At 40.9% G+C, this 144179-nt stretch overlaps 4 protein-coding genes across 10 annotated transcripts in view; 2 read left to right on the top strand and 2 right to left on the bottom strand.

Annotated features, from left to right (window-relative positions):
* Positions 1-32899, bottom strand: part of NID1 (nidogen 1) — a 46875-nt gene extending 13976 nt beyond the window's left edge. Inside the window, exons 1-14 of the mRNA XM_037392131.1 lie at positions 32666-32899; positions 25797-26096; positions 24381-24610; positions 23329-23750; positions 22034-22183; positions 20515-20766; positions 19231-19431; positions 17150-17395; positions 16063-16206; positions 14857-14985; positions 11628-11771; positions 10765-10887; positions 2370-2594; positions 1570-1742 (exon numbers count right to left, since the gene is read on the bottom strand). Coding sequence (XP_037248028.1) covers positions 1570-1742; positions 2370-2594; positions 10765-10887; positions 11628-11771; positions 14857-14985; positions 16063-16206; positions 17150-17395; positions 19231-19431; positions 20515-20766; positions 22034-22183; positions 23329-23750; positions 24381-24610; positions 25797-26096; positions 32666-32869 — 2943 coding nt within the window. The 5' untranslated portion in view covers positions 32870-32899. The remainder of the gene's footprint in view (positions 1-1569; positions 1743-2369; positions 2595-10764; positions 10888-11627; positions 11772-14856; positions 14986-16062; positions 16207-17149; positions 17396-19230; positions 19432-20514; positions 20767-22033; positions 22184-23328; positions 23751-24380; positions 24611-25796; positions 26097-32665) is intronic.
* Positions 32900-55966: 23067 nt separating this feature from the next.
* GPR137B (G protein-coupled receptor 137B) lies at positions 55967-84940 on the top strand. Its single transcript, XM_037390835.1, has 7 exons — positions 55967-56478; positions 65772-65821; positions 70926-71148; positions 74938-75087; positions 77167-77295; positions 80151-80275; positions 81724-84940. The coding sequence occupies exons 1-7, from the start codon at positions 56110-56112 to the stop codon at positions 81833-81835; spliced, it is 1158 nt and encodes a 385-aa protein (XP_037246732.1). The 5' UTR covers positions 55967-56109; the 3' UTR covers positions 81836-84940.
* ERO1B (endoplasmic reticulum oxidoreductase 1 beta) lies at positions 84403-117022 on the bottom strand. 3 transcript variants are annotated; one of them, XM_037390834.1, is made up of 17 exons: positions 116746-116856; positions 115316-115340; positions 111952-112071; positions 106625-106708; positions 106161-106202; positions 101668-101750; positions 99629-99702; positions 96880-97000; positions 96748-96794; positions 95583-95594; positions 94711-94737; positions 93139-93231; positions 92726-92972; positions 91798-91867; positions 90573-90659; positions 89027-89160; positions 84403-88093 (listed from the first exon to the last, which is right to left on the bottom strand). In XM_037390834.1, the coding sequence occupies exons 2-17, from the start codon at positions 115319-115321 to the stop codon at positions 88033-88035; spliced, it is 1308 nt and encodes a 435-aa protein (XP_037246731.1). In that variant the 5' UTR covers positions 115322-115340; positions 116746-116856; the 3' UTR covers positions 84403-88032. The 3 variants fall into 3 exon arrangements, with proteins under 3 accessions (XP_037246731.1, XP_037246729.1, XP_037246730.1); XM_037390832.1 differs by lacking the exon at positions 115316-115340 and having other exon boundaries at positions 116746-117020; XM_037390833.1 differs by lacking the exons at positions 95583-95594; positions 115316-115340 and having other exon boundaries at positions 116746-117022.
* A 448-nt stretch (positions 117023-117470) lies between these two features.
* On the top strand, positions 117471-143504 carry EDARADD (EDAR associated death domain). Of its 5 annotated transcripts, none has more exons than XM_037391937.1 (7): positions 117471-117742; positions 117865-118029; positions 129693-129754; positions 131446-131485; positions 134931-135019; positions 137832-137877; positions 140377-143504. In XM_037391937.1, the coding sequence occupies exons 3-7, from the start codon at positions 129752-129754 to the stop codon at positions 140751-140753; spliced, it is 555 nt and encodes a 184-aa protein (XP_037247834.1). In that variant the 5' UTR covers positions 117471-117742; positions 117865-118029; positions 129693-129751; the 3' UTR covers positions 140754-143504. The 5 variants fall into 5 exon arrangements, 4 of the variants coding, with proteins under 4 accessions (XP_037247834.1, XP_037247833.1, XP_037247832.1 ...); XR_005104905.1 differs by lacking the exons at positions 117471-117742; positions 117865-118029 and adding an exon at positions 125426-125528 and having other exon boundaries at positions 140377-141339; positions 142515-143504; XM_037391936.1 differs by having other exon boundaries at positions 117471-118029; positions 129696-129754.
* The last annotated feature ends 675 nt before the right edge of the window (positions 143505-144179 follow it).

Below are 144179 nucleotides of genomic sequence, written 5' to 3'. Positions count from 1 at the left end.
TAGCATCATTCGACTCAAAATTAAGTTCAAAAATAAAAAATAGCTTAAAAGACTACTCCATAAATTATTCTTCTGGAAAGAATATGCTTGAGGACAAAGAACATACATATACAATTCTCCAGGCAGAAGATGATAGGACTAGAGTTTGAATTTAGAGTTGAAACTCTTTCCTCCAGGCAAATGAAAAGAGACTTTCAGGGTAAAATAATAATTTCACATGGATTCCCAGGTCTCTCATCTTTGCTGCTTTTATAACTTGCAACTTCTTAGAAAGATGGCCCAAACCCATGCATTAAAACAGACACGCTTATTCATCAGCATACATTAATGCTGTAGGTTACAAAATAATCTGAACATCTCCACGCTGCTGAACACTGTCACTTTGCAAATACACAACACTGAGACAACATGGAGAAAAGACTGTTAGCAGAAACTGAAAGTTTCATTTTAATTCAAAGTTTTAAGTAAGAGTTGCATCTTATCTCTTGGGAGCTCTTTACTGAAGATACCTCTAATTAATTCATTCAAGCTAGATCAAGCAAATCATGAGACTAGCTAACAAGGATTCAGAACCATGGCTCTATATCAGCCTAACTAACCCATTTTGCACACAGTATTTTACTTCAGTTTTACATTATTGCAGCAACACTTTAGACAAGAAAGAAAAGCTTGATTTTGCCCTTACATCACAGCACAGTTTTCAGTACTATTTACTCAACAATCTGTGTAATTTAGTCAGTATTTAGTCTACTAAATATTCATGGTAATGTAAAAAAAAAAAAAAAAAAGAGGCCAGCATGCTACCTGGTATTGCTATCTGTTATAAATACAGTAACACTGGAATGAAAAAACAAATTCCAGGCTCCAGGCAAAACAAATTAATGTGATGAAACTGGAAGGGAGAAGAGCTGATGTGTGTCACAGGTGATGGAAAATCATGTCAGCATCAGGGATTAATTTTCAAGGAAAAATGATTTTCAGGACAGTAGTAAAGTGTGGGAAAAAGATTTACCACCCACTGGGCCTGCACATGGAGAAGGAAGGAAAAAAATAAGAAAAACTATAATCTCTCTATATATTTCTGTAGCCAAGAAGCACAGAGAACTGACTAAAAAAAATAAAAACAAAAACAGGAAGAGACTAAGGATTTAGGAAAAACCTTTGAGGGAATAAGAGTGAAAAAAAGGGCCTCTCCATATACTGCTCTTGTAGACTCCACATACTGCTCTCCTAGACTTTTATTCCAGAGTCAGAAAGCCAATGGAAGCGTGAGTGTGGGAGAGTTTAGACGATGAGCTCTTGGAGGCACATGAGATCACAAATATTAGATTTTTGTCTTATGAACTATTCTTTAAAGGCAAATGATTTTTTTTCTATAGCTCAGTTTTAGGCTTTTTGACTAGTCAGGTCAGGAATTTTCAGTGATAAAGTGATGGGATACTAACATTTTAATCAAGAGTAAAGAAAGTTTGGAACTCGTATTATCAAATTACATAGACAAACACTCTCACTTTCATCTTTGTCACAAGTCTTCTAAACCACATGGACTTAGTATAGTAGGTTACTTACTGGAATATGCAAGAGTGCTTTTGCACCATTTTTCTTCATATTGTTTCCCTCTAGTGGAACATGTTCAATTTTACCACTTTGGGCAAAGAGCAAGTGCGTTCCTGGTGGCAGAGGTACCGTATCTGGTCGGACAGAGGGCCCAATAACAACAGGAGGAGCAGCTGTGCTCAGACCTTGTTAATGAAGACAAAAACAGATGGAGAAAAAAACCTAGCTTGTACAGCATAACAAAGCTCCTTGTTATTTGCAGAGACACAATTACAGTCAGACTTCTTAGAAGGAAACGGTCCTATAATCAGACACTAATAACTAATCAGATGCAGAAAGCTTCTGAATTTTCCCCTTGGCTGACAGAGAAGGAGCAATTGACATAATAGGTTTTTTCATGTTCAGCTCTGTACTTGCTTTTACCTGCATACGTTTAGAAAAAGCTATCTTATTTTGCAGGTGAAGTGGGGAAGATGTAGGAAGGAACATCCTTCATTTTCTGAGGCAATTCGGTTACCACACATTCAGATTTGCCCACCTCCCAGAGGGCAGAAACTACAGGGCCCCTCATGGTTTCAAAGCAGGGAAGGATTTAGAAAACCATCTTCTCATCCAGAGGCTCACCACAGTTCTCCAGATGCCCTGGCTGAAGGAAAAGCGTATGCTGGAGTTACCTAAGGGCTGCAGTACAATGCATATCATCACTGGGACAGCAAAGATCTGCATTGCTCCAAGTCAGTGCTGCACCTCAGGTACATGACCGAGCACCACATTTGGGAAACCCACAAGAAACAAGTGCTTCAGTCACTTACATGGTGGTTGAACTCCTGGGCCGCTTCTGGTGCCATCAATCTCATTTCCATCCCTATCTACGCACCAACAATATTCGCTATTAGAATGGCACTGAGTGGGTAGGTAATTCCCATGCTCATCACACTGGGGAATGAAGTGACCAACTCTTATCTCCCTCAGGAAGAAAGTGCCTCCACCTCCAAGAGCTACTTCTCGTTCACGCTGGCATTTGGTCTTTTCCACTTCTGTGGAAGAAAAAAAAAAAAAATAAAAAATAAAGAGAGAGACCAGTGAATATTTCTGTTTTAACTAATAACTATATTCCATTAACAACAGTGCAAGTATTCTTACCACTGGAAGAACATGACACTGTTACAAACCTTGGAGGCATATGCCTTCAGTTCACCTTCAGGAATAGACACATTTGCCTTAAACTTATGTAACTTTACCTTTCACTGTCTAGTTTAAATCAGAACAAATAGCCCCCCTGCAACTTCCTACACTGAAGGTTCACAAACAGAATCTGGAAAACACTGTCATTCTCCTTGAGGCACATTAGCAAGAACATTCTGTCTGACTTGTGAACCCAATGTCTACTCATTGGGCAATTATCCATGGGCCTTAAAATGTGACTAATTAGCCAGGCCATACAGTGAATAAAGGTTTTTTTTTCTAAAAGCTGACTTTCCATTCAGAGGCACAAGAGAAAACTACAATGCGAGGCGGATGCTACAGGACCTGGGAAGTGAAACAACTCATTGCTTTGATGTACATTAGGTTTTTAGAGTTTTGTTATTGAGTTTGAGAACTTATTTGGTGGTTTTGGACCTAAGAAAGAAATTGCAGGGACAGACTGTCCAGTTCCTGGTAAGGTGCATAAATAATGCAATACAGAAAACAGGAATACTACTTATGTATGCAGACAAACATATGATGCACAATGGCTACACCACATGTATATGTATTACTGTAGAGACTACCAAGAAAAGACTTTCCAAATTAGCAGGAGACTCAGGGATTTGGTTCTTTTGGTTTGCATTTTACAACACAGTCTGGACTAAAATATACATCATCTTATGATATTATTTGTCATGCAATAGGGAATGTCATCTGGATCAATATATCCTTCTAGATGCCAAACAACAAAATTAAATTAAAATAATACAAAAATAATAATCTTTTTCTTTCTCTAGCCAAAGAAATCTGGCTTAGTTTTACCTTACACTTGAGACCCCTGAAGGTTTCTGTGCATTAAGAAAAAGCGGCCTTTAATTATGGGGGAGTATCTTTTTCCTGTCTATCACTTCTACAGTTAGAAACACTTACTACAAACTGCCTGCCGAAGAGGCTTTAACGTTACACTGCTGTTTATTCCTTCCTTGTTTTTACGTTGCCTGGTGGACAGCATTAGCTATGTGTGGCTCAGACTAAACCCAGCCCAGCTCAGCAAAAAGCTAATGAGCGTTGTGGTGTAAATCACACAAATACAAAAAAGAAGGCCTTTTTTTTATTATTATTTAAACTAGTTATGCAAGCAAAAGCTTTGGACAAGTTTCCTGCACCTGGACACAATTAAAGAAATATAAATGTCTGGAGAACAGCTCACACTAAACAACTGAAATATTTGGCATCAGCTTTAATGTGGGTGGTGGAAAGCCTTGAATCAACCTACAAAACCAGACCCTGAAGGAAAGCCTTCAGTATCTATCCTAAATTTTGTTTGCATTTATTCAGTGCAGTATGCAGGAAAAAGAAATATTGATTCCAGTAACTGGATAGTTTTGCCACAGTTGTTTTGGGGTGGAATTTTTGTGTTCTTTGGGTGGTTGGGTTTTTTTAAGCTCTAATATGCACTGCTCACAAGAAAAAGCAGGGGGAATACAGAGTATCAGTAAACTGACCCACCCTGCTTTTTGTTCATTGCAGAACAAAATCTTCACTGCATTCATGTCATCTTTCAGAGGCACTATTAGCTCCTCTTCAGTAGGACATAAAAACAAATGTAGAAGCTGGTCATTTTTCCTCCCCATCTGAAACTCCCAGAATTAGAGAATACCCAACAGCTTACAATTTTTTAAATCAAAAGACTAGATATATGAAAATGCGTTACTGAATATGAATTACATGAAGGAGTGTGTACACACTCCCTGATAGGCCCCAGCTGTCAGACATAAAATATATTAGTATTACTGGTAATTTGAAATACCAATGTCTGTTCTAATTTCCAGACAATGTTCACATTTATATCCGCAGATTTTATACAGAAATACTGATGGAATTTTTCAAGACTACCTGTATTGCAATGATCAAGAGCAATCTCACAAATGGCCTGCCTATGCAATTAGTCAAGAGATTAGTCAGACAAATTAATTTTCAAGATGAGTATGCAGTTTCTAGAAGGCAGAGAATATGATTTGTTCTTTCTAAAACCTCCCATCAACACTAATTTTTTTCAGTTGCATAAAAACATGTCAAGTACCACAGTGATGCTCACTTTAGGAATAACTATGTGTTTTACTGCTTATGTGGTAATGAAAATCTATTTGCGATAACTTTTTTAACAGCATCATGTGCAGTAAGTAACCCATCTTAAAGAAACATTTTGAAAACAGATTAATGTTACCATGTTCATCTGTGCTGGCTGAATCATTTTAACCTGTCTTTCAGTATTAAACACATTTCAACTCACTAACATAAATTTAATCAATATTAAAATTTACAAACCAAAACAAGCCTCTAAACAAGTCATGCCAGTCCAAACCAGGCACTTGGAATCCATACTGTATTTTTTCTCTCCTTATCTCTGAATCAAGAGCAGGATTGCTATTCTTACAGTTTAGAGGCACCTAAAGAAAAGCGAGCTGAACCCCAGGCAAGTGGTGGAGCCTTTGCAGCAATGAAGGCACAATAATCTTAGATACAGATGACAGCTGGTCGCGATAAATAGCCTGCTTATACTGTCTATACAGTCATACGTTTTACTCTGTGTGCTTAAGAGAAGATGGTCTGATTTTGCAAGTTTTAAATTGCATTAATTGTCTGAAATGAGCCAAGTTCTAACAGAGTTTGAAAGATGAGATTGACACAGTAAATAAAGCACACTCCCTTCATAAGCTAACAGCACAAGCTAAACAAAACCTACCACAAGAATTGGCACACATTTAGGAAGTATAAGGGCTACTTTGTAAGCCACTTTCTAGACACAAACCTTATGGCTAGTAACTTTCTTTTCCTTCAGTACAGCAGCCTAAATGAGGTTTCTTAGTGCTCTTCCTTTAATATAAATACAGACTCTTCAAAGACACAGAACAATTAAAATCAGGAGAGTTCTCTCATCTCTTGACTGCCATGAAGAAAACGTACATTAACTACAACAGTTAGAGCTAAGAGCAAATAATGCCTACCTGGTGTTACACACAGTTAACCACACTGTTACATCTACTGCTATACCTGATTGTAGCAAATGGAAATGAAGTCATGCCTGTTTCAAGGATCCATATCCAGGGGCTACCAGTCCTGGTTTTCAGAGGCTCTCACCTTTCTTGAAACCCACATTTGAAAGCCAAGCTAAACAAGCATGCCAATGATGAGAAAAATGTTACACACTAGGGTTAGTTCATACTGCCAAAGATGAAACCAATGGTAAGAGCAAGACCTGGGTAATCTTCAGAGACGCAGGAAAGCAGGGGTAGCAACAGCCATTTATTAACATCAGCACCAAGTTTCAGCATTTTTCAGTATCCGCTTTTCAGCATTACTGATTAGTATTTGTTAGAATATTGAGTAAAAATCTGTTCTTGTGGCTTTTTGACACAGTAGATTCTTGGCTGATGAAGGCAGCACACTGACCTTATAGTTTAGTGTTTCCTTATAGCAGTCTGCTTACGCCCACAGGACAGTATCATTTTCGAAACAAAGCACCATACTGTGGGCTACTGTAATTTGATAAATGATTAAAAACTGAAAAATCGCCCGAGTCAGTGGACAAATGTCATGAAGTAGTGGTATTTCTAGTAAGTTCCCATATTACCTTAGTCTTGGTTTTAGATTTCCTTATTAAGAAATGTAATTCCTTCCTTAAGTTTCCAGAAGAAAATATACAACCATAGGTTGCATCATTTGTGGAAGAGAAAAAGGCCACAAAACATGAGAAGGACAGGACCTCATCACTAGGTAAACCAAGCTCATTGAAACCAACAAGTAGATTCACACAGTCAAATGGAACGTTACCCTTCTTGGAATACACTGCAGACCAACCTCTAAAGATAGACTCTTCTTGGAGATCACAACAGAAAAAAAGCTATCAGCAGACCACAGCTATCAGCAGATAACTGTGAGCAGATAAGCTGCCAGCACGCAGCTCAGCGCTGTAGGGATTGTGAGGGGGTGTAAGTAAGAATTCAGCATATACAAAGGGTATATACCACATAGGTATAGAGATGCCATGTGGGACTGGGGACATGATTCAAGGAATACTGTGTGCAGCTCTGGTAACCACAGTTCAAAAGGACAGTGAAAAGTTGAACCTGTACACAGGAAAGAGCTCCTAGGAGAGAAGCTGTAGAGCAGAACAAGGATCAAAGGCATGATGAAGATTTACATTCCAAGGACCACAGAACACAGGAGTCAGACTAGATTACGTAGGATAGTGCATCCCGAACTCAAGCTAAATGTACACTCTTCCTCAGAAAAATAGATTTGTATTTAATGTTTTAAACATATTCTTTTCTGTTGTTTCATAAACTACCAGTAGCAATCTGGAATTTAAAAGTCACTGAAATATATCATGGAACTTGGAAAAAAATGAAATGGAAATAGGATGGATATGGAAAGTGGGCCAGATGAAAAACATGCATGCACATATTTCTCACATAAGCAACGAAATAAACAGAACGGGGGAGACAACACTAAAGTCATATACAAATATTCAAAGTCTTTTTTGGTCAAAGGAAAGCAGCACTGCAGAAAATAATTTACAGACTTCTCCAAAAAAAGATGGATGCTGAGAAAACATGATGAGAAAGAGATGTATGAGACTTCTTCCCTTGCATTTTGCAGGGTGGATTACATGCTGATACACTAAACCAAATTCAATTTGTTTTGTGACAGCATGCAAAAATTTTTAAAGATCTCCTATAACTACTTAAACAGGTTTTCATTCACAAGCTAAAAGCAGAAGTGATTTAAAACCACGTCTAGAATCAGTGTGTAGTCAAAGAGGACTTTTTAATTTCCTATGTGGATCACTTAATTCCCCACACATCACAAGGAGTTATACTGACATTTCAAATTGCTGTTCTCAGACATCACCAAAAAAAAGAAGAGGAAAACCCAACACATTTCCCTTTGTCTCTTCATTTTCCTTTGTAATCCTTCACTTACAGTGTTGCCCTGAGAAGTGCATTTCTCAAGTGAAACTGATTGTATACAGAGGACCAGCAAATGGCTCTTAACAGTCAGATCCCTAGTTCCAAGAATCTAGATTTGTTTCTGTTTAGTAAACAGTGTCTGGGGTCTGCAGGGGTAGAAACACTCAGACATCTGGTTTTTTGAAATGGAAAAACCAAGCGTGAGGAAATAATGAAGTACAGACTTTCTTAATAGCTGTGAACAGTGGGACATTCCAGCATTAACTCTTTCATTAACCTGCTGGTTCACTCCTACATGCACTCACTTCTGTGTGACTCAAATCTATTTTACTTGTTAGTCTACTTGTTTCAAGAGTTGCTGTTCAGCAGTGGTCAGATTCAACAGTAGGTTTCATATAATAATAAAGGCACCAAACAAGCAAGCAATTGTACACATGATGGAACGGAAAAAGGGTACAACAAAAAAGAACCAAGTATTCAGATGAATGAAACTTTCCATGCTATTAAAAGCCAGGAAAGACTTCAGTGACTTGACTGAGGCTAATTAGATCAAAACTTTAGTCGGTAGAAAGTGGAAGAAAGGGTCTCTAATTAAAACTGAATACAATACAGCCTCATCTGGAATCTCCATTCTGAAGCAACTTTACAAACTGGGTGCTAAAGTAAACTAAGCTGCTTTTTGCTAGGCTTCAGAAAGTATATTTTGATTCTATCTCCTGGTAATGATTAACTGTTGGATATATCCACTTTAAAATACTAAAGCTTTAGCAACATATGACATCTCAAGGGCAGCTATTGTTCTATTAACTCTCTAAGTTCTCTCTAAGTTTGTTGTAAACAATGCCACTGCTGCAGACTAGCTGAGCAATACAGATACTCTGTATTTCAGTCAGGATTCAGCAAAACTGAGACTTCCTGGCTGCACAGATTTTTTCTGAGCAGAGCCAACTGTTAGAAGTGTTTCTAAAGCACATCTACTGTCAGTACAAAACAGTATTAAAAAAATTAAAAACAGAGAGACATATATGAAGACTAACAAACCCACTAAAACAGTAGATAAAACAACTCTTCAAGATATTTTGTTACTACCACTAAAGCTGTGACACGGAAAGATCCCCGTTCAAGATACAATTGCGTTGAGTATGGAAAGTCAAGAAGCCTACAGGATAAGCAGCAAAAAAGAACATTGAAGTACTATGAAATAGTACACTGTGCTTAGCAGTTTAGCAGACACACTGACCACTGCATGTGAAAAGGTGTCCTTAAAAATAATGCAAAAACCCACCACCATCACCACCCTTAAGTATGCTATCACATATACTCAGAAGAAATTAATTGTGTCCTAGTAATGAAGTCAATTGGTTGAATTCAAGTATCAGTCTACCAAACCACGTTTTCCAGCTGCAAACAGGATGTGCCACACATGAAAGCAGTATTTCTGTCTCTACAATTCTGCCTGAAGAATTAGAAGTTTTAAGGTTTGATTTTGCTACAAGTTATTCACATCAAGTTTCTCCTGCAGGAGGAATAATCCTGGTTTTATCAGCTGGTTGATTAGCTAAATATTTTGACACAGGTCAGAAATACTGGGTAGTTCTTCATTCATCTGGCATTAAAATAAACATACACATGGGCATTCATGCATGAAAAATTAGTTAAAAATTATATTGAAAGACTGATGAAGTGGAAAAAGCTAGACTTTCAGAATTAAACACTGCAAAACCTCCTACAGTCTACCCATGATAGAAAAATCTACAAACACTGGGTGACTTGACATAACACATGTTGTCGAGCACATGAAGAGTCATGCAAATATGATCTAAACCCAGAAACAACCTTGTAATTTTTTATACCTTTCCTATAAATGACCCTTTGCCTTTTTGTTTTAATAGTGAGTATCTAATTATGCAAAAAAGTCAGAAATTCAGAACTAGGGAATATAGTGGCAAAAGAAAAACATTAAATTTCAGCAACTCATCAGGTAGTAATTTTGTGCCAAACAGGCAAGCACTTTTAAGCCAGCACATCCACTATTAAGAAAAAACAAACAAACAAACAAAACCCCTCAATTTTGAACAATCAAATACTGTGGACATCATTAAGACCACAGTACAGAAGCTGAATTATAAAGAAAGCCTTCCTCCACAGTCATACTGCTTTTTCCTCTTTCCCTTTCCCTTTGGCCCTATGCCTTTCTTACTCTTGGTTGCACAGTTGAGTTTCAGTCTGTTGAGAGGTGCAGAGCCAACAGCAAGAATCTTGGAAGCGGGAGAACTGGGTTTGGATATACTCTGAAGTTAGGCTTTATTCCCTGGATGAAAGCATTCACCATTGTGCAGAACCTCAGTGCTATCCCATAGATTTGCCATGCTTTTGAATTAAAGTAACCATCCTTATTTTCTCTTTTTATAAGCGTATCTTCAAGATCAGGAGTTTTATACTTCAAGGCCCAAAGTACAATGCAAGAACAGAAGTGTGGGAGGGTAAAGAACTTTCTCCTAAATAGGGAACAAGTTGGGTAAATACTGAAACAGCTAAGTTAGAAACCGGTTAGTCTTTCTGGACTCTTGTGAGTTATACATGGCACGTAGACATCCAGATCCCACTGCAGACAACAGTGCAGGTACTTTGGTCTCATTCTTCACTTTTCTCCCGTAATTGTTGCATTTCATTTAAATTGCCAACAGTTCCAGATGTTTTATGGTTAAGCGACTACTGTATTTGCAAAGCAAATCAATCTGTGGTCAAACCTTTACATAAGGCAATTTCAAAAGATAGTATCAGCTTGGGACTAAGAACTGCTGAGGATAGAACAAACAAAACATAAAAGGGGATACTGAACAGGATATCATGGAAAAGTGATAATAGTCAAGATACGGATTTTAACATAACTTTGGTGAAACTCAAAACTTGAAAGACTTGAGAAAGAATAGAGACCCCAGTAAGACAACACACAATTTGTTCCAGAGAGGAACCAAATTAACATATATCCTCCAATTTGCAAATTATATTTCTGGTCCAACTTTCAAGAACTATAAAATTTTACCTCCTAACACACACCGGAAACCATCCCCACGATAACCTGCCTTACACTGGCAGCTGAAGGACCCAGGAGTGTTGTAGCAGAAAGCATCTGGATGACAGTGGCCCTGCTGGCATTCATCTACATCTGTAAAAGCAAAAATCAATTTCAGATAACCGTTCCTCCTGATGAACAAATCAGTGTGATGAACTAAAGTGCAAATCTGCTGTATTACTTTCAGGCTCCTATTTTAGGATATCTGATTAGACTTACAGACCTTTGGAACAATGTCTATACAGAAATGCAAAGGAGGGGAAAAAAAGCATGCATGTATTTTAGGTTCTGTCTCTCAGCAAATCCCTGCACTCTACTATTCTGATAAGTAACCAGCATTATTAACTCACACAGTATTTTAGAAATATATGCCCATATTTCTCAAGCAAAAATCTTAACACAGCAATAGAGGCAGGATTTGGCCAGCAATGTTTCCAACATGTAGTTAGTTAATGCTGCTTCCCCAGTGCACTCCAATGGAAATGAAACAGAATATAATTTGTTTTACATAGTCTGAGCATCATGTGTCACCACCTTAGTAACATAAACCAATACAGTGCACACAGTTCCAGCAGATGAAGAACTCGTCTGTCAAGTGCAACTACTGCAATTTCTGCATTTACTTCATATTGGACCCTCTGTAGCTCAAATATTGAAGACTGATTTCAAAGGCAAGGGGAGGAAAGGACAAAAGCTTAATGCAATGCCTGCTCGAGGGATTTAAACTATGGAATTTCCTACTTTAAATCACATGTAACTATAGGGCATTGCAACAACCAGACAAATTGTGCAATAAAGAGTACAAAACCCCCACAACAAATGGTGCTACCTACCCTCACAGGCACGTCCATCTCCGGAGAAACCAGGGAGGCATGTGCAGATGTAGGTGGACCCTCCGGTGTACACACACTGAGCACGCTGAGGAATGTCACAATTGTGTGTGCCCATCTGGCAATGGTTTATGACATACTCAACAGCTGCAGGTTAGATATACAAAAGAGAAGATGAAAATTTTAGTTTTCCTCCATAAAGTCTGAAGTTTATAAGAAGAGAAATTTATAGGGAGAGAACAGCAGCTGTGAAAGCATACAGAAGAGAAAGGAAACAAGAAAACTCACTTTTTCTGTTTTGGAGTTTGGGATTTTTTTCCCCAAGATCTCCCCTTTCACTTGTGTTAAACCTTATTAATGTTTTGCAAGGAACTGGTTGACCTCAGCAACTCATAGATGTTTGTTCATATAGAACATGGAAGAAAGGCTACCACAGTGACAGATCCTAAAGTCCATGACAGTTTTTTTTTAATAAAAAGAAGTCCCGAATAAAGAAATGTAAGGCATCTCACAGAGGTACCTCACGTGTTAGCTAAGTGGCCAGTTCACTGCACTGGGAATTATTAGATATTCCACTATACTAACCTAGCACTGACCCAGGGCTGTTGTCACTTTGGCAAGAGATAGGAGCTGTGACTCACTCCAAGAGATAAACACATTTGTCAACTACTACAGAGATTTTTGACCAACAGAGGAAGCTGGGACCAATTCTGCAGCTTTCCACAACTTTCTCATCCTTGACAGCAGTGACTCTAAAGGTATTGTACTGCTTTACACACAAATTATTTCAGGTAGTCACTGGAGCCCTGTGTATGCTTACCTGTTATGTCAGAGAAGAGGAAAGGAAACCATGGTACTTAGAATAGGAAGAGGCACAACACTACAAAAATTTTGGGCCTGGAAATAGGTGAGTTTGCAGTGTGTACAACTAGAAACAGACTTCCAGCTGCTGTAACAGGGAGTCCACTGAGGTTTTCTTTACACAGTTCTGACAAGGACTTTACAGGGGACCAGGACAAGACTCTACAATGCTCCTTTCATCACAGTACACAGATGGAAGCTACCACAGTATCAGCAGGGAAATAACAAAAATCTGCTGTCAGTGCCAGATCTGAAATCAGCCATTTTTTCCATTTCTCTGGAGGAGATGACATCATCGTCAGAATAATTTGTATCTTTCTGTTTGATGAAGTAAATTTTAGATTACAAAATAACATATTCAGACCTGTATTATAAAAGCATAAGATTTGGAGTTGGAGCTCAAAGGGAGTCCCCAAGTCCTCCTATTCCTCAGCCTACAAATAGGAGAACAGGATTTATTTACAACTCTCATCTGAAGTTATCCAGTGAGTTACACAGCTAGCATGAAAAAGCTGCAGTTCCAGAGAAGCTCAGTCAGAGCTGGCATCCCAGAGCAACCTGCAAAAGCACAAAGAGGGTATCTGTTGCCCCTTCTCAGGTTCAAGTTGTTTGTGGGTTATAAAACCCTCCCCTGTGGAAAGGGGAACAAGATTACCATGACATTTATTTTCAGTCTGTTGGAAAACTGGAGTTGATGTTCTCTCTCTTCAGTCTTTTGGATGCAAAGTTTGGGTTTGATTGATGGGAGGGATCACACTGAAGTCCTTCAAGCTGGGCAAGGAATTGTTAGAAGTGTGACACATCAGCTTTGTGGGAAAGTGGTAGGGTGAAGCCAGTGAGTTCATGGCTGGAGGCAAAAATGTTCCCTTTCAGGTCCAAGTGATAGAAGTGCAGCAGTGAACATAATGGAAAAAATATAAACTTCTCTTCCACATCTCACCCTTCTAGCACCCCAGTAGAAGCTGCTTTTTCTGACTGTTCTGCAACAAAGGGGAGGCTCGGTGCACTGTGAGCCCACAGCATGCAAAGCCACACGCTTAACAGAAGTCATGCAACATTCTGCTGTTAAATGAAGGCTCCTCAGTCTTAGCTGAAGAACACAACAAGGAAAGACCTGAATGCATTAGCTGATCAAAGGGAGCTAAGCTTCCACCACAAAGCAGTCATGACAGACGCAAACGTAATCCTCAGGTGTTATCCCTTATGCCTAAAAGAAACAAGAACTGGTCCAACCATACTGGAAGTGTGTGTATAGGTTTTGTCACTACAGTATTACTGTCAGGTTACAAACAGACAAAAATTCTAACTAAAAAAAAAATAAATATGTATATATATACATGTATATATATCCTATATCCTATCCTGACAGTTGCAGTTTTCTATTTAGTTTTTGATATTTGCAATATATATGACACCCAAAAGAATCAGCTTATCTTCTCAAGGGTAAAGCTCATGCATTTTCTTTCTATGTGGAAAAATCACTTTCAATACACATCCCACTCAACCACCTTTCAATTCTACCAGCTACCAAATGGAATTTCTACAGCTTTAGTGAAAAACAACAAACAGGAAAAAATACCACCTCTTTAGGAAAATCTTAGTTCAGCAAGTACAGGTAAACTCAGGCTTCCTCGAGAAAAAAGTTTTTAAATTAAATAAAAATAACTAACTCAGTGACAACTACTGAATTTTAAGTTTTAATGGTCCATTAACAAACCAGCTAGATTTCCTACAAATGTCAGAGATTTTAACAGTGAAATGATCTGTAGTTGTAATTTCTTTTCAGCCTGACTAATTATCACTTCAGAATAAGCCTGCAACAGCCAAGACACACTGGTTCAGACCTGTGCACTGCCTTGTCCAAGGGAAGAATCTGTAACTAAAATCTGATCTATTAAATCTAATTCTGAATTAGATATAAGAAAGAAACAGAACCCAAACCCCCCAAAAGCCAAAGCACAGCACTAGAGAAAATGCAGAAAAAGCCCTGCCTCATCCTGAAAGTGACATGCTGTGAAATACAAATAAATAACTTCTCACTTTAATGCTGCTTCTTTTATAAATTTGTATTTTACTTCCATATGAAATCTACAACTAAATGATGGTAAAGAAAGGACAAAAGCTTTCAATAATCATTCCTCCCCAGTTGCAAGCATTCTGAATGGGGAATTTTTATGAGATAAAAACAAAGTTCTTCAGGCACCTTCTTCAGTTACCTAATGGATTGTAATAATTAACTGCAGCAGGAACTCCTAGATTCAGCTCACGTTAGAAGTCAGCACAGATCCTTGAAGCTCTGTTTTCTGTCTCTGTGAGATGAATCACAGCCTGAAAGCTGGTGGGCAGTGCTTTTAAGAAATGTGAAACTCACCAACACAAGTCCGCCCATCTGCTGCAAACTGGTACCCTTCAACACACTCGCAGCGGTAGGTTCCCGGCTGGTTATTGCAGACTGCGTTGCTGCCACATAGAGCTGGTTGCTCTGAACATTCATCAACATCTAGAATATTATAAGGATTCCAGTTACTACAAAGATGCATTTAATAAAAATACCAGAAAAACAGAAACTGTTCAACTGTTGAGTAATAGCAGGCTTATATATTTAAACCACATCTTGGACAGACGATACCTTTTAAGAGATATTAGTAACCTGAGTTTTCAGGTAACTGTGTCCTCAGCTGATGTGCACCAAAAAAAACCCCAACAAAACCAGAAGGGAAGGAACAGGAAAACAAAGAGCAAGGAGGAGCCACTGAAAAAGAAAATGCTGCCTACAAGGTGACCAGAAGCAGGGATGACTACTGGGGAAGCATGAACTTTAGAAAAGACTTCCTCTTCCATTATCCATACACATCTTTAAGCCACTGGTATTCAACTCACAGTGCCAGAGGACTGGGAGGGACAGTGTGATACTGTTGTTTTCATTTGCAAGTTCATTTAAGGGTCGGAGTGGGGGGAGGGTTGGTGTTTTGATTTTTTTATTTAAAAAACCCAACTCAGTTAACTAATATGGATGATGCATATTTCATTAATACATACTTTCACCTCTTGAAAACAAGTATTTGTGCTGTGATCTGATTATGGAACAAAACCTAAATACATTAAGGATACAGAGATGGGAAATAAAAGTCTCCTTGAACTATCTAAGTCCTTGAAAGGATTTTCAAAGCAGATCTTGAAAAAGACAATTTCAGTGGGTTCCACACATCTGTGCTCTGTACATATGTGCATATGCCATTCCTCATCTCCCTCAAGAACGTTTAACCTAATTTTAATCAGAATTTGCATTACAGTATATTTCTCACAGCTAAGTTCCCCACAGGTTTTATGAAAAGATGAACTGGGGAGGAAAGTCACTTTGCAAACTAGCAAAACATCCAAGTTTGACCCTTCAACACAGCCAAACTTGCTCACTTTGATTACTGAGATACCCCAGCATCCCTCTAACCTATCTTTCCCCAAACCAGCCTCTCAGGACAGTTGATTTTGCTAGAATGGCTAGTCCTGAGGGTCAACGCATCCCACACAAAATAAATTCTACATTAGCTGTCATTTTGTAATGAAAGTTTTCTCATACCATAGCAAACGTTTCCATCTCCACGGAAGCCAACCGAACATTCACAGAAGAAACTATTTCCAGTTCCCGGACGACACATCGCATTGGTGTCACAGTTATGGGTACTGGTGTAGCAAGGATTCCGGTTAATGTCAGCAGAACCATCTGACAAGAGAGATCACATTTAGCCATGACAACTCTATCCAAGTAAGAGTATTCAGCCAAGGCCACTGCTTGTAGTGCACGTGGAACAAGGAAAGAGAATTTTTTTTGCACCAGGAAGAAGGGGACTTGCAACTTATATGTAGGACAAGACATAGCATCAGCACCTGTATTCCTTGTTCCTGTGCAAAGGACTGCTGAGTTAAAAAAGAGAAGCCACAAAAACCGCTCTAAAGAGCCAGACTGACAGAGATAATGCATCTTCCAGTCACTGACACTAGACCCAAAATGCAATTGTTAACAGCTTGGTTTATTTATTTTAATTAGTAGAACTTTATTTTGTAACAAACAAGTGAGCAGAGTATTTTCTTCTACTCATCTGGTGTGGATTTTCAAATTGCTCCTTTGGTTTTTTTTCTGATTTTAGTGCAAAGAGACAAACTTAGACAGCTTAAACAAAAAAAAAAATACTTCATAGGCTGCCTACCTTCCAAAGATAAAATGACATGTTTCAAGATAATTTATAGCAACCAGCTGTTCCAATGGCAAATCTTATTCCCCTCTTTTACCCTTTGCTCTGGCAATATAAAAACCCTCATTAACAGAGGACCTATAAATTAGGTAAAGATAAACGATACACTCCATGTGTCTGAGCAGCAATAGATTCAAGGTGGTACACAGAGTATTTCAAGGAATTAGACACAAACTACACTGAATTTCAATAGGAGGTAGTCACTTAAATACTCTTTCCCAAGTAAAAATACAAACTTTCAACAGCTCCATTTCTCTTCTTAATTGATAGACCTGGGCATCTACTCATAAATAGATCAAATTAATTTAACTTGTTAATACCCAGCTAAGGCAGGCTAGAAAAAAAAAACAACCCAGAAGCCTGCTCTTAATTACTCACAAAAGAGAAAAAGAAAGATTTCCAATTCATACATACCCCTGATCGGGCCGATGGAATTACTCATAGCGTATCGCAGAATCTGCTCATCTCTGTTATACAGGACAAATACACTGTCCACTGAGAGCTGCTGAGTAGCAGAGGCAGCATGGTGAGAGTCATCATGAATGCATTCATCAAATGAGATGGTCTGTCGCCACTGATAGGCACCTGTGTATGTGGAAGCAACGCCATCCCTTTCTGGCTCTGTCACTGTGTACTCCCTTGTGGATGATGAAGTGATCACTGCAACATGGCAACAAACACACTGATCAGAGCAGGGAGCAAAAATACTCTGCCAACCGCTGTCTGTAGACTCGGGGTACAGGCTGAGTAGCACAAATAGAAATTTCAAAGGCAAGAAGCTATGAAAGTGGATGTATTTCCATGCAAAGGAATAAGCCTAGTCAATTGCCTATTCTGTTCTCAGGTATCACAGCCTTGAGGAATGAGTCATTTAATTTATCTTGAAATATTTTTAAAGTTTAACTTTACTTTGTGGGTAAAGCCAGGTAAAGCAAGGAAAATCAACTCAGGAAGCTCAGAGGTTTCTTTAGATGAATTTACATAATGGAGCTACAAGCTAAGGACAAGGACCACCTCACCAGCACTAAACTACACCCACATCTAGTTCATTGTAAGCTACTGGCCTTGAATATTGAGTCCTCAAGAAGATGCATGTCTGAGAGCTCTTGTATGCTTCACAACAGTTTTCTATATTGTGAAAAACTGTGACCAAAACTCTTCAAAGTAGATCTGGGCTTGTGGATCCTCCCACCAACAGAAATCTTCCCAAAACCCCACTATTCTTTGTTTGGAAACCAGAATATGCCTGTATCAATCCACTTGCAACAGTTGGCACAAGCTTTATCTCTGCCAAGTAACGGTCTATCAAATATGCCATAGGACAGCAGAAGAATAGCTGTTTGAGTACTGGTAAATCAAATCCAGTATTTGGATGCCTCCTTCCAGCCTCTGACATTTCCTCCACAGGCAGAGCATTTCTGCTAAGGCAGCAGGTGTTCTACAGAGTGCACACTGCCCAAACAACTCCTCCAAAACTCAGGAGCCGTTCAGCACAAAGCAGAAGATTCCTCCTGCCTCCACCTCACTTTCTGTAACAGGCAAAGCAGCAAAAGGGGTTCAGCACTGGCCACCACAGTCAGACGTTAGCAGACATAAGGCAGTCATGATGTAACTACACCATTGTCAGCTATTTCTAGCAATCAAAGTGCACCCCTGGAGCAAAGTGAGCTCTCTCCAGTGTTCATGTTTCACCTGGGTACACCACAGACTGTTTCCTCTTTATTGCTCTTTGGCAGCCGGGCTGGCTGGCCAGCAGCAACACTCCAGCCTCACTTGGGTTTTGCTGTGTTGAAACACCCATAGTTTTATCCAGAAAGAGGAAAGTAAAAGAAGGGAGATTCCCCTGTAAACAGTGAAATGAAGAATGGCTCTGTTACAAATCTCAGAGTGTGGGATAAAGGAGAGAGAAGAGTACTGAAGAGACAATGGAGCAAACTGGTAAGGGAAGAAGCTCCTAATTTTCTGGTTACTTGTTCAAATTCAGCTCATCTAATACTGACAAATGCTTGTTACTAACACAATGCAATTTACATGGCACATACCAGTAAATATCTGGTCTGCACAGTCTCTTGGGCAAGACCAAAGCCCACTTAATGACATTACCACAAACAGTTATACACCAGTACAGCTCCTAGTGAAAAGCTGTGGACCCTAGAAAAAGCTTTGCAACTAGTATGACTGCCATCAGCATTATGAAAATAAGGCCAACAAAAAGGGAAATAAAGAGTATTTTGCAAGCATTGGTTCAGAGAAACTTAAAGTCTCCCCCCCCCCCCAATAAAAAGATTAGACACATTTACATTGTTCCACTGAAAAACCGCCTTCTTTTGGGACCTGTTCCTAAGAGGCAAAACCCAACTGTCTACAAATTGAAGGGTCTGGAGTACACTCGCTGAGAAAGGAATAAAATAATGTTTTTCAGATTTTCAGATTGTCTTACACTCTGCTCTAAGAAACATGCACTTTATTATAATTTCATTCTTAGGGAACCTTACCAGAACTAGAAGTGTGATAGAGTTCAGTGTATGGTTCTATATGGACTGATGCGCCAGATGGGATCTCAGGTATTCTGCCCTCCATTTCTGTGCTGATGGTAAGATGACCATGCTCATCAATTCCACTGAATTTCTGCTTTATAACCAGTTTCTCATTGTTGCCAAGAAAAGTTACTTCTGTTTGCCGTGTAAACTCACCACCTAAAGAAACGGTATTAGTTAAACCACTTAATAGCAGTTTCTGAATCCTTCTATTCAAAGTATTGTTTCTTGTAGATAAAATATAAATTACTATTTTCTGCAAGCATTAATGCAGCATAATTTATAATGTTTTGGTTTTCTACAGAAGTTAACTTCTGGAGGTGTACTGATAACATCCTTGGATACTACAAGGAAACTATCTTTTCTTAAGCAATGAACATACTAAATCACACGTAAACCTGAAGCAGCTTTTAAATGAAAAAAAAAAAAGTTCCAACAAATCTAGCAACAGTAGGCTTTATCTTTCCAGTTAAAATGGCAAAGGAGTTGTACACTTTAGAGAAGACCTCCATTAGGAATACAGTGAGTTAAAAAAGTTTTAAAAATCTAGTACATCTGTTTCCACATCAAGCCCAAGTGAAACGTATGCTGTAAATTCCAGGACAAACTTCAAACACACCAAATCCAAGAAAATCCCCAAACAAAAAGCTATGTTCAACTAAATTCATAGTACAGTGCTGTAAAGGATAACATTTTAAAAAGAAACACATGTTCTCCTCAAACAGCTTGAATTCATGTGCACCACCAACCAGATCTAGCCTCAAACACTTATGAAAAGCTGTAATTGTGAACTGTGGTTTCCCTCAAATAAGTTAACAGAATCATTTGCATCTCATGCAGCAACTGCTTCTGTTAAGAATTTCAGATCTTCATGAGGTCAGATTTTCATTTCTCTTCTTCTCTATTGGTACAATCAGGCAATTAACATGTTAAACCTCTTGTAGATGTAGGGGCAGATTTTTCAGTAGTTCTGTACATTCTAGTACCAAAAATAAAATCCTTTTACATAATCTCTTTCTTGCACAGGAACTGCCAAGCCATTTTTTCTAACACACTTACGTGCTTGTGCACTATACGTTGTAAACAAGAAAAATGGTGAGAAGTTTGATTACAGAGAATCCATTTGCAGCTCAGACTAAACATGTTTTCATTCCATATTGCTTCTAAATGCACATTCCTTTTCTTTCAAGACAGAGGAAAGCATAGCACAGTTTTTTAACATTATTTTAATTTAGAAATTACCGGTAATACTGAATCCATTTTTAAATCCTTGGTGTTCCACAGCAAACATCCATCCTATGATACCTCCAATAGATGCAAGAGGCAGTAAAGAATACCCCAAAGTCTCTGGGATTGTGCTGATAGCAGTGTAGGCACGCCCTTGGTTCATCACAACATAGGAGTGGAGATCAGTGTTCTCAAATATAACTGGAACAGGATTATTTCCTACAAAGATTCTTCCTTTGACCTTCCCATTGACTCGCTGAGGAGAACCTGGCAAATTAATACAATGCATCAGAACAAAAAGACAGTTCTCACATACTCGGTATTCTCTATGTTCAAATATATTAGTGTTGAAATAAACAGCAAACAAATGCTCACAGAATTCAACGGACAGGAAAGCTACCTACAAACAGTGTGTTAATTTGCTTATGTACGTATATAGGTACATGCATGCGTGTGTGTGTGCACAGTTATTCATTATACAGATGATTAAGTGGCCAAAATTGCCTGAAGAGATGTTCTTTATCCTCCTTATCTTTTTTGTCTGCAAGGAAAGCCCCATAACGCTGTTACAATATCTCTGACAGTTAAAGTGGCACACACAAACTTTTGAACATCACACTTCATATCGATACCTACTGAATGTAAATTTGTTCATTTCATATTAGAAGGCTAACACTATTAGGTGTTAAAATAATTGACCTATTATTCTAACCTATTCTATTTCTTGACTCAAAACTATCGACCGTTTTAAAAACCAACAGAAGTAGCTACTTTGGATTGCTAGTTTTCTTCTGTGTATGATTTCCTACATGCAAATTCAAATTCCATTATCGTCAGGTCCTTCTTTTCTTTCTCTTGAAAATTCATTTTTATGAATTGAAAGTTAATTAGTAGGTTTTGCCTTCCCACCTTATAAAATACAAAGTCTGCATGAGCTATTTCAGTTGTTGAAATGAATCTATACTCTGAGTCAAGTCACCATGAGGATTACAAGTGTATACATAAGAAATTCCTTTATGGATTTTACACAAGAACAAAGTTTAAATGGGTATGTAACAAAAATCTGGCAGATTAGCCATTTAGTGAAGAAGCTTACGGGTCAGACAAAGAGGAGCCATACTCTTTAGTTTAATGATCAAAGTTAATTTGTTCATCCCCTTTGAACTGTCCATTCCCACAGTGAGGACCATATCAGATTATAACACATTGGAACTTCACGAGTAATTCTAGCAAGAAACCACTGCATGTTGTGCTATCCACTAGATTATGTCAGTTACCGAAGTTTATTGGTTCTAGAAAGTCATGTTAAAATGCATAATGATATAATGACCACTTAAAATAACTTGATTCATTCAAAAGACCACGCCAGTTTAGAAAGTATAGCTGATGTTTTACAATACCTTTCAATACATCTCAGTAAAATGTCTTTCAAAAAATATTTAACTACACCTTTTTTAGTATTGAAAACGGGTCACCTTATTCAAGAACGTCACGTGTAATTGCTGCTTACGTACCTAATTTTCAAAAACATTACCTTCTGCTACACATTGTCTGCCGTTTCCTTTGTAACCAGCAATACAACTGCAACAAAATCCATTGGGATAATCTTTGCAAATAGCATGAACAGAGCACTGGTGGCGGTTGTTAGCACAAGTCTGTTGGACATCTGTGTGGTAGCGAAACACTGTAGAAAATAAGACCAGACACTTAGACTTCATGTAATTCCCATAGTATTCACATATCCCTGGTTTAGTTTAAAAATATCTCTAGACTCACTTGATTGGTTTTTGATTTTCTGTTTAAGGAAAACAAACAACTGAAACCAATTTTTGCTAACCTTGCAACATGCAAGTAACAGTCTGCCATTCTGCAGGACTTCAGATGTTAGAAAACTTTAATTCTATTGAATTCAGTGGATCCATATTAACACAGATCTGTTAAACTTTCTTGGTGAAACTAAACACACAATCATTTTAACCTGTCCTTGTTTCCAAACCAAAGCAAAAAGGAGCCTTTCCAACCTCAGAACAAAACCCTTCAGTAAAGTACCCAGGACCATGCACCAACTGATGCACCCTGTAATCCTAATTGGTTTACCCCATCATTTCATGGAGATAGCAATTCTCACATCTGCTTCAAGAAACAATTAACATCTGGGCAGTCAGCCACACTGTTCTGAATTTTCTATAGACAGTTCCTCAGAAGTCAGAATTGCTAATCCCACCCTTGTAAAACTTGAGACCATGAAACCCTAGCCAACAATTTTTGCAAGAGTTACTATTCCCAACCTTTATTAAATCACCTCTGTTCAGTAACACATCTATGAAAGGAAAAAACCTCAGTTTCAGTAGAACTGATCGTAAAATCCTTACCAAGAACAGCCAAATAATGCAGCTATTAAAGTTAAGATCATACTTTTAAGAACAGTCCTGGGCAAAAGAGGTGGGGAAATCAGTCCCCGCTAAGAATGTGTCAGCTTTAGGAATGCAATTATCTCTGTAGGAAGCTTTCCTTCAGAGGGATTCAGTTCCCACAGACACACTGTAAATGTGTCCTCCTGTGAGCTTGGTTGGGGAGCTAGTTTACTAGACTGGCAAGATCTGAATCTGAGGTGACATTCAAGTTAACTATCTTGATGAATAACACAAACATATTAAATATGTCCAGATTCTCGGATACGAAGGTAGTGAGAAAGAAACAGATTATTTCTTCAGTAGTTCAATTTCTTGCACTCCTCTGTTTTGGGGTTGGTTTTTTTTTGGGGGTGGGTTTTTTTTTTTTTTCAGCCTATCCATCTTAGAAGGATCCAAGCTGCACAAAAGACCTTACCTATACCAGTTTCATCAAATTCTTCCACATCTATGACCTGGGGCTGCTGTGGGGGGAACTGCTGGAACTGGCGAGGTGGAGCTTTTGCTGTTGGGAAATCTTGATGACTGTAAAAAGACTCAGTTGAAGGTGTTCCTGTTACATCTTGGTACGAAGTCAGAAAGTCTTCTGCAGCTAGCTGAGGAACACTATATGTAACATGGTGCTGATCCTCTTCTGTGCTGTCCGTACTGCTGGTGACATATTGCTGTCTTATTTCAGTAGAGCCATAGTCTGACATAAACGGTTTCGAAGTCATCTCCTGGTCTTGTTCATTGGACTCTAGGCTCTCCAAAACGTTGCTGATCTTGGCAGGCACAATACTGTCAGATGAGCTGCCAATCTCAAACACCCAGACACCTTGCTTTCCAGCATTGCTGCTTCTATCAAAGAGAAGCATATACCAAATGAAAATGATCAAGTACAAGCTGCATAGCATTTCTAGCCTACGTGTTACCCTTTGCTGAGAAATAACAGGACAAAACTGTCCAATTATCTTATCTGCATACTTATCTACAGGTACAGTTTATTCAGCTATAAAACACCCCTGGCTGTTTGGATAGCATTTTTTTCTCCACAGCCAGAGCTCTCTTCTTGAGAACATCTAGCCTTCTTGTCTCCAAAGTGATGGGAACAAAAGGAGATATTTGGGGCATAAAGATCTTGTTAACACTTACTGAAACTTTCTAACCCATTCCCTTGCCTTTTTGTTCATTTTTTTCTTTCAAAAAATACCCAGGATAAAGAGTTGAAGTCTGAAGTGGTCCTATTTTTAGAAAGGCTAAGTACACAGCAGCTCCTACCAGTGACAATGGAACTATGAACTTTTGACAAATTAGACCAAAGTCCTCATATTCCTTAAGTGGGTGGACATTTATGAGTTGTAAACTTTGTGATTTCTCATGCAATAGCTAATGGGATCTTATTATTTCTCACTGACTCATGCTACAATTAAGAAAACCATGGAACTCCTTGGTGTTTTCTCAAGGAGTTTAAACAAACAAAAAGCATACTTGTGCAGGTTTCTAATGCTGTCTTCATCCTTAGCAATGACATTGTATGATCCTGGCGTTTCCAAAAAGTAGTAGTTTGTAGAGGCTTGACTAAAGCCAACCAGAGCAGGAATCTTTTCATCACCATTCTTGGAGTATGTACTATAGAACTGCAAACTATCTTCTGGATAAAGGAAAATAGCATAGGAACTGGAGTCAGAAGAGGCTAAAACAGCCTGGAATGTGTTTCTCTGTGGAAAAAAATTAACATCCATTTACTATAGAAAAATAGTAAAGATATACAACAGAACAACTTCTTTTAAAACAAAAAGTCAAAATCAGAATTTCCATCATGTATAATGCATCATGTACTTCCTAGGAGATATCATTATTACAGAGGCTTATGTTTTGCTAAGGCAGTTTTAGCTTTAGCATGCATAAACATTAAAAAGAAAGCATTATCAAAGTTAAGGTAAATCTCTTAGGAAATAGTCAGAGAGGCTGCCTAAAACATAACAATTCTAAGTTCTGTGCATAGGATGCTATATCATCTTAAAATAAAAAGAGTGATGTGCCTAACTAAATAGAAAAAAAAATATCTGTAAACAGAGTATTTCAAGAAGAGTTCAAGTTTCATGTTGCTGCAAGTGTCTTCTCCTGTAGGAACCATCAAGACAACACCTCAGACATCGCCTATTCATTGCTATCAGAGTGCAGAATCATTACTGCAAACATAATTGTTGCGTCGTCAGGCACAAGAAATTAATCTTTAACAAAATAAGACTTGCTATGTTGTGGTAATGTCCTCAACTTCATACACTGTGAGCACGCTTATCAGCTGGGATAATGATGGTGCATAAATTTACATATCTTTGCAGAATAGTATCTAACATGGTTTAAAAAGTGAAAATGATTTGTAAATAATAAAACCCAAACCTCTAACTGCTTCTTCCTTGAACACTAGCTACAAAGCATGAATTCAATGTCATCTGTCCAAAAGGGATTCACAGTCTGAAGTTCCTATTACTCCATATACCTGTCAGATTTTTGATAGTTTGATGTCAAAATGACTTAAGTGTCTGTTGAAAAATGCAAGCCAACTGGATTATATTGCACAAAGGGAGGGCAGGATATCCTACCATTTCAGTTATTACCACATCACACATAACATTCAAAGTAAGAGTTGTCAAGGAATACAAAGAAATCAGCTATGTAGATTCAAGCATTTTCTTTTGAATGAATAAAATACTGTAAAATAAAAATCAAGTAAAATTTTGGAAACTCCTATTTTGCTACAGCCTTTTCAACAATAAAATACATACTTAACTGTACACACATTTAAACACAATGGAATTCAAGCCTTCAAAACAACAGTTTACAGTGTTACACTGCAACTGAACACATCCAACACGACTTAAAGCTCTGATTAACATTCACCTTTTCTTCTGAAGTATGATCTTCTCCCGGTGCCTGGTAAGGAGCCACAAGCTTCCACGTAACAACAACAACACTGCTGGGATCAAAAGTACTCTCAGGAAAGCCTCTTTTGATATAGTCTGAGGCAAGTTGCAAGACATCTGAGGATGAATCTTCTCTGTAATACACACTTCCACGTCCACCTGTTGTGTCTAGGTCTGCCATAAAAGGAGCAATAGCCCCAAAACTGACTGGGAATTGACCAAGATATTTTTCTTCACTTGAGGGCTCATTCACTGCAATAATCCCATTAGTGGCAACCTAATAAAAAGGTGGAAATTATAAGACAGATATGGTTCATATGGCTATCACCCACACCTATGTGCTCTAGATCATAATATATATATTGCATTTCCAAAAGAAACTGAGTCAAAAGTCAAGTCTCGTATTTCAAAAGTAACTGAATTTTTTGACATTTCTGTTTTGTATCCCATGTCAGGAATCCTGGGATTTCAGTTGCCCAAAACCAGAGGTCCACTTTATGGATAAACCTACCTTTTTTTTCCCCAGATAAAGATTTTAGCTATTTAAATTTCAGGTACTTATTGCCTCTTCTAATAAAGATATACATAACCACGACATTTCACAAGTTTCCCAGTCTTTCTCCCACCAAGACCCAGTGCAACCCCACTGTGAGTCTGTCAAGAATTATGTATGGACCCTCCCAGATCACCAAAAGCTCTTGGCGCTTTCTTTTCTCCTCACTTCACTGCAACCAGCCTCCTAGGAACTTCTCTGCGACTGTGCAAGGTTGGCTGCAACAAGCTGCTGCTCACTCTTAAGATATGCTGTAAGCTCAGCTCCTATACCAAAGGCTATAAAAGCTAGGAGATGGAATTTCTACAGCAGATACAAGCCACTGTGTAAGTTCCCTTACAGCTGAGTGCCCTGACACAGTCCTAGGGAAAAATAGCTCTATTACTTGGGGGGAGGGATGCACATTAACATATACAAGTGAAGCTCTTCATCTGAAAATGCATACATACTGCCTCAGCAAGATTTAATGGTCAGTGAGATGATGACTCACAGCCAACCACCTCTGACTAAAAATTAAATACATACATACGCACAGGTAGATGCTAGGGCATGTCCAAGTGTGACAGCCAAACTTCCTTGGCAAACCAGAGCTGGCATTCACACACACAGAAAAAGCAAGCAAGACTACAAGTCCTTGAGGCAGTATATAAATTGCTCACACACAGCTTTTCGTCCGGGCCCTTCTTCCAGATATATATGGCACCGTACGTATCAGCCACACACAAATCTATTTCCAAGTGTTTGATTACCCGACAACTGGACACATCTGACTGTCTGCAGGCAGCCAGGCACTCACCTCTCTAGAGCTGCTGCCCCCTCAGAAAGGGACAGAAGTCCCAAAACTGGCACCCCAAGCTATGAAACAAAACCTTACCTCACGCACAGGGATTCTTGCCATTCCAAGAACAACAAACCGCTGCTGAATCTCTTCACACAGTCAAGATGTTCACAATGTTATGCAACCTTCATGAACGCTTGGAAAAGGGTAAGAATGCTCACCGTGACTCAGACCACAAGGCCATCTAGCCCAGTAGCCTGTCCTCAGCCGTACCTGCTAGGTTACAGATTCAGCAGAACAAGCCAAGGGCATGCACATACTCCTCCAACCAGTCTCTGACCACATTCAGCTCAAGGGATTCCCTGTGGTTTGACTGTTTATTCAGCCTCAGTGGATCTCCTTCACATATTTCTTAAGTCTTCCCTTCAACACATATAAACTTTATGCATCCACAAAATCCCTTAAAAAGGAATCCCATAGATCTGTGACTCATACCCTGAGGTCTCTCCTACTTTGGTTTGTTTTCAGTCTGGCTCCCGACTTCATTTGATGGCCCCTAGTTTATGTATTGGGACATGCATTCAAATCCTACCCAGTCTCTCCCCCTGTGTAATTTCTCCTCCAGAATGGAGACCTCCAGCCTATTCACACGCTTCCAATAAAAGCTGTTCCCTGTGTCTGATCAATCTCACTGTCTCCGAATTTTTCCTCCCCTTTTCTACTATATACCTTTGGAAACAAGAAGGTCAGTACTACATATATTCTTCAAGACACAGATAAATTGTGGGCCGTGCAAGCCTGTCAGGGATGTTGGCTACATATTTCCTGGCAACATCCTTTAAAATCTAGACCACAATTTCTACCACTACATGCAGCAAATCAGAACAAGTATAGTATGGAAAGTCATGCTACTACCACCCCTTCATATACAACATACACCTATGCCTTGAACCCTCCTTTGGCTACCCAGGGGGTCAAAGCATGCCCCCTGCCACAGGCTAGTGGTCAATCAGCTTTGAGTATAAATAATTGTTAGCATGAACTATTAGCTCAACTTAGCAAGTAGTTCACAGAGTATACCAGAATTTACTTTGAAAATGTCTTGATCTATGCTCATTGTATGGTCTGCAGACATATAAAGTCATTACTGCTACAGTGAAGAAATAATTTAAAAAGTTAAGATCATGTAAAAAATGGGAAGTTATCTTGGATACACTGTTCATGCATAAAGTTATCTAAGCAGTATATAATCATGCACAAGCATGACGGGAACACAGGCCATGTTAGAAAGGGGGAGAAGCTGCTGTGTATCACGATCATTTTTCCTCTAATCATTTGTGACTTAACAGTGGCCAGAGATCCCAAGGTGAACTATGAATTTTAGGAATACAGAACTAAAACGACAGTATGAGTTACCCCAGTCTAGACCTTGCAATTGCAGGCAGATACATAACAGCGATTTAGTCCAGAAAGGTTTCCCAAACTTCTATAACACCTGTACACTAGAAAATGCCTCATACCCCCGTAAAGCAAAGCTAAAACTTACCCTAAAAATTAAAATTCACCAATTATCCTATACCACTGGAAGACAGTTGGTAAGATGGTGGGCATTACAGTATGCTGGCTAAGAACTTCTAGCAAGGAGATGCAGTCCACCTTTAAAGTAATACATTTAGAGTAAATTGAAAGTTTTTCCACTCCTTGCTTATACTTTCTGTACACAAGCACCCCCACTCCCACTCTAAATCCTCTTGTGAGAGATGACTGGTGTTTCAAATATTTTAAACAAATTCCATGCTCTTCATCAGATTTGGTGTGTGCAGACTTTGTGGCTGCATGGTCCCTCATTTATGACAGATTAAAATAACATTAAGAGAAAATACAGTCAGGACTAGTTAAGACCACAAAATTAAGTAGAGACCAGAAAAAATGACCTAACATTTTGCCCTCTTCTTTTCACCTATTAGGGGCATGCTCCTGACTAGTCACTTTGTATCTTGTTAAAAAACTTAAATGCAACAAGTAATTTTATTAGGGAGATGCAAAAATGCCAACTCCATTTTCATGTTTGTAGTTTATAAATGAGACAGTTCCGTTTCAATTGTTAAGGGAATGTTTGGCTGCAAGTACTCTATCACCCAGAGAAAACATTTGCAAGCCATTAAATGAAAATAAATACACAAACTGCTCACTTTGTAAAGAGAACTTTAGTGTAGAGAATGAATGCTCACCATTACTGAAAAAATGGTTTTAGTTTTCAGATTTAACAATACATTTATACTGAAAAAGATGGTCAATAGTACAATTTAACTTTACCCTGTTCATGTTTAAGGTCACACAGACAGTTAAAGTGTGGAACCCCAAAGTAAAGCGAAGTAATTTGGGGTAAGTACTGGGTTTCATTAAAGTTTCGTTCCGGTCAAATGGGAAAGGGGGGGGGGAAGAAAGGCCTCAGGTGGGCGTTGTCTAAAGACCAGCTGTACGGTACATCTTTCCTTTTAGAGTAAAATACTATTTAACTTGACAGGAACTAAACACAGATGTATTTTTAGCATGTTAAACTTCTGGATGACACACATAGTTAACATACATTTGTGGTTTGTAGCAGAACAAATCACATACACCCTATTATACATCCACAATGAAAAAACAAGTGAGAAGAAGGAAGTACGAAGTAACAAAGTACTTCTATGGAGAGAAAAAAGGTGTACCCATGTGCATATAACAAAAATCAAAGTTTCAAACAAATGAGGTATTTTTGCTTGTACAGTGACTAGGCATTTCGAGGACTTAAGTGTTTCTGAGTAAGGGAGTTTGGAAAAATTGAATGTATTTGTATAACGAATTGCCAGTTGACTTAAAGCAGCAAAACTTTCTAATACAAACATGACCAACTATAAATTTAGGATGTTAATAAAAGTAACGATTAGAAAACTAATCCAAACTTGCCTTAAAGGACTCTGATTCTTCCCTAAAAGGAAGGAATCCCTAATCCTTTAACTTTTCCACAGCAGTGAGCCCTAGTGTAAACTGGAAAGGCCTTAATAAAAGTATGTTATTAAAACAAATAGACCAGTATCACTTAGTGATAGAATTCAATGTCATAGGTCTTGCACAGGAAAACATTACAGTATGTGAAAGTCTGTTTCCACTTATATAAAAGTTCTCTCTTCTGTCTCTGAAAAGAAAAAGAGTTTTATTGCCAGGGATTTTATGACAAATTGATACTAAACAATCGTTCCTCAAAACTCCTTGCCTTTTTATTCACGTGTAGAGCTAACTCAAACAACTCAGCTTCTCAACTGTTGGAAAAAATAAGAGAGAACCCACATAAATTTTCAGCTGATTGAAGGCAAAACTTGCAAAAATCAAGCACTCAAAAATTAAGATAAACTAATCACATTATACTGACAGAAAGATCTATTTCATCACAACTCAAAATCTGATCCAGGAATTCCTTGATGTACTGTAATGTATTGCTACCAATACCACATGTTAATTGTATAAGCTTGATAACATTTACTATCAACTAGCAACACTTTGGTGAATTCTGCTCACTAAATAACATCATAGAGCTTAATAAGTACTTATTGCCAATATACAATAAAACTGTGTATAGTGAAGGTGCATTTAAGACTGCTCAATACATTTTCCTAACAGGTATACTTCTCCTTTTGCAACCCCCATACAGTTTGTACTGCGCTTCTGTTTTGCAATACTTGTGACAGATTAAACGCAAGATAAAAAACTCTGCATATTATCTAGACTGACACTGAAATACCATTCATTATCAGACTTTGCCTATATTAAAATTGCCCATCCTTAGTACTGAGTAATCGATCTGAGAGTACCCTAAAAGTGATTCTGGAATAGGCTCTACACGGATACTCTTCCAGACAAAAGCTAACTAGAACTGCTCCTGTTTTATGGCATGGGCAAGTAACAAGATTATTAAAGTAACCTAGCGTGGTTAACCAATTTACTACTCTTTGAAAACTCTGTCCCCTTTCTGTCACTTATCTGACATGTTGTTATCTTTGCTTCTCAGTGATTGCATACACAGCCCACTATCTTTCAAGAATATGTCTGTGCTTCAAAAAGTGTATTTTTTACTGGGGTTGGCTAATAAGTGACCAGACTTAGGGTATGGAAGACAAGACAATGAACTAAGGGTCAAACTGAAGTTTGACTCCACTTACTACTTGTGAATTACTTGCCTTTACTGCCAGCTGCCGTTAACAGTGCCCATTTTCCACACAGGCATAACTTGAATCCCTCGAAATTTTGGATTTCAGATGTAATTTCAGGATTTATCTAGGTAGGGGCAGTGCGGACAATGAAAAAGAGCCTAACTTCAGTGGCAGCACTAATATAATTCAGTGTAATGCAAGCATGTTAAATCTTCAGTGAATACCTGTAAAACAGACTCAAGTACATAGGAATCAAATTTTGAACGACTGCAGCCACATGGAGGTCCAGTTTCCCAAGTGTCTCCGTGTAGATTAGTCCCCAGCATTGTATCCTAGACCCATGGTGCTAAAGCATGTTGGTTTATCTGGACAGGGAGGTGGATTTTAACTTGATCAGATTAATGCACTAAACACACCGGGCCTTCCCTATTAAGACCTTTCTAAATATGCTAGTTGGCATCTCCAACTGCCAGCCTAGATGAGGCTTCAGAAGAAAAGAGGCAATGATAAAATAGACAATACTCTTAGAGTGTTCTGAAGACATGCTGTCGCATTAAACATTTTTTTCTGGCTACTTTGGAGCAGCTCTGCTCCAGACAATCTGTTTTCAATCCCACCTTCATATACTAAACGTCCTCCATTAGCTATAAACATGCACACACAACCCTGGGATGCAGATTCTGCTACGAGGCACACACATGGCTGGCGTCTGTCTGCAGCCCAAAGCCTGCAATTGCTCTGGATGTGAATTTCGCCTGCCCAAGAGAGTCATGAGCAACGAACATCTGAGGGTGTCCAAGACATTAAGGGGCAGAAAGCACTCTCAGCGCTAAGAGGTGCAAATCTTGGGCATGTCAAGCTGCTGGTTGGAGGCTCGTAGTTTCGGTTTTATGACTTTGGCATGCTGAAATATGCAAAACGCAGACCAAGACGAGGCTTTTTCTTAGCTGGACATGCACGCTGTGCGGGAGCACACAAAACACCTGGGGACGATGTTCACTCTGGATAACCCATTACATTCTCTTTCCCCTCCTGCTGTCGGTTGCATCGCCTCCCAGCACAGACCGCGTGCACCTCAGAGAATCAGCAGCACCCACTGTGTGAGAAGGGAACTAACACAGCTCTGACACCCGACTGAACACAGCCGGCACAGTTAAGCCTTCGGACCGACCTCTGACCACGGCGCTCGCGCAACCGACGCGAACTCCAACGAGCACCACCACGCAGCAGCCCCAACCCCAACCCCGGCAGCACCCCCCCGGGGAGCCCCCAAGACCCTGCGGCGGCCGGAACGAGGCCGCGCACCCTCCCGGCCCCACACTCACGTAGAGGGAGCGGACGGCGGCGCCGTAGAAGCGCAGCGCCGTGCTCAGCTCCAGCGCCGCCGAGCGCGCATCGTCCCCGGGCTCCAGCGCGGCATCGCCGCGCTCCTCCCCGTGCGGCAGCAGCGGCAGCCGCTGGGCGGGCAGCGCCAGGGGCAGCGCCAGGGGCAGCAGCACCCAGCGCAGGCAACTCGACGCAACGCGCATCCCGACACCTCCCGGCACGGCGCCGCCGTCCCGCCGCTATAAGCGCTGGCAGCGGGGGCGGCCGGGCCGGGCCGGGCCGGCGGGCGGGGGACGGCGCCGCGGCCAATGGCTGCGCGGGGGGCGAGGGGGCGGGCGGGACCCCCCGCCCCGCCGGGACGCCCCCGCCCGCCGCCGGGACCCCTGGGGCCCGCTCTCACAGCCCGGGGCGCGGCTGGGGGCGGGGGGGGCTTCGCCCGCCGCCTCCGAGCCGGCGGGAGCAAAGCGGCGGCAGCCGCGGCGCTGGGGGCGGTGTGTAGGGGCGCCGGGCTGCGGGGGCTCCGCCGCTGCCGGGATCTGGGCGCGTCGCCTGCGGGGTGAGGAACTGCGGAAGCCAAATCCCGCAGCTGCTTCCAAAGCCGCGACTGTTCCGCGGGCTCGGCGCTAGGGAACGCGGGCTCCGCTCGCTCCGGCAGCGGCAGCACCTTCCCGCAGCCGGGCGGCGGCCAGCGCACTGCAAGCTAGTGCCGGGATCAACGTGAAACGAAAATCCGAATCCCGGTGCCATCTTCTGACATCATTTTGAGACCAGGTGCTAATTATCGGGGGGAACCGAAGAACTACACGGGAATGTGTCCCACAAATCAGCACCATCAAGGCCAGACCCGCATTTGGTTTTAAAATGACATTTAAAAAATAATAATAATCTGTAAATGAAAAACTCACTGATTATATGAGATACATAGAAAAGAAATATGGGATATCTACACACATCCTTTCTGACTATGTCTTCTGCGTTTATAGCCTAGTCCTGTTCCCAAGAAACACTCAGAAGCAACTGAAGAATGGGTACATTTCATATATTTTTTCCTAAAGCTTCCAAGTGAAGACAGCAGTACTTAAGGATAAAATTTTGTCCGGTAAAGTACATGCCATGATATTTCCACAGAATGTTTACAGCAGAAAACCACCTGAGGGAAGGCAGCTGAAATGCTACCCGCATGCTGTTTACATGGCTTTTTACTTTTCTTTTGATACCTGCTCTTTTCTTTGGTAAGGAAACACAGTTTTTCATTTGGCGAATGGCAAGAGCACACGACATTCCAGGGTAGAGTATAGCCATGGTATAACCATGCCTACCTAAGAGACAAACATATCTGTGTATCTAATCACCATTATTATCACTAGCAACTATCTACAATTGACTTTGCTATTTCAGTGAAAACAGCCACAGTAGCACAGTGGTCTGGGAGGAAGACAAGTCCTCTCTCCACACAATTTACTTTTTGCTGTACCTTCACCTGCAATGTCCCTCTGTATTTTCAGGGCCCGTAAGACAGTGACGGGTGAATTCAGGGGTATCTGGCTAACCACTGCTACAAAAGCAGTCTCCTGGCTGGATCACCACCATACCTTAGCACAGTCATATCCATAAAGAAGCCTCAAGATATCCAGCTGAGTTATCTTTCTCCTCATTTAACAAATGGATAGCTAAGCAAACTGTACCTTCTTACCCACACTAGATGTGTGCACTGGAATACTACCAGCTGCTTTCACCACAAAATCATCTTCCCATTACAACCTCCCCTCTCCAGTTTAAGCCTATTTACAAACCTGCAGAACCTATAGGAAAGACGTGCTTGTACAATGCAAAGAGAAAGCCAAAATTAAACCCCATAACACCTCCAGAACTCCACATATACATTCACAACATCAAAAAATGTAATTTCTGTTAGGCTTGAAGTCTTCCATAGCCACATTTTCCCTCAACATGAAAGTCAACCTCCACAAGAAGAAGATATAAGCACAACAAGAAGAAAACTCTGACATGGTAATAACTTTCTGTCAGAGGCACGTTGCTGACCATTATGTCCAGGATCTGGAGGATGAGGACCACTGGGAAGCTAGAAACTTACTGTAGTAAATTTGAAACCGATTCAAAGGCTGAAGAGTTAAATATCTACATCTGCATGTTTAGAACAGAGTAATAGCTGCGTTACGGTAAATCCTTCCTCCATTAGTCAGTATACTGTGATTGTTTAGTCTATTTTTACCTTAAGGAGATTGCAGTGTTTCCGTTGTAGTTGAGTAAGCTTACCTTGTATGCAGCTCCCGCTGTGAGGAGTAATGAGAGTTGCTAGTTCTGAGACTGAAAAAATATTTTTATTGTCCTTTCTAGTATCTTCAGTAGCGACCTAAAAAAGGGATGGAAAAGCATGCTTACATACAGTGCAATTAATTGGGAGACACTAACTGCTAACACCAACCAGAATGGGGAACACAAAACACTTTATCGAGACTTAAGAAGGGAAGAAATGTATTCACATGCAAACTGGAATACCATCAGCTAACACACCATCAACAGAAATCTTCCAGAACACAGCCAGTAAATGCCAGGAAGAACATCACCTTTCCAATGGATCATAAATCAGGTATGTCAGTAGTTTACAAAACAACAGCATCCCGAGAGCAGCCAGAGACCCTGTACAACAAATGAGCAGGTTTTATTGTGTCACAAGGAAGTAAGTGACATGTTCTAAAGGGATATAATGACACTGCTTTCCCAGAGCCTGCTTGTGATATCAGAGATCTCACTGAAAATTCACCAATGGAGAGAATTCGGAGTGAAACAGTAAAAAAGATCAGAGGACCAGAGGGAATGATGTACAAGGAATTGTTAAAGAACTGAACATGTGTACTTGGCTAATAATGGGGAGGAGATTTGATTAACATCTTCTGTCATCTGAAGATATGGAGTGTCTTCAATTCAGATATCTGAAGTGTGCTACCAAATGGAGGAGTTTGAGGAGTACACGTAACAAGGAGATGGAAAATAACTAAAAGAAGCCATGAAACCAAACAACAGAAAAAGTTTCCTTACCATGGGGTCTATTTTCAGCAAAATCATAATTAGGCATAGTGGGAGCAGAATGACAGAAAGCTTTGAGTAGTCCAACACTAGGTTGGTCAGATTACTAAATAACAGAACTTAAGGAATAATTCTGTATTTGATCACGGGACAAGATAGCCCAAGAGATTTTGACCTGAGTTTCTGTGTTCTTACATAGTAAAATAGCTCACAGGTATACACGCACATATATTTGAAAACTTCCACTGCCTACATGTGAGGAGATTTGGAAAAGGGGATTGCAGATACTGTGACTCTCTTGACCTTCTCAAGCTCCTACCCAGGTTCTATTAACAGAGGGAAAAGAAGTTAGTGACCCCTTTGCTGGTATGATTGGAGGAAGGGAAGTAATGCCCTGGGCCCCTCATGATGATCCACTGCTGTCCAATGTTGACAAAGCATTCTAGTGGACGGATCATCAAAGGACAGAGTAACCATGTGGTAATAAACTGAAGAGAAGTGAGCATTTGAGATAATGACAGGAAAGAATAGGACTGAGGTCTGCTGAGAAGGAACATTTTTTTAAGAGAGACAAGGTCATGGGAATTAGAGGGTCACAAGCGAAGGCAAAGCTTGCAGGAAAATCATGGAGTGAGCATCATAAATTTAAATCACTCTGACTTGGAACTTAATGTTAATTGTTCATTAGAGTGGAACATTATGAGATTCCTTCTGTAACACTACATGAGCCTGTATCACTACGAAGGTCACAAGACTCAGGAACAACATCAAAAAAAGTGGATTTTGCAGCAGAACTCTCTACAGAAAGAGACTAATTTTGAAGCCCTGTAAGATGCTCGCTCTTGAAGAGAGATGCACGTGAAGGGTAATACTGTATCTCACCCTCTGCATTAGTGCAGGGTACAGAAGACTGTAGAATCCCTTATTTTTCTCTCATGCAGAGATCTTACAGGGCAACAAAAGGACAAGCTCCTGGAGAGTTCATATCCTGTTCTGGAGAACAGCTGGGCAAAAATGGGGATGTGGTAAACACTTGGCCAATGACCTGGTCAGTACAGAAGAGATACACTGCTGCAATATAATGGTACATAGCAATAACAGATTAGTGACTGCCTGGAGCAGGGCAAGAAGCATAGGAGAAACAGTATCTCTCAGGCCCTTCCTTGAGGAGAGACTGTTTACATTTTTAGGGTTACCTTCATCTATTTCTATGTCTTATTATTAGAACTGATAACTATATTAATAAGGGATAGAAAAAAAATATCACAGAGGAAGTTATGCAGTGAAGTTATGCTTGTACAGAAGCACCAGTTTTCTTCATCCCAGTTTATAACTTCAGAAAAATGAAATGGAAAATGGAACAGAAAACTATCAGCATCATGGAAACTGGCTAGATAAACAAAGCCTTACAGTTCTCCCATCTGTCAGGTGGTCACATGAAAAATACGATGCTTTTTATCTTTTTCTATATTTCATCAAGCTATCCTTCTCAAATCCTAATGCTTATCGTCTTTCAAGAATGGAGTCTCTAATCCAGTAAGAATACTAGGACTTCTAGTAAGAGAGAGTTGTAATAGGGCAAGAAAGTATATAATTAGCCTTCTATTTAAACATTCAGCACAAAACTACTACACCTACTCCAAGTCAACTACTACATCTCCTCCAAGTCCAACTGTTTTGTTATTATCGAAAAGTTTTAGCTTTGTGCAACAAAAGACTCCAAACAGACAATATTAACTGACTTCAGAGTTTTAAAAAACACACAGGAGACAGGAAAACAAAATGTGTGACCAGTTTCTCATATATGCAAAAGCCAGCTACAATATGAAGGAACATTGTTTTTTAAACAATGGGAATGGGGAGTGGAAAAACAATTTGAACAGGACAGGAAGACAGATATGGAAAAGGTATCCTTTACCTCCTATCTACTCTAAGGCTAAAGAAAATAACTACTCTGACCCACTGTCTTACTGTGTCAGACTTCAGAATAGCGGTAATACATGCAGGGAAAATACACCTCCTTGTAGTCTGGCGTTGAGATGGTATTTAATGCATCTCAAGTTAGACCATCACTTCAGATTGAATGTGCATCCAAACCAAAAGCATTGTTAAGTTTTATATTTCATTTTACTTGGGATCCAGACTTTGACTGCGATGTACAATTGTACACGGAACACACAAGAAAGATGTTGCACTGAGCCCCAGCAGCAAAGCTTCTAGATGACAGTCAGTCAGCAAGGAGAGGCCACGCACTGGTCTGATGTTAGTGGTAGCTAGAAATTCAGTAACAAATAATGACGAGGCAAGTTCAGCCTAAACTTTTCTACAAACATTCAAAAGGGCTGAAATGTTAGCACGGCCTCTCCTGTGGCAGTCAAGCTACTACCTCACATCTGCTCCTTGTGCCTACAGAGCATCCCAGCTCACGGAGCCTCACACTCCCTAGATTCTCTGCCTGCTACAACAATACAACATGCAACAACTGCCATTTAGAGAAAAAGTATCAGATGAGCCTAAATAATGATGACAATTTAGAGGAGACAGCTTATCTTCCCCCATCATGACTGGATGATCTCTTTTACAAGGAAAAAGACTTATTTCTGAAACTGATTTTCTGAAGGGGAATTCATTGCCAAAGCTAGTAAAATTCACCCAGGAGAATATTTCATTACCTTGAGCAACTGTGAGTAAACAGAGAAACTGATTTTCATTCAGGGTAGATGACGCTGTGGTACAGCAAAGGCCAAAACTTTTAACTACTATTTTTTACAACAGGACTGGATAAGGGAAGAAATATTTAATAAAGATAACACTTACTAACTGTATGGTCTCAAAATTAGATTGTGGTTCATCTTTACATGGAGAGATAGTGTGAAAGCCCTGCCCAGAGGGTGAACAAAGTTCCCTATGTAAGTCTATGCTTGGCCAGATTGAACACTGAGGTTGCTTGTAAACATTTTCTTTTTTGGACAAGGTCTACTAAGAAAGAAAATTCCTCTATCCAAAAAAAGATGTGTTTCCTGACCTCTCCTGGTCAACTGTTCAAAGTTAGCTACACTGAAGGCTTTCTGCCTTCAGGAATCCACTCAGCACACACCAAAGTTTCCTACAAATTAAAGGAATTTTTTTGTGAGCTTAAGTTAATTTGCTGAGTGGGGTGGATGTAAGTGTGTGCTCAAAGGCTACAATGTTTCTTATCAAAAGCTTGCCTAAGGATGGCTGAATCATAGTCTTAGACCCCAAGAACACTGCCAACAGGCAAAATTTTGGAGCAACAATTCTGCCAACCATTCCATACAAAATGCTAGTAAGAACTGGTGGGTAACAATTCAGTGTTTTCACTATTCTTTTAATTTCATTTTCCTCGTAAGATTTCTAGTACCTTGAGTTGAAATTGTAACTATGAGGTGGTATAAATATAATCACTTATTCTTAAATTAGACATGCATAAGTTCAAGAACCTACTGTACTTTTTTAATCTGAAGGCTGTATTTGTGTGCTTGGAGATAAATTATGATAAAAGACGATTTTTCTTTCCTCTTTTTTAAGAACTGTGTAAAGACTGTGAACTTTCCCCTGGCCTGAAACAGTCCAGATCCAAAAAACCAGGAGTAATTCCATGAATTACAGCTATTTATTCTTCCTGACCCAAGGACTTCTATTGCTGTTCACTTCACTTGGAATCTGCATACTAATATAAACAGTGGCCCACTCATTTCTTCCCAAGCACAGTTTAGTGTTTCAGCCTAGGATGTAACACTGTAGTTTTGTCATAGAGCAACAATAAAACATGAGGATCTGCACTAAAGCAGCTCTGCACAGAAACAATCACATTGCCCCTGGGAAAAAGAGGCATTACTTCAAACACTAGGATTGATGCAATAACTTATTCATTGGAGAAGTGACAGGGTAGGAGCATGAAAAGCAGGAACTCCCTTTATTTTTTCCTACCAGAGGCTGCCGAGAACAAACTCTGTGTGGAGTCTGCACTCCTAATTAAGAGAAGGACAGGGTGTGATCCCTGAGGCCAAGTAGCAAGGACTGGATTGTGTCCAAACTGCTAACCCCTAGAATCTCACTGGCTGCATCTGTACTACATAGTGTTTAGCCCACGATCTCTGCTGGGTTGCTGTAGCCCTAGGACACAAATTTTTTATTCTACCCACCCGCCCTGAGTTCACAGTGTCTGAAATAAAGTGAACTGTTACGCAGTCCAGCAGTGGTTTAGTTAAGCACAAAACTAAGCGTACATGTCGCATACCACAGCCTATGACACAAGGGTATGTGCAGGTATTGGAAGACACAAAAACCTCTGGGCTGGCTTTGGAAGATTAGACAGGGCCAAGAATTAAGTTTGGTCCTGGCCTGTGACTGCCTTTTGAGTGTGGTCCTTGGAGCAAACTGTCCCCAGAGCAAACTGTCCTCAGACTGCTCCCGTGCTTTATCTTGGAGAGAGCTGTCTGGAGCAGGCAGGAAATCAGCTAACACTTAAGCAGCTTGGATATTCAGGATCCAGTGCATGAGAGAGATCCCGGGCCCTCTCTCATATGGATGTACCTCTATATCTGCAGTCAGAGGCATATTTATTAAGTTTTTCAAGGGGGAGAGACAGCAAGACTGTTACAATTGAAAAAGTTACACTTGCAAATGAAAGTTTATAAAAAATCTTCTCAAGTAATTATTTTCCTTGCTCTGCAGTCTTTCTTGGACTTCCACCTAAACAATTTTTCTTGTCACTTCTCCTCTCCCTTAAGCTTTCTGAACGCACCGTTAACATCCTCCTCTTTTGCCTTTTCCCTGCAAGGGCCTTTAACTCTGTACGGGTTATGTTCATCCTAGCTTCCTTCCTTGCCTTTTGCCAGGCAAGGCTTTTTATTAACCTTTTGGGATCTCAGGGCTGACCCACTTTATGGCTCATTGACTACTTTTCATTCCTTGAGTTCTTTCTCAGAGAAACTGACCTCTGTTTTCCTTTAATTGCAAATCTTTTATGATTCTCTCAAACTTCCTGCATGAAAAATATTTGAATGTTTTCCAGCAGCACAGATCTTTCAGAGCACAATTCTGCCAGCATGGGTTCTCATTTACAAGTAAGGCCACTAAAATTAAGGAAATTACTTCAGAAAGAAAAAGCATTATTCAAAATAAGACCATCTTAATAGGGTCCTTAATTCCCTATTTTTTTCATGAAATATAATAATTCTTATTTATGCCTGGTATTTATTTAATGCATTTATCCCTTAAAACAATGATTAGATCCAACAAACCCACTCATCTTTAAAGCCATTAAATACAATATGAAATTGCCATTTAGAGACCCCTATTCACCACGTGTACACATTTTATATAGTCTGAAATATCGGGAGATGCAATTATTGAAAACAAACAACCAGGAAAAATGTGTATGACATTGGACCTAAGTTTTAAGAAACCGAATTTTTTTTTGTGGATGCACTGATATTTACATTTTTATAATCTGGGGAGGGACTCTGAAGAATGAGTCACAGCATTTGAACAAACAAGAGCGTTGTGTTCTTCCTGAGGGAAGAACTGTCCTCTGCTTCTTCCATATTAGTAAATACAATTCAGTTATTTAAGTACTCAGAACGACTTTGCCTCATCCAAAATGTCATTATTTGCCACAGCGTATTCCCTGCAGCAGTGCTAAAGCGTAAAGCAGATTTTCATGGTATAACAGGAATCATGGTATAACATTTTCAGCAGCGCTTTCCATTAATACTCTGTCAAATCTCAAAACCTTTCCTGGTGATATAAGAAACATCTGTTGTTATCCCACTTCACAAACAGAAAAATTAAGGCACCAAAGAAATACAGCTTGCCCACCTGACAAATCAGAAGACACACAGGAAACTCAGTGGAGATTTCCTGACAACCAGAAGTAGCTTTCTGAAGTGGAGCAGATCCTGTTTCTTCCCAAGACATATGCCAGTTTCAACTAATAACTGCCTCTGACTCCAGAATGTGAAGCTGTGCAGTTATTCCTAATGCTCACAAGCCTCAGGAAAGCTCACCAACTTGAGATATTCAGAGGCCTACCACACAGCAGAAATGAATTAAAAAAATCACAAAGAAGAACTAAAGAGTCATTTTTTAAGGTGAATATGTAACAAAGAATTCTGTGCTAGATGCCAAACAGCCTTATTGTGAGGCACATGACTGACAAATTACAATTCAGTAAGCAGAGAAAGGTACAAAACTTCTGCAACAATTTCCATTCTGTGTGGTGGAGGAATTAAAAGGTTGGTCTTGAATATCTGCAAGCTGTTCCTGATCTCCACAAATTGTGCCATCACTTTGAAAACAGGATGTAGGCTTCAGAGTAAAGTAAAACAAACAGACTGATTTAACACAACAGCAGCAGAAAATCACCCCTGACAGTGCAGTATTTTTCAAATAACCCTCTACCCAAAGACAACAAAGTACAAAGATAGGAGATTAGAGAGGAACTTCTCTTTAGAATGCTTCTCACCTGACTAACACCTTACCTTTAAAGTTTCCACAGCATCATGTCCATTTTACGTGGCAAACTACAAACAAGACTAACCCAGTTTTCTTGTCTACCAATGCTCATTTCCACATATTCATCAGCATGCCCTGCATGTTTTATGCATTTAAGTGTTCTCCAAAATTTGGGAATATTTTTGCCTGAGCATCTGCAACCTTGGGGCTTATATTTAGTATCGTATATATTATACGTACAGAAGAAGTTATAAGTACATTACCCTCACTATTTCACTGCCACTAACTCTGATAATTTTGCTAGTTTCTGTGATTTCTGAACATTCCCTACCACCTACTATAGTTTTCTCAAGCTTTTCAGATTGACTTAAACGGAAATCCCTCCAAATTGCTCAGCCTTGCCTAAAGACAAGACTTTTGTCATGTCCAAAGAGCCTATCTTCACCAAACATGCTTTATCCCTCTTGGTACCAGATATAAACATTTGTTGCGTGTGTTGCTTCAGGACAGTAACAACTCTGTTACTGTCCGAGCATCTGAACCAGCTGCTTTCAGCTGCTCCTGGCTGTGGCGGAGCCAGACCTAGAACTCAGAAAAGGAAACCTGCTGGATTTCCCCTGGCCTCAGTAACCTCACTCCTTACTTTGAGGATGTCTTTTTGCAATTGAGAAGGAATAATCAGGGACAGGAAGAACTGAATTTCAAAACGAAGTCAGAGAGAGAAGGATGGTGGGAAAGAGAAAGGGAACCTGAGTCTTTTAAGCCAGAGTACACAAATATAAGCCCTGACATTACCAGCATTTGTGCATACGAATTGTCCCATTCACCTTAAGGGGGCTGATCACATAGTAACAGCAACTAGAAGAGAACAACTTGGTCTATCCGAACCTGCAGACAAAGAAGCAAGAGATGGACTTCTGCCTAACCACATGTACACTCCCGGCCCTACCAAACGAAACTCAAGGTCTGCTAATTCTGCTGGTCTAGCACCCTGCATGAAAAAATAGATCTCTTCTTTGACAGAAGATCTCCATTATTTTCAGTAATGCTCAGCTGAGTGAATTCCCTAAATAAGCGCCTGCTGTATTTGAACAAAGGAGAAATGCCGCCACTCAGTAATAAGGAAGGATGCACAGAGAAGAGAAAGGAATAAGCACACCTGACTCCCTAGGCATAAGAAAAGCACTGGTACTGGTCCAAAAAGAAAAAAACTGAGTGAAGTTAGTGCCAACCAAAAAGACAGAGCAGCACACAGGAGTCACTAAGAGGCTTTAACTGTGTATTTACAAGTTATTTCTTGTTGTGATTGACTCCTGCTTCCTATGTCTAGTAGTTTATTTCTGTCTTCAGGCTCTATTCAGTGACTATTAAAGACTTTTTGGCATTGCAGGCTTTCTCTGTAGGATATCTGGCAAGCCGCAGATGTAACGGAGCAGAAGCTGAGGGCTTCAGCAGGCTTTTCCCATCAGAGGTTCCATACCTGTGAAGTCAACCAACATATGCCATTCAACATGCATGGGCCACAATACATGATACTTTTAACACTGCATAGTGCAACCTTTAAAAGGTGACTTTTCAAAGTTGGGATCAGGATTGCTTGAAAACAGCCAGACAGCTACAATACCACAATGGAAGCAAAAGCTCACCACAAAGGATGCACCTATGCAGCCAAAGCTTATGCTAAAGGAGGTAAACTTCTGCTGTGCAGCTCCACCAAGATATTTCAAAATAGAAACAGAGCTCAGACAAAAGCACCTAGCATGACAGACCAAGTCCAGTGACTGCTGAGAACCTCTTGCCAGCTGATGTGTCAAGCCTCACACGCTGAAAGCGAGACAAACAACTGACCCCTACCCCACAGCTTTTTGCAGCGCTCTGCTGCAGACTCCTTCCTAAAGGAAGCTGTTCCCTTCCTGCTCCCCCACCTCTCCCTGTCACACTGGAGATGGCGCTCACTGTCAACCATTACTAAGCACTTCGTCGATTTTCGAGTTTGCACAGGCCGTGCCGGGAGGGGAACCGCAGGACCCCTCGCTGGCACTCTGTACCTCTCCCAGCCAGCACAAGGTTACTCCGGACTTTTTTTTCCACCGGTACAGAAAAGTAACAACAGCACCCTCCGCTGGCCGCTGCCAGGAAGACACCGGCCGTAAAAGGGCTGATTGAAGCTGCTACTGGAGCTATTATGTTATGTTAAATCTAGAGAAATGCACTTTTTTTACTATACACACTAACTGTCGTGCTCCCTGTAAGTGGTCTTCAGCTGCCTCCAGTCACTACACACATGCATATCTTAAAAGCAGGGGCAGTGACTATAAAGCTTATGCACAGAAAGACTCCTTAATTTTAGTGCTAATAACAAGATTCATAAACTGTGTTACCATATATGAAAAGATGTATTTCCCAAACAGATTAATCTTCATTAGCACTTTAGTTATAGCACCAACCTTATTTGGGAGCTCGTAATAAAAAATTAAATTGAGTATTATTATCATCGTTGTATTTTTTCCTCCAAGATTTCTGGCCATTGGGTATGTGCAAAACTCAGAGGAAAAAAAAACCCAATAGACAATCTAAGCCACTGCACATAACAGAACACAGGGTACCCGTGTGCAGGAAAGCTTGCAAAAAATGTCTTTCGTTTGATCCAGAAGAAATAAACAGTGACCCTCTGATTAAGCACATTCGACATATTTTGGTTTTTTTCTTTGAAGATCACATGTAAATTGATCTTAAAAACTTTTATTTTGTGTAATAGCCATGTTGAGGTATCCAATAATAAAACCGCAAAGGTCCATACTGAAAATAATGGTCTGCCTAAACCATGATCTGATTACATATTTATTTTGGGGGAGACATTTTCTTTCTTTTCAGCATACAAGCATTCATGCAGGTTAACAGTTTATTTTTATTTTAGTGGCTGCTCCTGCAGAGTGGCCAGGATTCCAATAGCCAGCTGATACATATATTTGATTCTGATTACTCTTACCACCTAGATAACAAAAAATACCTAGACTGGAACTGGCAAAGGTAATTTATAGCCATTATATTTGCTTACTCTAACTCTATGGAAATTGGATACTTACGTGGAGTTTAGATGGGTGGACTGCATTTGAAATACGCTCTTCAAGATCATGTGACTGGATAGACACAGAATACATATACAGTGACCAGAGCAAATTCCTGGACAGCCTGATCACACGTAACAATTCACACTGGATTAGATCTTCAGCCATTATATTACACCAGCTTGAGTGAAATCAATATATACAGTGACTTCAACTAAGAAAGCAATCATAGTTTCCAAGACAGAAACACGTCCCTGAGCTGTGGTATAAAATCAACATTATCTGTCTCTGGCCAAAAAGACAAGTGGTAGCATTGTTTGTAAATTTAGCTATTCGAATTATGGTGATGCTCAAGATTCTTTCTAATAATCTGGCAGTGTATAGGTTCTTACGGAATTTAGAAATGCTCAGATGTTGCACCATCAAAGCAAATAAAAAAAATTCCTCATAAAATTGCTTAAATGTAAAAACTTACGAAGAATGTGCTGAAGCTAATAAAAGCAAAAAAATATATAATGAAAGCTAACCCACTCGGTCAGATTTTAAGTCTTTATCAGTGGAACACCCTGTAAGGATGAAATCTGTTACTGCTGAGATTTCAGGATTTTTAACGGCTTTACATACACAGGTATCTCCCACAAAACGTGGCAGAGACATTTGTATCTTCTCCTCATGAATCTCTGTATTTTACAGCGATTTAAATAAAGGCTGAGAATTTTCCATGGTGTCTGTCAGCCACTGTGTTTACACAGAAGGAGAGGCAGTTGTTTAACTTTTTAATGAAAAGATTTTTTTTTCCCAAAAATATACCTCATTACTTCTAACATTACATTCACTTTTGATATACCACTATTATTCATTTTTGGTGTAATACTGTAAGGCTTTTATAAAGAGGATACACTGTGCAAGTAACTAGCTTCATGTTTTCACATTTTTTTAAATAAATTTGCTTTGTTTTTACGAAGTTCTGCAAATTGAATAAATTAAAATAATTTACATTTAGCATCTCATGAAAGCATTTGGCAGACTGAATTTTTCTTGTGCAACTCATTTTTATAGAGCACTGTGGGGGGACTGACTGCCCCCTCCTATAGACTCCTGACTACCAGATAACACTGTCTTCTAACTGCAAACTTCCTCTGACACGACTATGTTTCAATTAATTAAAAATTATCGATAGACACAGACACAATAAAATACATATGCCATTAGAATAGGTTTGATAAGATCCTAAATAAATCATAACAAACCTGTCTGAAGATACAGAGCCTTGCATAGCCTACCTTTAAAGATACAGTCCTGGAAATTCTTTCTCCTTCATATCTTTATATATTTTTACACTCTTTTGCCACATCTTTGAACACAGGACACACTTTTAGCAAGCTGCAATAAACAGGCTAGTGCTGTAGGCCTCGTAAGACTCCAGTTTTACACTTGTGGTTCTCAAAAAACCACAATACTTCCCGTTACATATGTAACAAGACACCTGATGTCACCAACCTGAGAAACAATTGGGACAATATGTCCCAACATACAACAACCCCAACAAGCATTGTCCATTAGATAAAAAAAAATTTGACTTTAGCTTTGTTGCTGATGCCACTGACTGAGGTCTCATTAGTACATCTCTCACATTTAAACCAACAAATCAGGTTACACATACCTGAAAATGTTTCACACTGATTAATCAAGACTCAAATTCAGCTGCTCAGTTTGTTTCATTCAGGTAGTTTGGAATTCTGTATTTTTTTCTATTCATTAATCATGTGGCTGTACTACCTTTGCCTAGCTGAGATTTAGACATTAATTACTTTTTAAAAAAATCTGGAGCAATAAAATATGAAAAATAAAACAAAAGACAGCACTTTCTGATGAAACATTCTCTGCAACGGCATAGTTAAGATGAAGCAAAAATACAGCTGCACACAGGAATGTACCTCTTAAAAAGTTCTAATAGCAAAAATGATTGAAGTAATTTTACTCAAATATTGTCTGCTCTATAAAAGGACTGGAAATCTGCCACTGTATTATACTGGGGTTTGCTCCAAAATAAACTCCAGCCAGCACAGCTGGAGGTGATAGAAGTATGTCCAGGATAAATACCTACTTCCCTGCCCTCCATCCCAGCTGTTAAATTATTCTGTCCCTCTTCCGTTCACAGCAGCACGTTGCAATGGGCAGTTCCTACTGCCTCCTCTCTGCAAAGCTGCTCGGGTCTCCTCATCCTGTAACAGGTTACAAAGACCTGATATGCCCTTAGGCAAACCCTTCTTTTACCAACCCCCAATTTGCATATATCTTACACCCTTCAAACAACCATATCACTTCTTAACAACCCTGGCTCCTCGTAGGACACCTGTTGCACTACCACTCTGTCCTCTGAATGAAGCAAAGGACCCTGGGGAAAACAATCACTAAAAGTAACACCAGAAAGCACCTGCAAAGGGGTTCAAACAAAACTTGTACTGACAACCTTAGTTCCACCATTTCCTAATCTTTAAATAGTTAATAACCTATTACTTAATAATTATACATAATAATTATCTAGTTATAGTTTAAATTATTTTTATATTTAATATCATATTAATGTATATTAATATACCTACACAAAGTATTTATATATACTTTTATAAATATGATTTATTACAAATGTATTGACAAATGATGATTATGGAATTTTAATTGTAGCTAAGTGCTTATTTAATAAACTTACATAGACACAGGTTTATGAAAAGAAGTGAAAAAGACAACATTTGTGCTATCCGCATAATGCTAACATACAACTTGCATGTGAGAATTTTACAAAAATCCCTCAAAGGTTAAGAGATCTGTATAAGGCTTACTTTCTCCGAGCCGAGTTTCTCTTTAGTGTAGCTCCTGTAATAACAACTGCAGCTCTGTTTCTTCAGACCTTCTCTTCCTCTCTTTTTTTTCACTGTCTTCTTTTTTCACACTTTTACAATTCTCCGCTCTGCTCCACCCACTAGGGCAATTTATTCAGCTAGGCCATTTGAAGTCTAACGCATTCAATGTCCTATTACAGTATAAACAAACATTAACAGTTGGCATGATTATTAAATTCGTGAAATGATCCTCTTTTTATTTTATTACGTTATAAGCAAAAGCAGTCTCATTTACAAACATACAATACATTCTTGGCACTACCCCCCCCCCCCCAAGTAAAACCAGTATTTTGTTAAGCCAGATGCTATTATTTTGCACATAAATGTATTTTCACGATGTTGAGGAGGAGATAAAGCTCAAATGATTTCTGGCCGTGAGCCGCAGTTGGTGAACAAATAAAACCCCGCAGAAGCTATGGGAGCAAAGGGTGGGAGATCCGCAGCGGGGCTGTACGGCTGCAGGCGGGACAGGGAACCCCCTGGCTAAAACGCAGCTGGGCTGAAGGACATGAACCTGTCTAACAACTGCTGTTTCTCTTCCATGGGGCGTTTTATGAAGAAAACAGGCACATTCTCACTGGCAGGCATTACAGAAAAGCAGATTCCCTCAGGCCAGGCAGAGCTGGAGGGGGAAGGCGGCAGCTGCCATTTCTCCTCACCGTGTCCTTCTCGGGTGATGAGCAGAAAGGAGCGACTTGCCCGCCAGGCCGCTGCCCCCTCATAACTCTGAACGCTGCACGGACACGTGTGGCAGCCTTCGCCAGAAATAACATACACGACCTCCAGCACTGCGCTCCCTCGCAGCCTGCGGGGCCGGGGGCGCGGCACACGCTGAGGGAACGGCGCGGCGCCGGCGGAGCCGTGGGCCCGACAGGGCCCTAAAAATAATAATCATTAAAAAAAAACACCTCAACAACTAAACCAGGAGTTTCAACCCGTCAACAAGCTGCTGGTAAAACCTTTCCCTTATTTTCTTACAGAGCTGTGCCCAGCCTTCAGCAGGCGAAGCGGCTGCGTTTGCAAAGCAGCACGCCGGCTGCCAAGCCCCCTACGCCGGCGGGCCCGCGCTGCCCCAGCCGGTGCTGCGGCCATGGCGCCGCGCCACCAGGGGGCGCGGTGGTGCCGGGGAGGCGGTGTCGTGAGGGGAGCGGGCCCGGTCCCCTGGCCGCGCTGTCTGAGGGAAGGCGGCGCAGCGCCCGCCGCAGCCCGCCCTCTCAGCGCCTCCCCTTCTCCTCAGCCCGGGGCGGCCTCCGTGCCCCGCTTACCACCGTGGCGAGGCGGGTGTGGGGTTGTGGCCGCTGCCGGAGCTGGGCGAGGCTGCAGGCCAGGCCAGCCCAGCCTGGGCCTTGCCCGTGGCAGGCCGCGGCGGAGGGCCGGTGACTCGAGGCAGGGCCCAGGCTGCCTTTGCCCGCGCTGTGGGCGGAGGGCACCTCGGGGCCGGTGGGGACGCAGCTCAGGCCCGGGGGGCTGTAATGACACCCTTCTGCCCGGCCATGGAAGGTGCCAGCTCTCGCCCGTTCCTCTGCATGAACATGGAGGAGCTACCAGAGTCCTTAGCCATCAAGTGTAGGCTGAGGGCTTGTACAAGTTACATGGCAGCAGGGATTTAATTGCAAACATACACATATACAAGCATAAGGTACAGTACACAACTGATACACACGTATAGGGCAAGGAAGGGTGTTTGTGTGTTAAACGTTGAAAGCAAATTTCTTGTAAAGATTTGTTTACTATTTCATTTTCGCTCAGGAGCTACATTTGTGACTCAGGTGTTCACAGACATCTTAAGTACAGATTCACTAATGAGCAAAGAAACCTCCTCAACCTGTAGGAATTAATCCCTGAGCTGTAGATTTGAGATGTAGCTCAGGAATTCTCTGTTCCTCTGCATAGCTACATCACCTTGCAGTCCCAGACATGATCCTTTGCTTCCAGCCACAGTGGCTACCCCTTTCCACCCTGTTTTTGTCTCCTAGGAAGGACAGACTGGAATCCCTCACCCACAAAAATGTCCTCAGTGCTGCTCCAAGGACAGCCCTACAGCTGAAAAATTTCTTCAGTGGTCATTCAGTGGGCAGCCTTCCAAGTACGCTTCCAGAAAGTGAGAAAACATTAAGTTGCTCAGGCTGTGAGCCCGCTTCCTAATACTGCACAGTCCTCTGAGCTAGTATGGATGTCAGCACCAACTGGAATAGGTAGAGGGTACTGGAGTTAAAAACCTTCTCCAGACATTAACTTGAGAAGCAAGTTGCAGGACTTTTTGCTTCCACAACTGAGTTCTCAGCTGCTTGAGCAAGCAGATGATTTCTAATATGTGGGGGTTTATTACCTGTGAGCCAGATGCTTTGTATTGTCTAAGTATCAGAAGCCATGGGAAGAACATTAACTCCCTTACTGGACGTGGCTAAAATCATCCCTATTTAAATGAGCTTTTATTCTTTACCCATCACATGTTCCCTGCCTGGATGTGTCATGGATGGTATGAAAACCCAGACACTGGGCCAAGTGATCTTTAGCACTCAAGTCCACCTCCCTCTGTTGTCAGTCCACATCCAGTCCACCTCTCCTTTCCAGTCAGCTCATACCCAGCTGACTGATGTATTTACGGGAATCCCCGCTGAAGGGAAATACCTAACTGCTTTAGTTCCTCTTTTATGGTTTTTTTCCAGTGCGGGGTGGGGAGGGGTACAAAGAAGTGGATAAACCCTGTCAAAGAAAGTAGAGAAGGCTAGCAAAGGAGAGAATTTATTCTACTTGAGCTAACATGGATTTAAAGTATCCTTCTGGGTTATGGAGGCATCCGGGAAACTGAAAGCTGCAAAGAACAATTTAAACAATGAAAAACAAGAAATCCATTTCAGTGTTTTTTAATCTTAGATCTACAGATTGCCGAGTCCTGTTTTGAACCCCAAGGAACGTGCAGCATGGACAGAAATTCCAGGTGTTTGAGACTTTCTTACCAGCCTGGAATGCAGGCTGCATCTTTAAGCTTGAGTATGCTCCTATAGTGTGTTGTGCAATGGGGTGGTCTGCAGGAGAGCCTGAAATCTATGTATAACCACCCTAATAGAGACAAAACTCCAAAAATGAAGCAAAGGTGTTGATTCTGTTTCACGGAATCTGGCTCTTTCCATCGTCTCGTCACTGAGTAACATATTTAATTCTTCTAGAAAATTTTCTTCTGGTCAAGTATTGGCTGAAATTACGAAACCACAGTTTTCTTGCTTTAAAGCTACTTGTGTTACTCTGATTAGTTTGTGCAGTGAGTTCCTGTACTTGATGCATAGGCATTACTTTATTTGAAGCCAATGGAAGCTTTGGCTGCCTTAAGGATTGTGGGTTAAGGCCCTACATTAGTACTGTTGTATGCCACTGTATGACCTAAATGAGATTAGAATAATAAATCCTGATTTATTATGAGAGCTTTATTTAGACATGTTTTGAGTATGAAGTCTGTGTCAGGATTAATAGTGAAATCTAACATGCTCAGGCACAGAGAAACCCCAGCAATGAAAGGACATTTTTTCCCTTGAGAAAATTGGTTCCCAGCCCTCTGTTTGGCTTTTGCCAGAGTTGCTAAATGTTGAATGGCACAGAGACGCTGAATCCCAAAGATGGTGACGTAGTCTATGACTTGGAGATGAGCCCACACAGAGTGATGGATGGAAGTATCCCATCAGCAGTATTTTCCAAGGCTAAGTACTCATGCTCTGCAATGCAGTAGCATTCATAAAGCTTCAAATATAGTATTTCCAGAATCCAAATGAGAGATTACAGTTTCAGGATTTACTGGCTCATTCATTCATCACGTTGAGTAGGCACTAGTTTAGGTGCCTGCCCCATAGTTAAATCAGGTTCCTGAATCTGTTCCAAGGGAATGTCCATTCTTTTTAGCATCCCAGCCACCATCTGTCATCAGTAAACATGACATCTTGTCATGTAATGCACCAAATTGCAGTGGCCTAAGTATTAGATGCAGAAGGTGTGTACTTATACCCTGTAGTTAAATTTTTCTATTCTAACAGCTACATTACTAAAGGCTTCAGAGGAATTTGCATTTCCAAAAAAAATATTTAACTTGAAATGAGTGGACTGCAAGGATGTGAGCCAGTATTTCTCTGGGACATAAAATGAAGAAAGAGGAGGTCTAAATGTTGTGACAAATTTGGGTGAATTAAATCATTCTGCAGTATCTCTACCTTTTGTCTAATGCAAAGATTCTTACTACTCCCAATCTCCACTAGCTGGTTGACAGATCTTGTTCAACAGCAGATTTCTGTCCCACTTTGGTTTTGGGTAGAAATAGCAAGAATTATTTCCTTCAAAATATTGTTGATTTTTATAATTGGAGACTTAATGAAGAGCAGAGCAAATGAAAATGTTGAACCAGAATACCATTTTCTTTTTCTTTGGTTTGGCAAGAGGCCTGCCTATCTGGAACCTCTCCTGGTACGTCTCAGCTGGGGCAGAACTGGTTGGAACCCTACAATTTTTCAGATAACTTTAGGGAAAAGCAACTTTTGAGGAAGGAGAGATTTTAAGGTCCATCTATGATAATTTACTCAGGGCTTGAGGTTTAAACCATGAAAGCCAGATATTTGTAAGAAACACCAGAAATCACGAAACCTCAAAAGAATGAAAAACCTGCTAGTGTAACTGAGGACAAACTCTGGACTAGCACAGTATAAAATCAAAGAAGATGGTTCAGTATCTAACAAAAATCTGAAATTATTTTCTGCACTTCCTAAAAGTGCTCTTTCCTGCAAAACCCTTTCTAACAGATTTTTTGAACTACACACTAATGACAGTCATTAGGTGCAGAGTGCTTTAGCACACTGTGATTTGCTGTCAGTCCTGCTGGCAAATTCATTAACTGCAAGTGACATCAAAGATGAGAACTCTAGACCTTTCTGCTCAGGAGCAGGGCAGCAGTTCAACTTGCAGAATCCAGATACTCTGTGTTATCTACTTTAGTTCGTTTGAAGTCAAATAGCAGTGGGACAGCCTAGCTAAGCAGCTTTTTGAACCCTCAGGCTCCACTCAAGTTTATTCCTTTGGACAGTGACCCTTAGAAAGAAAACAGCAACACAAACAGATCACCTGGAATTGCCCAACATCCCTAGACAGCAGCAGGAGTGTGCTAAAGACCAAGCAGTGGCTGAACTTCTTAAGCACTGGAGAGCTGCACAGAAAGTTTGATCTATTGAGAATTTTCTTACGCTGCTGCAATGCAGAGTTTCCCAACCAACCTGTGCTTGCCTGCTGGCAAGGACACACATCTGTGACACAGTCGGGGCTACCACTGTGCTTTGCTGTCCCTTGGCAGCACCTGACCAGGGGAGAAGCAGCTTTCTTTGGCTGTTGACAACATGCTGCCGGTGAAGCGCGAGTTGGCAACCACATCCACAGGGCCACTAAGGGAAACCAGCAGTTCGTTGAGTGGAAATGGATTCCTGCTTCTCTGTACATTTTATAGTATACTTCAGGCACGTGGCAATGTTAAACTCCTGGTGGTTTTGCTGATGGCATGCCATGGAAGCCTTTACCCTCATTTAGCAGGCTAAAGTCTTACAGCACAAGCTGAGAAGTGTTGTTATAGGTCACTGATAAACAGCAATAGATTGCTTATGGCCACCAGGGGTTAATGTTAGCCACAAGCACAATCAGAAAGTTTGTGGTGAGAGCAGAGAGGTGGTGTGTAACCCACTGAATTTATTATCACTGTACTCTGGCCTCTAGATAGTGCGTGTGTGCACTGGGGTTGGGGAAACTGAGGGATGTATAAGGCAGGCACCTATTAGTGGAACTGGGAAAGGCTAGAAAGAGGCTTTCCTTGTCTGCTAGAAGGAAGTATGTATCAGTCTAGGAGAGATATTTTCCTGATCTGGGAGATGGAGCCCTCTGTAGTATGTATTGAAATATATTTTATTGTATCTATTCTATTTGTTATACATGCTGTCTAAACTCCTGCCCTTTATCTTCCCCATCTTTGCATAAGGAATATGATGGTCTAGGTACAGACAACTTCTCTGAAAAAGTTGCTTCAGTAACTGCTCAGCTTTCCATGTTCTACCCTTCTATTGAGTAAATTTTTCCAGGAAATACGCAGGGCCTAGGAGCAGGTGCCAATTAAAACTAAATCCAAGTTTATTTATGCTGAAGCCATAAAACTCTCTTTCTCTGCAACCTATAACATGCATGTACAGAGGTACATGTACATGATTATTAGTGCTTTGATATTTCTTACTGTCTTTCCTCTTTCCCATCATTTACTGTGTGTTCTATTTCTATATGTAGTCAAATTGGCACAGTCACTTGGTGCTGTTATTACCCTGCTTCTGTAAGCTGTTTATCCAGGATTTCCAAATTGCTGCTGGTAAAGGTCTTAAAATCATATCTAGACACCTTAAGTGACCTGATTTACAGGTGTGCTGAGAACCCACAGATCCCTTTCCAGTCAAAGTTTGCTTAGCACCTTTAAAATCAAACTGCTTATGTTTCAGTACCTAAACATGGATATTGGAACACAGCTTTAAGTGTTCAGTGTGGGTATTTTTAGGGCAGGATGGGCTCCACTTGGAGATCTTTTTAAAGCTATAAGTTAAAAAACTTAGTAATATAAATACAGCATATATAATTACAATAATTACATTTTTCAACAAAACCGTTGTTCTGACCTCCTCTTGGGGTGAGGCATTAATAATGTTTATTGTAGTTAACACTGAGTGTCAGTATCTGCATACCCTGAACACTGTGTTAGTTCACTACATGGACCCTTTCACTAAAGGAATCTTTTTTCACTGCTCACCAGACATGTGGGCTCCTCCTTGGGGATTATTCCAGTTAACAAGCACTTCTCATAATCAGCTTACTCTAAAAACATGGCAGTGCTCCAGCCATAACCAAGGTATCTTTTAAAAACCTTGTTATTTGATGGTATATGACGCTATACATGACCTAGAGATACATGAAGCATTTCCACCACACTACAAATGTCTAAACCACTCAGTTTCAGTTCTCACTTCCCACCCCCCTGAGTCAAACCCAGCAGCCTGCCATAGCACCTATTAATTTATAGATTTAATCCCAAGGGCACATCTGCACACTTGTGAGAAGGCGTGTCTGGTCAGCTGTTGCCACAGCGATGGCACAAATAGACAATGAAGAAGAAAAGAACCTGTAGCTGCATGTATGCTTTGATGAATTTGGGTATTTAGGGGGTTTTCTTTGTTCCAGTATATGCTGTTTGGAAGTCTTCATGTGCCTTTTCTCCCATTCTAATGAAATGTCTTATGTTAGAAGAAAAAGAAGATACTGGATGTGTTAGATTGGCTGTGCAAATTGTGTATTTCCTTAAAAACACAAAGGTTTCTGCAATGCAGAGTTGAACTGTTACAGCTTATTACAGTGGCTTGAATTTCATGAGTACTTTAAGGTGCTTAAAATTAGTCCTAATGAAATGCTGCTAAATAAAGTACTTGCTAAACGGGAAATAAGACAAAAAATCCTACAAAGATATGATGTGGCTACACTGGGAAAATGTCAGGTACTTGCTTCTTGTAGAAAATAGAACATTATTTAACTAATTTAAAATCCAGATAATTTTCCTTAGGAAAAAAAAAAAAAAAAAAACCCAGCAGTAAACTGTTCAGGGGCTGGTAGATTTCTTTGTTTCTAGAGGATGGTAAAGATTCGTGCACAAACATCAGCAAAGGGCAGCTTTCTGAGCTGTTCCCTGCCAATTGCTGACAAAGGCAGTCCTAATGAATCATTCTGAATTGTGATCATGTGCTACCAGCCCACAGTGAGCTGCCAAAGAGGAAGTGCAGCTTGTTTTCTTTCATTTTCTTGATTCCTATGCTGTAGGAAGATGAAAGGAGAAGGAGGAGGAGGCAACAGCGGCAGCCAAACTTAATAAATAATTCTGACGATTCCTGATATCAAATGGAGGCCCCTGAGTGGGACCCACTGAAAAATGACACCCTTCCGCCGACCCTGACGCCAGCTGTCCCTCCGTATGTGAAGTTGGGGCTGACCATTGTATATACTGTTTTTTATTCACTGCTTTTTGTGTTCATCTATGTCCAGCTCTGGCTGGTCCTTCACTACAGGCACAAGAGGTTCAGTTACCAAACTGTCTTTCTGTTTCTGTGCTTGTTTTGGGCCTCTCTTAGGACTGTGCTCTTTTCATTTTACTTCAAAGACTTTGTCACAGCAAATTCTCTCAGCCCCTTCATCTTCTGGCTTCTCTATTGCTTCCCAGTTTGCCTCCAGTTTTTCACCCTGACCCTGATGAATCTTTACTTCACACAGGTAAGCAACAGATATTTGGTCGATTAAATCTGACAGAATGATAAAGCACGATTTTGTAAGAATGATAAGAAAAATGTAATTTACAAAGGTACCTTGGCAATGCAAAAAGCAAATTTCAGTTATTTAGTTGGGAATTTTAACTTTTGATTTATATGCAAGTGATCAGTGTTACAATGAAACTGGAGCTTGAAGTGATCATTTCAGGAATGGCAAATAATCTACTGTCTGTTAAATGGATATAATTTAGTTTAAGGTTGTGGGGAAAATGTATAGGAGAGCTTGAAGCCTGGACACCCAAAATGTGGTTCTATTATTATTCTTTATTGTTGTTGTTATCAGACTTAATACACCTCCTGGCTTGTGTGCAGTCAGAATTGTAATTTCTGATTTTACTGGCAACCCCCCACTCCAGTTTTCCCTAAGTTGAGTAACATGTTCCTGAGCGAGATTTCTATTCTGTGTATCACAGTCAAAACTGTGGGTTGAGTCCTACTGCAGACCCAAATGGTCTGTATTACAAATATGTCCTCTATTTCAAGGATGCTGTGATGTAAAGGTAAATTAGCTATATAGCAGGGTAAAGGAAATAGCATCTGCATTTCAGAAAGAGGTCTTGGGAGTGTATCTGTGCTGTGGACAGCTGAGCAGCCAGGTGAGTTAAGCTGCACAGCACTCCGAGTTGCTGCAGTTAGACTTGCTTAGATGTACTTATGGGGAGCTTGGGTATCTTGGCACTGGGCTGCAGGACGGGATATTGGCATGCTGAGGCAAAGAAAGGCTGTCAGGCTTGCCTAAGATCCCACAGGAAGCTTGCGGGAGGGCAGGGACTGGATTCTGCATCTCCTCAATCCCACTATGATGACTGGAGCAGGAAGCCAAGCCTGCACTCAGGTGACCCTTGTTGAAGTCTGCTTTCCCAGTGCAGGGGTAGTTGGCCAGGAGAGCACCAGCCTGCCCTGGAGCACCCCTGGCTGTGCTCAGGATGCTTTGGGCATTGCTGTGTTTCCCACTTGGAACTAGCTCAGTGCCTGGATCTGGGTGCTTCTGTAGCACCCACAGTGTTTAACAGTGCTCTGTGGAGATTAGGGGCCTCTCAATTCTGAACATCCTGGCTGGAGAGGTCAGGCTGTGTTAGAAAGCTGCCATCCCAGAGCTGAAAAAGCAGCAACAGTAAGCATGACAGCTCTAAGAGGATCACTTGAGTTGTAGAGGGTATTAAATACTTGGAACCACGTACACAGTTTTGTGCTTGGGTTTACTTTTCTGGATTCAGTGTCTGAAACACCTGCTAACTCAACCCACTCCACTCCCTGGGACTTGAGATATATTAAAGGATTACAGGAACCTTTCATCTAGATGGTACTCAAATCCAGCTCAGGCATGTGGTGACCTAAGTTTTATCCCATAGCTATTGTGAGAGTCATTTGATAACGGTGTGGTTCCCCAGGGGCAAATGTCCATCATCGCACAGTCCATCCCCATCACAGTGGCTGGGACTAAGTCATAGCCCTAGGTCCGATTCTTCCCTCAGCCACACATGCAGGGCTGCTGTGGAAGTCTGGAGGCAGAATGCAGCATCTCTTTGCCAAGAGAAGCCGAGGCTGGCAAAGTTGGTGTGAGTATGGGGGGGGGGGGGGTGCACAGCAGTCTGCACTCTGTGCATCAGAGTGCCAGCACTTGGGGCTTACTGTTGTGGGTAACTGCTTTCTTTCATCTAAGGAAGATCTAAAAAGGGACCATACAGAGTGCACACATATGTCCTTTTAACTTATTTTTGGCATTGCTGTCTGATACTGTTCAGGAAGTAAAGTCCGTGGTTGGAAACAGAAAAAATGCTAAGGCTATCAGTTCTGCCTTTGAGACAATTTCTGCTTTGTCATCGTGAATCCTCACATTCTTCTGCTGAGCCCCTCTGTAAAAGAGTGCAATGGTTACATGTCTTGCAGAGCTGTTCTGAGGCTTTTGCAACAATATTTGCAAGGGACTTTCAGAGTCTGTGATGTGCGTCATAATCTTTAAAGACCGTGGGTCACTGTAGACAGGCATATTATTAGTAGTGTTGCTTGCTTTAGAGCTGGTTGCTCCCAGTGAAATCTCATCTCAAATATCTCCCCAGCCAAAACAAAGTCTTAAGAAATACAAGCAGTCATTGTATGAATATAATGTAAGGCACAGAATAAGTGCACAAATTTTAAATCGCTGTTATTAATTCTTTACTTCTAACCATTGAGAGGTGGTTTGGCTTGAAATTCAGCATCTTCTTGAGACTGTATATTAAATATGCATCTAGCTTTCCGCAGTAGGCAAGCAAGAACTAGTGTGAAAGGGGTGGGGAGAGAGAATTTTGTTTTCAGTAATGGCTTATAACTTAACAGACTTGTTCAGAAACAACTTTTATCCTTTTTTCTCTAGAAGGCAGGCAAGAAGGGTCCGCAGCTGTGTCTCATTGCATGAAAACCGTACTATTGACCTGGTGCTTACTTAGCCAGAGGGAAAGAAGCGGTCTATCTATAGTATAGGGACAGAGGACTGAAAGAAACCTTATGGGTCTCTGAAATTTGCAGGTGTTTGTTGTCTGCTGTACAGCACCCACCATTTCTAAATATGGCACTGCCAGGAAAAGTTTTAGACACAGATGTGAGAAGAAAAAGTGATTCAAAAAATATTGCAAATCCTCCTGGCCAAACAAAAAAACTCATCTGGCAAGTGCCCGAGGGCACTTTTCAGAATAATAAGTACCTTTGAACTTGACAGAATGTTAGCCACAACTATTCTCTTTTTAATAGGTATCCTAAAGCAATTGGGACACAAATTTCAGCTTTATTTTATGTGTAGCAAGACACATAAGCCACAATGACGTTGGTGCAGCAGGGGTTGTTCCCAGACTTGAGCATCACCATCAGCAGATAGAGCCAAAGGAGCTGTAATACGTTAGGGTAGGTTGCCGAAGCAGGGGACATGTGAACAAAAGGGAAGCTACCATCAAAAGAGTTTTGACTCAGAATAAAGATTCTCTGGATTAAGAGCCAAGTTCAGGGTCCTTTGCGAAGGTCTTGATGCTCTATTTAGGGCAGAATAGAAAGGGTGCTGCAGATAAGGCTTGCATAATATTAGCTCCTCTCAGAAATCCCATGCTGGAGAAAATACATGTGGTTTCTAATGAGAGCACTAGATTTATTAATTGTGTCTATTCATTCTCTTCTGAAGAAAAAAAATAAAATAATGTGACCTACCCTCTTAGGATAAGTCTGTCTACTTAGAAATCATTAAAATAAATCTTGAGTGAAATGAGATCCAGCAGCGCTTTTGTAAAACAGTAGCGCAACACCAGCTAATAACTGCATTGTACCAGGCCGGAGCAGCTCCCTGATACTGATCCATCAGATAGAGAGCTGAAGTGTGCCTTTCCACCTAGGGCTAAAAAGCCCATAGATATGTTTGCCTTACACCTGCAGCTCCCATGGGTTTATTTTGCTGCTTGATAAAACGAAGACTGCAAACTGGCAAATAATATATTTTCCACTTTACGTGACTCCAGACAGGGAGAATCCCAGGACTCAGGCACTCTTTTATTTATGTCCTGCCTAGCCAAATCTTCCCTGCCCCTGACAAGGGCAGACTGAGGTGAGTCCTCAGGCTTTACGGTCAGTGTTGTGGGCAAAACGGTAAAGAAGGTCTGGGAAATAAAGTAATAAGTTGCCTTTTTTAGCGTGAGTGAGGGGTGGGCAGGGAAGGGCTGGCTTCGCCTTGTCCTGTTTGCTCAGACTTGGCATTTCCCTGGGGAAAGGATACAAATGAAGCAGAAGGGAGGCTAGGATGGAGGGTTACGGACTCAAAAAACAAGGTGTGGGCCAATGTCAGTAAGCTGTAGGGGATGCTGGAAATCCCAGGCCTTCCCTGTGGCCGGGCACAGCAAACCATTTGGTAGGCTGTAAGTTTAATCATCAGGTTGGGAACTTCTCAAGGGCCTAGGGCACGTGGTGCTGAGCTAGGGAACTGTGAGGCTGTATGGATGGAGAAGGGCTGGTAGGCAGATTTACCTCTTCTTCCTCCTCCTTAACCATCTTCCCCTTTCTGTGGCATGCAGACTGAGAAGCTCACCCTGCCTCCCAGGCAGGGCTGATGAAGTCAGGGACTTTCAGAAGAAGAGAAGTGGTACAGAGTAAGACACTTGAGAGGGGAGCTGGCCATGCTGGAAGTGCCTGGCAGGGTGGGGTAAAACCAGCACAAGGCTTTTGGAGAGGTTAGATGCATCTCAGTGGAACTGGGACACATATTAGCTCTGGGAGCAAAATCAAGAGAACTTTTCATCCTCTAGTTACCGGGGTTAACATTTCAAAAGTAATACCACCAGTGACAGAACAGAGAGAGCTTTTTATGTAGGAGAAAGATTTATTTTTAGTGGAAATTAATACACCATATATTATAAAACATTATTAATTTAAAGCATGCTTTAGATGTACATAGAAATACACAGGGGTCTAACTACAGATGGTAAAGCACTAGCAAATACGGTTGGCGTAAAATGTTGCCCTCAGTGTTGGATCTATAGGAGACAAATTGCAACTGCAGCAGACTGGCAGGCTGTCAGCACCCGACATGAGGAATGAGGTCGGGTGTCTTAGAAAATAACTGGATATATGGAACGTACACGTGCAAGTTTACTGTGGCTGCCAGCCCCACAATGGTCCCTGTCCTTTCAGGATTATTTTTACCAATTTACACAAGACTGAATGCAGTAGTGAGTTATGTTGCCCATGTCTGTAGGCCTTATAAACCACGTAGAGTCTAGAGAGTAGAGGGGAAAGTTGCGTATTTTGGGGAATCTGATCCAAATGAAAGAATGCACACGGGAGAAAGAGAGAAAGGGCTTGGGACTGGAAGATACACAGCAGAAGAAATGTATATGTGCTGATGGTGAGGGCCTCTGGGCCTGCATGAGGTTGTGGTGTATTTTCAGGGTGCAAAGAGTTTACATGCAGTGTGACAGAGGAAGAGAGGGGCAGTGGTGAAAGAAACTTGGAAGGAAAAGTACGTGCTATGTTCCTTACAGAGATTTTGAAATAAGAACTGGTAAATACAGCTGAACTTCATTCCTGTGCGGAGGGCCAGCTTGAGACGTGCACAAGCACTTAACACATACCTGAGGCTTTTTGGTAAGCTGAGCTGTAGCTCCTGTAAGAGTGAATTGATCAGCTAGCACTAGAGGTCCAGTGGAGGTTTGTGCCAGCTGTCACATCAGCACAGCTATATCAGAGCATGGACTGAAAATTGCTCCAGTGAGGTTTTCTGCTTCTTTTGCTCTGGGAATATGTGCCTTGGCTCTGACACCTGTTTCATTGATACTTACAGGGCTGGAGTGGCTCCTGATTTAAACCCCTTAAACTACAGCAGCCTGGCTCTGTCTGCGTACTCTGCTGCCCAGCAGCTCTGCAGAGCTCTCTGCAACCGAGCTGCTGCTGGGCTCCTGTGCCACCCCCCTGCTCCTCTGCTGGGGCCTGGTAAAATGTCTTTGAGGTCTGCTGTTTACATCAGTTCCTGCAACAGAAATTTTCCCTGGCTGTATGAAGGACTTTTTGGAGTCCTTTTGTACTGCTGCGTTTTTATATGCCAGACATATACCTCAGGGGGGTGGAGGAGGGAGTGTGAGAATCTCATTTGAGGTTTCTAGTCCTCTGGCAAAAACAAGGAGTCAAAACAGGATATTTCTCCTTTAAAGAACAAGCAAAAGGGGAAATACTTCTAAGAAAAGAAAGTAACCCTTCAGACATCAGAAAATTAGTAGGGACTTTCACTGAGTTTTCTGTGTTGCTGTTCATCTTGGGGTTCTCTGAAAGGTCTTTTTAAAGAAGTCTGCCTTCTGCTTGCTGTTTAATCTATTCTTAGGAACAGCCTGGTTTGCTCTGGTTTGCTGGAAGACTTGCTTAGATGACTCAGATATTGACTGGAAGCTTTCTCCACGCTGTTGCGGGGAGGGGCCATTGAGCAACCAGTCTCGAGCTAAATGACTGTTAAAAGCAAAAAGCTGCACCCACGCATGTAAGGTATATTGACATCAGCTTCTGACATCCTTATTCCCACTGAATAGGCTTTTATTCTGTGACAATCACATTGCTTTCATGAACTAAGGCCCCATCAGTGTTTAAGCAAAGGTGGCAGAATGTGGCCAGCTGTGTTTCTGTCTGGCAGTGAATTGGTGAAAGTGTCCACATTGTATGCTGTGGCTTTCATTCTATGTAGCATCCATTTTCTAAACTGTTAATTTTCTTTCTCAATGGCCATTTTTCTCTGATAAAATTCAGAAGCTTTTATTACAGAATCATAGAATTTTCAGGGTTGGAAAGGTTGGAAGAGACCTCTGGAGATCATCTAGTCAACCCCCTGCTAAAGCAGGTTCTCCCAGAGCAGGTTGCACAGAATCACGTCCAGGTGGGTTTTGAATGTCTGCAGAGAAGGAGACTGCACAGCCTCTGGGCAGCCTGTGCCAGTGTTCTGGCACCCTCAGAGTAAAGAAGTTTTTCCTCATATTCAGGTGGAACTGCCTGTGTTGCAGTTTGTGCCCGTTGCCCCTTGTCCTGTTGCTGGACACTACTGGAAAGAGTCTGGCCCCATCCTTTTGACACTTACCCTTAAGATATTTGTAAACAGTGATAAGATCCCCCCTCAGCCTTCTCTTCTCCAGGCTAAACAGGCCAAATGCTCTCAGCCTTTCCTTCTAAGGCAGATGCTCCAGTCCCCTCATCACCTCCGTAGCCCTCCGCCGGACCCTGCCCAGCAGTTCCCAGTCTCCCTTGACCTGGGGAGCCCAGCCCTGGACACGGCGCCCCAGGTGCGGCCTCCCCAGGGCAGAGCCGAGGGGCAGGATCACCTCCCTGCCCCTGCTGGCCACGCTCCCCCTCACGCACCCCGGGGTCCCGCTGGCCCCTTGGCCACCAGGGCTCACTGCTGGGACAGGTCCAGCAAATGTAGAATCACAGTAACAGCTGTTCTGGTGATCTCGCATCTGGAGATCCTGCTGGGTCTGCTGCAGGAACATCATGTTTGACTTTAGATAAGTTATCCACGGAGCTTTTGCTTGGTAGGGCAGCCTTGGACTGGTTTATATGATGGGACTGCTTTGTGACATTAGATGGATGAGTGGATCATTTGGGAGAACCACAGGAGATGGTATTCAGGAACTTATGAATTTTCTAGGTTGTGTGGACCCAGCACGACTCATTGCCTGCTGCAAATTGCTTGTCTTGTGCAGTTCTTTGCACCGGCTCTGAATACTTCTGTTCAGTCCAGCTCCTGAAAACTGTCAAAATTAACGGTACAACATGTGTGAGTAGGTGCTACTTAGAACAGGTGAGGATTGTGGAATGGCCCTAGAGACAAGTTTTACTTGTTTAATTTCACTGAGGTCAGGAATCTCTTCCCTCCCACTTGCCCACAGTCTCTTCTAGAATAAGCAGAACAGGCGGTAAGTCTTGTACAAAACGCATGCATGAAGTATTTTGAACCCCACCTCTTCTCTAAAAACTGACAGCCCCTCTCTATGCACCATGGAAATGCAGAACATTCACAAGCCTCTTGTACCTCTCCTTCCAGTAGCACATAAGTAAAACAACATAAAATTTCTTCCTGAACTCCTGTGAGAATTCATGATCCAGGAATTTGGAGAATGAATCACAAAAATCTTTTGCGAGGGACACTGCCCGATGTGTTAACTATTTGAAAACAGTATCAATGGCTGCAGAATATTTTTAGATATTTCCCCCACCACCACCAACTTTTCAATTTTATTCTCAGCTATTTTTTCTAGGGCCTGCTGAAAAGCTCAGTGTTCTTTGCTGGTTCAGCTAGTGCTAAGCAGGCTGATGCGTCACAAAAATAATTTCCATGTCAAGGCAGCTGTTTGTGGTGAATAGGAGTTAAATGACAAGTTGTTCCAGGAGCACTGGAACAAGTGAAGCCTGATTTTCTCCAGATCTATGTCTCATGCTTGACTTTCAGCTGCTTCCATAACTGGGGCATTTCTTATACTTTGCTGTGCAGACTCTCATATTGGGTGATGCGTAGGATCACTATGTAGGGTTCTCCTGACAGAGGTCATGTATATCAGGTGCATTTATAGAGTTCCTTACTTCTGTTGCTTCCTCAATTTTCAGGAGGGTGATAAAAGGATCATGTCTTTGATGCTTCAAGTATTTTTCCGTCAGTTCTCTGAATGGAGTATTTTAAGATTAGCGGGGGGACAGATAACAGGTTGACAGGCAGACACATGCCTACACATACATAGTGATCATGTAAGTCCTGTTTCCTTGGGAAAGCATGATAATCATAGCAAATATTATGCAAGCTATACTAAAGGGCATGCAAAACCAAGTTAAATGGGTAAGGCAGGATAACTCAAGGAGAAAATGATTAGGAAACAACCCAGAATAAGTCATACGCATGTGTTTTTTTGTAATACTAGCAATCAGTGTGCTTCAGTGTTGGTTAAAAGGACATTTGTAAACAGAGTGTGTTTGGAAACCATGTTAGCTTAGAAAAAATCAGTGATGCTTTCCTGTAATTTTTTTAACAAATAAGATATAAAATATGCTAATGTATTTTTGTATAATTTCTGATGGTGGTTAAAAAACTGTGGTTGATACACCTAGCTACATTACAGAAAACATGTCAGTATTTTGCCTTTTCTGTTACAGCAAGGTAACTACTGGGCCTGAGCCACCTCTCTATAAAAATACATATTGTTGCATAGTGAACAGACAGTCAACAGAAGCCAAATAATACCTCACAGTAAAATAATGAGTTTGATTCTCAACAGCATCCTTTGGGCAATATAACATGGATACAAACTTATATATCCGATTTCCCGCCAGGGTACTGTGATGGGCTCTTCAGGCGAGCAGCGCATCTGACCCAACATGCCAGTTTAAGGTGGACTATGTGAGAGATGTACTGTTCGGTCATGTAAGAGCCTGAACAGTATTACTTGCCTCTATGATTACACTGGCATTGGTCCTCTTGTGAATACTGGTGTAAAGGACCTTATTCCCAAGCCAGAGTTAGTGAAAATAAAGGTGTAGACATTTTGTATACAAGAACATTGTGATCACCCACTGAGTGGTTTTGATACTTTGCTTAGAGCTTGTCTGCCATGGATAAGCAATAAATGCAAATCTGTTATGAAATGAAACCTATCATTACATGCCTTGTGACCTGTGAGACAGGATTCCTGTGGATCACAGTGTCTTTCTTTACTTACATGTATCCTATGTTTGATGCAATATTTTTCTGTTTTGCAGGTGATTTTCAAAGCTAAGTCAAAATATTCCCCAGAACTACTGAAATACAGGTAAGAACTGTGGAAATATCTAATGTGGTAAAGAAGAGTAGCCATGCTTTTTGCGAAGGACTACATCTTTTATAACTTGTGGCTTATCTCAGCTATTCATATTTATATACCAATGTTTTATGATGATGGTTCTGAGGCCAGCTTCTTCCTATGACATTTAGAAGTCTGTCATTTCACAACACAATTTATAGACATTCACATATTTCAAAGGCAAATATTTTTTCAAATGCAAGCAGAAAACACTCACCCTCGTGATTTGTTTACAGGTTCTTAACATTTGTATGGCTAGGTGAATTCAGATCCAGTGCTTTGGTAAAGGTAGCAGATGTATTTATTTTGGCAGGAACGAGTGGGACTGGGTATGTATTAATCCATGAGGTCAGTGGTAATAAAAGACTCAAAAGTTTGAGAGAAGAGTTGTGAAGGGGAAGAGCTAGAGTGAATAGATTCAGCTTGATGATGTGTTTGGGAGCTCACAGGTAACCTCCCCTGACTCCGTAGAGTTAAGGTTATGGTAGCTTTACATTTAGGTGGAGAGATTTGTTTGGGATCTTGTGGAGCAGCAGAATTTGTCAGGAACTACTTGAAAGCTCCCCAAAGGGCAGTAATGTCCAGAAAGCTGAGGAAGCTCAGTAAATTAATGTTTATTGTGGCAGTACCTAAAAACCTCAGCCAGGCAAAGTCGTTTATATGGTGGTGGGGCTGGAGGGAGTTGTCTCCATTCTAAAGAAAGACTGTATAATCTGAATTCAGGGTAGGAAAACACTAATTCGAAACTGAAATCTGACCTCTTACTTGCTGACTGTTAGGAGAACATACTCCTGTATCAACAGATCAAATATTAACATTGTCCTTGCCCTGGAAGGTTTGGTATCCAATAGGGTTTTGATACAGCTGGAGAGGCGATCGTCTGGAACAAGTGCTTCAGCAACCATGTTTGGTAGAATGGCAGTACAGTGAGAGCAGGCTTGGGGTGGGCCGGGCTCGGGCTGGTGAGGGTACGGGGCGTGCAGAGTGTGAAGGCTGGCTGAGGGATGTGGACTCCACGCTGAACCGCAGCTGATGCAGAAATTGTCAGGGTGGGAACAGAGAGTCTTGCATCTATTTTGGTGGCCTCAGGAATGCTTTCAAGTTAGTCGGTCTGTGTATATACCTTGGCCGCATCCCAAACCACAAGGGGCGAGATCTGGATGTTCCCTGATAAACGCTGTGGCATACAAATACTTTCACCCCTCTTTGCGCTCTGGTTTCTGTGGGAAGGAAATCCAGGAGCATGGGCAGGCAGACAAGCACAGCACACGCCAGCCAGCTCCCCAGCCAGCTCCCAGTGCAGGTGTGCCTGCCCCTGATGCTACGCATAGGCAAGAGGAACAGAGGATGGCTTTGCACAAAGCCTGGGCTGCAGGTTAGGGTGGTATGGGGCAGGTCCGTGAACATGTTCCTGGCTGGCTTTAGAGATGAGAGGTAGAAGCTTTGAACCTCATCTGTTACTGATGTCTGTGGCAAGGCTTTATTCCTGAAAACGGCTTGAAAATGTCTTTCTTCAAGCAAAGGGATCTTGTGATACTTAGTCAATGCTTGTGGTGATATTTAGTCAATGCCTGTGAAGTAACTACATTAGCACCCTGCATGTAGTTCTTGGAATGTTTCCGTTCCTAAACACTTTTGTATTGTGACTGGAATTATTCATGCACAGACTACCCTCCCCAGAACAGCTCCATGTCCACCCAGACTCTTGCCTCCTGCATTTCTAACACAGATCAGTCTTGGATCTGGTCTAGCCTTTTCTGTCTTATGCAGGTCTGTTGATGAAAGACTTCAGTAGTATTTTGTTTTAATATCTAGATCTCTTAGCATGGATGTGGTTACTCTGTGTAAAAGAGCCATGTAAATAAAGCTGACCTCGTTTCTATCTTACACAGGGCAAGTGGGGTGCTGTAGCACGTGCATGCTCACAGCTGAGGTCCTGGATCTTAATTGTAACAGGCTCATGAAAGATCATAGAATCACAGCGTAGTTTGGATTGGAATGGACCTTTAAAAATCATCTAGTCCCACCCCTGTCCCATGGGCAGGGACATCTTTCATTAGAGCTGGTTGCTCAAATCCTGATGGAGAGATGGATGATGATTGATAGAAAGATGGATGGCTGGCCTGCAGACAGGGGCTGGAGTCTGCACTTACTGAGTTTGATCTTTCTTCATTGCTGGATGTTCACTTTTTGGTGTTTTCCTCCCCATTTTCATTAATGAAGTGTCAGACCTTATTGTCTGGTATTGGCAGTTCTGCAGTCAATAATGGCAACATAAACGGGGCAAGAGGATCTCAGAAATCAGAATCATTTCAGATACAGAAAAGGCTGATAAAATCCTATCGGAGATCCAGAATATTAAGTCAGCTTTACTGAGCACAGCTTTCATGATGTTGTCACTGGCAAAAGAGCTCAAGGTGAAGCCTGTGCCAGACCAACTTCATATTTAAACAGTCCTTCTGCACGTCTCCCTGGGCTTGGGGTTTTCTTACAGTCACTGGGTTTGGATGAGGCTTGCAGTGCTGTGTGTGCACACCTTGTTAGCACACAAGCCTCAGACGCTGTATGGTTTTTCAGGAAACCACGTACAGAATGCAGTAGTTTCAAACAGATTTTCATGTTTCCACGTTGAAAAAGGCAAAACTCACGGCATTCATCTGAAGTTTGATTTTAAGCTCAAAGGAAAACTTCAGGGTGCATCCAGCCTGACACAGAGAGAACAGAACACCCTGGCATGTGCCTTCCCCAGTCAAACCAGATTACATATGGCTCCTTTTAAGGGACTAGCTCCAAAGTGGGGATTAGGCACAACAGGCTTTTGAACAGTCACTGGTGCAATCTGGAAGCACCTCTCCTACCCTACTTTTCTGTTTTCTAAAAAGCCCCACATGCTTATTCGTGCCTTGTAGATGCCCTTGTAGTTGAGATGTAAGGATACGTTCTGCCTTTAAATGAGCTAGGGATGCTTTCTGCAGCTGCAGAAACCCTAAAACTGCCCTGAGAGACGCAGCCTGCGTCTCCATCAGTGCTTATTCAGAAGTCCAGCAACAAGGCTTCTATTGTCAAAACAGGCAGCCGTTTCCCCAGCCACATCATGTCAATAAGGGGGATGGAAGATCATTATGTGAAGAGCTGCACAACCGACTGGCCATGACGGCTCACCCTGGCACGTACGGGAGCGTGTGGGCATGAGAGCATGACAGTGCTTTTTTTTTTTTTTTTTTTTCCCCCCCTAAACTCCATCAAGGAGAAGCCCGACCTGGAAGCCTCTAAGCCTTGCTGGTTGCAAGCCAGCACCAAGGGCATGCAGACTGCGCTGAAGCAGAAGGTCCCCTTGACTAAGATGAGCAAAAAGAGAGCATGTACCTACTGTCCTGCGAGTGGGCAGCATGCCAGAGCATACCTTTCCTCATAAGCTCAAACCCCGCAAGAATATTTTACCTGCACTACAATAGAGGACCAAAGATGAGACTATTAAATCTTTAGACTTTGGGAGGGGAACGAAAAGAAGGCACATGACTGCCACTTAAAGACTTTTGAGATCTTGGTATGTAAATGTACCACCACCGTAACTAGGAACTGCATTCTCCAGAGGAAGCCATGTGGGAGAGGAGCTTCGGGACTGCAGGGCTTTCAGCATTAGACTGTGAGGTTTAAAGAAACTGCCTCTAGCTGCTTATCCTAAGAACAGAGCCCTGCCCTGGAAGGTTAAGAATAAGCAGAATCTTCTCCCTGAGAGGGAATTTCCGTGACTGGCAAGGAAAAGGCAGCATCCTCGATCACTGCCAGATATAACTGGAAAGAAGGGCGCTGATTCACAGGCAGGGACTTTCAGGCTTTCAGTTCTCCCTGTTAACACATTTAAAAGGTCTCAAAGATATACCCCTTCTTTCCTTGCCCTCTGAAAAGAAGCCAGCTATGCTTCAGGTTTGTAGCTGTATTAATGCTATCAAAAAGGATATGAATGTGTGAAAGGAGAAGGTAACCATTGGGTAAAGTATTTTTAAACAATCAGAACTGGATTCCTCAGGGACAGTCTAGATGTTTGTTGTTGGCCAAATTCAAAGTTTCCAGCAGGCGTGAAAAGCTGTGGCCGAAACCTCTTGTTCAGTGACTGCAGATTATGACCCTTATCAGTAACTGTCTTGGTCAGCAATGATATTGAGGTAAGCAAACACCTGAAATGGAAACATGCCTTCTTTAAAAAAAAAAAAAAAAAAAAAATTAGTGAAAAGCTCCACAGCTGTGTGTAGGTGTAAAGAGGAATTAGAATCAGCTTTCCTTGAGTATGTGGTATACTTACACTGCAGGCTCAGTGCTGGGTAGGTGGGGAAAAAACAGATGGAGAAAACCAGTTCAACTTCTGAGCTTCTGTCTGTCAGTCTTCTCTTCCAGCTCTGCTCCTGTGGTTGTGGAAATGAACCTTTTGCCCAGCATAGATGGCAAAATGCCAACCCAGAATCAATATGCTTATTTAAGTTTCTTGGTGTTTCTTCCAAGAGGTTGCCCATGCCCCAGTTATTTAGGCAAAGGGACAAAGAAAGATGCTGGGGAACCAGTAATTCAGAGATTTTAACTACTATTAGATGCTTCCCTAATTTAATACGAAATCTGATGGCAAACATCAGCAGTCAGTGATGCTTCTCATGGCAGTGGTGGGGTGGTAAAACCAGAGTCAAAACCAGTCCATTCCAGGAAACTCAACCTTTTGTGAGATTTCTCCTGTCAGTGAGCAGTGAGAGGGTTTGCGCTGTTTATGAAGTGCACGCTCTAAGAAAGTACGTATGTATTTAAGTACTGTGCTGTTGTATTTCTGCTGCAAACAGTCTTCCAAGTTTTGCTGCTTGGGATTAGTTTCTTTACTTACAGCTTGTTGTGTAACTGTAAAAACAGGTTTGAAACGAGCCAAGTTAATCTCTCCAGCAATTTGGAGCGCTTTGATTTGGGCTCAGATGGCTGGTCGCTGTGGCAGTCCGCCACGTGCAGCTTTCATTGCTCAGAGTGGACCTTCCATCTCATGACTGACACTTTGCTGAACAATGTTGCTAAAACTGTTTTCTCCTCACTCTCCCAGGTTGCCCCTCTACCTGGCTTCTCTTTTCATAAGTCTCCTCTTCCTCTTGGTGAATTTAACATGTGCAGTATTGGTGAGGACACAGAATTCAGAGAGAAAAGTCATTGTCTCTGTCCGGGTGGCAATTAATGACACGTTGTTTGTGCTGTGCGCTGTTTCACTCTCCATCTGCCTGTATAAGATTTCCAAGATGTCTTTAGCCAACATTTACTTGGAGTCCAAGGTAAGGTACATTTTCAGTTCTTTTCAAGTACCTTCTGAGAGACAAGGGCAGTGCAAAGCAAAGCCACGCAGTTCTTCAGATCCCCTGAAGCTGGAGGCCTTAAACCTTCACAGCTCACGTTTGGCTGGCCATCCTGTTCATTACATGAATTCAATATTAAGTGGCAGCAAGGGTGCCTTTGGCTAACATCAGTGACCCCAAAATATGTATTTTTGAGGCAGAGCTTATAGAATTTATTGACTGGAGTTTCTCACAGCTGTTTTTCAAGCGGATACTGCTTTCTCCAGGTCCCTGGCTGGAGACCACTTCATTTCAGTACTGCTACATAGAAGTGGTCTGTACTTCGGGATCCTTCAGCTTGTGAAATCATTGACTGCTTAAGTTAACTGTTTAAGGTAGCAGCATGCTGAAGATAAGCCAGACAGGGGAGTATGAATCTCCCTTTATACATTTGCAACCCGTCCTATAGATAATGAGAATGAATTTTAGAAGAAAATGCATTATAATTTAGCCAAATGGGGAGAAGGGGAAGTAAGTCTCTCCAATTACTCTACAAAATGCTCTTTAAAGAAATATTGTTAGGTTTACAGCTTTGGACACGTTCAGTGGTCAAGGCACTGGGGAACATCACATAAGCACGCAGCGTTTATTATAAAATCAGTGAAGATGTTTTGTGTCTATCAATAATGAAACAGAGCTTTCAAAGGTCCGTGCATTTGCGGTAGATAGTTAAATTTTAAATTACTAGTTTAACAAATAGCACATTACCACAACAAACCTCTAAAAAAAAAAGTAAGTTTCAGCTGCTATTTAGAAAATCTGATAATAAAATTCCTCTCTCCATTTAGTTAATCAGATGAAAGGAGTACTTTTCCTGTTTAATCAAATCTGGCCATACTGCACAACAACCGAGCTGAATACAAGATTTAAAAACACAGCTTAGTTTGTTTTGTTTCCTTCAAGCCTGTCATTTGCTGACCAAAGGGCATGGGCAATGGATTATTTTTACTAGTAAGAAAAGTTTTTCTACTGCTGCAAATCACAGAAGCATAAATCTCTGTAACAAAGCAGTGTTAACCTAAGGGAGGTTTTGGTAGATCACTTTGTTCCGTTTCCTCCTCCTGCAGGAAACCTGATCTTCTTTACTTCAAGCTATTTCACAAAACCCAAACAAACTCTAATACTATTGCAGACAGGAAAGGACAGAACACGGAGACGATGGAAGTTTGAATGTGGAAATGAGAATTAAAGAGCGCTTTGCTCCTTTCTGCTGACCTGAAATGGGAGTTCCTCTGGGGACTTCCAGTAGGATTTGACTGCACATACTTTAGGGATACAGATGGCTGGAGCTGGTAGTGGAAAAACATCCTGGTTTAATCTGCTACTGTTGTGCTGAAAAAAGTAGCTAAAGGGAAAAAATCCGTTCTCTGCAGTGATATGACAGAAGTAGTGCTGGCGATAACGCACCCTCTGTGGTGCATGTAGACAGGCATCGGTACTGGCAGCCTTTTATTTGCATCTCCCAAACACATTCACCTCCGTGACCTGGTGTGGGGGGGTGGCTGGGGTCCCTGTGCCAAGGCTACGACAGCACCAGGGAGGTGCCTGGCCCTGCCCTTAAGGTACCAGCTTGGGCCAGTTCTGTGCGGGCCAGAAGCATCACGCGGTGGGCCATGCTACCAGCTCAGGGCTCCCCCTCTTTTCGGCAGGGGCCTGTGACTGAAAAAGGACTCCTCTGGCGTTACTTTCACTGCTGCGCTCTCCCTGCCCCAAGCCACTAAGTTGATTTGACTGGCGGCAAAACCACGACACTTTTACCCCCTTTTTTTGTATTTGGTGGGATTGAAGTTTGTTAAATCTCTAGCATATCTAACTATTAACTAATCAAGAATGACAGCGATGTAAGGAAACCTGTATAGGGAAATACTGACCCTGTTCTGCTCTTCACTTGTGCTCTCCCCAGTCTGTAACACCGCTGATCTGGGACATGGGATGTGCCCGTCAGCAGCTTCTCCCTGCTCTCTCGCCCTCGGTTTCCATGACAGCATCACTGACTTGCCAGTACCAAAAGGGAACAGAGGAGTCCCTGGCAAACATTTCCTCTTTGTGGCATTTCCTGCTTGCTGGTCTTGCCACAGCTTTCACCACTGCCTACCATGCGTCTGCCTTCAACTACCACACAGCACCAGGCTCCCGACTCACTCCTGACAGGGCTGCAGGTTATGTCCCGGTGCATGGTGGTAGTTCCAGCGTGTTGTAAGCAGCAATTTAGTCAGAGAGGTTGACTGTACTGGGGGTTTTGTAATACTCCTGAGCCTGACTGTTCCCTGAATCAGTATTATTTTGCTGGGAAAACAGGCAAGCTAGTTTTCTGCAAGCTTTTCTGACTACTCCCTGAGCTCCTCTTCACTGACGCTCACCAGGGAGCGCAGACTGAGGAGCTGGATTGACAGAGCCGCAGGGACAACAGCCGCCAGCGCGAGTGAGCAGCAGAGGGGCCCAGGTAGGCTCCTAAAGGCCAGGGATTCAGGACATGGTGACTTGGTGACTTCCCCGGTACATCACTAGCCATGCAGTTATGCCTGTGCTCTACCTGCCACAGCGCTTTGGACATCTGCTCCTTGGCTGCCAGCCTGGAAGCGGAGTGTGTGAGTGGAGGGAACAGGGTGCAGACCTTCCAGCCTCCTGCACTGGTATAAAAGGTCCTGTGAGGGGAGAAGCAGCTTCCCTCTTGGCCTCTCTTTCTCACACAGATGAGAGGAGCCCGTCCCGGTGGTGTGGGTCTCTGCCAGGAGAAGGAGAGGGCAGGGCCAGTGAAGCAAATGACTGCAAGGTATCTTGCTCCTCTAAAAGCACGCAGAGCTGTAACCCATCTTTCCCCCTCTGGCTATGCAAAGCGCTATTTCAGAGCCAACTGCACAGAATTTACTTTGAGCTTCTTTCAAAGCCGGTCCTATTTTTGTACATCTGCCTGCCTCTGTGATCAGACTCACACTGATCTCTGTATCCATGGCTCCCGGATTCCTTCCTTTCTTGCTGCTACAACTCCTGTGCTGGTGTCTTAGCCTCCCCCAGTGACCTTCCCCACCTGACGCAGTGGTCAGGTGTTTCACTTATTCCTCTCACTGGATTAGGCTCTTTCCCCTGCTCTGCCCGGTCTTCTCTCTAGGGCTTAGGAACTGTTGTGATTTCACGCTTTGTAGTCTCATTCCTTCCCTTGTGCCCACGCTCCCACACACAGACTGCCCTGCCACGGTCCCTCTGCCTATAGGCTGAGCTTCCACTTTATCTTCTCTGTGTTGACACTAGGTAAGGCAGGATGTTCTGTTCCTCTGTGCTGCATTTAACTGCTGTTATGGTCTGCTCTGTACTTAGGAAATAGGTGCACAGCAAGCAGTTGTAAAAGAACGCAAGATTGCATCATGCCAGCATCTGATACAGGGTGCTCTATAGCTAATGCACAGCTGAAGGCTGAGTTCTCTTGCTCCATCTGATACCAAGTGTAGTTCTTACTCTGAATGTAGCGTTTGTACAATAAATAAGTTGTAGGAAATAGTCACAGCCCATCTTGGTAAGGGCTGGAACTGCTACCATTGCTGTAAACTACTGGAATAATAAAACACAGGAACATATATAGTATAGGATATGCTGATTAAAGAAAGAAAGAAAGAGAAAAAGTCAGTTGCGTTAGACAGAGTAGCATGAGAACCCCCAAAGTCCACACAAAGCAATGTTCTTCTCAATATTATTCCCGTATGAATAATAACTTGTGCTTAAAATCTCTTCCAGGGCTCATCAGTCTGTCAGGTGACAAGCATAGGAGTGACTGTTATACTACTTTATACCTCACGAGCCTGTTACAACTTGTTCATCTTATCGTTTTCCCAGACCAAGAAAGTCAATTCTTTTGATTATGATTGGTACAACGTATCAGATCAGGCAAGTATGAAAATATTTGCTAATGAGAAAAACTCATTCTTTATGTGATGGCTGATTTCCTAAATACTATGACAAGATGAATTAATGTATTTAAATCCTTTTCTTCTTTTCTATTATTCCATGCACTGAGATCGTTTTGCTCCAGGAATATAGATTTCTGGTAATTTCAGCGTAAGGAGCAAAAAAACCCTCAGTGCTAGCCAAATAATTAAAAAAATAATCAATCTTTTATTTACCTTAGTTTTATTGTTAAAAAAAGGCCTGTTATTAAAAAAGACAGGTGTTTTGTCCATTAGAAAGAATGTACTGTACTTGGAGAAGCAGAGAAACAGCACTTGATTCCACTGAAGTGCTCAGTCCTGGAGTCATCATCAAATCTCCTGTTGCCACCCAGGCTACAGAGTTACTTACTTTGATTCTGTCATTAGCAGAATAACTTTGTAGTTTGAGGATAAGACTAAGATTCTTACCACCCTTTAATTGCAAGTGACGATTCAGATTGAAAACTAACAGTGATAATAACACTAAAGGAAATAGCAGGGGATTCTTCATTGAATTTTATGAAATTTGGGCATCCGGCTCCGTTCTCTGCTGTGAAGCATGGAGTTAGGTCCCAGTAGTTTTCCAGCTCTGCCAAGGCTAGGAAAAATGGCCGGGCTGGGTCTGGACCGTGAGCATATTTTTTTTTGGCCTCAAAATCCCAGACACCTGACATCTCCCCACGCTCTCATCAAGCACCTGCAGACCAAAAGCAGTGTTGCCAGCCACGCAAGGGCCTTGTGTTGCCAAAGCGGTCAAGCAAACCCGGAGCCATTAACAATTTTCTGTTGAGCAGTAGACAAAACTGTGAATGAGAAGTAGGTAAACAGTAGGGTAGGATTGCCCAGAGGAACTCATTATGAGTTAGTTGAGTAAGGTCTGTCAAGGGACCACTAATCAGCCCTGCTGCGGTGTAAAGAGGAGCGCAGCTCGGTGTTGCCACTCCGCGTAAATAGAACACACAGGTTTAGGCAGAAGGGCGCTAGGCTGTGACTTAGCTCGTGAATCAAACATTTTCTGTCTTGTTGGGGCCTGGAGCGTTGCTGCTGCTCCTGCTGACCCCTTGCAGGGGGCACTTCTTGTGCTGACTCCTACAGCCTGGAGTAGCAGGGGCTGGAACTTTAGGCCAGAATATTTGGTCCCATTTCCCCCATGGAGGCAGAGGTTGCTCACAGGGAGCTCACTGGAACGCTTCAGGCCTTAGGTCACTACTATGGGGTTTTGAACATCTGATCTGACTTGCGACACGAGGGTTGCCTGGATTTTGGGGTAAATGGTTTGAGCTGTACGTAAAGAGCCTGGAACAAAGAGGCAGGTACTCAATTTGGTACCAGAATCAAAAGTCACTTTTAAAAGAACAGCTTGACGTTCGTACTGTGGTGCTGCCTCAGGTCACCTGTCAGACACATTACCCTTTTCTCTTCTGTACAAAACACATGAAAGGACCGGATTTGCCCTCTGCAGCTGTGGTGAGTGGTGGAGGGGAAATCTAGAGAGAAATTCAAAGTTAATGCTACAGCAACATCATGGTTATTCAAGCTAACAACGTACGCCAATTTGAAGGGATCCGAGCCTTAATTTTTAAAAGCCAGATTGCCAGCAGTGCCCTTGATGACCTGGGTATTGATTGTTCCTTTAGGTATTATTCCCAGCTGGAAAAGGACTGGAAAACTAGTTTCTTATTACCTGGATTTGATCACTTAATCATTAATAGTTGCTTGCCAGGCTCTTAGGCTGGGAAGACCCCTGCATGAAACTTTGATTTTGCTGAAGGAAAGACAGCGGGAGGAGGAAGAAAGAGGAGGGAAGGTAGAAGGAAAGGGAAGTCACGTACCAAACAAGATAGCATAATGATTTTTTTTAGTATGCCTTTAATCATTAGCCAGGTTAATCTGGCTTTACTGAATGGAATTTCTGGCTGTGTTGTCAAGCGTTTCAGTCACTTAAATATAAATCTTCATAAAAAGACATGTTGCCTCCTGCACCTTTAAAGGAGCTGCCATCTTTATTTTTAAACACTCCTCTTTGGCTTTTCAACAGGCAGATCTGAAATGTCAGCTGGGAGACGCAGGTTACATAGTGTTTGGAGTGATCCTTTTCATCTGGGAGCTCTTGCCTACTTCCTTGGTTGTGTATTTCTTCCGTGTCCGAAACCCTACAAAAGATCTAGTAAGTGGAATTTATTACTATATTTGTTACTATAATGTCCAGGCAGGTCTGGAGGGCTCAACTTCTGAAGGAGCTTTTGCTTCTTTACATTTTGACTTCTCTTTTTCAATGTGTCCTTGGCAGAATAAAAGCAACCCAAGCTTCCTACTTCGTTGTACTAACTCCTCATGAAAGAAATTCGTTGTATTTACCCAGAAGGAAGACAGGGTGTTTCTCAGGCAGCTCACCTTAAGTCAGGAAACTTCTTAAATTTAGGGACATCCTCCCTTCGAGTTAATACAGTACTTTACTGGAATCAAGTGGAAATGGAGTTTGTTATCCAAACTTGGGATCTTTCATCACATAGCAGTGAAAATGGCTGTATGCTAACTGTTCAACTGTATGAAGGAAATAACAGATTGAATTCTTTCAGCCCTGTACCCATTGAATTGTCTTCATGTCAAAGACCAGTAGCCACAACAAGCACTGGCTGACATTTTTGTTTGCTATTTCAGCAGAGCAGAGATGAAGGAGTGAGTTGTAAGAATAATTCCCTGTAAGTATCCTTAATATCTAGGTAGTTAATTGCGGGCAACGTCTCCGGGTTAGCATAGGATATGCTGGCTGACAGGCACGTGGGGAATGTAAGCCCTGCACTAGGATTACCGAGGTGATGTCTCTTTCTGTAGGCCAAACAAACCAAAGCTAATATTCCCCAAGAAGGATGTGAATGGTAAATTCACAAGTAAGAAAAGCAATTAATAGAATAACATTTTAGAGAAGGTGATGGTTTTTGTTCTCACCTGTGGGTTTCAGAGACAATGATACAGCCAAGCTTAACAAGGAAGTAATACCTGACATCACACTAAGGAACCCCAGGGACCCCAGCGTCCATCACCAAAAAAATTTCAGCCCCGCTCCTGCTTAGGAGTTAGCCAGGAGAACTGCAAATGGATTAAATGTTTTTAAGTACAGTCCAGTGGTGCTGCTTTTCTAAAAAAGTGACCACCGAGAGATCTCATTTTATTTAAAGGGCTTTTATTTAGTAAATTAGTAAGGCTAGACCTGGTGGTCAGGTTTGGGTAGTGTCTGCGAGATTCACAAGAGAATGAAAATAGGGGATGTGGCCTAGTCTCTCCTTCCAAAATGCTGATCACGTATAGGCTTGGAGTCCTACTCAAACGGAGTGGAACAGGCAGTGTTCTCTCACAAAGAGCACTGCAGTAACACATACGACATTTTATTTTTGCACTGTGATTTGGAGAAAGCCCTAAATCTCCAACTTCATAAAGATACAGCAGGAGATCCATTCAGTAACACCCCTTCTTCCATGGATACCTGTTTTAGAGTAGACATTCTCTGTCATAGTGGATAGGCCATACATGGAATTTTTTCTACACAAGACAAATGTTTGTGCTAAACGGTATCACGGGAAGAGGAAAACCAGAAACAACAATGGTGGAAAGAAACAAGGAAGAGGCTGTAGCAGGGCAAAACCGCCCTTCAGTGTAAGCGTGCCACAAGAGGGAGACCAAGGGCCACGGGACTTCAGTCTGTGCGTTCAGCAGGCCCGCTGTCACAGCGGCTCAGTATCAGATGGTCCGGTGGTTGAGAATTTTGGCCAGAAAGCACGGGGTTAGAACGAAAACAAACCCTCTTTTAATTAAAGAAAAATCTTAACACCTCTGATTCGGTAAAGATCCAAAATGTTCTTTATTTTTAATAAGGAACAATCCCAAGAAATAGTTGTTGTTTGGTTTTACGTTTCATTCAGGAATTCAGAAACCAAAATTTTGAGCAGAGACAGCCTGAGTTCAGCACTGTTGAAATGTAAAGCTCCACTCCGTGGATGCTTATAGCCTGGAACGAGCTGTCAGCCTGCTTTGGTGCTGACATAGGGTAACTGCAGTGCGTGGGCCTTTGCCTTGCCATACCTCAGCCAGACGAATGCTGGAAAGGGGAAGATGACAGACAGACCTATTTTTACTTCTATTTTGTTATTTCTACTTTGTTATTTCACATCTAACACGCAGGGGAGATTAAGCTGCTCTCCTGCTTAAGGCCAAGAAGATGTCATCCCAGCTTATCCACACACAGGTGCAGGAAACCCTGTTCCCTGGGGGTGGAAGCAGAGGATCAGTGGAAGAGGCCCAGCCTGGTCACTGATGTCCCTCTGCACTGTTTCCAGAATCAAACTGACCTTTTGAATCTTGCATGTTTCCTGTTTTGATTCGTAGGGAAATAAAAGCAAAACGTTTTGTAAATGAAGGAGTTACATGTACACCCCTTGCCCTGTTTTATCAAAGGGCTTTTCCTTGGGATTTCACACTCACGGCACCGTAGGGCGGGTAGATACCGAAATTGCTCAGAGGGGTCCTCAAGGGCTTTTCAGCCGTGGTTCCATTAAGCAGGACGCCAGGGTTCAGCACGATCGGTTCCTGAGGCAGGGGAGGCAGCGCAGTGTGTGTGTGGGCGGGTTACAAATGCGGGAGGTAAACCCAAACCTGTTTAGGTGTTGTGTATCCTTCAGCTCCTCAGCTGCTTCCCCACTGCTCGCCTCAGGTCAGCTGGCTGCAAGCGCCAAGTGCCCAGGGTGGACAGCAGCTCAGCACAGACAGGTTACGTGCAGACGGGAGGGTGGTTTCAGAAATGGGTCATATCTGTCAGCTAGAAGGAAGGAAAAGCCGTTAAGATCAGCAGACCGTCACTGTGCTGGTAGAGAAAAACAGAAAATGCAAAAATATTTCTGTTGTTCACAGCAAATTGTCTATTTGATTTTGGAAACCAGGAGGTGAGTCTGCAGTGGCTTCTTTCAGAAGTCAGGCACCAAGCGGTTTATCTGTTGCAAGTACTGACTGAGGTTTCCCTTCCCTCAGGCCAACGCAGGAATGGTCCCAAGCCATGGCTTCAGTCCCAGGTCTTATTTCTTTGACAACCCGCGCAGATACGACAGCGATGACGATCTAGCATGGAATATTGCACCACAGGGGGCACAGGGCAGGTGAGATGCAAGAGGGAACCGCTGGCTTCCCGTAACGGGAACTTGCTTCAGAGGAGGAGGAACTCTCCCACAGGGCCAGAAGACTAATGTAAATCATCTAGCTCCAAGCGCTGTTGCGTAAATTCCGGGGGGCGAGGGGAAGCAAAGGGGGAGGGGGAGGTGGAAAGGCAGCACTGAGTGACAGACGGTAGGGATCCGAGGGCCCCACAGAGGCTGCAAAGACACAAGAATGAAAAGGCTTACGTAATTTAAGGGTCGTAAAAGCGTGCTGCTCTTTGAGAAAACGTGGGTTGCACGTTTCACCCTCTGCTGCTTCCAAGAGCGGCCTAAGACCTAAGACGTGCTATTTAGTTTCAGCTGCGAGCAAGGCAGCCTAAACACCCGGCTCCCTCCCTCCTCAGGGCGAGCAGCGAAGAGCTCGACAGCGCAGGCAGCAGCTTGCGAGGGTGGTAGCGAGCAGCCTCTCAACTTCGGGTGCCCTGCAACACGGCTGGATGTGTTGGGGGTTGCCTGAAACGAAGGGGGCGTTTGCTTTCCCACTTGCCTAACCGTTGCAATCCCACACAACCCAGACCCGGCACGAAAAGCCCCTTTTCTCCGTGTAACCGTGGGCTGTAGGTAAGGATTCCCTTCCGGGAGGGAGCAGCTCGCAGCAAGAACAAGAGCGATAGCACCCGGTCCGGAGAAGGAAGGGCACTGCCAGGACACTATCCTGCCCTGAAAGGAGGCTCAGTCACGTGTCATGCATTCGCTGTTCCTGTATCTATGCTATGCTAGTAGTAATTAGTATAATCAATTATCTGCTAATGAAGGCTAACTTGCTCACCATAGCTAACATACCCACATCTCCTCCTCATCACTCACCCGGATGGCGCAGTCGCTGTCTCTAAGCCCAAACCAGGATCTGATAGAGCAGGATATTCAGCGCTCACGACTATCCATCGTCCCACCCCCGCGTTAGTTTTTCACGCCGTAACTACCCCCCGGTGCCAGGCTGGTAGCCAGCCCCGAGCCAGAGGCCCCCTCCCTTCCGCAGGGAGCCACGAGGGAACCAGCCGCGCCGGGAACAGCGGAAGCCAAACCGGCCACGCGTGGAAAGCCGGGGCGCCAGAGCGGCTCCCAGGCACCTGCCCCCGTACGTGGGCACGGGAGGTGAGCTCTGCCACTGACAGGCCCTCGCAGTGACGCGACTTGGCAGGGATCAGCAGCGCTGCTGCTGGGATTTTCAAATGCTTTCTGGAATAGCGGCTCACAGAGAATGAGTTGAGAAGCGCCCGAGTCAAAATGACGAACAGATCAGAAAAACAAAACCTGGTTGAGGGTTTTATTTTACTTTTGCATTTCAGCATGAGAACTACCTCTAGGCAATTACGTTCTGCCCACTTTCACTAACCACGTATCCACAGAACCAGCCTGCCAGTCACTCACACTGCTCTTTTCCTTTTAAGTTTCTCTCCAGACTACTACGACTGGGGCCACCAGCACAGCAGCTTCATGGCTTACATAGGATCCCTCCAACAAGATCCAGCACTGGACACAGACCGGCCAAGCCCGTTATAACTTCAATCAACTGCAGCACTCTAGGACATTCCAATATTAAACCAGATATTCTGAAAAACAAAGCTTAGCAATTTTTCTTCACCTTTTGGTTTTTAGAAGTGCTCCTATGCACAGATAAATGAAGAACTTGTCTTTGCCACGAGCTTTTCATAGTTCAAGAAGTATAAGCTAATGATTTAAACTTTGAAGACTGTCCCAATTAATACCTTGTTCTAAGCCACGGCATTTTTGGCTTTGAATGGAGTTGTTAGAGGGTGTAATTTAATCACTTTATGCTCATTTTAAAAGAGCAAATTTCATGAAGTGAAATGGCATAATTATTTTCTAAGTATTTTATTTTTACACTGTCTTAGGTTAGAAATACATGATTACGTTGAATATACTGTAAACGCATGAATGGGTTGTTCAGCCGCATGACAGTAGCAATTCTTACATGCACATAAAAGCCTGTAAGGGAAATATATCAACCCGATTAAATAATGTCTTTTTCAAGTTACTGCTACATTCTCAGAGCACAATTTACTCTTTGGATCACCACTGCTTACTCAGTATGGCAAGATGGTTGGAGGCTAAAAGTCATCCATACTCTAGTTATGATCTCAAAACACACCGTTTTCTTACTTTCTCAGAAGAACGCAGTATCGGCAGCGATAGGGGCAGTCTCAGAATGGTAGAGATTGGCATCTGCACTGGCTGGAGCATTGTGAACTGCTGAACAGGCTGAAAATTTGTAAGTTTGAAAAATTGAAGTGATGTTATAATTTCTGTCGATCACTTCTAGGTGTATTTTCTAAAAGAGCAAAGTCAAATACCTAGCCAGGGAATGGATAAATCTAACAGGATGTACATACGTATTTATTTATTAAAAACCTTGGAAGCGTAGTCTGGGAACATGAGCCAGGAATACATAAAGCACAAAAACCTCAAGCGGACCTAGAGGATAAATTCTACCTAACTAGCAGAAGGTCAGCAGAGCCCTGTTTCAGCCTTGTATGTTCAGGGATAAGTTTGATAGTTTGTGGTGTGAGCCACGGATAAATACCATTCCAGGATGCGACATTTGCACCTAACAAGCCTAAAATTAATTAATACTAATCTAAGGCAAGCAGGAACTCCAACTCTATTTCAGGTCTTCCTACTGTGCCAAATACTGACCGGTATGCTGTGCTGTGAAGCATCACACCCACAGCAGCTCTCTCTCCTTCCCATAAATACCAAGATATAATCCACATCTCCCTGGGAGAAGAATACGTTTCTTACGGTAAGGTAATCTTTACTTCTATGAAACTAGTTCATTTTGAGGCGCGCTAGAACATTCCCAGACAATGGAGAGGCTTGATGTTTTCCTCATATTCAACTTCAGGAAGTACAAGTAGAGAATTCTTGGTATACGTTTCACAGGATACAGAGGAAAAAAAGAAGGGCTTGGCTGTAAACCTGATCCATACTTTTGGCTTCCAAGCAGACCTGAAGTGCCACACTCACGTGCCAAGCCTTCCCCAGGGCCTTCGGGTCTGGGGCATCTGCAGTAAAACCAAAGCACGAGCCCTGCCTCTGGCAGAAGCACAACACACCCTGGAACCTGTTCACCATTCAAAGCCCCCACTCATTTCTTCGCTTCTTCCCAAATGTTTATTGGGGAAAAAAAAAAAAAAGCCAATTAAACTATGAGCCAGAGATTAAAAAGGTGCCACAGGGTTGGGAGCGGAACAGAGATTTTATTAAACCCTTTGGAGTTCAACAATCACGTTTGTACTAAACTGCCTGAAGACCTAGTGCAAGAAAAGTCTGCAGGAATTAAATTTTCTTCACAGCAGCTATAGCTGCACAGCAGAAATTATGAGAATTTCGTGCTTACAACAAGCTTGATCCCTATGCCACAGCATGCACGCAAAAACGTGGTGTGACAAGTGACTATAACCAATCGTAGGAACAGAACTGAACACTCTCAAACACAGGAGATTTGAACAACAATGTGAAAGGTAAGACCTTAAATTTGAATTAAATGACTAATTATCATCACCTGTGTAACAGGTACTTACCCACCTAAACTGGGGATGAAAGACATGTAGCAATTTTTCAGTAAGGTAATTTGTTAAAAATTCATACATGGAATGAAAGAGAAAGCTGTGGAAACCCTTTAAGGGCAATAATTTCACATTAGGAGCCCACTGCATAAACAGACCAGAAAAAAGTACTTACAAAACTGATTTTATAAGCTATTCTGAGAATAGGACAGAACAGACCAGACTTCACTTCAAAATAAGCCTTTTTGACTCTTAAACCCAACTGGACTCAGTCAGGGGCTACGTTTGGCCACGTTCATGCAGAAGCATATTCCATTTCAGATGCGCTGACACACTGAAGCACACGGCGAGACACAGGTCACCATCTTTTGAACAGAATTAAAGTGAAAGTGCAGGCCTGCTCATCATCTTCAGCTGAAATGACCAACATGTAAATTACTTCGGTTATATCATTTCTACCAAGTGTAGTTGAAAAGTAAATGAAGAGTAAAAAAAAAAAATTAAAACAAAACCCCCAAAAATTACATTCACAAAAAGAAGTTGTAGCAGAAAATACTTTAATTCGCGTTTTATAGATTCAAACATAGCAAAGATTCAGAAGTGTTTAGATCTCAGTAAGCAGTTCCAACATTGTTTTGATTTTAATAAATATTACATTTTAATAGGCCAGCTGTATGGAGGAATTGTAAAGTGATGAATTGCCGATTGCTACTTTATAAACATAAGCATTTAGATTATTTACAACATATTACAGGTCATTTCCCAGAAAAAGCAAAAAGCAAGGTCAGATAAAGGCAACCCAACCATCAAAACACAACTGGAGAAAGTGTGGCACAGTGTATTTCATGCACATACAATGACATACAGCACAAATCATCAGCTGAAGCAGGAAAACACTTTTGTTTGTTCCAGCTTACACACGTCTCTCTGTTTTACCATTTCAGATCTATATTCTCACCTTCCTCCACAGGCACTGAAGAACAACTTCTTCAGCAACGGTGCCCTGTGTTTTACCTGCGCACTTTACACCAAGTCTTTTTTTTTTTATTACCATTTCATGTAGGTCTTCACAACTTGGGAAAAATGAAACTGTTTTGTCTTTGTCTTCTCGCTACCTCTGGGATTACAATCATTGTGTCATTTGTACAAGGAAATGTACTTTTTACTCTGAAATGAATGACAGACAATGTTGACAAGCTGATCTCCAACAGGGAGCTGGAATTTAAAATAGTCTACAGGTCGTGGACAGTGTAACTAACCTTATTCTTCAGTATAAAAACAGATCTGTAAATTTCTAAAATTTAACATATAAAGAACGAAGTCATCCGATTCCCATGGCAAAACTTCATAGGCAGCATAGTCACAGAATGTACATCAAATACAGTAAAAAAGATGGTGACAGGAAAATTGTTTCAACTAGATTTGTAACAGGAAAAAGCTTATGTCCTATTTCTACAGCGACAGTGAAGTGGAACGCCTTCCGTATTTGATCACCAAGCGAGATGTACCTTCAAATGCAAGAGAACTTCCCACACATCGGATCTGCTCAAGTTCTGTTGCATTCCTGTGTTCATGACACAAAGGAAAAGAGAAGCTTCCCATCCCCGCATGTCCTTCCCCAGCGGCATTAACCTTGCCTGCACCGCGCCAACGAGGGCTGCAAGGAGCCGGTGCCCAGGATCCGTGTGCCTGAGTTGCTCGCATGATGCCAGGATGTGATGCTGCTTCAGTGTCTGTAGACTTTAACCAGGCACGGGTTGCATCCCCAGAAGGTGTCTAGAAGCAATTCACTTTCCCCACAAAGCAAGGGGAAAAAGGGAAGAAACAAGTCTGAGACTAAGGTCCTTCCTGGGGCAGCGCAGACGACACCATTTTTTTTTTTTTTAACTAGAAAATCCTGCCTAAACCTTTAGGCACTATAGTATGTAACAATACAGGTAAATCCCACCTATATAGCATTCTTCACACAAGTGAGCCTACAGGTTCTAGCCCTTGCAGGTCAATCCAAAAGGCAAGGAATTAATGGCCAACTGAAAACTACACTCTTTCAATAGATACAATTACTCAGAACAGTTAGATACTCAGGGTGTAACTCATTTATTTACCAAACACAGCTGTTCACATCCAAGCTAGTTACCTAGATTCCCACTTCAATTTCATGGAGAAAAATAAACTCTGGGGTGCGAATACAGAGCTTGGAACAGGCCAGATGAATCCACCTAAAAATCACCCGCTCTTCTCCATTAATTAGAAAAAGGAAGCCTGTGGCCACTTTGCTCAGACAGTGCCCACAGGCAAGAGAGACTTGCTAGGTAAGAACGTAACATCCCCCAGAGTGACATCAGCTTTCTCTAACACCATGTTAAATCACCTGCTGGCTTCACAGGAACTTCTGACTGGATACCAGTTCACTGCCAATTTGTGCAACTATCACCAAAACTTTGCAGGAGCTGGTCTGGTTTTTTGGTGTGGTTTTTTGTTTGGTTTTTTTTTTTTCTTTTTTCTTTCATTTAGCTTATCCCAGTTTGACTCAAGAGGGTTTACTTTCTTCAGAAACAATATCTTTTTGTAATAGCAAGTGTCAGCAGGATAGTCTCATTTCTAGTCAGGTAGAAATTCGAGGCTAGTCTGGAAACGAAGGACATAGAGCATATTCCAGCTTTCAGAAAAACTCAGCTGTAAAGGAACATATTATGGAAGCCAATACAGTTACAATCAATTATATAAACAGGTCACTAAATATCTGGTAGGGTGAAAAATGTTTAAGAGCACTTTATTTTGCAGAGACTTATTTTTAAAAACAAGAGATGTATCTACACTGTACCAGCACTTCCCGCATTCATCACTCCTAATTTCACTTTGAAGCATGCTGGTTTAAAAAAAAATAATTACCACTTAATTTTAAATTTAAACCATTATTTGGTTGCTACTAATTAGTAACGCTGTTTCTGAATTCTGTTTTGGACAATGGTAAATTATCATTGACATTTGCAGACAATGATACATGAGAATTTCTTATTTTATGAAAGTTACGTTATTAACATACCCGTTTTTTTACTCTGAATATCCTATTAAAGAAGATACAGCTCGGGATTGCATAGATAAGAGTATGCGGTATTAAATGTCAGTGTGATTATGAATTTTAAAAAGCATCTTCTTTTAAAAGTGACTACAAAAACAAGTTCTTACTTCTTGCAATGACCTTTTCACATAGCACTAAAACATAACCCATAAAGAGCAAATCTGTTTCCATGGCTCAAAGATTGAAGTGTGCTATTTTAACATTTTAGGCATTAAAAAGACAATTTCTGGAAATCGAACTCGTCATTACCATCTAGAAAATCAAATGGGGTAGATGTGAATTTGATTGAGGCTTTTCAGCTAGCAGCATTCCCCTAACCACCTCCCCCTGCCCTGCCCCCCACCCCCAAGCAAATGCAGGTAGCCAAGGGGCAGTAGAAAAGTCACTTCCAACTGTGCTGCATCAGAGACAAGGTAGTTATTTGAAAGAAAAAAGGAAATTCTGAAAAGCAGCACACAGGGGAAAAAAAATGTTGATATCAGCATGATGCAAAGGAGCTCCGTATGAAATAAATTTTTCTGCTCAGTAAGTGTCCTATTTTTAAGAAAGTTTCATTACTACAGTAAGAAGGCAGAACTCAACAAGAGCCTTATTTCCTTTTCTGGTTTTGTTTGGCTTTTTGAGGGTTTTCCCTTTTGTTTTCTTTTTTTTTCCCCCCCCCCTCTTCTTTTAGACAGCCAGAATCAGCATACCCAATCCTCAGAATACACTGAAGCTCGCTGGGAGAGGTGAAGCACCTCTCTCAGGACAGGCCAAGTCAGGGCAGAGGTACACATGTTTTCATAGGAAACAACTGTCTTCAGAAAGACAAGGAAATAAAGAAAATTTATGACAAAGTCTCAGTACAACAGAATTGTGAGCAGAGAACTTAAAAAATAAACAAATCAGCATAATTTACACATTTAAAAACTATTTCATTCATAAATATCTTTTCTAATTAATAACCATTCCTAGTTTAAACATAAATATTCAAGTTGGTATCTGATTTTACTTTTTATCAGTTCATGTGAGTCCTGTAAGGATCGGTTCCTTCTGCTCAATGCAGTCAGGTAAGTGGTCTTCACTAACAGGTTGTGCAAAGGCCTTCATTACCTAGTTTGTTGTAACAAAACTTTAAAATTCTGCAACTCTTTTATACTTGTGGAAAGCCTGAAAAACAAGAACCCCTTAAGTGTTAGTAAGTCAACTGCAAAAGAGAAGTGCAAATCATCATCTTCCTTTTTTTGTTTTTGTTTTTTTTTTTAATTTGGTTTTTTTTTTCCCAAAACACAATTCCGTTCCAAAGATGAACATGCTTAACGTACTACTTTCCCTCAAAAGATTACTACTATTTGACTCTCCATTATACTTACATAATATATTTCAGGAATTAAAATTTATATATATATATATTTCATTTAATATATATTACTTCATTAAACATCCAAAAATCTCTAACCAGAGGTAATAATGTTTATTACATTTTTTAAAACAGGAACAGATTGTTACATTCAAGATCTGAATAACTGGCATGACAAACAACGCAAGTTCTACACATCTTTTCAAGCTTTTAAAATGTTTCATTTCATCACTTGATTGGGGTAACTTTTAAGAAATTATTCAAAACTAAAGTTTTCACAAAAATAATCACATACAAAAATCCAAAAGCCTAAGGGCTAAGCGACAGGTGTTAAACACACCTCCATGTATATTTCTTCTTTTTCACTACCTTTTTTTAGATACGCTCATTTAAAACAGAAATACAAAATGCAGAACAGCTGCAGTCAGTGTTCAAAAGGTGGAGACATGCTCAGAGCCTAATGCTCATGACTGCTTCAGAGACTTAAATTCAGCTTTTGCAAGATGGAATTTATGAGATTTGAGATAGAAAGACGAATTAGGTCCAAACACTGAGTGATAACCAAGGCTAATAATCAACACTCCACAGACTCAGTTTGACAGCATAAAGTTTATCAGTATCATTAATAGTAATTCAGCTTTTGAAAAGCTACAGCTACACGTACAACACAGTCTTTCCACAGGCCTTAAGCGTCAACACTGAAGGTTTACCACTTTTCTACTATACAAATGACAAAAACTTACCTTCCAAAGGCATTTACAAGAGCAACTATTTCTTGACGTGTGAGTTGAAAACCTTTTGATGGGCTGTGCTCAGGAAGGCTCTGTATTTCCTTCTCAGAAAATAAGATCTTCAGGGCAGTTCCTAAGCCCTGAGTCTACAAGAAAAGTCCAATGTTTTAACAATAAGATCACTCCTTCAAACTCTCAGAAAACTGTAAAAAAGTTTAAAAATTACTGATTCAGGCAAACTGTAGTGCCACTTCTTACATATTGACACTCCCTCAACGCAAATAACTGCACGCAATCCAGAACCATGCCATCAATTGTGTACCAGCTTCAGTCACTTATTTAAGAACATTTGTTTCCTCAGGTATACTTGCTCTCCATCTTATTTTTAATCTCTTCCTTGACCATCTCTTTTCTTCTCAGCCACAACAGACACATATGAAAACACACCCACTAGCTTCCAGCTTCCTCCCACGCCTGACCTTACAAGATGCCCCATTGCTGCAGGAGCTGTTGGGTCAGATCTCTCTTCCTCTCCCCTCCCCCTTCAAAGTCAGACTAGGTATCACAGCACCTCTGCTTTTTCCACCTCCAGTGCTAGTGGCAGACATCGCAGTTTCAATCCCTATTTTCTATACAGAAATATCACAGAAGCAGCTGTTCTTAATTCCCCTTTTAATCGGGCTACAGAAACAACCACTGGATTTTGACAAAAAATGGTTGAATCTGGCTGTAGGAGAATTTTATAGGTCAGGAAATCTGGCCCTATTTTTGTTTTGTGCAAGACGAAAAACCCAATAATAGATCAGAAACATTACTTAGGAGAGAGTAGACCGAAATTCAGCAGAGACCAACAAATTTTTGATGTTATAAATTTCTTTGAAAATTGAACTCCAATAAGCTTAATGCCATACAGAAGTATAGCACAGTAGGCACCCCAAAGTAATAACTTTTCTGAGTCTGGACTTAACATTAGTCTTGAGGTTTAAAATCTTGTTCTCAATAAAATAAAAATAGTACGTGTCCAGAAACTGAAATTGTTTTTCAATTTTCAACTTGACTGCACACCTTTGCATACATTTTCTGCCTTCTGCACCAGTTGTGAAAATCTGAATCACTACTTCTTATGCCTCAATTTGTGGAGTCAAATCTCATGCTGGATTTTCTAACAATTAAGCAAGTGCTGTATGTCCAGGAAGGCTGCCAACAGGTGATTCTACAAGGCTCATCTGATCATTGAATACAGATAAGAGATTGACTGCCAGTAAGATTTTGCTGTGAGGCATCTGCTTCAAATATTTTTTTTTCAGGGAATACAAACTATACCTTTTAGTGAACTAAACAGCTGTTGACTAAAAAATAATTCCAATTTAAACATTTTTTCCAATTGTTTAACAGTGAACTAAATATATGTCTATTTTTAATATATAGGTAAGGATATCAAAGACCAACCATGCGTATAGAAAGTCTGAATGCTAAGGTCAGAGGCATCCTGCCAGACCGAAATAGATGCTTATCTTCTAACCTCTCCTCTGCCACACACACACAAAATAAACTTTACCTGCAGTTTGCCCCACAGCCTACATTTGTCACATCCAACACAATCCATTATGCGGGATATGTTCTTGAAATGCAATCTGAATTCTTCCTACAAGTTGAAAACAAAACAAAAGAAGTTAACTTAAAGTACCTCTTAGCTTTACAAGAACAGAAGATTGACTTATACAGTACCACCGGAATATCAATTTTCTATTACTAAAACTGAACAAACCCACTACCTTATGTGGTCAGGCCATAACAAAGGTCCACGTAAACCCAGAATCTTGTTTCCAAGCCACTGCTAACAGTTAATTCCCAACACCACACACCCCCCCAAACCATAGAGGACATGCAGGGTAATGCTTGGATTCTGTACACCGAGTTTCTACCAACTTCCTAAAAATTGTCTAAGCTATAAGCACTGTATCTGTGTCCCTGCCCAATTTTTCTTCCATTATTCAAATCCCTTTTGAACCAACCTACCTTTCTGACAAACAAGTTCACAAAAGCAATTTCCTGCCCAAACCTATGGATAAGATTGTTGCTTTGCAGTCAGAGCAGAAGAAGCACACACAGCACAGCAATAATTAAGATGATCTCAATTATGTATTTGTCAGAAGACAACTAGCTGGGCCTTTCCAGTAGGATTCCTTCTAATGCCAATGCATTTCATACTACTACTGAAATAAGTATTAAAAGCGTTAGTAAGTATCAAATCAGACCTGTATTACTGAGCCATGCTCCCTTTGTGGAATTGTAGTGCATAGCAATCTGAACAGCAGCATGGTAACACTGGAAGTTCTAGGTAGTAACAGCATTCACATTAGGTTCCATGTCCAAGAGCTATGTTCTTCTAATGTTAAGTATAATATTATATTACATTCTATTATACTATATAAGGCACCTGTTTTTTAAGCAAGTATCACAGGGTTTTTTTCCAGATACTTATGTGAAAAAGGTACTCTATTTAAAAAACACCACTGTATCTACTGCTACTATCAATTCAACCTGCTTGCCTCACCACAGTCCTGATGGCAGACCCAAGGCATTAAACCAGCCTGCTTGGCTCAGACACTTTGTATTCCTTTACTGTCAAGTAGATTAAGGGCCCTCACATAAAATTCTCTAAGTTTTTATCCCTGCCTTTTCTATTCTCAGCAGTATGCTTCTAGTAGTTAGAGAGGTTTTCTAAAATGACGTAATTCTGAAATGGGTATTTTGGATGTCATTCAGAAAATTTGCTTTACCTTTAATGACTTGGCTCCTTTTTTATCTCCAGCAAACATGGATTTTTCATCAAAGTGCATACGGAAGGACCTAATAATAAAGACAAAATGCAAAAAAACCCAAACGCTGGCATGAATTAGTGTTCCATCAATCCTGGTGAGCAGCGCTAGTGCCACCAGTGTAAAATACTTTTCACAGTTCCTAGTCTTTGCAGACTAGTTCTTAAAAAAATACAAATCACTGAATTGTATCAGTTTTACTACTCAATCATTGTAACCTGAAATTTGTTATTTACAGTTTTGTTGATAATCTTCTTTGCTCCATTTCCACTGATGAAGATTTCATTCTAATATACTTGGAAATTGTCTTCATGTTTGCCTTTCAGTTGGTCACTGACCACATCTCAAATGTCTAGCAAGATTGCTACTAGGGGCAGCAACGAAGCCACAACAGCATGTTACCAATCACAAAAATGAGTGAGAAAGTGAGCAAAGGAACTGGACTAAAGAACCTTAGAGAATAAACTGAAGGAAGAAGGGATGACTAAAATCCCAGAGGTTAAGTCTATGATATAAGCTGGATTGCTCACTGGATTGTTAAAATACTACTACATATACTATTTTCCTTTTCAAAATAAATTCGCGTGCACCTTATACCAAAGAATCAGAAAAAGCAACAAATAGGGAGCAGCTCGGGATGTTGTGTGGGGTGGGTGGGGTTTTTTATTTGTTTGCAGAGGTTTTGTTGTTTTTGAAAGGCTGGTATAATCAAACCTCAAAAACATGCATCTCTTTTCATCTCGTGTACAAATTCCTCGTTGTCTCCCATTACTCCATTTTATTTCCCCATTCCACTCTCCTCTTGTCCTATCAAGAAGTCATCCATGCTCATTTTTGACTATAACTGAGAATTTCAAACTATTGATAAAAAAATAATCCTATGCCTTACTTTGTATCCTTGAAGATATCCAGTAAGAGAGCTTTAGATTCAGCATCCTCATGGCCATTTCCAGTGTAAAGGTCAACAACTGAACGTTCAAAGTACGGAGCAACCTTTGACAAAGCACGCAGCTCTATCAAATATAAGAAATATAAATTTTTGAGCCTCCTTGGTCCTTCCCCTTTTGTTTCAATAGGGTCAAAGCGGCGAGTGAATTCTTTCACATTCGGTCCCCAGCGAGGCTTGCCCCAGGTTTCTACACAGTGAAAAAAAAAAAAAAAAAAAAGGGTAGAGGGACTAAAACATAGATATTTAGGAAAAGAAAGCAATTGAATATGTATCAAAGATTTTCAGAAAAAAACAAATACACAGTACAGATACTGTAGAATTCCATTCAACAATTTTAACTAGACTTAAATTACCTTCAAGAAGATAATTTGCACACAGATGCAAGTTGATGCTAGCATGAAGTCCAGATATGAGTTTATAAAACACTCTTTTCTCAAGGCAAAGACCTGTCCAGGAAAAAAGACAAACAGACCCCAGCCTAAATACTGGAAATAATGTATTAAAATGAATATGCCTTGACATTTCAGTGATGCGAGTCTGCATCATTTAACTTTCAAAAATTACAACTACAGTACTTCAGAATTGTTAATAAGCCCTTATATGCATCACAGGAAAAAGTTCACTTATTTTTTTATATAAAAGAAGTACAAGAATGAAGTTTGACATTTCTTAGTATTTTAGTGCTCCAATAAATACAGCCGAATAAGTATCTGGTCAATTACTACAGATAAATTGCCACACAAAAATACAATGCTTACATTGTTTGAGCAATAAATTTGAAATAATCTTAAATGTTGACAGTCCGGAAACCGGAACTACACTGTGACCCATCCTGATTAGAATTAAAGCTACCACCAAATTAAGAGCAGTGACCTTACAGAAAGACACCAAAAAACCCAGACAACCTTATGGCTTTGGAAAACAGCAAAAAATATTTCTTCCCAGCTCTACCACAAATTCTACTGTAGGATTTAAATGTACAGAGCAAAACCTTGAAAAAATATATGACTTTGACAGGTACAGACTCCTACAGTGTAAACAGAAACACAATGGCATTGGGTGGCCAAAATATAATTTAAATGGAGAAGTTACTTAGAATACCGCTTGGACCCAGAGATGGGCTACAACTGGAATTTGGGAGTTGGTTCCTTTCTCAAAGGATATGTTTGAGTGACTTCCCTGCCACTCCAGTCTCCACAAGCAGAAACAGGATGAGCTGATGGTGAAGCCTACCTGTGAGGCTGAGATACGGCCTCATTTATAAATAGCACATTTTAAGCAGCACGTAAATTTGTACGCTTTCCTACAATAGCACTACTTTGAGATTTCCAACTAAACAAGTAAAGGCTTACGAAAGGCAGAATGAACTAAGTTTAAAATTAAGTACATTTAATTCATTACTTCTCTGCACAGCTCCAAAATGCTATTTTGATTGCTACCACTGTAATAATGGATTTCAATTTAAATATGAATAAAAAGCAAATTTCTTTGTCTTCTGAATACACATTATATTTACATTATCTTATATACTGTGAACAGAACCATTGAAAACTTTAATGTTTTTTAGAGCTGTTTTCAAATAAAAACACTTAGCAGTGTTACTAATAATAATGTCCCTGCTTAAATGCCTAAGATGAGCAGAAAATTCAAAGTAACCGGTATTGAAGTGAACTCCCCCTTTATAAAAGATGAAACACTGAAGGGTTTAAGGAGTATACCATCTAAGTGAATGAGAAGATTTCCAAACACCCTCAAGGTAAAAAAAATAAAATAAAATGAAAATTTCTTTGAATGACACTTAGAACTTCTGCACTATTAAAAAGCCTACGCTATGAAAAATAGTTGGGGAGATAAAAAAAAAAAATAAAAATGTATGTTTCCTCTAGTGAATTTAAGATTATATTAACCCATCCAAGAACCTTTACCTTCTAGCCATGTGTAGAAAGATTCTCCTGTAAATACAAAGCATGCAGTTAAATGAAGAGTATTCATTTTCAACATCACAGTATCTTTATACTACTATGCATAGTAACATTAGCTGCCATCTGGATGAAAAGCTGAATAATTAAGCTATTAAAGTGAAAATTGACACTGAAGCAGCTCAGCTTTGAGGTTAACTTAAATCTACTGCAGTCAGAATGGGAGAAAAGCAAGAATGAACATGACTAAGCTACTGGTGAGGGCATTCGGAAGCGCATGGAAGCAGAAGCCTGGTTATATGCACCCGTGGTAGAAGATGTGAGAGGAGGGTGTGATTATATCTGATAGCCTTTACCTCAACTGCTACTTTCCTGCAGGCTTAAATCTTTTGCCTGAGAGCATTCAGCTGACTGAAAAAAATCTTAACGTCTGTCTCACTGTAGACAGACAAGAATGCTTTTTCTCCCCACTTTCCTCACCTTCCCAAAATCAAGGACATCCAAGGAAACACAAAAATAACATCCCTTGTCTTTCAAGGGATTTGACATCAGTATCAATGGGGCTCTGGAAGAGACCCAAGAATCTTTTAATTTATACATCTCCACTTATCTCGCTAATGACATTACCGCAACACGTATTCCGTTGCAAAGATAAGAAGCAACAACAGAATTGTATTTTGCTCTTACCCACTCCTTTCCCCTACTCCAAATGAAAGAATTATCCCAATAAAACCATTTTCTGATCAGTCAGTCATCCATAAAAACGTAAATTTCCTATCCTCTAATGCAATAGCAATAAAGTGAATAAACCAGATGTTCAAAACTCTTTTTTAACACTTATTTCATTTCCGCAAGTCAAGCAAAATAGGATGACTTACCATCATCTCCTCCTTGGGCGGGTGGGGGGAAAAAAAAAAAGTAAAAATCCATACACATTAAAGAGGTAATTTTCGCAGCAAAATGGTAATAAACACAGGCTTTACTACAAACACTGAAGAAGTTCAAGTGCAATTATTTAATCTACAAAAGAAAAGCTAATTTCCATCCTCTTCCTCCTCCTCAAGACCACCTGAGACTAAATCCATTATAATAACATCTTAGTAGCAGCTGATTTACATATTCTTGAAAGCTGTGTTTAATTTCAGAAAGAGTTAAGTAGTCTTCAGTTCACATTATTCAACAATCTGACTACTGTTCCTTCCTGAAATCCTGACCCCCAAGTTAAACTGCTCTTATAATTTTTGTATACCAGCAATATATTATCTCAATATAATTACTAAAATCTGTAATTACTAAAAATAGTAATTATAAATTGTATATACATTATCTACGTTATAGACAGATTTTCTAATGTGTGATGATGATTTCTAACTCAATCTATTGGCTAACAGTTAATTTTTAAGGGAAATTAGACAGACTGACAGGGGAAAGCTGATTCATTTGGAATCTGAGGTTATAGTTTTCAATTTAAATCTGAAAATTTAAAACTCAAGTCATTGGCATACTTTTTAATTTTTTTTTTTTTAAATATTGCAGATAATTGAGCCTTCCTAAGTATCCACTCTTTCTTCAAATAATGCAATCATTTGTACATTTGTAATACACTAAACGTTATGGATAGAAAAAGTACAGCTACACTACACTAGAGTAACTATGAGCTGAAGTGATTAAATTAAATCCTCCAGGAAAAAACACAAGGGAAGAATATAGGAGTGCTGAAGTTTTTGTTGAACTTTAACTCCTTCCCATCCACACTGAAAAGTTATAGTGACACTTCAACTCAACAGCTGAGACTTACTTTAGTTTTCATATTAGCTCCCCTGACATTAATAAGACTACTCATATGCATAAGGCTAAGCATGTATGTAATCAAGTATCACAAACCTTACTCTAAATATTGAAAATGGACAGATACTTCTACAGAGGCAATTAAAAAAGCAGAAAGTGCACCTACAGACTGAAGATCACTATTCATCTCGCTTGTACTCCAATTGTCACTACATTAAAGGAACTGCATCAGAAAATAAAACAGGCAAGACCCACCCCTACTAGGTGCCAGTGGATTTAAAGGACGATAGACAGATCGGGGCCTAGAAAATAAATTAGAAAAGACAAAAATCAGTTTTGAGCTGAAGCACAAGTATAAGAAATAGGCTTCCTCTCCCTCCCAATTACTTGAAGCAGTTTTCTTCGTAGATGCTGTTCCACACTCTCCAAGCAGAAGGCCCCTTGTATCCAGTGTAACGTTCTGGATTCAGCAGCAAATCCACATACTGTGCATCTGGAGATCTCTCATCTAAATAGGAAACCTTTTGTTACATATTCTAACTGATCAGTTAAAGATTTAAGTTTAAAAAAAGTCACACAAATATAAGTAAGAGGTGTCATATAGTACTAGTCTGTCTTCCGGTTTGATTATAAACACCTTGTGCATAAAAATACAGTAATACAGACAGTAAACAGAAAGCTCAGAAGTATGTAATTTATTCCAAAGTCTCTTATGTGACCAAAATTTCTACATCATCTTAACACCTTTCATGTGGCTTCCTCAAATCCACCACAAACACTTGTCATACAATGTGTCCTCTCACCCTATTCTAAGATATAGGCAGTGTTCTGTTTTAAATGGGCTTCAAATTCAGGGTTTGTCTGGCAGTATTTGGTTGGGATGATTGTTGTTTTGAAATGGGTATACTGTTACAGGAGCTTCTTAACAAAGACAAGTGCAAGAAGTGCACATTGTAGCTGGTACATGCTTTTATACGTATTTGTTAGTTAAATCCCTTTTTTCCCCAGATACCCTTCATACTAGGTAAGTCTGGATCATGTTGCTTAACTGCACAAACTTCCAGCATAACGCAGAATGTTCTGTTGGTTATGACATGAAGCATGTTATTTAAGCAACATTTCACCAAGCTATACTCTCATCTTTAAAGTTCACTACAAATTCAGGCAACATATCCAAAGAAAACTGTGAACAGTACTCTCTCTGCTTGAAAACTCCATACAAATAGAAACTTACGTTTTGAGCTACAACCACTAAAAAGCAGCAAGAATTCCCTCCCCTTTGAAATTCTAGGTCAAGAGCAACTCATGCTTAAAAAAGGCCACATACAATACAAGCCAGTAGTCCAGAAACTTATTCATAGGAATAGGCCAAGCAGTGCCACTGAGCATTTCCTCAGATGTTGAAAAACGCCACAGAAATAGAGTGAAAACTGCTCTAAAAAGAAGAGATGATTCTGCATGAGCAGTTAAGCATCGCTTCAGCAGTAGTAGCAAAAACAAAGAAAAGAGACACGACACAGGACGCACAGCAACACAGTGAGTGCCAGATGAGACAGAGTTAAATAACAGCTTGCTTTATTTCTTTGACAGCATGGTGAACCTAAGCAGTTCCTACACTTCCTGGTCACTTCAGGTCTCCACTTTTTCTTCAACTGAGAGTGCGGGGCAGTGTAACAAAAAGATGGAAAGCTGACCTGGGTTATGAAGTTTTTTTCAGCTAGATCAATTCCCTTATCTAGTTTGTCATTAAGCCCAACAAAAAGCTAGTAAAAAGTAAAACTGATATATGGGTTTGTGCTACAGTTGAGTGCATTAAGAGCGCTCTCGCTACCAGGAAGAGAGGAGAGGAAGAGAACAAGAGTTTCTACCTCCTCCCATCGCTCCCAGTAGTTATTCTCTCACCTCTCCCTAGCTCTAACTCACAAACTCACCTGATAAGCCAGTTCATCACAACAACCTGGGAGATGGGAGGGAGACATCAACTCACTTTCCCGCTAGTCAAGTAAGCTGAATCAGTCTACCATGCAGACAGATGCACGCCAGTGCAAAAAAAGCACTGGAAGAACACAGCTGGGGGCAGTACATCCTCCTTCAGCAGGGCATGATGTAAGGAGAGATGGAGTTAGAATCAGGAACTACTTAAGTTAGTATTACTTCTAAAAGAAACACTCCTGAACTATACCTTTCCCAACCGAGTCCTCTTAAAAATACAAGTAGGCACCTTGAAGATGGTAGAGACAACAGCAGTTTATTGCATATAACAGTTCAGATCTACAGTAACGCTCACCAACTACTTATCACAGAAACAGCTTGTATAGAAAATTTTAAGGAAGCAGATGCAGCAGAAGTGCTGCAAGAGAACTGCAGCTGGAAAGTCCACTACAGCTGCTGCTTTCTCAGATGACACCAAAAATTGACCTAAAGGTAGATTAAAACATCTTGCATCATGCCTTATGTCTTCCTAGCATAGAGAGCTTTCTAAGATATCTATTAAAAAGGCCTTTAGCAGTCATTCCTGAACTTGGCAATTCTCATGTTTATCTGAAAAACATTCCTTTGAGCTTTGAACATTACAAGCAAATAAAGAGACTGACATACGCGGAGCAAAAGGAAGATACAATCCAATATCCTAATGTTTTAACAGTAAGAAAGTCCTTATAAATAAGGGTGAATTGAGTGCAGAGATCATTTGGTAACACAGCAAGGCTGGAAGAGGAACAAACTCAGTCCAAGCATAGACAGTAGAAGAGCAACAAAATTAATATAGTAGTAAGAAACTGAATCAGCTGCAAGTAATTTCTCTTACATTTGTGCTTGATAAAACTTTGTGAGAAGCAGCTCTTTAAAAAATATACAATAGCTGCCTCCAATTTACCTTTTTTTTTTTATTTCCATAAGTCTCCTGTTCACTATATTAACAGGAGGCAACAGTGAATGTGCATTGTGTAGACTACCATATGCTTCTTGTAAAAAACTGCATTCTTTGCATGTAAGATGATATAAACTGTCACATCTCTCATTTAGCACAAAATTATCACTTTCCAAATACGGTTATTTGCAGAGAAACTGTAATCTTTCCTGGTTTTTAAGAGACAGCAAATAAAACAAACACTCTGAAAAAGCTTAAACATTTTACCATCAAGTTCACAAAAATGATCCTGTGAATCATCGTATCTTGCCCAGTCAATGAAAGCCTCCTTACTTTGGTTACTGAGGGGACAAAAAATACATTTGATTTTAAACTTTTAAATAAACAACATCAATAAGAGCTACCGAAAGAAACACAATCCAAACATAGTAATTAACTTGGAACTGATTTCCGAATTACTAGATCTGAAAACCGAGACTATATGGAGGTATTGCTTGTTAGCTGCACAGAGATTCAAGCAGGCATCAAGTGCAATACTTAACATCAAGATCACTTTTTTAAAGACAGCAAGAAAGATATCATCATTATTTGAACAAACTGTGCAGAAGCAGCAACTTCTCTTCCTTCAGTAAGAGCTTGGTAAAATGCTTTCATAGCATGTATTTTTAACACTTTTCAAACTACCACTTTAGCAGCTGTCACTTTGGGGGGGTGGGCAGGGGGAAGGAACAATCATATTTTCATAACCTGTACTTTCAATGAGAGCTACAATAGTTAGCCTTGCTTTTTAGTGGGAGACCAGATGTCTAAATGCCCCTTTCAAGCTAAATTACTCTATGAATATGGTTTGTCTTAAGCCTTTTAAATAATAATGGTATTCCGTTCACCCTAGCATTTTCAAAGGTGTATTGTACCAGAGAGACAAGTCATTTTAAGTTCCCACACTATGAAACACAGTGTCAAAAGCTGAATGCTTTCTTCTACACATATGTGCAGCACAGAACTACGGATGCCATGCTACTGACAGCGAAACGTAAGCAGAGTTAAGACTGGGAACTCTGCTCCAGGGTGCAGCACCTTGAACTAATGAAAACAACCTATTCCATTTGAGTACATTAATACTAGCTCAATTCTACAAACAGAGGCAATTCCATGACAGGACACATTTCCCACCTTCTACCAAATCACGACAGGAGACTACACTTAGCATTAGAGAAGGAACCTCTCCAGTAATTACTAGCAGGCAAAATTTTATAATGACAAAAAATACAGTTGATAAAGGAAAATGACCCAAACCCATGAGGACGAAGCACCAGTAGGTAGAGAACACTGAAGTTTATCTACCAAGCACAAATTTTTCCTGCACTTGCAGGATCCACTACCTGCCTTCTCCCAACTTCAATTGTCTATCCTACTCTTACAAAAGGCATTCTCTTCAGCTCTCCGTATGTGTATTCAGTCTCATATTCTTTTGCCCAACAGGAGCAGAAGAGAGTTAATAGTTTCTTATTTCCCCTAAAAAAAAACAAAACAGGACAAGGGCTCTATCCAGTTTGGTTTAGAACAACGCATGCCAGGCAGAAGCAGTCACTTTTTCATGGCAGTCCCATTTTGTCAGATGACAGGAAAAAGTTTCACAATCTCTATCAGGTAGAACTGCTGAAATCTGTGGTCAAAGACACTATGCCTGTCCATCAACAGTGAATAATTGTTTTTTTCTATTTCTGCTTTTTAAAGGTGAGTAACCTGGTAGAATGCATGTTTTTCTAAGTGCTGTTCCAAACACTTCCCTGCTCAGGGGCAACACCATCCTGCAGAATTCCTCCTACCCAACCTTGTCAGTGCCATGCAATAAGGAAGATCAGGGAATTGATCCAAGCTAAAAATAACTTTGCCAATAACAGAAGTAACTCACAAGCTCCCTGATCTGGTTCACTGAACAATGATGAACAGGCACATCCGTGTAACAGAGGGACAGAGCAGGACAGAATCCCTTAATCCAGCAGAGCCATCAAGAACAAAGACTGATACCAGTAAAAAGTAGAAAAAAAGGCAGGTTTATTTGCAAGTTTCCTCTGACTCTTGATACTGTACAAGATACCTCTTTCAAATGATATCAGTGTACTTTAAAAAAAAGTCTGTTTATCACTTAACACCTTTATCTTCACATATTCCTGCACCATTTCACATTTACTTTCTAATAGGCTATGAAAGAACAACAAAACCCAGCACACTGCAAAAACAAGACAGACAAAATGAAATGCTCCTTTGTTACTATTTTTGTACTATTGTAAATCACAGCATACCTTAAGGTACTGTTAACTGCTCCGAGTTTGTTAGCTTGCTCACAGTCTTCCAATTCTTTGGAATTATTTGCCGCTTTTGAATACTGTAAGAAAGTTCATTTTTAATATACAAATGAATGACATAAAATTAGCTGAGAACAGGTGCTGCGAAAGGTGTTCCTAGGTTTAGCAGTGAATTGGCCAGTATCAGGGAAAATCCTCTGATTCTAGATGCAGTAGATAAACATTTTTCTTCACTTAATTTCATCAGGCAGATTTCCCTCTGTGGGTGTAACCACCACAGAAAATTCAGCTAAATATATCCAGGTGGCGGGGTTTTTTGCCCCCTCCCCCCCCTTTTTTAAAAATTAAATGGAGTTCTGAAGTGTTTCAGATACTGGTTTACATTCCATTACAAGGACCTTGGAAGACAAACAGTGTCATGCCTATAAACATACCTTGTATTTTGCAAACATAATCATACCCCCAAGTTTCATTGGTCATTTCAGCAGGAAAATGTATCACTTGTGGCCATTTCCCCCTCATGCTTCATTTATTCTTACTCATTGGCATGCTTTATGCATGCACAGGTCTGGAAGAGAGGCTTTTCAAGCTGAACTCAAATTTTCATTATTTTAAAGCCAGAATTGAAGTATATAAAAGCTGAACTCTGATTCTACAGTATTTTTTTTAAATATAATCCACTCAAGTAGACCTACTATTAGAATACTTCTGAAGAAAACATTTGAAGAATGAAAGATTAAATTCCACTATTCTACAGTAACGTGGTTATGTAAGCAGGGAATTTGTAAAGTCTGTCAGCTTAAAGGTCAAAAATTTCTTCTGACAGTTTTGGAACATAATAGATAGCATCAGTGCTCTCTTATAAAGATAAACAACCCATTTCCTCTTTTTTTGAGTTTTTTTGGTGGGGGGTGGTATGTGCATGTGCATGCACTGAGCCTCAGGTTTACACAGCCTTATCACAGCCCCATTAAGAAACGCAGAAAAACATAAAGTAATTGAAAGCTTATGTAAAGCTAAACTGCTGGCTTCCCTTTACTTTAGGGGACATGCATATCGACACAAAGGATTACTATCCAAAACCAGCTCAAAATAAAAATGTAAGCTAAAGGCTTTGGTCAACCCTTTAGAAATAGCAAACAACAATAATAATTTGATACATTTTAAAAGAAAGAACAGTTAATTTCTGGGTACAGACTTTTGGTCAAGATGCCAGAGGCGAAGTACCACCACAATACATATCACAATACTTCTCAAAAAAGAAAGGATTTAATTAAAACTGTTCAGATGAGTAAGGAAGATGACTTGCTTTAAAAATGCATTTGCCAGAACCAATACAAGGAAAAACAGCAACAGCTACTGAAGACTAAAGACAAAGAAGTGAAGATTAAAGAACCCAAATAATTTAAAACTTGTTAGGGGCCTTGCCCATAACAAACGTTTATTCTAGAGGAACTTCTCACTCAATTTTCTTGGATTTGCCAGGTGTGGGGGCTCATTCTTAAGCATCACATGGATGTTAAATGGAAAAATCTGAACAAGGAAGGGATCTAACCTAGAATGAAACAAAGACTGCTGATGAAATAACATACTAAGATGCTGAAGTAAACATTCTGCATGTCTAGAGTTGCAAACCAATCCCTACCCTGAAGTGAAAAAAATTACGGCCAAGAATATAATCCTAAATTTAAGGTTTCAAACAGAATGAACATTCAAGTCTCAAAATGTGTTTCCGGGTTTCACTGTTCTCCTAACAGCAAAAGCTATTCGATCAGTACTCTGTGACCAGACTAGATCAGGACAAATTATCTGTTCCTGCCAAAGCAGGATCTCCTAAAAGCAGTTCCTAGAAGAGAACAGCAAAGAAGTGGGTAGGAAGGAAAATATTTAAGTGAAATGTTGTAACCTTGAGTTACTGCATCCTGCCCCTTGCTTTAAAGATTAATACAGCAGCTGTCATGACAGTCCTTTAATGTCTAGCCCCCCAAAAAGTGTTCAACACTCAAATGAAACAGGACCATAGAAAGGGAAACTACTCTGTGCCTCTCCAGCACCATTTCAAAAAGCTTATGTTGCTGTCAAGAATTGAAGAGATCCTCTATTGCTAACTGCACTTCTGTGTGGAAGCTGTGCAAATGTAACGCTGGTCTTTTGTGGCTAGATAAGCTTTCAAAAGAAGAACTGTTCTCTCCACGGTTCAGCAAACAAACAAAAATATCCCCCACGAAAGCCTAAATAAAGCTAGAAGTTTACAAGCTCATCTACATTAAGAACGAAGGGCAATAAGAAACTGCATGGAAGCCAAGCACTTAGACCACAGGAAACTTCTCCACAGGATTCTACACTGAGTAGATCTACTCAACAGATTATAGCTCTTACTATTGATTATATAAGATATAGTCTTACTATAAAAACATGCCTTTGGTTGTTTTCACCTTTCCAAAGCAGACACTATCAGGATGAACTGGACATGTATGCCCCCAGAGGAAAAACATTTTTTTTTTTTCCTTTTTTTAAAAACACTACTTTAAGGATAATCCACAAGACTGAGGACTTCCCCAAATGGACTAAGCACAGGCTAATAGCACAGTCCTTGAAACAAAACATTCATCTTAAGACAAATTTGATGTTTTCTTAAAAGGGGTATTAAATGAGATTGCCAACTTTTAACTGGCTCCAAGAAAGATCTTTAACTGAATCAGAAGAAGAAAACAGCATAGGTAATTTTTATGTCAGTTCTGATGACAATTTTCCTGCAAAAATATTTCAGTTTCTGACAGTAAAGCAGCAGATATTAGTAACTTTGTTCTATGACAGATTAAAGGTGCAGGACTGCCCAAATTTTAGTACTGTAGCTGGGCTGCACCAACCTACAAGGCAATTCAAAGCAAACAACCGTAGCAAATACACCATTAAATGACAGCTTCCCAAAGAAGCTATCCCAGTTTCTTTATTGTGGTGAAAGCACAAAGCAGCTGATTTCTCAGTTCTGAAGTCCAATTCAATATGTTCATGTGAACTATCTTTAAGAACTGCATACTCTTTGGCTACTAATTAACATCTTTCTTATGGCTCTCAAGATTAAGCAATTAGGAAGCTGAAATGCTCACTAGAAAAATCCTTTCTAGAAGCCTTTAAAGTTTTAAAATGCCTCTTTAGGAGGCATTATGGCATTCCAGGAGTCCGTTTCTCTACAATCAAGCTTGGAAGAGAACAGTCAATGAAAAATAGAACTGGCAACAGATCATCCAGCTAAAACTCAAGATCTTCTGCCCAGAGACAGTACCAAGGTTTTCCCCGACCAACTACTGCTGCTTGTGCTGTAAGTGTGAATGACTGACATTTAAGTCATGTCAGTGAGAAAGATGTTTCTTTTCTGATCACCAGGAACCTTTAAATGAAGGGGCAGACTTTACTTCAGAGTGAGCTTAATAATATACGTATAAACAGGAGACAAGCCTTCCTTTTGAGCTAAAGCTGGGACAGACTTGCCTGCACTGTTCATGACAGCAGGACAAAGAAGCGATCAATTCACAATGAAGCATTCCTCTGCTACCTTTGGTTATCCTTCTCAGCATGAAGTCTAAACCTAACGCCAGCAGTCATTTATGAAACAGTGAACTATGCTCAGGTGAGGAAAGCAGCAAGTACGGCTGCCCCGTGAGGTGGGAAGTACTAGGGAAGATGGAGATATGCTAGGTAAGCAAGAATAGTTATGAGTCTGCAACGCAGCCAAGGCACTCAACAGGAAGCTCTCTCCTTTGGGCACCATTATCCCATCAACTGCTAAAATCCTTATTCTTGGGCATGGTGTTTGAGATTTGGGGGTGGGGGAGGACTGTTTTGTTTTTCTGCTCTGATCTCTTTTCTAGGCACATATATCCTCTTTACTTTTTTGGCTTTGCTAAGATCACTTGGTGATCTAGGAAGGATGGCTAGGAGAGAAGCAAGGGAACACCAACAGCACAAACTATTTAAGCTTGCACTGAGCACTTCAACTTAAATTGTCTTTAGACTAATGACCTCCTCAAGATTAAACATGACAAAAGTACATGTAATTGTTCGAGTTCTTTTAATATCAGAGGTTGTGGTTATGTACGATTCTTACAAAAGACTGCACTGCTACTGCATCTGCGCATCTTAGCCTCTGGCTTTATAGAAGGTGGCCTTATCTCAGAAATTAACAAAGAATTTTGCATCAGACATTCTGTGGCCATGTACTGCTGTCCCCACCACTCACTGTTTCAGTCTGCACCAGCTCTCAAGCTATGACAGACTCAGAATGACACGACAGTCCAGCTATGTCAGAAACACTATTATACTTGAAAGTAAAAATGAAAAGCCACATACAGGAGCTGATCAGTTATGTTAACAATCTCATCACTATGCCAAGACCAAAGGCTTGTAATAAAAAGTCATGCAGCTACTGTAATATTAAGATTTAAAAATAAAAAAATCAGGAAGAACTTAGAAAATAAACGACTACTTACTTTATTAGAGCTCCCAGCCTTAATTCCAACAGGTATTTTGCTCTAAAAACAAAAAAATACATTGCATTTTTTACATTGCTCATAGAAATGATTATGCTTTATTAAGATCTACAAATTAAATGTTATTCCTACAGAGGTCAAAGCAAATTGTTTTTGAACAATTAACTTGCTCCTTTACCTTCTCAACAAAGTGGTATCCAAAAGAGTGCTAGAGCTTAGAAGAGACTCAAAATTATTTGTTTTATTGGTTAAAATGACTAAGACCTTAAAATAATTTTTTTTTAATTTTAAAATATTTTTTTTTTTTTTGTAATTTCACTGTCACTCTTTCATTTAAATTTAAGTTCTCATCAGTAAATAGTTGGGGTTTTTTTACACTAGTCAGTACACTACAATAGTCACTGTAAATTACCAAACTTTTTAACCAAATAGCCTTTTTCTATTTTATGTTATTTGATCCATACCTCAGGACAAGGCTCTACATGACAATCTTTGATAGAACAATGGCCATCATCAGCCCAAAATGGGCACGGTCTCTTCAAGTTGACCTAAACATACAAAAGCAAAAGTTTAAAAAGAGCACTCAAAAGGCAACTTTAAAAGAAAGAGCTCTCAGTATCAGGAAATCCTTACAAATTAAAGGAAAGGATACTAGGAAAAAGGGTTAAATTTAGTACTTAAAGTTTGGAGGGTTTTGTGGGGTTTGTTTAGTTTCGTTTTAACTACCCTCTCTCTAAAACTTTCTGCAGTGGAATAATTAGTGATAATGGTCTGCAGTGGACAGAAACACATAGTATATCACAGCACAAATTAAATCTCACCACTAATGTAACTTCAAAACTGTAAATAAACTACTAAAGAGAAGGCAAATCAGATATATGCAGCTTTAAAATGGTTGTACTTAACCATCATTTATACTTGTACTGTACTGATCAAGAAAATATATTTGACGGAGGACAGACTAGTGCACAAGTTTACTAATTCAAGTAAGTGCTTGGATAATTTCAGATTTCAAGCAATAAAAACAGGCAATCATTACTATTCATCATAGCTAGTCAATGAAGAATGAGTATTATAATGGCATCAAATTAGAGAGCTGATCTAGTACAAATATAAATAATGAAGAGAAACCACTTCAGAAACATTACCAGCAAATCCTGTGACGATTAGCGCTCCTATTTGTCATCAAATGGCACAATAAAGGCAGGAAGTACCAAGCATATTAGTATATACTACATGGCAAAAAATTCAAACACTTTACTACACTTTCCTTGGATTGTCAGTATGAAAGTCAGTGAAGGAAAAACAAAACAAAAAGAAGAATCCCAGCCTTATACATATAAATAAACACGAGTGAGAAAAACCACTTTGACCTTATCATTCCTCAACTGAAGACTACAGACGAAAAGTTTTCCTGCACGATCAATCAGAAATACTGCAGAAATACACCATCTTTGAAATCTAACATGATAAATAAAATACAGTAGCAACCACTATTTTCCAGATAAAAAGTCAGTTTTAAAACTTTCAAAGTAAAAACTAAAATCCACAGAAAACAAAAATAACTTCTATTCTTTTACTGTTTTCCTTTTGCACAGCTTGTACTGGTTTTCTTCAGTTGATACATACTATTCATGAATATATTCCAGTGAAGTCACTACTTAGATCCAACAAACTACATCTTCAATGATTTGATGTATCACTTCTCCTTTGAAACTGTTGCAAATACTGAATTTGATCCTGTAGTCAAACACAGCATAAAACCTATGTTTTCATGTTTATAAACCAAAGTCTACACTTCAGAATTATAAATGTGCCTATAAAAGTTATTTAAATTTACAAATCTTACATCATAAGACTAATCCTTACGCTAGTTTATGAAAAAAATACATACAAGCTGTAAGGTAAATTAATAGTCACACACTATAAAGAACAGTATACTTGCTATACCTAATAGGTTAAAAGATTGAGACTAAATACACCATCAATTTAGTCTTCAGAAAAACATGTTTTCCCCTTATATGTAGGAATGTTTTTCTAATTAATGTAATTTATAGCCTGTATTTTTGCTTTACATAAGGACAAACCTAGGCAGGAAACAAAGCTTCCACATCTTAGTACATTAGTGCCAGAGCAGCCTCTTAAGCGAAGAATTGGAAACTGAACTTAAATCTCATGCTCTTGATGAACTTGGGAGTCCACTGCACATAGTATCTGAAGGGTTCCTGCTATGATAAAAGAAACATATTCCTCAATCTTTTAATTTGTAGAAAAAATGAATTCACTGAGCTGTCCTTAACAATTATTCCTTTTAAAAAAATTCATGCTTTGAACACATTTAACTGGCAGAGTACACTTATACTGGATCACTGATTTGCTTAAGGGGATTGTTTTTTGGGAGAATACAGTAATAGAAGCCCGATGGCTACGTACACTGAATTGTTAAACCAGAGCCTCACATTAAATAAAAAAAAAAAAAAAATCATTTCCCCTCCCCCCCAGCATTATACATAATATACTAAACATAAGGAAAATTAGATCAATAATGCCTCCGACACAAAACAGGCACAATATGAAAAATCAGAGATGAATTATAGCCAGATTTTGCTCTCCCTCCAGTCTATTATCTTAATTTTGACAGGTAAGGAAAATCAAAACTATGTACCAGAAATGAAGAAACAACCTTCAGTGCTTGAAGGATAACTTGTCCTGTGGCACTACATACCCAATTTAAAGCAAAACAAAATGAATTCCCTCTTCAAATGTTCTGTCAATATCACAAAAGAACCTCAAAGAGCAAAAATTAATGTTTGACTCGCTCAACTGCCTTTTATTCTACTAAATTCCGCTACCAAAAATTTCAGCAAGTAAGTTTTCTCTGTCTTTTCAAAACATGCATACAAAGTTAACTGCTACACATCATCTGAAGGAAAGACTGTTTTCCAGGTTTCCAGTTTGATTTACTATTCAGCATGTCTGGTAATTATAAATTCAGCTTTAAAGTGCTAAAGAGATTCCTCAGTCAAAAAGACCACCTAACAAGACATTAAGCAGATGGTATGACTTCTTAGGAGTGATGACAACTATCTTCTAGTTACAGTTCAAGCCACGCTAGCACAGATACATTAAAAACTGAGATTTTTCGATTGCTTTCCCCTGCCCCCCATTTCCTCTATTCAATTCACAAACACCATCTTTAGAAAAAAAAAATTTAGAAATTTTTTTACTTGTTCACTCATCTTCTGTTTTTAAATGTTTTCAAAAAAGTTTTTACATCATCTTCACAATAAGCCCTATTATATAAAATACGCCCCTCCCACTAATTTCTACCAAAAAAAAAGACCAGTAGCTGTTCTTACACAGGGGAAGACTGTAAATAAATGAATACTGCTGTCTAAACTGCAGATTACTTCAGAAAGAACACCTGCAAATCAAGATATGTTAGTCCCAGAATGATTCAAAAACACTGAAGACCAGTGTGCACAGACACACACTTCTGAGAGAAACCGAGGTTGTAGAGCACCCGTGCTTTAATCAACACCAATCATGCACTGATGACGTAGAACATCCTTCTACTTTCTTCAGGGTCTGAAGTATTAGATTTCATTATTAGCATTTATAATATTATTATACACTTGCCACAGAATAGAAGATTCCATATTATGAGGCATGTTTTGATGTATAAAACTATACAGAGACAAAAAAATTTCTTTCTTTCATTGAGAAGTGTTCCACTAACTAGCTAGAAACCACCTAGAAGCACAATTTCAGCAAGACTTTAAAAAGAAAGTCCCCCTGCACCGCCCAGAGGGAGGAGATAATCAGGAGTGAGGTTGAGCCCAGGAAGAAGGGAGGGGTGGAGGGAAGGTGGTTTTGAGTTTTGATTTTATTTCCCATTATCCTACTCTGATTTGAATGGTAATAAATTAATTTCCCCAAGTCGAGTCTGTTTTGCCCGTGGCGGTATCTGAGTGATCTCCCTGTCCTTATCTTGATCCATGAGCCTTTCATTACATTTTCTCTACACTATTTGGTTGAGAAGGGGTGTGGTAAAACAGCTTTGGTGGGCATCTGGCATCCAGCCAGGGTCAAACAACCACTGTCCTTCATAAACAAAAACTAGCTAGTCCATTCGATATTACACATTAAAGTTTGAGTTCTTTTATGGCTATTGAACTAGTAGCACAATGGGAATACCGTGACTGTAGTTATGAAAGTTATGATCCAAATTGCTATTACAAATCAAATTACTTCAGAGTAGGAGTGTTTTCATTCCCAGAACAAGTATATTCCTCCTACGCTTATTCATACTTAGCTACACCGTAGTTGACCTAGACAATCACTGCCTCCCCTCAAAGTTTCCACATCCATCTACATACTTAACAGCACTTCCATGATTCTGTGCAGGGACATCAAAAATCTCTGTTGCTTATTGAGAATGGAAAGAGTGAAAAACGTTCTTACTTAGTAAGTTTTCTTGTGCAGCACAAATTCCTCCCCGTCACAACCGGAAATAGTGAATAATGTGTGGTGATGGGTGGATGGCACAGTGGCCCTTGTAAGCTGCCCATCTATTAGGAAGATCAGTATGAAAGACAAGGTAAGACTGCAGCACACCATTAAAGTATGATCTGCAGAACTGCTGTCGAAATGAAGATTAGCTCTAAATCTGCAGGATGAAATTACTGTTGTATGAAACCTTGTTGCTCATCTTCAAATACTCTGTTTTGTATCTTCCTGTTGCCTTTGGAGAATCTGATTACCACTACTATGTGATATATTATCATTGAAGTTGCCCATATCTTGTTTCTCCTAAAAAGTGAAGTTAGAACTGTATAATTTAGCAGGAAGTGATTCAGTGTGAAGTTACACATTACTGTTTGCTCAGACCAGAAAGGGAAGATTCCAGTGCTTTTTTCTCCTTCCTCACATTCATAACCCCATCTTGCATGAGCTGAATACTTGCTGGATCCCAGATCAACTAGATAACTTGCTACATCCTGAGGAAAAGAACAAAAACCCAAACAACACAACCAAAACCAAACTAAAAATCTACCAGGTTAAAGAGGTGCATTGGCCTAATGCAGTCAGACAAACCCATGAGCTAAAACTAGGGAAGGGACAGGATGGTCTGCCCTAAAGGAGCATAACCCCCTTTTTCCAGGCAACCATCCAATTTAACTCAGTCAAAATGCAACCTAATTTTCAAGTTAAACATAGCTGAAAACAGAAGTAACAAGCTTCAGTCTTATTTTGCTCATCAGATTATAATAAAGAAAAAACACAAGTTTAAAGTCATAAAAAGTAATATTACACACTACTTGAAAATTAAGTATTTTTACCTATTTTTCAAAGGAATAACGGCTCTCTAGACAGCAAACACTAAAATCAGAACTAAGAGAGCGACATACAAGAAAGGGAAACCATTGTAATATTTCCATTACAAATTACACACATTTCTCAGAAGATAAGTAGAGCACGCTGTCAGAAAGTTGCTGATATACAACCCTTTTCTAGATGCAGCAGTACAAAGACACTACCTTCAAAATTATCACTTAGCAGCTGAATGAACGCAGTCATGGTTTACTGTCACTGACTCCAGGATTAACACAGCAAACATAACTTATTACTAGCATAACTGCCAGGGACTGAAAATCTGCTACAACCAAATTTAAAGAGCTGTGGGCTTCCAAAAGACAACTTAGTATAGCCAAGTTGACTTGACATGTAATCCTCCCTATATTTGCCAGGTTTTATTTAAATTATTCAGGAAAACACCATTCCAATTTACCTTGTAATATCTGAAATAATCACGTTCTTGAAGTTTCTGTATTTTGGGGAAGATCTTGAAAGTATTGAAGTCATCGATGCTTTCTATGTCACACAAACAATCATCTAGGACACCTGTAAGCTATTAAAAAAAAATAGTTGTTTTTAATCAAGAAATGCAATATTAACTACAGAAAAATCCTCTAAAGAAAGATAGCAATGAAAGAAATACTAGTGAAATGCAGTTCCACAGCATATTATTCCTCATCATTAAAAATCACTCTACCATGTAACTTACATGCTCAGAATTAGAAAATAACAGACCTTAGCACTTTTTTTGAGCTTTAGCCTACCTACAAATGCAATGCTGAATCAATTCACCAGATTAACGCTTTCAGCCCTGAAATTTGTTGACAGATTCAGCAAAAAGCTTTCTGCAGAACAAGCAGCAAGATTTTTCCAAACTACAAACACATGGCATATTAGCACGTCAGAGCTGCATACCAAGTATTCTCCTACCAAATGCTCATTCGTTGTATTGCTTAAAAAAACCCCTAATCGTGCATTGCCATTAAATAACACTCCAGCTACTTTCTTTAGAGGCATGGGAGAAAGGGGAATAGGTACTTTTGTGCCCAAGAAGTTAGTAACTTCACAGTTAAATTCTAGAAATAAATACTGGGAAAGTCAGGTACAGGCACCTGCACTGTAAGGCTGTGAATCTACTGCAAAACTAAGTCTGCACTTTCCAGGTCCCATCCCTCCTCTTGCACCAGGACAGCAAGCTGGTTCAAGGCACTGCACCAGCTTAAGACCACCTCTACAAAAAGGAGTGCACACAAGGGCAGCAGCCCCACTGCCAGCACAGGAGAGAAAAGGAGAACCATGCAAGTAGCAGAGGACAGACTCAACTAAGTAGACTAAGCTACAGCAACACTTCTGCTGAGACCCTGACAGTGTCTTAGTGAGAGGCAGAAACACTGCCAGTGTGATTCTGTGAACACTTACATGATATGTTCCATTAAATCTAAACTAACTACTCCTAAGCATAGCTTCTTCAACAACTACAAATATGTTTGAAAGGCCTTTCAAAGGTAAGTTTGAAGGCGTGAGACCCTATATAAGGGAATGGAACTAAACACTGCTGTTTACTACTGTTAGTCTTCAGCCAGACAGGAAATTCATCTAGGACATACATGATGGCCTAGAAAGCATGTAAAATAGGAAAGCCCACACATCTTACATCTTGCATGGGCTTAGAAGAATGTCTAACTCTTAAGAGGGTATGGGCAAAATGAGACAAAATATTAATTTGTGGCTTTTTTCCCCCCCCCTCTCTCCACAGATTTCACATAGATTAGATGATTTCATAATCTCATCTGTTTCACGCATGATAAATCACTCCACTACTTTACGGAACAGATACCCTTATATAACCAAGCTTGATGTAAGAGAGCCACTAGAAACCAAATTGTAGACTTCTGCTATTTTATGGAGCATAAAGGAGGCCTGGAAAATGGATTTCCCCCAACCTCCTGTGAGAATTAAGAGGTGAGGGTATGGCAATAAAGCATTTAAGCAGAAAATTCACCTTACGTAGATCCTACTTTTCCTGAGGCATTAAATAAGCTGTCAATTTTGCAGAGTAGATATGGCAATGAAGCAAAATTCATTTAAGGGAAGGTACTTTACCCAAAGTCTTTCATGCCATTACGGTTGCCTTGTTAATGCTATCTAACTTCAAACCTGGGCAAACAGCTATGAAAGAGCCTATGTGCAATTACAGGTTTTTCATAAAGCCAAGAAAGCTCACAGCCCACATGACTGCCAACTTCAAAGTCAGAAGACGAGACTTATTATTGCTGATACTTATAGAAATAAAAACACCATGCATTTTAGTCTATCATGATTTCATTAAAATTTTCAAATTTTCTTGTCAGTCATACATCGTCAGAAATTAACTTTGCAGTCTTTTCAGGTAACATCATTCCACAAAACAAGCAGCAGTACATTTCACTGAAATTTAAAAAGGCAAAAAGGAAACTCTAAACATTTTGCTCCAATGTTATTAAACTGTATAAACAGGATAAACCTTATGTGAAAAGCAGTCACTTATTAAGCTGAAAGCAGCAGGAGAGATCCAAGAAATTTTCTTTGGACTCAGAAGGTAACAAGCAGGAAAGTATTTTTATGACCACCTCATGAAGCTATCCACTGCTTACAAAAATATTTTTACCATCTATGCAGAACTGAAAATGCTTTTTCAGGGGAAAATGTTCCAAATAAGCATGCAATAGTTACACTCAGTGACAAATCCCCATGGAAAAATAAAAAGCTGCAGTCTTTTTATGCAGCTAAGATGGCAAATTAATGGTGGTCACATCTTCGCCAGAGGCCTCTGATAAAAATCTTGATTCTAAGAACACCTTTCAAAACACAATGCAGTTTACTTTGAATGTTATGAAGTTTCAAAAATAAACCCTCCCCAAAAACTTAGAACTGGTCTAAGAAATTATTAAGAGAAAAATTAATTTAGAGCAAGAAAAGCAAGCTAACAAAATTCTCTATTTCTTTCTACAACTTTTTCAGAACTGGAACAGTCAGCTCCTTGTATATATAAAATAGCAAAATCAATGTCTCCTTGGAAGGCATGCTCTAAAATTAAACTATGCTATATCTGTACCAAACCACAATTTATAAAATGGTTTGACAGCACATATGAAACATCAATACTGCACATCAGTGAAGTCAGTTCATAGCACACTAATACAACAGCAAACCAGACTTCAGGTACCCCAGTTAATAGGTTTTTTATTAGTCCAGGTATAGGCTTCAGTGCTCTCACTTGCATAACGATGGAACACTAAGAACATGCAGAAAACTCATTTTTGTCGACACCTGGATCTTCCAATGAATTATTTTTCAAACTGGAGCCATCAAAATAAGAACACTGTATTACACATTTAAAATTACATATTGCAAGACCTACTTTGTTATTCACAGAATTGGTATTTTGCCTTTTTTTTTAATTCAACTCTACTGATTAACTTGGTACACAAATACAGAGCCAAACTGTACTGTAAGTTACCACAACTTCTGTTACAATGGCCAAGTATCAAGCTTTCTTTTCATCTGTCAATTACTTTGAACTCGAAGATAAACTCCAAAACCATTAGCCTACTACAATTTCTGTTCAAGAAGCCAACTGACATTGAACAGCTGCTATTTCTTCCCTATTTCTAATATGCTTATCAAGTATTTCCATGTATTGTCAAACCTAGTTTAGTTCTTGTACAGATATCGCAGCTGCACTGGAGATGTTAAAAGTTCTAACTTATCTTCTCCAAGATAAATCAACCTTTCAGAAGAAAAGGTCATCGGCCAACCTGCATCAATTTCGCCTTATGAAATCTGGAAAGAGAAATGTATTCAGCACTTCAACATTAAGAAAAACCTGAATAAATGCATATAATAACAAGCAGCCTATTCATACAAACAACCTTATTAGTGTTATCATGTTGTACTTTAATTGCTTCAACAATTAGAAGACCACCTGGGACACCTTGTTTGTTCCTTAGTATTTCACTTTGCCATAGCTGCAGGATGAGAGAAAAGCTACAGGTAACATGACTCTTAAGAACTAATGGCTAGCTTATTTTTCCTCTGCGTAACTCAAACTCCACAGATGTTTACTCTGAACACAATATGCCAACAATTTTATGAAATAACAACAACTGATCTGTGTCAAGTGTCGCAAGAAAACCATGCCAGTTTGTTAATGGGCTGTTTAAGAACCTCAACTCCATTAGCATTGAGTTATGCTAAAATAGCTACTAAAACAATGTTTTTTTCAACCTGCGAGAACCTCAACTTACAACAAGAGAAACTGCAATAAAAACTATCTATGCCAGACTACTTGAGTCACTGTCTTCAATGGTCACTTACAAATATAGCATGTTATACAAAGCAGAAATTTGGAAAATATAGGAAACAGGCAGACACAAAAGACAAACTTTGCTCCACATGGGCATTTCACATAAACTCACTCGATTGTCTTTGGCCCAGCTGAAATCCTTCCCTACCTGACACCAGCCGTTATTTCAGCCACAGGCATACTGCTGATGAACACCAAACTCCCTACACAGACACCTGTCCTTCTGAAGCTGTGAAGGCAGTTTACAGGAAGCAGCAGCGTTCGCATCCTTCTCTGTAACGTGGGCAAGCAGGCACGACCTAACCACAAGCCAAGCCTGGGCACCGGTACTACCACTTGAACATATGGCGTCTTGTCGACTCCGTGAGGACGCCGAAGTTTCTGCCTAAAGCCAAGGGCACGATCCAAGCCCGAGCTCCTCAGCACAGCACCCCACAGGCAGCGGGCTGCGTTACCTGGATTAAACAAGCCCTCTGTGCAGCTAGACCGTTATATAAGGGTACGACCACCGCTGGCTCCCAGGTCAACCGGCTTCTCCCCCCTCACCGCCGCGGCGGGGCCCCGCAGACCGGAGGCACGCGCCACCCGGCCCCGGGCTGGATCCCAGCAAGCAGCACCCACACGGTGTGGAACTGGAAGCGGGGGGGGGGGGGAGGCTACCAGCTTGAGCGAGACCCCCAGGACCCCCAGCCTTCTCCGCCGGGGAGGCTGCCCCCTCCCCACCTCCTCCAGCCCGCGACACGGAGGACCTCAGCCCTCCTGCCCCTCAGGCAGCGGCCCGCAGCCATGCCCGCAGGCGTGGGCATCCCTGCCCGGCCACGCTCCCCCCACCCCGCCATGAGGGGACCCTGCTGCGTCCTCCCATCCGCTGCCGGTTCCTACCTGGGCCTCCGCTGTCAGGACGCAGCCGAGCACCGCCAGCAGCCGCACTGCCGGCCGTGCCCTCGCCGCTGTGCTCCGGCCGGCACCGCCGCCGCTCATGCTGCTGCCGCCGCTCCGCCCGCCGCGGCGGCTGTCAGGGGAGGGCAGCCCTCACCCTGCCGCACAAGCAGCCGCCGCCGCCCCAGGAAGGAGACGGAGGACCGGGGGGGTCGGCGGCGGTGGCGGCGGCCGCCCCTGCCTGCCTGCGGCGGGAGCCGTCGGGGGAGGGGGGGGGCGCCGCGCTCCCCTCAGTCTGCCCGCGCGCCGCCGCCACAGCACCGCCGCGCGCTGCGCCGCACGGCCCCTCCCGCGCAGCCCCCGCCGCCCGTCCCCCCCGCAACGGCTCCCGCAGCCGCGCGGCATCCTGGGAACCGTAGTGCGGGCGCGCGCGCAGCCCCCGGCGGGGCGGGGCGGGGGCGGGGCGGGGCGCGGCGGCCAACCGGGGAAGACCACGCGCGCTTCCAAAACAAGCGGCGAGCGAGGCGGCGCGCGCGCGCGCGGCGGGCCGAGGGGCGGGGCGGCGCGGCGCGTTGGGGCACGAGCGGCGGCACGAGCGGCGGGCGCTGTCCCGCGAGGGGGTGTCACCCCGGTGGCCGCCGCCGGTAGCGTGCCGAGGCCGCGCTGGCCTTGCGCTACGTGCGTGCGGTAGGGCAGCGCCGAGGGGCCCGGGCCGCCCCGCCCCGCCGCTGGGCAGGGGGGGCCGCCGCCGCCGCTAAGTTGACTTGTCCGGTGCTGGCCGGCGCCCCCTGCAGCTCCCGGCCCGGCCTGGCGGGGAGGGCCTGGCGGCTGCCTGCCGGAGGGGAACTGTACCGAGCGCTCTAAGGCGGCTTTTGTATGTCTATGGAGACGGGCACGCCTGACGCTGGGTGTTTTATATGGGGTGTTATACAGGAATATAGGAAACACGGCTTTGCCCTAGCTGATGCCCTTACTGTTCCCTTCGAGAGCAAGGTGGAAAGTTAGTAGCTATAGTCTCTCCGGCAACTGGCTTTTTTTTTTTTTTATTATTATTATCACTCATATTTTTAGTTGTACACACACCGGTTTTGTTTGTTTTTGGGTTTTTTTTCCTTATTTCAGTGGAGGTGCAGACCACCGTAGCATAATGGGAAGGAGGCACTTTCAGATGCGGTTACACGTTACGCTAAAATCCTGAAATCCTGAGTTTTGTGGCAAGAGGCACTCCTCCCTCGTCTCCCTCCTCCAGGCTCCCCACCCCATGTGCCTGAGCTCGCAGTCCTGAAGGTGCGTGTTAAATCCATTCAGCTGCTTGAGTGATTGTTTGGGGTTTTTCTCCCCTAGGGATAAGTTTCTGCCAGAGCAGCCCCCTGAACTGACTCGCTGTACCTTCATCACTCGGCCTGATCCAGGGGAAGAGGCGAGGGGGTGTACCTTGGGAGGAAGAAGAAAGGGCAGGACTATCCCTTCCAGTGGCTGTTTGCTGTTAGATCAGCTTAGCTACACCTTCATTTTATTACTTACTTATTTTTTATTGACCCCTTAGGGAGACTGTTTGGCATTTGACAGGTTGAAAGTTACAGCGTGACTATTATCAATAGAGTTTGTCTAGCTGTGCTTTGCCAGTAGCTATTGGAACTAGTCTAAGGCTCTTATTGCTGCTTCTTTTCAGTTCCTTTCAAAATCTTAACAAAACCAAAACCCCAAACAAAACCAACAAAACAAAACAAAAAAACCCCAGACAGCTCAGAAACAGTCTTTTGCTCCCCACAGTTGAATGTATATCTGTAATTCTCTTCCCGAATTGCAAAAAACCATATTCCTGTGGGAAAACATGAACGGTGCACTGATTTTATGTGCAGGGTTGCTGGAATTAGGATTTTCTTCTCAATCCGCCTGCTAACCCAGGTTCTCCTTACACCCTTTCACTTACAGGAGAATACTTCTGTACTGGGTTATGGAGATGAGATTTAAGGTTTGGGTAACTGTTTCAGAGAGCTTAAAAGTTTTTTGTTGGCCATTGTTATTTGCTTACACATTCGTTCAAATTAGTTTTCCATTATATTTGTCCTTACATGCCAGTACGTCACAGATTTTGCATTGCTGAAAATGGCTTGAAAAGATGAAGGACTGATGGCTGTGAATTACAGAGACTGAAATGGAGTAAGCAGTAGTTTTACAGTTTGGTTCCAGAGTGACGATGTAATTCCTCCTTCCTTTCCCCTCTTGAATACAGGCAGTACACCTATAATTTGGGAATGGCTAAATGAGAATCTACTCCTAATTTCAGCATCAGTTAGATATTTGAGAATGTCAGAACAGCAAATGTTCACATTGCCATGCTTTGCTCTTGCTATCAGTACTCCATACTTTATCACAAGTGGTTTGTACTTCTCACAAAGGAACTGTTTCTGTTCAGCAGATTAAGGTGAATTCATTGTATTTGTTTGCATTTTATAGCTTTGATTCTGAAGCAAACTTTATGAGTATTTTAAAAAAGCCCCCAAACCTTGGAAGAATCAGGCACTGCTCTGTCACACCCTTGCACTACATAAAGGACTACGCAGATCTGATGTAAACTAAACAAATCAAATTCTAAGTTATAGTGTTCACTCAGTTGTCAGTTCAGAACATTTTATCTTAGTTACAGGAAGTACTTTATTTTTTCCCCTCTGACAGAGTCTTACCCTGCTTGCATCAAAAGTCAGTAGCAGTTTAGTTTTTGACTGCCATGTTAGAAGCGTAAGGAATTGTCTGTAGAAATGTATAATAATTAATTTTAAGAGGAAAAAAAAAATCCCTTGTATACATAAGTGTTGTCTGCTATACCAGAGCCGAATTTAGCTTAATACAGTTTTCTAAACTTTAGAGTATTTTCAGTCTTATGTTTTAATGTTGATTTCAACCTAGAAACGCTACTCTGGTAGTGGTTTAAAAATGTAAAAATCCCAATAGAGGGTTTCTTTGTGAAATCGATTTCAGTAAATGGCTGCAGAAGAAACAGTCTTACAATTGCAAACAAAAACCTGCCAGCATGTTACAAAGCCGGGAGCATCTACAAAGGCTGTTTCTTTTAAAGAAATTTGCCATGATGTTATAATATTTTAGCAGGGGCTGAGGACAGGCATTCACTGGGAAGAGCGATAGTCATAGTTTACAGTTTGCTGGGCTCATGAAAAGAATCTGGCCATATATATTTACTATTTCAGTGTACATGTACATTGTACCATGTGCATGCTTGGCATAAGAACAAATAACTTGTGATTTCATAATATGTATTGCTGTTAAAAACACTGACAATTGTATTTGCAAACTCTTAACGTTCTCTTTCTATGTGCAGGCAAAGAAAGCCTTGAACACGGGAACTAAAAACATTATTATGTGTTAGTAAATAAGTGTTAAATAATGGACATCAGAATGACCTCTCCCCCACCTCAGCATTGTTCTCTCTAGTGGACAGAGATCTGGGTGCACCAGTGACAGATGGTCTCTTAGTGGCTATAACAAATCTGCATTTACCAAACTTGCCTCTGGCCTGTTGGGAACTGAAACTGAAAAAGTCCTGCTGCTTTTCTTGTATTAGCTTCATTGGAGCTTTTTAGTCAGCTGTTTGCCAGAATTGAGCTTATGTACTCTGCTTATACACAGACAGAATGATCTGTGGTCATCAAGCATGTAAAAATGTGTCCTAGAAATTATTATGGGCAAATTTAAGTGATCAAACAGGCAAAACAGAGTGGCTTCACGTTTCATGTTAGGGGAAACTTGATAAATCCCAGCTGCTTTGCCACGTTCATGAACTAGATTTCAGTAATCCGAAATGTGGATTTTTGGAAATTGTTTGTCCTTGAAACTTTTGCCTTTATTTATTTTTCCACAGTAACATTTGCATGGGTCCTTTTTAAACTTAGGAGAGTAAACCAGAGGAATCAATACGTCACAAACTTCTGTTTAAGTCTGGCAAACAGCAGCGGTGGGAGTGCAGTGCCTGTTGAGCAATGGAACGTCTTGTGATAGCCTAGTTATGAAGATTCAACAATACACAAAGCAAAGCTGTGGGCAAGAATTTTTAGTAAACCATGCGATGTAAGTACAAAAAGCAGACAAGTAGTGGGGCATGTCAGTTCTGTGGTCTCTCAGGCCTGCTACAACTGAAGAACTTGTATGATCAAACCCCTGTTTTATCCAGCTGTCATTAGGCCTGATGGAAATTACATTTCCTTGTAAATTATGCTTAACTGGCAGCCTGTTCTCACCTACTGCTGTCTGCCTTAAACCCACCATATATGCTCGAGTTTGAGGCAACTGTTGCAAGGATCTTCTGAGAAGTACCCATGGATCTCTAGACAAACAAGAGAAATGACAGGAGTGTGGCCTGTAAATAGCAAAATAGGTCAAATTCAGTATAGTGAAGAAAAAAAAAAAGGAAAAATTTTAATATGAAAATTGCATGGAGCAATACCTTCACAATGGCTATGAGGAAAAGGAGGAGAAAGATAGACTGCAGTAAAAAAATAAAGAATAGCAAACTACAAGGGGGGAGTAAATTTTTTTACAGTTTTTGTGGGTGGTGAAAAATGAGCTACAAATTTTAGCTGTATACCTGTATTCTCATTCCTGCGTTTTATGCGTGTAATAGCTGAATGTTAACAAACTGCATCATGTAGTGTATGACAGCATGGTCTGAATCAAGAGTGCAGAAGTAATCTCTGAAGTCTTGCTGTCATTCCAGTAGTACCTATAATTTCTGAAGAAAGAATGCAAATAAAGGAATGAGTCTATGAACTCTGTCAAACTTCTGAGTACAGCAGGTGCAGATGAACATATGTAGTCATGTTAAAAAAACCTCCAGGACTGATGCACTTGCACTTTCTGTGCGTGTGCTTATCTGTCAACAAATCCAACCGTGAGGTTGAGTTCTCAACTAAATTCTTACACATTTATGGAAACAAGCAGCCCGGCAGGGGTCCCAGCTAGTGCCCATGCAGACAGATAAGCTGCAGCCTGAAACCAATCGTATTAGGCGTAGTTTCATTAAGTCAATCTAGCGACGGCAAGGTTTCCCTGTTTGTGTGGCGTGTGTTTGACTTGGACACAGCACAGCTCCCAGAGTGGTGAGCACACTCCCATATCACGCATGTCCTATAAGGCAAACAAATTACCCACAGGTTTATGTAAGATGGTCGAGGCGTGCGTTATTTGTTGTATTTTCTCCATATAATGTTGTTTCTGTCGTATGTCAAAATTGTGACATTCCTGAACAACTGTAAAAGAACAGACCAATATAATAATTGGCAAAGAAAGCAGTTTTAACTTTTTAGCTGCTGGTTAATTATTCCTACTCCAAAACAGTCTCAGAATTTTCAAGAACTGATCCGGCAATGCACTGAAGCGGCCGACAGTGGAAAGCAATCTGTAAGAAACTTAGGAAAGGAAATGCAGGGAGGTATTCCTGCCTCTACTGAAATACATTAGAGACAAAGAGGTTGTGTTGGAACAGAGCTATTTTGCTCAATACGTACTTTCTTAAATAAAGATGCTTGAAATGCATAAAGCCAAGGAATGAGGAAGAATAAACAAGGTTGCCATGCGATACTGGCAGGCTCACAGTTACCATGACTATTAGCAGCCCCTGTCAGGGAGGGGAAGATTACTGTTCCACCGTGTCAGTGGCATTTGGGATCCGGAACAGAAGCTCTTTATTTCCGTGAGGAAAAGCCACAGAGGATTAGTTAGAAAGAAGTTTTATATCTTTTTTTTTTTTTATTGGGAGATAGCAATACTATTTTGCTGGACAAGAATATATTGGCTGTGGGATAAAAAAGGTTTCATCTTCAGTCTGGTGCTCAGAAGGCAGGAGACTGCTAGAGATTGTGGGTTAATTGCTGTTTCAAACTATAAACTAACTAGCTATGTATTACCAGACAGTTTGTAGATCTTTGGGAAGAGTCTCTGTCCTCATCAAAGATGGCTGGGTTTTTGAGGGGTGGCAAGGAAGGGGTGAAAAGAAGCATGTGTAGACTTGATTTGTAAAAACTATTCGAAAACAGTCTGTATTAGAGAGGAAATTTACAAAATCCTGAACTCTTCACGTTGTCATTAGTTACACTGAATTTAGCAGCTTGCAGGGTTACAGCAAGATAAGATATAGATTGTGCTTAAGTATAGACATTTGCCAAGAAAGTTAATCCATTTTTAGAGAATGCTGTTGCTTAAAGTTATCTTATTCTGGATTTAGGTTTTATGATACAGTTATATGTAGTTTTGCTGAAATAATTGTTGGCTTTCTGGACTGGTCAGTTAGTTAAGTAACAAACAAATACTTCTATGTCACTAAAGAATGATACAAGAACAGGCATGCAACAGCCAAATTAATCTGTACTGTTGACAGGGCTCTAGTGATATTTATTAGTGATTGCGGGCTCCTCCTTCAGTACTAGGAAAAAATTGTTAAATTATGATAAGTAACTTAAGTTTTGAGGCAGTAATGTTATTTAGACTTTTCACTTCTATTATTAAATTCCATTATTTCAGAATTCTTTGTGAATAATGTTTTAAAAAAAATGTTTCAAATTGAAAAGTCAATGTAATTTACAGATCCACTTTTGAAAATATATGAATTTTAACAACATTAACTAGTTTCTCCTCCTACTGGCATAAGCATTTTTCTGCTAAAATTATTTTGTTATTGTTTGTTAAAACAATTTTTTAGTCCTACTGTAGGAAGATTTTGGGTTGTAAGGTATCGGAAGAGTAAACGCCAGATTAATGTTAAAACCTGGCTTAGCCCCCAACATCAATGCTTTGTATGTTTCTGTAGTTTACAGCCACCCACTGTGTAACAATAGTACACTAAGGATATTTTTAAGGATGTTAGCGGACACATTATTATATAGACTGTACATACATTTATCCAAAGTTTTTGTAGTCACCAATTATATCTACTTCTGGGGCTAAAACCGGTAGTCTTCAAACAGCACACAGAGGCAATACGTACATGCAAATCCTCACAGTCAGATTAACAGCATACATTTTATTGAGGCATACATTTGGCAGGTTTAAAATCCAGACAATTCTTAGCTCTACTGTGGCTTTGTCATTTCTTGCGGTTATAGGTGAGGCAGCAACTATTACTCTAGCATTTGTGCAGATCTGTGGTGGTGAGAATATGCTTTCTCCGCCCTCTAAGTCTCAACCTGATTATACACCACCAAAAACATCGTGCCTTTAAGGCAATCTAGGGAAACATACAGAGTCAGCAATTTTATTTCTAATTAAACTTGGTGTTACCCTTTTAAACCTAGAAGTGCCTCTGTTCTTTCAGAATGGGTTTCAGTGCTAATGTGGAAGCAGAGTCAGTCCATACCTTGGAACTGCCAGACTCCAATGATACACCTAAAAAATTACTACTTTGGTTTTCATACATCATGAATTACAGGAATATTAGTGATCTGTTCACTTTACCTTGGAGATTAAGATATATAGAGATATGTGTACGTGTTTGTGTGTATGTGTATAATCCAATGGCAAATCCTCCCATTTATCTCAAGCGAAGTAAGGGTGATGCTCTGAATCTTCTAATACCCTGTCAGTCCTCTCACAGGTGGGATGATTTAGAGGTACACCATAAGAGCTTTCCTCACAAAGACTTGCTCTGTTGTAAGGATTCACATATTCAATAGCAGAATCATTGAAAACCATCAATATTATTGATACTAATGAAAAGCCACAAGCAGGATGAGCCCCTGTATTGTCTAAATTCTGAAAATAAGAGCAATTTAATCTGTCCCTTTTTTTTTTTTTTTTTTTTGTTTTATGTATTTTAAACCTGCGTGGTAGATGAAAAATGATCTGTGGAAAAGCACTCAATTTTTAATGCTTTATGGACCAAAGGCTACTTTTAGTTCCTCCCGTATAAGTCAGTTGACTGAACTGGAGCTCTCCCAGTGCCAGACTAGGATTTGTTAATAAACGAGTAAGGTGGTTAACACACAAATGTGGTCTTTATAATGGCGCATTCAGTTTTGCTGGTTTCTGTTGTTTGTACTGTACAATAAGTAGCAATATTTGATATCGCTTATTTAGAAGGTACCGCTTATTTAAGAACTCTGTATTAAGTATATTGAAACCTTAAGTGAGAGAATTTGCCAGAGATGGCAATGGGGACCCAAAGCAATACAAAGATTTGTATCTTTGTATTTGTACATGTATGCATACATGTACATTTGTACCCTGCAGCACAAGAGGGTGAATTTAAAATATTTGGGAAAAACCAGTGCAGTTAACGATCGTTGCTCTGCAACACTTGGCGCTGGCAGCTCCGGCCGTGCAGGGTGAGCCGCCTGCAGGTACCTCCGGCCCTCACGGAGGTCCCTCCTCGGTGAGGGGGGCCGATCCCCCTGTCTGAACCCTGAGGGCGGTTATTTAAGCGCCTAAATACATGTAAGGGCAGGAGAGCGAGCGCTTCGCCGTGTATTGCTGAAGGAGGTGGACTGGCGGAGCCGGCCGGCCGGCCACCCGCCCTGCGCGGCCCGTGGAGCGCGGCGCTCCCGGCCGCCTGGTCTACCCCGGGAGCGGCGCTTGCCGCGGGGGGCGGGCGAGGAGGGGCAGGTAGGGCCGGGCGGGGGCGAGGCGCGGCCGCGGCCCGGCCCTACCTGCGGCGGCAGGAAGGGGACGGCGCGGCGGGGCGGCGGTTCCGGGCACGTCGCGGCGGGCGCAGCTCGTTCCTCACCGCTGGGACCCCGCCGCCCGCCCCATGGCCGCTCCGCAGGACCCGCTGCCCCCAGGTGAGGCCGCCGCCGCCGCGGGGAGCCGAGGGGTGGGGGGTCCCGGAGGGGGGGTGGGGGTGGCTTCCAGGCCCCCCGCTGCCCCCAGCGGGTGCGGGGCAGGCGGGCGCGGTCCCCCCCGCTTTTCCCTCCCCGGACGGGGGTGACCCGTAGCGGCGGCTTAGGGGAGCCGGGTGAGGAGCTTTGCCCCCGGCTTAGATTAGAAAGTGTTCGTTAGTTGCTCCCTTCCCCCTCCGTACACGCTAATTAACCACGGTAATAATTTATCATGTGCTCTGCTGATGTGATTTAGTGCAACTTGTCTTGTCAAGCCTGCTCTAGCGTTTAGCGTGCAGGTTAGCTTGCGCTTGCTAACAGCACATGCAAAAGCCATTTTCTGAAATCCCCAGGCTCCCGGTGGGCTCTTTTCCCGCACTCTTTCCCCTTGCACGGCTAATGGTGCACAGGACTTCTGGCACGGTTGCTCCCCACCTACCTGCTCGGAAAGTGGCAAAGTTTTTTGAGTAGTTAACAGTAAACCAAAAAACACCCAAGTGCTGGTGGACTTGGATTTTTCAGAGAACTGAATATTCTAATTTAACCGGTCCTGTTTCCTCCTCGTACTCAAATCGGAAATTCATGTGCCTCTAGTCGAAGAAGCACCGTTGTTGATCTGGGTTTAATCAAAGGGTTCATCTTAATGAACGACGTTAGCGTTGGGGTGTTCATTTTGTTTGAGTTGTGCTGAATTGTACTGTTAATGTGTATGCCCAGCCTTGGTGTGACAGAGGTCTTGCTGCATGTACGTTGAACTACGTGACTATGGTAGACCTTAACGTTCCACTTGCTACTGGTGATGCCAAGGCTGTGTTGCAGGCAAAAAGTGAATACCACCTCTGCTACATGGTGCTTTGTGAACTCCCCTCCTGCTTAAAGGTCAACATGCTGAGCTCTCCAAAAGTCACCTTCAGACCTCCTTCCAGTAGTGCTGCTCCTCTTGCAGCCTGGTTATACCAGCCAGGCTCAGGCAGAAGAGCCATGGCACCACTGAGAGGCGTGCAGGTGCTGGGTGGCAGAAAGGAACCTTGAGAGCAACCGTCAAACCTGGCTTGCGTCTGTCTGGGTCAGTTTGCACGTGCTGATTTATGGCCATCCGTGTCAACTCATGCGGTTCCTGGCGGAAGTGTGGGGAAGTAAATGCAGGCCAGCAGCTTGTATGCTGTCAGTGGGGAGTGTGGTGGTAGTGATTTTTTTTGAGGGATCCCGGATAATGTTGTTATCAAGCTGTCTGTCAAAGTGATTGTGAAATCAGATGATCTGCGCTGAATAGTCAGGTGGTACCTGTGTTTCCTCTTGACCTTTCAACATGCAAAACTGTGGATGTTTTACAGTGGAGAGAAACAGAGAACTTTCCTCTCTGCTGTTTTGTGCACCTGCATCCACCTGTTTGACATGAGCTGCAGAATGCTGTGGGAGATGTGTGTGGGAGAGGGGGGACGTGGCGTTTGGGTGGGCTTATTCACAATTAAATATTAAGACTGTGATTTCCAAAATATCCATCTACAATTGGTGTTCAACAAAACCATGTTGAGTCATCCACAGCCCGGCATGTGGAGCCTTTATTCTTGGGTACGAATATTCATACACATACATGCCACTTAGAGCAAATGTAGGGACTTGGGACTTGGCTCTATAACCTAAAAAACATGGAAAATGCTGTTCTTCATAAAGAACTAGGAAAACAAAAGGGGAAAAACTGAGGTACAGGAAAAGAAATTAACTTTTAGAATATTTTTCAGGATGGATGGTAAGCAAGAAAGATGCAAAATCACAGATTCACAGTGACTGTGTTTCTATGAGACATAGAAAGCAGGAGACAGTTAGAGGTACCACTCCCATCATGTCTTGTAGAGTCACCCTGGGATCTGTCAAGTCCTTATTTCAAATGCCTGTGTTCTTGGAGTTTCTGCCATTTTTTCAGTGCTTCCCTCTGGACTGTGGAAAATAAATCACCAGTGTCACAATGTACCTTGGCCGTTATCTTGGACCTGTAACAGAAGATAGGGGATGAAGCCCTTACCATAGCTGCACTAGCCACCAAGGTTCACCAGGGCATGGACATTTTGTGGGCTCTGCTTTCAGCTACCTCAAAGTTCCCCTTATATTACAATGGCAACAAAAAGATACTTATTTTTTTTAAAATGCATCTAAGAATCTGTAAGGAGGAGCTGTAAGGCCTCCAGAATAAACTGACGATAAGTCACATGCTTTGCCACGGGGTTTCTTGGGTCTTTGCTGACAGTGGAGAAACAGTGAAACTGGGGATTCCTGGGCTGGCCACCTTCCCTGGAGCCTTTCTTTGGCTCCCAGTGCCGCCTCCTTTTTCAGCTGTCCTTTACAGGGCGGGCTTCTCTCTTTGCCCCAGCTCCCTTTCCAGTTCCTTCACAGCTCTCCGCTACGGTTCCCACCTGGATCCTCCGATTTTGGCCCTACTCTTATGCAGTGTCTTATGCCAGCTTATTGTATTTGCTCATCTGCCAGTCCGACTCTCAACTTCTCCACATTTGAGTTGGAGAATTTATGGCGGTTCGTGCTGGCACTTGCTATCAGGGCAGGCTTTATCCAGAACATTCTGTTGATGCCATGATTCTGGAGCAGGCATTTCATGTTCACCAAAAACGGTGCGTGTGACAAGAATACGGGGTTTTGGTTTGGGGGTTTTTCTTCTTCTGCATGTCTTCCTAAGCTTTGTACTGCAGCGTGAACATGCTCATCTGAAATTTCATAGGCCTCTGCCTTTTTAGAGCATTCTGTGTGCAGAGGCTGTGCTCAAGCCTTGTAGATCCGACCCCTCTGATGGTTGGTGTGCCACCTGCCCGGGCAATGCATGTGGTTTTGCTGCGGGCAGCAGCGCTGAGCAGGGCTCAGCCTGGCATTGCAGAGGGGCTGGGCACTGCCCCTGGGCACCCCGCAGCTGCTGCTGCCCTGGGGCTGCCTCGCGGCGCCCGAGGGACAACAGAGCCCCGGAGGTGCTTCTGGCCCACTGCTGCCACTTTCGTTGGTACGTACTGTCTTGTGTTGCCTTATGCTTTAAGCTTGTTGTGCTGTTGTATTGAGTAGATTTGTTGGAGGAGGTTCCAAAGTGAACAATTATGCTACATTTAGGTTGGTTAGCGTAGTATGTGTGCAATTTCTGGGCTGTTTTGGGGCTCAGTGTTTGTACTGTGCATTTTGTGATTAATTTCTGGGCCTGTGTTCTAAATGCACTTGTTTCCGTGTTTGGGAGAAGGTAATCACCAAATGTTGATTCGGTCACCTCTTACTGGTTGCAGCTGAAAACATTTAATGTATACTTGTAGTAAGTTTAGGGACTTCTAGAATGAGAGTGGCAGGGAGGGGGTAAAAATCCTACTACATAATTTAAAATGCTTTTCAGGTTTTGAAAGTGTGATAGTTGCCAACAGAAGAGATTACTCAAGAAAAGGGCAGGGTGATGTCTAATTACGGGAGTGGTTTTGTGAATCCTGACTTCTGTGTGAGATTTGTTTCAGATTCTCTGTGTACTTTTTGTAAGTACCCCGCTGTTATTTGTTAATTTAGCCATTGATGCAGAGCAGTTGACATTTAATGATTCACCTGCAAGTGCTTTGACAATTTATTTTTGTATCCTTTTCCTGTTAATATAATTGAAGTTTATGATTCTATTGTATGCAAATAATTAGTTTACCTCAATGTTTTTTTATTAGGTTTTGTACTACAATCTGCTGGTTATTATAGTATTAATTTTTGTTGTAGCGGGTATGTTTACTGTTTGAATTATTGCTTTGAAGAAAAAACGGAGTGTTGTCACTAGGAGAACAAAATTGGCTTTTAGCATATTTACTGGATTGCTGTATTGTTTTGTGATTATTTTTTTCCCCAGAAAATAATTGTGAATTTTCATTTAAGTCTATCTTTTGTTTGCTTAGCATTGGGTTTCCTTGTTGCATGTAGCTTCTCATCTATGTGCTAGTAGCTCTGACATTTTCTAGTTTGTCATGTATTCTTGTGGAAATGTAATTTGACACAATGCATGTAGTGGCTGCATAGTTGTGCTTTATCTTGGTCAGACAAAGAAGCAAAATATAAATCGCCAGACAGAAATATTTTGAGGATTACGCAGTGACAAAGCTTTCTTATTTCCAGCAGATCATGCAGCAAAAGAGCCGGTGGAGGATACAGATCCAAGCACTCTTTCCTTGACGATGGTACGTGTGTTTCTGGTCTGATACAGTTCAAGTCGTTGTATCTCTCGACAGTAGTGTAGTGCAGGAGTGAGGTGAAACACTGAGGGATGTTAACTCAGACTGTGAGTTTTGCTTGTCTGTAAGATTGTGTAAACAGATTTTAATTTACTGACCTTGTGCCATTGAAGTGTAAGTGAAAATACCAATAGGTATATAAGCTGAAGTGGATGGCATCAGCTGAGCTGTCCATGGGATAGCCTCTAGAGGCTAAGACGGTACCGTTTTTTTAATGTAAAAAAGCCCCGACAACCAAGACTGGTGCTGACATTCTTCTGTCTGTATGGGTTGGAAGAATAAGAAAACCCACCTAGGACTTAAAATTTCAGTTGTACTAAGTTTTTCCTTCCTGTACCTATTTTGTCTGATGAGTCAGAGTCATGGCAAGGTAAGACCAAAGAGCAGTGCCTTCCAGCAGGCATGGGTGAACCTCAGGAGAGACCAGCTGGTGTGCTCTAGTGCTTGCTGGCAGAGATAACACCCTTTATGACAAGGTTTTTGTCTTGGGATATCTTAGAATATTAGACATGCCAGTCTTACGCTGAGACAGGAGTATATCAGCTAAAAATAACGTGAAATTCCGTGAAGTGTGAAGAGTTTTTCTTTTTAATGTTGCTGTGGATTGTTTATGTTGGGGAAAAGTTACAGTGCCGTAAATTAGAGAAGATCTAATGTAGTTACAAATTTATTTTACTTTGTGTTTTATTTAATGGATGGCAAGTAGAGCAAGCTATTGCTTTGCCTTGGTGTTTTTTTCTCATTTTGAAGCTTTGCAACAGGTAGTCAGCAGCAAACTCTGAAAATGTCACTGGTACTTTAAATGCTGATCCTTCACTGGGATCGGTTATTGCAGTCTGTGTACATGCATTTGTGTTAGCAGGTTTTAGTAAAAGATACAGACTTTGTTTTTGTGGACTGCCTAAATTAGATGCTCTGTTTTGCTAAGGGCAGTTTTTTTAAAAGATGAGGGAAAGTTGCTATGTCTGAGACAAATTAAAAGTTTGTTTATCCCCCCCCCCCCCCTCCATTAAATGAAGATGCCTTTTAATCTGTTTGCTTGGTTACAGCATCTATAAAAGGCACACCTACTTTTAGTTAGGGGTAGTGGTCATAGGGAAAGCAATAGGTTTCAGGTATAATAGTAAGTTATAACATGCGTGGAAATGAGCAGCTATTCCATTAAACTCAGTAATAATAGTTTTCTGTTGTGTCTCAATCAGCTTTTTAATTTTGGAGCAGAAGGGAAAAATATTTTTTTCGCTCAGTACAGTAACATTTTAGTAAAAGCTTGTATCTGCTAAAAGTGCTTTTGAAGTCACCTCTTCCTCCTCGTATGCATTACCTTTTTCATATTATTTTGAATTTAAGTGGCAAAACTTCTTTCCTGATCTCTGCTCTTCCACTAAAAAGTAATACCTTTAGAAAAAACACAGCAAAGCAGCAATCTTTTATTACTCTTGGATGTGCTAATCAGTAGTGTTAGTAGCATCTCAGTTCCCACATAAGAGTCTTACTATATATGTGGTTGTAGACAGATGAACTAGTAGCAATTCAAGAGATTCAGCTGTGATTGTGCAGTTCTGTACACTCTTTCTCCAGCATGATTACACTAAAAATATATAAAAAAATCTGTGTCTCTTGCCTTTTTATGACAGACTGAAAAATATCCTGTCCAAGACACGGGAGTACCTAAAGGTGAGTGTTGTGAATTCTGTCTGTTCAGGTGTCGTAGATCTGTGGTGTTGTGTGCAGTAAAACCACTGTAAAACAATCTGTTATTGAACAGATTGAAATACTTTTACTTTTTGCTAGATGTTAATGTTTTTAATGTAGTGTCTTCTGCATTTTAAAGGTCAGTTTGCTGTGTTATCTATCGCTTCTGAAATTTCTTTCCAAAGTTTAGTTAACTAAAAGTCAGTCTAAAACTCATGAGAAGATCTTGGCTCTCAATCTGAAAGGAAAATACTGTGTGGCCATTGAAAAACAGTGTTCAGAGAACAGATGGTAGAGACATGATAATGTTAGAGGGTGGTTTTGAAAAGATTACCAGTGCCTTCAGGCTATCAGAAATATAATCTGGAAATATCTCCAAGGTCTCTTGCCACTGATTGCACTCCCAGCCCTATAACCAAATAACTCGTCATGCCATCTTTTACTTTCAGCAGGTATTAATTGTTAAAGGAGAAATTCACACAGATGTGGGCACCACTGGGGTTGCTTTAATCACAACTCAGAGTTGGGCCACCACCTCAGTGACTGGCAGAGAACAGAGATACAGCAGAGCTTACATACACTATACCAAATCATTAGTCCATGTCTAAAGTTTTCAGGAGTTTCCTGTGGTCTTGTCAGTTCTCCGAATCCATCACCTGACCCCATCCCAGTTGATTCATCTGTTCGGTTCCAGTCTGCCTCGGTTCCAAGCCCCTCCTCAGATCACGATCTTTTTTCCACCTGCTTTAACTCACAATCCTTCAAGTGCACTTAGTCTTTGAACAAGCAATTCCTGTTTATCTATGTTATTTTTTTTAATGTTATTTTTTTAAAGACATCTGCGTTTCAGAAAGCACCTGTGTAGACAAATTGATCATCTATTGTTTTTCTGTTCTCCTACTGATCAACTTGACTGGGTTCTAAACCAGCCTTGGATTAGGGCTATGGAAGGGCCGAGGCCTGGTTATGCCAGTTAGCAGCTTCAGCGATTTAAATTTCTTAATTCAAACTACATTTTCTTTAACATTAATACCATCTACTTGGGAACTTAATACAGGTCCACCGCACAAATTCCTGCCTCTTCTCACTGAACATGGGGTGAGGGAGTACAGATTCTGTATTGCAGCAAAGTAAAATACTTGGATTACAGAGCGTGAATGTCCCCTTTATGGTTTCCTTTACATATGGGGTGTTGGGTTTTTGTTTTTTTTTTTGTCATCCCAGGCTTCACTGTTGGCTTTTGCCCAGGGGATGCACTGGCAGGGCCTCAGCTGTGGAGCACTCTGCAGGTTGCACGCTCTGCATCGTGTGTCGCGCAGCAGGTCTGCGGTGGGGACAGACGCAGGAAACTCTGCAGAAGCTGGTTGCAATGGAAACTTCTGCTGAGGAGTGTGCGCCATATACCGCTGGGGTTAAAGGAAGGTTAGAGACTATTTTGGGGGCTTGAGGGAGCCAGCCAGAGGAAATGAACGCTTCTCAGAAGTGCTGTTTAGTAGGGGAGGAGAATGTTGGATGGATGCAACTGGAGATCGTAAACTGCTTTCTGTTTATTTGCAGGCAGGTAGTTTATTCCTTCAAAATTGTTTATTAACACTCTGTTACATTCTTTTCCATGTCCTCGTTTTTAGTGCATCCATGATGTTAGATCCTCCTCAAAATTATTCAGATAAATTCCTAAATGTCAGATTTGTCAAAGTTGTTTGAAACCTGAGTTTGCCTGTTTTAAAAGCATTTAATTTAAAATGGAAAGCTGAGAGGAAGTAGAAATTCCAGCACTTTCTGTAGAAAGGAAGTGAACTCGAGTTTTTTAATTTTAGTTTCTGCTTCCTTTTGCTAAAAATATGTAAGTACTAATATAGCTTGACATTTCCCCTTTGGAGTTGAAAGTGGTGTGAATACCTCTTAATACTCTGTTCATTTCTGTGATTTAATTTTTTTCTGAGAATGACTTTTCATAACTATTTCTACAAATACATGGACTAGAAATATGAATCTTTGAGCTAAAAAGTGTTACAGATGTGCAGGTCGGATTGTGTGTAATGCAAAATTACGTTTGCTTCAGATTTAATGCTTGAATAGACAGTACATTGGTGGTGGTGGAGGGGTTGTTCGATTGCTTTTATAGGTCAATTAATGTACTGTTTTGGGGCCATAATTTATTAAAATTCTTAGTACCCTCTACCAGTTCTGAATTAAAGATGAGTTGAGGAAACTTCTCATCTTGCAGGACTAGGCTTAATGTTTACATCAAGTTTTGATTATAATTCTACCTCCACTGAAATACAGAACAAAAGTCACACATAAGGTTTCCACAGAAATGAAGTGCAATTTTGGTGACCATACTCTGCATTTTCAGCCAGACTCTGTCTTTGTTATTGTTGCTGTTGCCTGCGGTCCTACAGTCATAAAGAATAAAGATGATCCATACTAAACATATGTCCTGCAGGGGGGTGGAATACTATATAAAACCAGAAAAAGAGGAAAGTAGTGATTTGGGTTTTTTTTCTTGCAAGTGTAAGGATGAATTCTTTGATTCAGATCAATTTCTTGAGTCAAATAACAAAAAGAAGACATATTTCCTTATCTGATGATTCATAAAGATAATAGCTGTTCTTTAATGAGATCTTACCACTAAACAAACAGCAAGGGGAAATGTACCAGCACTACAAATGTAGTCACCACCACGGAGAGTCTTTGGGTGTAAAAACACGTAGAATACAAGCTCTATGGTTGGATCATGAGGATCTTTTTCATTATGCAGAGTGAAATTTGTCTGTTTGCATAAGGTTCACGAAGGGTTTATGTATCCCTTGAACCCCTTTTTGAGGGCTGAAATGAAGCTTGTACTGTGCTGGGGAATATTGTGCTTTTCAGTGGACTCCCAGTGCAGCTGATAAACACACTTTGAAATGGATTATTTCAGTAGTTCAGGAAACTCCTCTATAGCAGAGATAAGTAGTATGAGCCTAATTCGCAAAAGGGGCAGAATGAAAGGTAAATATTTGTGTAGTATATATTTCAACAATTACTACAATTGTGATGAGAAAAACAAAGTAAAAATTATAGTGACTTTTGACAATCGTCTTCAGCTTACTTTGATGTCTTAGTTCAGTTAATGTTCTTCCGGCAGTTTTCCGAAAGAACGTGACTCTTGCTTCAAAAATAGTGTGTTTGTTTAAAAAGCAACTGCTACACTAATATTTGATCTCTGCAAGGATTATTTTTCCCTGCGCAGTCATGCTCTGCATGATTGTTGCACTCTCTGCCAATTTAATATTTTGGTTTTTTAATCCAGCATTTCCCAGTGACTGATCATCATATGGAGTTAAATTTCGTATGCTAGACACCTGTAATTTATGTTTGATAGTCTTGCTATTTAAATTTGTGTTTGGGGTGGAAAACCAGTGTTTAACAGTCTTTGTCTTAGATGAGGAGTACCTAGCAGATCAAGTTACGTTGGAAATTGCATCTGTGAACATCAAGACCCTTACGTCAGATTCTGGCCTAATCCAACAGGTAAGAAAAATGATACCTGAATGTGAACTAGGTCATTGCTGTTGATTAAATAAGTATGTTAATAAATAAATATAGTTTCAGGCTATATCTGGAGAGCACAGATTTACTCAGTAAAACAGACCAGAAATAGGCTTTCTTTCCAAGGGTTCCATGAACTGAGCTTTTGTGGAGGAGAGCAAAAGAAAGGTGGTTTAATCATTAACGTGTACTTTGTAGTTGAGATACATTTTGATCAGCATGTAGATGCTCAGAAGAAGAGCTGACAAAGAGTTAGGGCTTTGTCACGCATGCTCTCCCCTCTTCCTACTGGAAATAGAGCCAGGGCAGAGAATAAGTGAAGAAGTAAGGAATCCTAGGTTTTGGACTCCTTGTGTTTTGCCCTGGGGGAGAGGCATTTGACAGTTCTTTTTTTGACTTTGGGACACTGCTTTTCCCGTAGTGGAAGCACGCACCACCAATCTTAACAGCGCCATAGGGCAGGCAATGCTGAGGACCCCCATGCCCCATGGTTACCATCTTTCAAGTGAATGTTATTTGCTGAATTTCAAATTGATTCTCTTTGGGTTGAGGAGAAAACCTGGAGAAGAGAAATGAATGAACATTTTCCAGCAAGACAAAGAATTAAAAGGCTTCCTTATCCCAGAATCCCAGCTGAATTTCATCAGAAACGAACAAGGGTTTGGTATGTGTTTCACAGATGGTGTCAATGGTTCTATAGAGCTGGAAAACTTTCTGCTTATTTTCAGACTGTGCATGGGTTTATGGCTTTGATTAGACCTGTAGAGGTTGATTGGATTTTAATTATGGGCAAAAAATATTCTTTCATAATACCTTCATTTCATGGGTAGTAACGCTTCATTGTCTTATTGCAATTACATTATAAGAAAATGATCTTGAGTACATCTCAGTGCATCTGACTTGATAAAAGCGGTTTTAGCTGATCAGTAAAAATAAGAATTTGAAAACAGATTTATGGCACAGGCAAGTAGGCCAGTTTTTCTTTGTACTTTTTGCAGTACTAGCCACTTGTAGTTTTTTAGCACAGGACGTGAGTATAATGACATCTCTTAAAAAGCATTTAGATATTAGCTTTTACAGTATGGTTTGAACTTTCATGAATTCATAGTCTCGGAAATGTTACTGAAACTTAGGACAGCAATGTAGCTATTGCAAACAAAGTGAACAGTATCAACTTTTCCCTCACCTCCCCCCCCCCCCCGCCCCTTTTGTTTTTATTTACTTGTTTCTTTTGAATCAGATCTCTGGGGAGGCTGAGCTGCGATGGGCTGGCTCCTTCTCCCAATGAGTTACCCTTCCAGGGATTTGCTCCTCAAGGCTCAGTAATAATGCTCTACCTTTCAAAGGAATTTGTGGGAATGGAGACAACGACTATAATCAGGATCTCCAGATTTAATTTACTTGAACTTTGGGTGCTCACATGTTGCCATGAAGGCCAAGTTCATCTTTAAAAAGCTCTGTCCCGAGAAAGCTTACGCGGTGTCAGTGGAAAAGTAAACTACTAGAAGATAATGGCGAGGATTGCTCTGCTGCCAGCAGCACGTGCAGTGTTAGATCTCTCTTGAGCAGAGGGCAGACATTTTGTGGGGTGAATTGATGCTGCATGTGTGATCTTGCAGTTTTCGGGGAATAAAGAAATGCTGAGAACAGCATGCAAATTTTTCCTTTCCTAACAAAGTCTTTAAATATTTTGGAGATAGCTTGCTTTCTTTGTAATCGGACTGTGAATGTATGCGTGTTCACCACATCAACTGAAACCGGCTATGTTCTATTTTTAGTAGGTTTCTTAGTAAAGAAGGTGTAGCAGGTAGGAATAGAGTATCTTATTACACTGTATTGTTACCCAGTTGACCTGCGTTTGCGTGCACAGCCTGCGAAATGTTAAGAAGCCTCCCGTTATGGTTTTGGAAGATGACGCAGACCAAAAAAATCAACAATACTTTATTGCAGCTATCTAAGGGGAAAATCCCCTTCTGCTTTCATCTTTAAGTCCTCGACAGAAGAAAGCTGTTTCACCTGGCTCCGCACCTGTGTAGTTAAAGTGAGGGCAGCTGCAGCTTCCCACAGGATTAAGGTGCTGTCCTTCCAGTTTGTAGATGTTGCTCTCTAAATAGTAGAATTGAAATACTGCAACATGTGTTGCAGTCTCAAGCTGCTAAGTAATTTCATTATGTTTAATTAGCAGGCAAAAAGCTACTGAGGGAATGTTGACTTCAAACAGGAGGAGGGTTACACGTGAGACAGCAGAAAATTTCAAGTCCACCTGTTGCCTAGAAAAGTTTCGTATGTGTGTAAAGAAGTTTGTTAAAAAAAAACCCCAAAACAACAAAAAACTCCAACAACAAACCAAAAAAAAAAGAGGCTCTTCCACTTTTCCTAGATCAATGAAACAATCCCTTACTGCTGCATGTTACAGGCAGAAATCTTGCTTTTTTTTTCATTACAGAGCATTTAAAAAATCTTTTTAATCAAACCATGTGAATTGTTGAACAGCTGTTGAGGGTTTAAGAACAAATTATCTGAAAGATGTAACCCCATAGCATGTAATTAATAAAGATTACATTGTTCAGTGGATATAACCAACAGGGCAGTTTTGTGAGCCAGTGCATGAAAATGCTGCCTGAAAAGACTGCAGATTGTCAGTAATCCCTCAAAACCAGATATATTCCCTGTCTGACTTTACAGGTAGCTCGGGATTCTTTTGAGTAATCTCTTGCCACTTGTAGATCAGCCAAATAGTTATTCTGATGTTCAAATACGTTGTTTTGATTTATATTTGTTTTCTGCTTTGTAGCCAGAAGACAAAGACACACAAAACCACAGTGACGAATCACTCTCCGGTAATATGTCAGCTTTTACTGCTCTGTATATTTTATTCCTAGATTTTCTTTGAAAGTACTTTATTAAAAGCTGCTGTTTGTCGTAACTAAGATCTGCTTGAGTAATGGATGCTTCTGGAGCTCATTTCACTACCAGTGTCATTTACAACTTCTTTGTTCTGAGGGGTCGGTGATCAATAATGCAGACCATACGAAATGTGTAAGCAGTGTTTTTCCAACACACGTAGTGCGTCCACCTTTGGAAGAAATCTGTAAACAGCTATTGGGAGAGAGCAGGAGTTGGCAGTAGGCTGTGGGGGCTTATCCCATAATTGTGTAAGCTCTGCTGGGGGTGGGGTGTATGTGTGTGATACGCAGCCCTGTTAATCTAGCAGTGAACAACTGAGAATTTCCTGTTAATAAAGAAGCCTGTCCTATCATGTAGCATTAGGTTCATGCAATTAAGTGGGTAGGTCGTCATCTGCTCATCAGTATCTAACACAGGGCATCTTAGACAAGCCAGGATTCCTTATAATGCTTTTGATAGTCTGCGCAGAGTATAGCACAAGAAGCAGGTTGGTTTAGTTTTGTTTACCTGTAACTGTGCCCTGTGTCCTCTTTACCCCTTCTTCCCTGCTTCTATTGGAGGATGAAACTTACTCTGGCACCCTTGCAAAGCAAAAGAAGATGAAATTCAGATAGGGTGCTCTCCTGCCCTTTGAGCTTAGCCAGAACCTTGGATTATATTCGTTTTCCCTTGTTTGTATAAGTGAATCTTGCTATGAGTGAAGCCAGCAAGGTTTGTCTCACTCCAACAAGAGTTTAGAGTGCACAAGAACGGAGTTGTTAACATATATATTTCTGTGGAGAACAGCTGCAAAGCCTGTGGAATACCTGTGAGCAAAGATGTCACCAGAACGTGTTTCCCCTTAACAGAGAATCTAAGCATTTGTATGAAGTTATGTGTCTGCAGCGGTGTTGTTGCTGCACGTCCTAACTTGTTGAAAACTTCAGAAGTTGTCTCTGGCCTGCTAAAAAAGCAAGCTGGTGAGCAGTGTTACGAAAATAACAATAGCCTGTTCTTCCCCTAAAAACAAAAACCAAAGTGCATGCAGAAGCTACGTTCAGCTCACAATTTGATGGTCTTTCTGGAATTTTCACACAATCTGGCAATAATTACTGCAAATGGGGGGAAAAAAAAACCCCAAACCCAAACTAACCAAAACCACCCCAACCTTAACAGATGCTGTTGTCTGTATGAGTAGGTGTCAGTGAGTACCAGATTCGCCCTTAGCCAGAGATACGGTTCAGATCTCTTAGACCAGCACTGATCCAGCACTTGTAAATTTTGTGTCACTGTTTTCTGTTGGTTTTAATCAATCTTTTGATTAGTATCAGTTTTCTTATTGTAGTGTCCCTTTTTCAAGAGTTTCATCCCAAGTAGGACCAGTTGCTTCCCTATTCCAAGCTGTACAATGAAGCTGGAGGGAGGGCAGAAGCTTTAAAAAGTGCTTCTGGGCTGCATCCGTTATCTGCTACTCTTTGGAGATAACAAATTCTTGTCCTCCAAAGGAGAGAGGGAGAGTTAAGGTCCTATCTGCAGCCAAAATGCTCAGACAGTGCCCTACACCACTGCAGTGTTAAAGGTCTTGGTATTAGTGTTTAACTAGAACTAGTTTCTACATGTTTTTACAAGTTATTAATATATAATATAGTGTGATAGCACCACATTGTTCACAGTGTTGGGGAGATACTGACTGTTGTGTGTGGGAAAGCTCTAAATGGCAATTTTCGGTATTCGATGCAGATCTTAGGACTTGGTATTTTTATTTTTCTCACACATGGAGGAGTATGCACTTCATTCCTTTCCATAATGTACATTTAAAATAGGCTTTCATTTTAGAACACGGACAGCTTTTATTGTAAGAGCCCTTACAAAGCATAGGAACGTTTTCTTTTTCATTGTGTTGAAGTACTAGATGTTAGTTGTGTTTGCAGCTAGATGTGTCAGCAGATATTCTCCTGGTGCAAATACTTCATGTTGTTATGAAGGCATGTTATGAAGCTCAGAAGTGCAAAACCTTTTCCTTCATCCTACAACACATGTATACAAGATGCATATAATGCACACATAATCTTGTTGGTGATTTAAGCAGAGGTTGTGGCAGATTTGAGGAAGCATCGTAGTTCCTAAAAAAAAAAAAAAAAAAAAAGGAGAATATCCTAGCTCACACACTGGATTGAATTGCATGCCTTTTCTGTAAAAGTGTAAGTGTGGTATTTTCAAAATTCCTGTCATTTTGATTGTAGCCACTGAGCGTAGTGAAGAGAGAAGTCTTAGAAAGTTAATTTCATGAGTACTTCATAAGGAATGGCATTACGTGTCACTATTCTGACTTTTCCGGAAACTATTCACAGGAACATAATAGTCTTCAACCCTTTGTGGTTTTAACTTTTTGTTCCTGGTGAAACCACAGAAATAGATCCTAACTTCTCTGCATGTCGTGGTTTTCATTGCAGATCTCAAGAAAACCTGCAAGGAAAATGGCACCTGCTCCTTGTGCTTATTCCGCGCACCGACCATCAGTGACATGCTCAATGATGAGGACTTGTTGTACACAGTGAGGCTAAAGCTGGATCCCTGCCACCCAACAGTGAAAAACTGGAGAAATTTAGCAAGCAAGTGGGGGATGACTTATGATGAATTGTGTTTCCTTGAGCAGAAGCCCCAAAGCCCCACCTTGGAGTTCTTGCTACGGAATAGTGACCGGACTGTGGAGCAGCTAATTGATCTCTGTAAATTTTATAAAAGAATTGATGTTGTGAAAGTGCTGCTGAAATGGGTGGAGGAGGAATGGCCCAAGAGAGGGAACAGAACTTACCAGAATGACTTCTAGGTCAAAGAAAGTTTGTTAGTCCGTATGTTTTTAATGCTGGGACTAGCTGCCATTAGTACATGGGAAGTTTTCCTTGCAAGAAAGAGCGAGCTTGTACTGATGGTTTATATCCTGTGTAAGCTTTAAGCGCTGTATACACGTACATATATGTTCTGTGCCCTCAGGGTTGCAAAGATAACCTTCCAAAACTAGATGGAATCATGCAGGTTGTGTTCTTGGGTCTACAGATGCCTTCAGTTTCTTTGCTGCTGTTTGTAGGCTTCCTAAGCAGAAGAGGAATGAAAAAAAAACAAAACCAGACCACTGGTTTTACTGCAGCAGCTGTGAACCATGTCAATTGCATGCTGTTGCTGCTGTGAAAGCCACAATTAGAAGGCAAGTCTCTTGGCCTTTCCGGCAGCCCTTCCACAAATTAATGTGTTCTACGTAGTAGATGATGATGAGTTTTTATTTTTCTTCCTTTTTTAAATTTTTTTAAACGTTTTATGACACTGTTTTTGGTGCAGGAACACATGAGTGTTCCAAGCAGCGGTTTGGATTTGCATGTTGCAATTAATTCAATGTTTCAACATCACATTCAGACAAAGTAAGCTTTAAATCTCTTTTGTAAACAAGAATAGGTGTGAAACAAAGCAATTCATTACATACTACTACATCGTAGGGCATATACGTGCTATAGAAGAAATCTTGCAATTTGGAGAGATGTGCCAGCCCATAACCACTAGGGACCAAAAAAAATCCCCTGAAAATGCTTTATGTTTAAAATAACTTTTGAAAGTTTTGAAGACAATATGTACTCTGAGTGCAATTATCTGTTCATGTCAGATGCCTCTTGCTTTGCAGTGTGAGGTGACAGCTAATGCCTCCCCCAGGGTGTCTCCTTAGGATGGAGCGTATCTTCCCTTTTCACAGACTGCGGTTTTCTTTACAGTCCTGTGGGCTGACCTACTTTCTGTCCCACACCAACGCAGCTGCACACTTGTGTGAAGCTAGCACAAGTTTATGTGTTGGTTAAAGCCACTTTAATGGGAAATTAACAGGTGAATTCATCTACAGTCCAGGTGGATGGTTATTAAAGCACTTACGGTGGTTTAGACTGACTTTTCTCAAAGAACTTTGATACTCTGAATTATGCTCTTTACATTTTAAGTATTTTAGGAATTGGTCTTTTTCCTGCCATTCTTCTGTGTTCTCATTTTTTTTAAAAAAAAAAACCTCCTGAAAAATCAGTTATATGCTATATTAAGTACTTTTATAGCTATAACGCCACATGCAAATACGTTGTATCTTAAAAATACTTCTAGTTGTTACCCTTGCTAAAAGCATCTCGGACAATACTAATATGTACATAGGTGTATATACCAAAGCACTGGTGAACAGTATGTCAAGATGTGGGGCAAAACTAGAATGGGGTACAGGTTTACTTTTCTCCAGTAGAAATAACTAAGTAGCAAAGCGGAGGGAAATCTAATGCTGTATACTGAGTTTCTAACTGTAAGAGAATGAAAAGGGACCTCTAGTAATACTATACTAAAGATACTGAGTGATACGGTTACAGAGGAGCTAGGAGTGAAGACTAACATTTTCAATGTCGGGAACTAGTTCTGGGGTGACATTAAATTAGCTTTATTTTGGTGACTTCGAGAAGCTGAAGATCTAGTTTCAAGGTGAAAAGGCTGACCTAAATTTGAGGTTTGAATTAATTTTTTTTAGAAAGCTTGTGGAAGGCTGGAGTTTGTAATAACTTTTTTTTTTTTGTAGGCATTCCTCAGGAAAGCTGCTACTTTTTGGAACAGTAAGGTTTCTAGCCATATTTCATAAAGATGAAATTGTACTGCTGTATCTCGTTGGGGATGCGGTTTAAATGTTTCGTGTTTCTCTTCTGGGAATGGGGTTTTCCGATCGGTGTTGGCCAGCTCTGACTTTTGCAAATCATCTTTTATCTTTAGTTAGGAGTTCTAGAATCAGCTTTGAGGACTGCTGCTGTGGCTGGGCTGTCTGTTCTTTTCGGTTCCTACGGAGGCATCCACCGCATATGTGGGAACAGTCCATAATGCAGCTTGCCCAGCATAATCCCCCATGCCTTGGGTCTCCTATATATATGCGTGACTTAGGATCACGTGCTTGTGTGCCACGTTGTTCTTCTGAATGATGAGTGCTGGCATGTATGCCAGCAGCTTTTCTCTCCCATAAAGTCCCGCGGCTATATGTGTGTGATATTGTAGTATGCTGTCCTTTGGTAGGTGCAGTCCCAGCAAGGAGCTGGCACCCTCACCTAAGACTCACAAGGGGAATATGAAATGATGCAGCAGCATTCCTGAATCGAGATGTTCAACTGAAATCTACCCCTTTTTTTTCCTGTTTTCTGGCTAAAACTTGTAAAATTTTGAAGAAACACTGTTGTCTTGTGGAAATGAATTCTAATCCCTTGAAACTCTTGAAACCTCCACGTCAGCTGCAAGGATTCATGTCTGATGGAAATAAAGCTGCTTCTGGGAGGTCATAGGTGGATTCTGTATAAATTTTCAGCACTGAGAGTTGAAAATGTTAGCTTTAAACTTCATCATACACTGGATTACTCATTAGTATACTTGAAATACTTTCCCTCTTTGTATAGCATGAATTGAGATGTACACACTTTTTTAGTTTTGTATCTGTTTACAAGATAATGGGTCTGAGTCTTCAGTTTATTCTTATATCTTGTTATAATGTATACTATTTTTAGAAGAAATATAGATTGTCAATTTTTGACTTTATTGTATTTGGTTTTATTTACAGCTAGGAAAACAGGTGTTTTCCTTCTCACCAGTCACCTTGGAACCAGAGAACTATCAACTAGTGCTGTGAAAAAAAAAACCATCTTTATATACAAGATTCATGGTGTCTTAAAGCATCTATGTTTGCAACAGATACTGCTGTTCAAGAAAGGAAGATGCACTTTTTTTAATCTTTTCCATACAAAAAATGCATTAATTTCTGTAAGATGATGAGCAAAGATGTTTATTTAGAAACTTGCAGTGGAGTTACTAACTATAGAGAGGTATGCAGCCTACACTGGGTGAAGTCTTCCTGAATTAATAACCAATCTGATAATGAAGGTTAGAGAATCTAGCTGTGCTAGGCTACCAGTTTTGTTTCTCGTATTCCCATACAGGACCCACTCTCCCTTCAGGGATTTCATGTTCTTTGGCTGCCATCTCTGTGCCTGCAGGATAATCAGCGGCCCTTCCCTCTCATTTTTAGCTTCTATGGAGACGTCCAAACCACTATATTCTTTCATTCCTGGAGCTTTACCTAAGACACGGTGAGCCTAATTGTTCAACAGCAAAGTTACAGCCCTGTGCTCAGGAGGCTCCAGTTTTGCTGTGAGGTCAGCTATGGGGCGTCCCCACGAAATGGTGACGGTGTCCAGTTGCCTTATGCGCT

The sequence above is a fragment of the Falco rusticolus genome, chromosome 6 (assembly GCF_015220075.1).
Source record: "Falco rusticolus isolate bFalRus1 chromosome 6, bFalRus1.pri, whole genome shotgun sequence".
In the NCBI taxonomy this organism is placed as follows: Eukaryota; Metazoa; Chordata; class Aves; order Falconiformes; family Falconidae; genus Falco; species Falco rusticolus.
This window is presented reverse-complemented; position numbering and strand designations above follow the sequence as displayed.

What these genes read in the sequence shown, in the direction of transcription:
- GPR137B (XM_037390835.1), top strand. Translation starts at nt 56,110, where the DNA reads ATGGAGGCCCCTGAGTGGGACCCACTGAAAAATGACACCCTTCCGCCG. An exon ending in GGTACAACGTATCAGATCAG is followed by an intron (nt 75,088 to 77,166) that starts GCAAGTATGAAA and finishes GCTTTTCAACAG; the next exon opens with GCAGATCTGAAATGTCAGCT. An exon ending in GAAACCCTACAAAAGATCTA is followed by an intron (nt 77,296 to 80,150) that starts GTAAGTGGAATT and finishes CCCTTCCCTCAG; the next exon opens with GCCAACGCAGGAATGGTCCC.
- ERO1B (XM_037390832.1), bottom strand. Translation starts at nt 116,844, where the DNA reads ATGAGCGGCGGCGGTGCCGGCCGGAGCACAGCGGCGAGGGCACGGCCG. An exon ending in AGGCTGGGAGCTCTAATAAA is followed by an intron (nt 101,751 to 106,160) that starts GTAAGTAGTCGT and finishes ACTTTCTTACAG; the next exon opens with TATTCAAAAGCGGCAAATAA. An exon ending in GCAGTTAACAGTACCTTAAG is followed by an intron (nt 99,703 to 101,667) that starts GTATGCTGTGAT and finishes TTGTCCCCTCAG; the next exon opens with TAACCAAAGTAAGGAGGCTT.
- EDARADD (XM_037391933.1), top strand. Translation starts at nt 125,498, where the DNA reads ATGGCCGCTCCGCAGGACCCGCTGCCCCCAG. An exon ending in GCACTCTTTCCTTGACGATG is followed by an intron (nt 129,755 to 131,445) that starts GTACGTGTGTTT and finishes TTTTTATGACAG; the next exon opens with ACTGAAAAATATCCTGTCCA. An exon ending in CAGTGACGAATCACTCTCCG is followed by an intron (nt 137,878 to 140,376) that starts GTAATATGTCAG and finishes TTTTCATTGCAG; the next exon opens with ATCTCAAGAAAACCTGCAAG.